This window comes from Coffea arabica, chromosome 3e (genome assembly GCF_036785885.1).
Source record: "Coffea arabica cultivar ET-39 chromosome 3e, Coffea Arabica ET-39 HiFi, whole genome shotgun sequence".
In the NCBI taxonomy this organism is placed as follows: domain Eukaryota; kingdom Viridiplantae; phylum Streptophyta; class Magnoliopsida; order Gentianales; family Rubiaceae; genus Coffea; species Coffea arabica.
This window is the reverse complement of record NC_092315.1, coordinates 15,928,751-16,041,987: the sequence shown is the minus strand read 5'-3', so window position 1 is coordinate 16,041,987 and position 113,237 is coordinate 15,928,751. Positions and strand designations below refer to the sequence as shown.

Sequence of the window (113,237 nt, the reverse complement as noted above, 5' to 3'; positions counted from 1 at the left end):
CATGAAGTCATCCGAATTACCATTGAAACCGGCCCATGGCTGCACTGTAGCAAATGGACGTTCCCCCTTTTATATATTTTAAATATTACACATATTACATATTGCATCCTAAATCTTGAATTCATTCCATTTGAGTCCAATCGTTAACATCGTGAGTAGAGGTGGCAATGGGGCGGGGGACACCTCCCCCAACCCTCGCCCCTTTGCATTTTAATTCCCCCCGCCTCCAGCTTCCCCCGCCCCGCCCCGCTTCTCCCGCGGGGGCACCCGTGGGGTTAAAAAATTTTATTATATAATTTTATTATAATTAAATTTGAGCAAATAATCAAGTACTAAAATATCAACATATCACTAAATTATTATTCATTGTAACTTCACAATTGAAACTCATAAAAATAATTAAACAAAAGTTATTTGAATACAATCTAATATGATAAAACAAATATAACTAAAATAATCAAGTTTTTACTTTTGATACAAATACAATCACTAAATTAATATTGTGTTTCTTTAGAAAAAAGTGTTATTGTATTAAGTGTAGTTAGGAATTTAACATAAATGTATTAATAAATTTAGTATAAATAATTGATAATTTTTATTAATAGACATGTGTAATTAGTAGTATAATTGATAATATCATTATATATATATATATAATTATGTACATATATATTTTTTTTCAAACGGGTGGCGGGTCGGGCGCCCGCCCCCGTTGCCATCCCTAATCGTGAGCTAAAGAGATTAAAGAGTGTGTACAAAATATGAGTATGGGCAACTGCGCGTGCTTAAAAGGACTAGTTCCACTTTGCATTCCTAACTTCAGTTTTGCAATCCTAACCTGTATTCATTCCTAACTTGTATTAGATTCTGAGTTTGCAATCCTAATTTGTATTCAATTTTTACTTTGGCATTCTAAACTTCAATTTTGAACTTATTACACTCTAAACTCTCATATTTGTCACATTGGAGTCTAATTTTTTTAACACTACGAAGCAACAGTAACAGAAGTAGAAATTGTGTATGGAACATGCAGAAAGAATAAAAAGCTAGAGAAGTAAACCTTCCCTCCTTTACCGATAACTTGGTCTCATATATTGGAGTCTTTGGGCCAAAAACAACTCAATTACCTGAAAAAGTATATGTAGCTGACAAAAACAATTAGTGCAAATTAGAGAACTTCAATCGGAATCTTTTTTCCAGCATTAAGGGTCTGAGGTTGCATACAAGCTCGGCAACAGCAATGATAACTGCAACGGCAGGTATTAGCCAATCTTGTTTTCCATATCAAATTGTATGATATGGCTCAAATAAACATCCATTTGCTGTCACTGCTTATTTTCATTTCGAAACTAAATATGTCAAACTGAAGGGGTAATAAATAATGCATTTTTCCGCATTCAACGTCCATTTGCTGTTGTTTTGGGTGACTCTTTCCTCTTTACTATTTAATTATCTTCAATTCTCAACGTTCATAGCCACTCAACGCATTCTGGCAAGTATGCGGTTTGTGGTATTTGGAGTCTACATAAAGTTTGTAATTACTGTAGCAGCCGAACTTCAAACTACTAGAGTTGGGGAATAGCAAAAGTCATAGGTGTTCTGCCCTATTATAGTTTTGGCAGACCCCTCTTCCCTTCGCAAAGAGTTTTTTTTTTTTCGTATTACTTGTGATTCGACAAATGCTTTCCACCGGATTGGTAACGAATTTACATAGCATTTTATTTTTACAAGTCATCCTGGGTACAATTAATAACCAATAGCAAGCACTTGGAGGTCTATGTCTGTGAAAAGTAAATGTCTCACTTCTTAGGGAAGTTTATTGCTGTACTACTTCTCATTAAGTTTTCTTTATAGTTTTGGCAAGACCTCACTTCTTCAGTGCATCCATGTAGCAGGTTTGCCACTTCGACCCCATGCAGTTGTGATTGGTAAATGAATTTGAAGGGCAACCATGCTTGATAATTTTGTCCATGTCTGGAGGAAAGTGCAAAATTGACTCCCTATGTATAATATCAAACCCTTTTCAATTGCTCTACAGTAGTGTTCAATTGTATTCATTTGTTTTTCAATGTTGCAGCTTCTCCTACTAGTTGCACTTCAGATTGCTCTACACACTCATCAAGCGACTCCAACGACTACCAACTTTGTGTTGAAAATTACCGCAAGCAAGTATGCTACCATTGCTATTTGCTAAGCTTTAAATTGGGTTGTTTGGAATTTTATTTGACAAAAGTCTCCCATTAATATGTCACCTTCACAGCAAGCTTTTCCTCTTTTACCTCAGCAAATGGCTGAGAAAATGAATTGGACTCCCACTATGGACTACAATTTCATCACGACCTATGTCGATTGGGTTACAACCAAAACATGGGATCCTCATAAGACCATGGACCAGAATTGGAATGTCCTAGCAGCCCATTTAAGAGAAAAATTTTGAAATGTCTGTCTCAGGTAAACAGTGCCAGACTCGGATGAACATATTCAAGAAGAAGTGATATTCATACTCATGCCTTTAAGGGTTGTCTTCTACACTAGAGACCAGACTTGGTTGGGATGAAGAAAATAATTGCTTTCACGGTCGGTGACAAGCACTGGCAGCAATTGGAAGCTATATGAACATGATAAATATCTTATCCTTTTGATTGGTCTTACAACATCATCATCTTTTGGCTTTTTTACTAGAGTTTTTACATAATCTGGACTGTTACATTTAGAATTTCTCAGCTACGCTCCACTTGTGGTGTTCTAGTCTGCTAACCATATGCATAATACAACACTTGAGATAATATGCTGTTGATACAATTTTAACCTTAGTCATCCCCTAACCCTCTCCTATTCTGTTATGAACAGGCAAATGGTAATTATAAGGACTTCAAATTACCAGGAAGTTGCTTCCTATACAACATTTACACCCCGATTACGTTGGAAAAAATGGAAACGGTTAACTATGTGTAGTTCGCTGGTGAATCAGTCCCTATGGAACCACCAAGCGCAATCAAGCCCCCACAAGTCAAAAGAGTAGCAAGGGAAAGTTTGTGGCTTCCTCTTTGATGGATTATCCATACAGCAACTGTGACGACCCCACTTTCCCCTAAGGCGAACCAGAGGGTTGACGGGCCGTCTGCCCAGCTCTCGCCAGAACTCACGCAAGCATTCTAACCCAAATCCTTTCGAAGAATAACCTAATCTATTACAAAACAATTCTCCCAAAGAAAGCCGTCACTACAACCACATTAACTTCAGAGATAGTAGTAATTTAACGTAGCCAATCGACGGCTTCTAAAAAAAATCTCACGCGTTACTAACTGCGCAATAGAATCGTACCGCCTGGCTAAGTAAAAATTCATACAACAAAATACAACAATCAAGCCAAGTATCCAAATTAAGATTTACACATTTTCCAGCTTCAAGTGACAATTCAACATAAAAAGTACATTATCCAAAATAACGCATTACAGCCCACAAATGTAGTCATAGTATTCAAGTACACCCCAAAAAGAGAAGCATGAGTAAGTTTCAAAGCTTTCAATTTCCAGAACCTGTAAGGAAAACAAATAAACGTGGGGTGAGCTAAAGCTCAGTGGTGCCCCAAAAACATGCAATCAATTAAAACAATTAACACGTATTGATTCGACTGAAGTAAACAAATAGGGAAGCGATAATACGCGAGTATACCTTAGACTGGTCGAGGGATTCACCCAACGACATTACGTCCAACACTTATAGACTGGTCGAGGGATTCACCCAACGACTTTACGTCCAGCACTTGATTGTTATAGACTGGTCGAGGGGTTCACCCAACGACTTTACGTCCAGCACTTGATTGTTATAGACTGGTCGAGGGGTTCACCCAACGACTTTACGTCCAGCACTTGATTACCAGGTCAGGATAAGAGGCCCTCCCACCCTTAAGGTGTGGTGCATTCCCCTGCCTAATAATTTTGCACTTAGCAAGCGCAAGCAAGATATTCACGAAAAACACTTCAAGCAAGTCACCACTCGAAAGGCTAGTGTGATAAAGTTCACACTGCTCACTCCGATGGATCAGCAATCATTTTTGACAATTACCACACAACGAGTCGATAAAGCACTTTAACCAAATAGTCATAAAACAGGCAGGGACACTCACCAAAAGTGAAGCTCAAAAGTCAAGCTGGGAATCGAAGTCCACGTCCTCGCTACACCCTAGGAATCCAAGTTTTAAAACTATAAGTTTTACTAAACAAACCCTTGTTTTATATCTAAAAGGTTATCTTGTATAAAACTAATTTAATTTCTCGAAACAAATCAATAGTTCCCTTAGAATTAAGGCTAGTAAAGAAATAAAATATTTCGTATGGTTTCTTTAAAGGTATTTCCCTTCTAGAGGGCAAACTAGAACCAAATTAATTCAAACAAGTTTTCTTGCCGAACAAGTTCCCTTTGTCTTTTATTCGAAATTATTCAAATCTAATGTTTTTAACAAATTTCCTTTAAAACAATTGGTCAAGGGTAATTTTTTGAAAAACTTAAAGTTTGGAAGTTAATGCAATTATTTATTAAAGGTGAAACACTAGTTTAAATAAAGAAAAGAATTAACTAATCGGCAAGGTTTTAAAAGTCCCGATATCTAGATTTTAATATTAACGTACTATACTCAATGTATATAACTTGATATTAAGGCAAAATATTCCCACAAAGCTTGATCAAAACTGCTCGAGTTCACAGGGTCGAAACGACTTTCACAATTTCGATCCCATTTCGAAATCCCATTATGGTTCAAATTTGCCAGCAAATCAAAATCACATTTTAATAGAAAATCCCTAGGACTTCGTCAATCATTAGCCCTGGGTTTTCAATAGATTCACTTCTGATCAAAATGGAATAAATGACCAAGGCTTCGTCAATCATTAGCTCTTGGTTTTGGCAAGTTCATATCACCTCACAGTTGAAGCAAAATAAATATAAAGGCTTCAAGTAATTCTAGCAATTAATTTCATCACACTTTAACACTTGTATAAAATCATTCAAATGGCCAAGGGCTTCATCAATCATTAGCCCTTAACATCCAACAATTAGTTCTTATAGCAATAAAGCTAACATTTCAAATGTTTGGAATTACTAACAGGTATATGAACCTAAGGCAAGAATGGTAACAATATTTTGTCCAAAATCTCAACAAAATCTCATTACACATAATCAAATGCAGATTAAACATTTCACCATAGTTATATTCCAAAATTATCCATTCCAATATCGATAACTTCATCACCGTATTACGGTCATAATAAAATCAAATTGTCACTCCGAAATGTACAAGTAAGACCCTTTCAAGTGGAATCAATGAACATAAGATATTTTACAGCTCAAAGCAGCATTTTTAGGACTAAAATTCGCCACAAGAAATCTGGAAAATTCCTTTACTACTTCTATCAATTTGGTTGGAAATTTTCCAGGTCTACACTTCCACATTCTTAGTTCAAACTTCCATCATATCGAATGATTCATAGTTAAACGACTTATGCAGCTTAAAACACATATTTCTGATGCATTTCAAAACCATGACACTCTAAGGGAAAATCCAGAAACAGATTAAAATTCCAAAAAGAGCAAACTGAAAATTTCTGCTCAAGCCTCTCGGCTATCCAGAATTTTTCCAGCACTTAGGTGTTTATAAATCCAACTTTTCCTCGGTTAAAACATGGTTCTAGGTTCTCAAATTTTCCATGCATCAACTTATCCAACCAATTAACATTTCCAGTTCAAAATCGAGTTCAAATGACAGTCATAAACTTCAAAATTTCCAGGTTCAAACCTTGCGGCAGTTCACAAAATTTTCCAGCAATAAGATGTTCTTAATCCAGCTTTTTCCTTGGCTAAAACAGAGTGTTAAGGGCTCAAATTCAACATGCCATCACTAAGCTAGTTAATTAGCATATCTAGCACAGAAATTAAGTTCGCTTAACGATAAAAGTCCTCCAAAATTTCCAGAAAATTCTGGCTAGTCTCGGTTGCAGCTGCATGAACACGAATTGCATTTTGTTTTTATTTTCTGTACTACTCAACTGATTAACTTCATGCAAAGCCCCATTATCTTGTTATTAACTAGTTAGTTATGGTTATAAGCTCAAAGCAACAAAATTAAACCAAATGGAGCTGCATAAATCAAGACAAGCTCTCGGCAGGAACAATTCATCAAAACAGAGTTTCTTTTTCTTCAAATCATCAAGTTTTCACTCGGCTAAAATGTTTTAGGTACTCGACTTCAACATGCAATTCACTTCACCACTTGGTTAACATTTCTAGCTCAAAATCGGATTCAGTTACCAACTGCAAACATCACTAAAATCCAGGAATTATATCAACTAGTCTCGGATGATCATGCATGAAACAATTTTCTGTTTTTAAACTAACCCATCAACTGCATGCAGGGCTTAGTTATCTTGTTAATGACTAGCTAATCACAGTTATAAGCTCAGATCATCCAGATTAAACCAAGTAAAGCTGCATTATTCCTAGTTAGTTCTCGGCAAAACAAAATCAGAAACTTTTCCAGCATTTGCTTAGTCACGATCCAATTTTTTTTTCTTCAGCTAAAACCTTGTATTCAAATCTCACATGCACAACTACTGCACTAATTAGCTATCAATTCCAGTCCAGAAATCAGTTCGACAACAACAAGTTTCATCCATAATTCCAGAAATTTATTCGGCTAGCCCCAGATGAGGTTGTATGCATCAGATTTCTGTTTCATTATCCATTTCCTTGCTTAACCGAGCCATTAAGTTGCATGCAAAGCTTAAACACTTAGTTTTTAGTTGGTTAATCACAAATACAAGCCCAGATCATCACATTGGAGCAAATTAAAAACTGCATTTCCTAATTAACTCACGGCAGTTTCCAGTTTCTTTCGAACCCAAATTCTGGTATCTTAATTTTCATCCAAACGTACAACTCTCACATGCATGCCTCTAAACAGCTTCATCTACCTATAAACAACTCATCTAAGTCCAGAAATTACCTCAGCTTGAAGCTTAATACACACGGCTAGTAGCTGCAACAATCCTCCACCTTCGGCTGTCCAGAATTGCAGACCGCTCTCTCTCTCCCTTGCTCTGGCTTGCGGCTGGATGAAGGAAATTTGGTCTCAAGCTCTTCACCAGCTCATGGATGGAAGGCAGAATGGATCGCAAGTCACTCTCTTCCCTCTCTAAGTTACGGACAAAAAGAAAAAAAAAAAAACAAGAAGCTCGGCTCCCTCTTGCTCACTCTCGTCGATGGAACCGAGGCTACAGCTCTCACTCCCTCTTGCTCTCGGTCCAAAGCAGAAACTGAAATGTGTAGTGGAGTTTGGGTGCTTAGTGGTTGATATGGTTGAGTGTGGTAGTGTAATGTATATAAGGTGAGGCTGTGAGTGGAGTTGGTCGGCAATATCAAATGGAAAGGGCTGGAATGAAACGTGAGAAATGGAACCGGCAGGAATTGGAATTGTTTAGAATGAAGATTGTTTAATGTTTCCGTGGCTGCATGGTAAGTCCAAGATAATGGAGGGCCAATTTGGTCTTTTCACTTTTCATCCGAATTCCACTTAAGCCCTCGATTCTAATCTAACTCCAAAAGTTTACCCCGAATGCAATTTGAATGCCTACTAGTATACTCGTCTCACAAAAATTAAGCTATCGATATTTTAACGTCCTAAGTATACTTGGTATACTTATATCGATTTTATCTAAAGTTTATCGATTGCATCTTAGTACTAAGGTTCCTATTAACCTTGAACATTATTAACGATTAAAGTTTAGCTAACAGAATTCGGAGAAATTAATTATTAAATAAACGAAATAATTTACCTTCGAAGTATTAATTTTAGCATAACAAAACTAAGAAATTGAATAGTTTAGCACATTTATTTTATTTTGCACACAAAATTTATTTCTACGCACTTATTTAAAAACAATTAGATTTAATGCTAAAATTTATTAAGGAATTACAAATGCAAAATGAAATATGCACTGATATTTATATATACATTTTCAGGGTTCTCACATCCTCCCCTCCTTAGAATAAATTTCGTCCTCAAAATTTACTTCTTCTTTTTTTTTCGACTAAATCAAATGACTCAATCATGTAGTTCGAAACGCGAGTATGAAGATATATTTTCTAAGGATTTCACTCACCAAATTGTCGTACTCAAATTGTCCAAAATGATTTACTAGAATTCGATTTTTTTTTTTTAAATTAACAATTTTAGAAATGATCCAGCTTCTTTTGTCCCAAAACGGCCAACCGAAAATCTTATTCGTTCGGGGAAAGATTTTTCACGTACCTTTCGTAACCAAACTAATAACAGGATATCAAATACACATTTGGAAAAATTGTGGTCTATATATATATATATATAAATGACTATTTGAATGGAATACAAGAAGAAAGGAAATTGGTTCTGGTCTTGATGGTCAAAATTTCTAAATGCATTCGACTTTTGGTAAGAGGTTTAACATTTGTTATTTGAACGTTTGATCAAGAAAAATCATTTAACCCCACAAATCATTTTTGAGAATAAAATGCTTTTAAGAAAATAAGCAGACATACAGGTTCGTATTTACTTAAACTTCGGTCCAACGCCTCTACTCTTCACACCTAATCTGAGAATTAGCTTTTATGCCACATAAAACTTAACTATTTACTCTCCAATTCACGACCAATATTCATTCTTATTTCTAAGAAAAGGTCCAAACCCAAACTCTGCCTGATTTTCAATTTTTATGTGAGTTCAAGGTGTATACATATATATAAATATTCTTTTTGTAAGTAAAATCAATATGAGAATTGAGAAAAAGGAGAGTTAATTAGTCATGTAACTTATTCAACTATATCATGTATTCAAATTGCTCAAATCACAATATTCCTATCTTATTTTTATTCGATTCACATATATATATATTGCACTATTCTAGGATATTTCTAAATCCTCAAGAATTTTTTTTTCCAACATTATAACAAAGTAGACGCGTAATCATCAAATTTCATACACACAATATGAGTCACATTGCACACCAATTTCATACAACTTCATACAATTTCACATAAGGGTGAATCCCTCGACCAGTCTATAAAAATCAAGTGCTGGACGTAAAGTCGTTGGGTGAACCCCTCGACCAGTCTATAAAAATCAAGTGCTGGACGTAAAGTCGTTGGGTGAACCCCTCGACCAGTCTATAACAATCAAGTGCTGGACGTAAAGTCGTTGGGTGAATCCCTCGACCAGTCTATAAGTGTTGGACGTAATGTCGTTGGGTGAATCCCTCGACCAGTCTAAGGTATACTCGCGTATTATCGCTTCCCTATTTGTTTACTTCAGTCGAATCAATGATTAGGTGTGAAGAGTAGAGGCGTTGGACCGAAGTTTAAGTAAATACGAACCTGCATGTCTGCTTATTTTCTTAAAAGCATTTTATTCTCAAAAATTATTTGTGGGGTTAAATGATTTTTCTTGATCAAACGTTCAAATAACAAATGTTAAACCTCTTACCAAAAGTCGAATGCATTTAGAAATTTTGACCATCAAGACCAGAACCAATTTCCTTTCTTCTTGTATTCCATTCAAATAGTCATTTATATATATATATAGACCACAATTTTTCCAAATGTGTATTTGATATCCTGTTATTAGTTTGGACAATTGGACAATTGGACTAGTAAATAATTTTGGACAATTGGAGTACGACAATTTGGTGAGTGAAGTCTTTTATAGAAAATATATCTTTGTACTCAAGTTTTGAACTACATAATTGAGTCATTTGGTTTAGTCAAAAAAAAAAAATTGTTAAAGTTGAGCCTATAATGATGTTATAATTGTTGCAAGGGCCAATGGTAGTCAGACTTTGACAAAGATGCTATCAACGGGAATTTAGAAGGAACCCACCCATGTAGCTACCCTATTGACCATATGACTGATATCTTAGAACGGTTGGTGGAATACCAAAGCTCTAGGCCAATCAACTAACCTAGGAACCAAAAGAGTTGCGAAAATAGAATGACTCTTGAAATTCGTCCATCTAGGTTTCATGGGAAATCTGACCTCAAAATAGTAAGATTGAAACGAAGGAATACAATAAGGCCCTAGTGAGAATAAGAATTATGACTGTTGTTTTAAACAACTTTGAAGGTAAGTATTGAACAGTGCACTAAGACATGAAATTTTTCTTTGGGAAAAGATTTCCTTATTCTGTCGTGATAGTGATTAACGATGGTAATCTCGGTGACATTTAAGAACTCGTTGGGTTAAGTAAAAAGTAGTTAAGGTTTATATTTTGGAGTAACCATTAGTAAAAGGATGAAAAAGTATTACGGCTCAAGCTTCCAGTATGAATAGTTGCTTATTTTGATCCTATGATTTGTCTGGCAGGCTAGCTATTTGATTTCATCCAACTAGTAAGATGACAACTTTGGAAGACATGCGTAAGGAAATGGACATCCTCCGAAACGAGGTAGAATTTCAAAGGAAATTGGCTAACTACTGGGAAGGACGATGGAAACAAGAATATGCAGAAAAAACTGAGCTGTTACGCCAAAATGTAGAACTGGAGAAGGAAAATAAAGAAAATCCTCGAAAGAGCCAGACCGCCACCTTTCATGGAAATTGTGGATATTGTGGTAAGGTTAACCACACTGAGGCCGAGTGTTGGTTAAAGCAAAGAAAGTGTCTGAGGTGCGGTAGTACCCAGCACAAGATTTCGAATTAGCCTAGAGCATTTAAAAAGAGAAAGAACTCAGCAGCTAACTAAGTCCGCTACGGAGCGACCAAGTGCCAACTGGAAGTAATTCGTGCTAATGGCCATGAACGGGGTCCTAGTAGTGAATGTTTCACAAATCAAGAGGGTTTGACTTCACTCGAGGAATAGAGGTTATAGTTACCCTAAACTAGAATAGCACTTTTGGAGGTTGTGATCTTTCGCTACGAATTATATGTACGCTACGAGTTGTATGTACGCTACGAATATCTTTTATTTTAATTGCTTTGCTATTAGAAGTATTATAACAAATAAATGGTTAAAATAAGTGCCTAATTGAATAAATATATATATATATATATACCCCGACCTATCTCTTGAGAAAGTAAGAATTTTGAGGACAAAATTCATTTTAAGGAGGGGAGGATGTGAGAACCCCAAAAAGATATATAAGCCTGTGCATATTTCATTTGCATTTCTTTTAATTCCTTAATAAATTTTAGCATTACTTTAACTTGTTTGCAGATAAGTACTTAAAAAACACTTTTCATGTGTGAACTAATATAATTTTTCTAAATTATGAAATTTCTTGGTTTTGCTTAATTATATTAATACATTTGGAATTAGAATAATTTTATCGCCTTAACATAAAACGTTAGAACACTTAGTCTCCATTACGCTAAATCAACGATACTTGAGCCGATTAATCTTACTACCTTAAAATAAATTATTTAAAGTCCAATAATTAATTCTAATCAGTGAATAACGTTAATACTACTAAAAATTTTCACGTTAAAAATATGAAGCCGACAAATTTTAGATAAGAATAATACAAGTATACTAAATACGCGTGGGACGTAAATATTTCGATAATTAAAATTTTGCATGACTAGTGTATAATTAGGCAATCAAATCACACTTGGGGATAATTTGTGGAATTAAGTTAGAACTAAGGTTTTGAGTGGAGATTAGGAAGAGACGTGAAAGGACTAAAATGCCCTCCATACAATCTCAAAATGACCATGCAATTTCAAAACCAAATTGTCGGACAACCTTATAATCCACCTCTCCATTCGGCCAATGAGAAAACTTCTCCACTTGCACACTCAACTCTCTCATCCGTAGCTCATTTCCATTTCCTCTCCACACCACCACACCTCAAGACCACAACAACATTATCCTCTGCCTTGTTATCATCGACGAGAGAGCTAGAGAGGGAGCTGCATCCGTGCGTCCGAAAGGAAAGAAAAGAAACCGCGAGCTGAACCTTCCTCTGTTCTGTCCGTAAGCTAAAGGGGAGAAAAGAGGGAGACTACGTGAGCTTCATCCCTGGTTGCAACCTCAATCAGCTACAAAACATCCTCACAACCCAACACCATCCCAGCAGCGACCTCTGCAACCAGGAACATCACGTTCAATCGCGTGTGAACCAAGAGGGGAGAAACTTCAGCTTTCTGCCGTGCGTATAATCTTCTTTGTGAGGTAATTACTGAGCTAGAATAAGTTGATTAGTGATAGATTGAACTATCTATGGACATGCATGTTGAGCTGTGCAGTCGGATGATGAATCAAAAGCATTAGAAAAATCTGTTTTGGGAAAAAAGGGTACTGCCGTGAGCTTGAGCTGGGATTTTGTAGCCTTAATTCGTTAATTGTGGGATGATCAAAGTTTGTATTTGTATTTAATCACCTGAAAACAAGATGATAAAGTCATGCATGAAATTAATTAGCCTGGATTACGCTAGAAAATAAAAATGAAACAGAATCCATCACATGCAAGCTCATCCGAGAGTAGTTGCACAAAATTCTGGAGCTATGAACGTATATTGCTGTTGCCGAACTGATTTCCGGTCTGGAAATGATAGCTAATTAACTCAGCAATTGTGCATGTAAGACTTAAGTGCAAAATACAAGGTTTTAGCTGAAGAAAAAAATTGGATGATGAACTAAGGAGCTTAGGAAAATTCTGTTTTGATGAAAAAATTTCTGCCGAGAGTTGTCTTGAATAATGTAGTTTCATGTGGTATAATTTTGCTGTTTTGAGCCTCTAACCATGACTAACTAGTAAATTACAAGATGATTAAGCTATGCATGTAGTTAATTAGTTAGTTTGAACCAGAAAAATAAAACCAAAATGTATCCTGCCGCATGCATGTTTATTCCGAGGCTAGCTGAAGATTCTTTCTTGGAAATTTGATGACTGGTGTGGTTAATCGAACTTAATTTTTGAGCTGGAAATGCTAACGGTCTAGCCACGTAATTGTATGATGAAGTTGAGAGTTTAATAGCATGTCTTAGCCAAGGAAATTTTGAATTTATAAACAACGAAGTGCTGGAAATTTTAATGACCGAAAGGTTGAACTGAATTTTTTTAACTGGTTCCTGGAATTTTTCCTTGGGGTATTATGAGCCCGAAATGCATGACAAAATGTACACGTTAAGCTGTGAAAGCTGTTTAGCAATGAAACATTTGATATCTCGAAAGATTTAACCAAAAATGTGGGTATACAAATGCTGGAAATTTTCCTTGTGGTTGCTAAAGTTTGAGTTAGAATTTCCAGCTTGATTGTGAAATTTTCTTTGAAAACATAATGGTTGAAAATGCCTGGAAAATGTGGTGTTAGAATTCTATAAGAGATGTATGGATGGTTTGAATAAAAGTCTTATGGTTTTAAAAGAGAAAAAGGAGCTTTTCACAAGTGAACAAGAGTTTCCAGATTTTCGGATTTCACTGACCAGTCTAGGCAAAATGCTTATATCTTGGTGTACGAAAATCCATTTAAGGCGCCGTCAGTGGCATTTGAAACTAGAATTATGGGCCTTTGTTCTGTAGAAATTTCATATTTTTCCTCCATGTGTACTGCTGTTCGTGACTCCTCAAAGTAGGTTGTCCTGCTGAAATATCCTGTCCTTCATGAAATTGAAATCTTGACTTGGATCAAACACTTAGCTCGTTTGTGAATTGAATTCCTGATTTAATTGTGGTTGGATGTGATTGAGGGTTGTCAAAGGCTAATGATTGATGAAGCCTTAGCCATTTGAATAATTTTATATAAGTGTTTAAGTGTGGTGAAATTGAACTGCTGGACTTGTTTGGAGCTAATATGTTTATTTCGATTAAATTAAGATGTGATATGAACTTGCCAAAAACCAAGTGCTAATGATTGACGAAGCCTTGGCCATTTATTTTATTCTCGATTTGAAATGAATCTATTGAAACCTAGGGCTAATGATTGATGAAGCCCTAGTGAGACTTCTATTTAAAATGTGAGTTTGCTATATTGACGAATCTAAAATATTGCGTGTGTGTGAATCGGAATCGTAAGAAATCCGTTTTGGTCTGGTGAACTTGAGAAAGTGTTAAGCAAGCTATTTAAATATATTTTCGCCCTAGTATGGTGCGATAAAACTTAGCACGGTATGTTAAAATTGAAAATTTCATGTAGGGATTTTCTAAACCTTGTCAACTCGATATTTCTTCCTTTAAGCTTAAACTAGCCTTATTATTTTTAGAAAATGATTTCACTAGTTTCAAAAACTCTAGGCTTTGTTTTACTTCCTTTCTTTTCCCTAGGAATTGTTTTTTGGCTAGTTGACTATAGGAAAAATTCAAAAGTACAAGTTTTAAACAACCTTAATTGAAAATAATTTCTCTAGCTTTTGAAAATCCTAAGTCTTATTTTAATCCCTTTTCTTTCTTAAAGATTTGCCCTAGGATAGTTGTCAGTAGGAAAAGTTCCAAAATAAGAGTTTTAATAACTTTAATTAAAAATGTAGGGACTTGCTCGGCAAGAAACTTTATTTTAGATAAAATAGTTTTTAGTGATAATTTTTGCAAGAACCGTAGCTTTAAAGAAATTTTCAAAGTATCCCTCTAGCTTTGATGTTAAGAGGTTCGTCGACTTATTTCTAGAGAATAATACTAGTTACCCTTCTATAAGGAAAAGTACCTCAAGAAAAACTATAAGAAACATTTCTTCTACTTTTGTCAAGTTTCAACCTAAATAGATTTTTGAATTTACTGTGGGAAAGTAAACTAGTAATATATTAGATAAACCTCGATGTGTATAAGCTTAAAAACTGAATAAAAACTCATAGTTTCAACATTTGATATTCTAGGATATTGCGAAGACGCGGAATTCGATTTCCAATTTGACATCTGAACTTCACTCTTGGTGAGTGTCCCTGCCTGTTCTATGCTTACTTGGTTAAAGTGCTTCCTTGACTCAATATGTGATAATTGGCAAAACTAGTTTTTGATCCATCGAAGTGAGCAATGCGTACTTTATCGCACTAGCCGTTCGAGTGGTGACTTGCGTGAATCATTTTCTCGTGAATCCATGAATCTAAATGTAGTTACGTCGTTGGGTGAATCCCTCGACGCGTGAATCTAACTACGATAACGTCGTTGGGTGAATCCCTCGACCAATTATCTACGGGTATACGCAAGTATACTGCGTCCAATTATCTACGGGTATATCTCGAGTATACTACGTCCTTAGTCGACGTTCGGGCCCGGGACAGGGGTATGAATGGTGACGGGTTAGGATTAAAATGAGTGGATCTACATGGACTATAAGTAGTGAGAGTTGATGGAGGGTCAACTACGCTGAATGGTGATCAAGCGAGGAAAATTGCTCCTGAGAGCCCCTGTATCCTACCTTGTGCTGTTATACGCTTTCCTAACTGTTCAATTTGTTTAAGTTATTTCTCGCTGTTTGATTTACGTGACTGCATGTTTTGGGGCACCACTGAGCTTTAGCTCACCCCACGTTTATTTGTTTTCCTTACAAGATGGGAAGTTTGAAAGCATTTGAGCAGCTTATATTTCCTATGAATGTACTTGAACAACTTGAATTTAAATTTCGGTTTGTAATGAATTCTACGTTAAGCACTGTACCTTTTATTTTTGGTTGCCACTTGAAGCTGGAAAAGTGTAATCCCTAATTCTAATATTTGGTATGTATGGTTGTATTGGTATAGTATGTCTTAACCCTTGCGAACAACGCGTGAAGTGTTTAAGAGCCGTTGATTGGCTAAGTTGTATGCTGTTATCTTTGAAGTTAATGTGGTGATAGAAATCGATTTATTTCGGAAGAATTATTTTGTAGTAGTTTAGGTTGATCTTTGGAGGATTTTGAGTTGGAATGCTTGCGTGAGTCCTGGCGAGAGCTGGGCAGACGGCCCGCCAACCTTTGGTTCGCCTTAGGGGAAAGTGGGGTCGCCACAGGCCCTTGGGAAGATGAGGACGTATACTACGTCCCTCCAATCCCAAGAGCAGTGACGGGAAAACGTCCAGGTTCTAGTTTTGAAACAGGGAACTCATCATGAAGGTTCCAAATGGACAAAATCAACCTGATTCTCGAGTGATAGGGAAAGTCTAGATGATGTGATAAGTAAGATCAGCCGCTTCACCACTCATTCCATGGACTATAAAAAAATTAGATATAACGAAAGTGCTAAATATGTTGTTCATGTAGTGCAAGATCTTGTGAAGGGTATGTAATTGACAAACTCTGTAAAGTTGAAAGCAATAATGTACTTTGCCAGAGAAAAAAAAAAGGGCAACGAATTGCATTTGTCCGGTTTGACGAATCTCAGAGATATAAGTACATTGGATTGATTATGGAAGAATTTGGACTTGCTGTGCCACCACTGTGACATACCTCTGTGATTGAACACAAGTTATCATTCCACTTCTACTGTGAGTGCATTGGAGTTGTCATTTAGGGACATCGCATTTGTTTCACGAACTTAATTAGGTCCTTTCGAGTTGTATAAGCTTGACCAACTTGTTTTATTTTTCCTTCATGCCGTTTGATATTGATGTCAGACATTTGCTGCTTTCGGGGGTTGATAAATTTTCATGTTTGTTGGAGTTTGAAACTCTTGTATTACTGCATGGTAATGGAGTAGACAGATTAACAGGAAGTGATGTATATGATATAGTTATGTGAACTGGGTTATGCTGCACATATTATGAATTAGTGGTCCTAATTCAAAGAAGATGAAATATGTTTTTGTACGTTTCATGTATTGATCGTGTAGTAGTAGTGGACCAAAAACAAATAGCCTAATTGTAACCATTCAATTGGTCATGAGATGAACCGATTGACAACACTTATGAAAGAGCCAATAGATGAAACATGGACTAGGCCATGAGTTGGACTTGTAGAGAAAATAAGAAAGACCTCAAAAAATAGAACAAGTTTATAGTGTTTAATCATTGAACATAATTAACAAAAGAGAATAGCACAAGCATACAAAATGGTGGTAGATCTTGAACTGTAAGTCTACGACATAGACCAAATCTAATTTGATGTCATGGTCCACTATTTTATTCATTTTTCTGACTTGATTGCTAACAAATTTCATATACAACAGAAAGGTTCTACCAATACAAGTCCGGCTAGTGTCCACAACATCCTAATATCCAATTTAAGACCTTGAAGATAGTGGTGGAACTGAAGACAAGCTATCACAGAGGCCACTCAACTACAGATTCGAATAGTTGTCTGAGTTTTTCGCAGCCTTGTTAAAGGCGAAGTGACTATCCATATCAACTCCAATTTCCCTGAGTTATTACAGCTTTATATGGGACCAACAACTCACATACCTAGAGTTTCACTTATTAACAACTTTGCCTCTCACAATGCACGTGAAAAAAATTGATTTGCTGCAATGCATCTATTGCTAATGGACTCGGTGACCATAGTTGTACTATTGATTTGCCAGTAAAAATCTACTCACGTTAGATTTTTTTTATATATGCTTAAAGTCAATTAATAGTTGTAAATAGTACATCACCTAGGTGTTATATATGTGGTTCCAATTCCACACGATTTTGTGACTCAATGAACTCATCACCCATTCTGCCTTTCACAAAATAATACTCCATTTTTCCCCGACACCCCTCAGGAAAGGGTTAAGTAAGGCCTACTAAAGTAAGGGAAACCAATGTAGGTGTGGTATCTAACACACCAATGGTCTAATCATTAGTAATAGTTTCGTTGTGTTGTGTAAGGGATATAAATTGGAGCAACTATAGTGCTAATAGAGGGAGCTTGTCTAGGACTTGGGAATCTGAAGATGATGAAGATGACTTGATCGTTGCACTGGAGTGGAGCTGATACTATGCCATCCAGATGTGGAAAGATATGGAGGTTTAAAACTAAAAATTTCTCATCATGATGGAGCATTAATAAGCCACCAATGGGTTGAGGAATTGATAAATGGTCACTAGCTATAAACGTATAATGGAGAATTGTTGCATTACCATTGATAATTTTCTCCTCCTATGTGACTTACTCAAGCAAAATAATTACGTACCACAGAACTATCAAAAGCATGTGGAAATTGAGGAGACCCTAACTATGACTCTGGTAATGGTTAGTTATAGTGCATGCCAGCGCAATTTAGTAGAGTGATTCAATAAATCAACTGAAACAATTAATCAAAATGTCAGAAAAGTTCTAAGAGGGCTATGTATGTTTGCATCAAGGATAATTCACTCATATGACTATGATCAAGTCCATCCATGCATTGGAAAGTCAACAAAATACTTTCCATGGTTCGAGGTAAGCCCAAAGCAATAGTATAAAATTTTTAAAAATTGTTCGACCAATTTAAGTCAACCATTGGCTTGTAGTCAAATTGTTTGCCTGCTTAAGTACCGCAAGATACTATAGACGCATTGGATGGCACCCATATCCCTGCATGTCCCCCACTAGGACAGCAAATAGCATACACCAATTGGCATGAAAATTAATTTCAAAATCTTTTGATTGTATGTGATTTCAACATGCGGTTCATATATACACACACACACACATATATATATATGTTGGTTGAGAGGGAAGTGCACATAATGCACAAATGTTAGAGGATACTCTATCGCACCCGCTAAATTTTTCAATGCCGCCCAAAGGTGAGAGAGTACCATATCATAGCTAATTTTAAGGACTTTTCTTAGTTGTTAGGGGGAATAAGTAGTACTAATTATGCCAAATAAAATATTTTTAGGCAAGTAATACATGGTTGATGCTGCATACAAGAATCTGATGGAGTTTTTACCTCCGTACAAGAATGTTGGCCTCGGGGGTCAAAGAAGAAACTATTTAATATGCACCAATCAGAACTTAGAAATGTCATTAAACGCACATTTAGAGTTTTAAAGAAGAGATTTGCATGCCCAATTTTTACATGAGTACTCAGGTAAGTGTTGTTATAACTTATTTTGCACTGCATAACTTTCTTAGGTTGAACCAACCGGGTGACTCACACTTTGAATTCTACGAGCAAAAATGCTTATTTTGAAAATGAAGAGAGAGGCGTGGCAATGGAAAATATTCAACCATTAAATGCTTCCTGAGCTGAGGTTGCGACATAGAAAACAAGACGAGATGCAATTGCCACTCAAATGTATGGATCACAACGTAGGAGAATGCGCTAACATACACCAGGGGAAATTATCGCAATTGCTTCACATTTGTTTGTAGTTTGCTCAGTTTCATAGCAATTCACAGTTTTTCAAAGGGGGGTAGCACATTCTATGAAGAACTTCTTCTAGAATATAGGAATATTAGTCAATCACAAAGTGTCGTGGAATGAAATTGCACCATGTTGAATTTCATTTGCCAGTAGCATATTGTTTTTCCTTAGCGACAAGTAATTTGTTTGCTCGTTTGAATGATTATGCATGGTATTTCGCTTGCCACATGCATGTACTGGATGAATGTACATGTGCAAGCTTAACTTAGTTGTCTTGTTAACTGGGTCCATTAGTCCACAAGTGCTTACATAAGCTATAAAGCTGGCCAAACAGTTATTTGAAATAAATATCTACTGACCAAACGTTTATTTGCTTTCTTGACCTTGCAATAAAGTGGACAAACAAATTATAGAGAAAAAGGAACAATCCAAACAAACTCTATGTCACCACCCATGAAAATTGGAACCGTAACATAAGCCTAATATTGCAAAGATAGCACCACTAACTAGTAAAGAAGATGGATGCACATTAGAAGCAAATAATATGATTGATAGCACTAGTACTATTATTTGTACTCGTAAATTTTGAGTTTCCTCCTCCCTTTCCCAAATTTTTCCTGTTAATTTGCCTTTTTGTTTGTTATTTTACAATTTTAGAATATTTCATGATATGTTTTATGTTCTTGGAATCTATTGGATAAAGGAAGGCGTTGATTCACTCTCCATATCGAGTAATGAAGAATTACTTGTAGTTTGGCCACTCCTCTCAAAGTTAAGTATAAAAAGTCATCCGACCAACCTTTTAACAAGATATTTTCTTTCCACATTAAGTTTCAAGAAATTAAGGTACCATTCAAATCTAACATGTTTAGTTTTCCTAAATAAGAAATTTTCTTTGTTTATGTAATTTTCTTTCTAAAGTAACCCAGGTTGAAATAAATTTCCCGCTTATTCTAGGCCTAGATATGTTTTCTATGCCCTCCAAGATGTTGTCTTTTCTGATTAGTTTTGGTTATCATTTTATTGTTGTTTTTTCACTGCTAATGTATATTTTTTGAGTTTTACTTTGACGGTTAATATGAATTTGATATTGCTTTCTTTCACTAATTAGGAAAGGAAATACCAAGCTTTCTTATTTACTTGTTTTTTTTTTATGTTTCATCTAGAGGGGTTAGTCTTCCAAGCTTTGCTGAATTTGGATCTCTCTCTCTCTCTTTAGGGTTTACTAATTATAGCTGAAGTTAGACTGGTTTGGTTTGATTATTTAGAAATGAAAATGGGATGAAAATAGAAATTCCCTCAACTTAAATAACTTAGGCCCCGTTTGGACTTGCGGTGCTTTTGGTAAAAGAAGTACTTTTAGGTGCTAAAAATACTTTTAAAGTGTTTGATAAATATCATCCCATAAAATTAGGAATAGAACTTTTGGTGTGAAAATCACTTTTAGCAAAAACTCAAATTTGGTGCTTTTAGAGTAGATTTTGTGATTTAAAAAATAAAACATCAAATTTTATTACCTTATCCTATATTATGAACCAAATAAAGAGATAAACACTTTAAAAATTTTTAAATTACACATTATTCAATGCATTAAGTATTTATTGAATTATATCTCCAAACAATATATTTACAAGCACTTAAACAGTTGATAAGTACTTTTATTAAAAACTCTACTAGAAAAGTATTTTTCAATAAACTACCGCAACCCCAAACGGGCCATTAGTCAAGTTCCCCTATTTGCTTGGCATAGGATAAGAGCTAGAATTCCTTTATTAAAGGGCATAACAAGAAATCAATATCATTATGCTTTGATAAATAACAAAACTAAATTTAATTTCACCCTTTTCTTGCTTTGATAAAAACTAAATTTAATTTCACCTTTTTCTCTCTATTTCTCATGAAAATCAGTTAGTAGGAATCCTATCAATTTTTCTCATACTTGATTTCAATTATGTGGTACCAATTCCATGTTAGCTAGACAATTTAGTGAGATCCCTTGTGCAAATATGTTACATGCTCATGCAAATCAAAAGAGAAACAAGGAAAAAGAATGCATATATCAATAGAAAGATAATTAGTTAGCAAATTTGGTTCAATATGGAGACATATTGTTTGATGAGATAATTAAGCATTCTTCAAGTATAGTATACGAATATATACATTCGTTCACACTCTATCCAAATAATAATCTTGATACAATATCCCTCACTCCTAATTCTTCAATGACTTTATGGTTGTGCAACTACTTTTTTGCTTCTCAGAATAGTGCACATCTTAAAAATGGAATTCTATTTTTCAATTATCTATCATTTGCTGCAATTGTAATGCAACCAATAGACATATAACCTGCAATTTAAAGGAAAATTGTGTAAGATTATCTCATTTAATAAAGTGGCATTTGTACTAATTCTGACTTCTATAATATCTACTTTATTATACCAAAAATCCCAAAATCGTTTACTTCTCATGAATTAGAACTCCCAACAGGCATATGTCAATAATTTTCCCAAATTTGAAAGAAATTGATAGAAAAAAAAGAAATATTAATAACAACAAATATAGCAGAAACACAAACCGCAGAAGAGTGGCTGGCAGCATTGAGCGTACAATCAATGAAAGAGTGGAGATGCACGGAAGCAAAGATATGCAAGATTTCACCAAGCATGATGGGAACATTAAGAGAACTATTATCATTTCCATAGTACCTTAACAAGCCATCCACATCAATAGTCCTATCCGAATGCGTCTACCTCTTCACTTGTGACTTCACAAAGCTACTCGTCTTTTGCTTCAACACCTTTGCCTTTTTAGCTTTTCGCTCTTTTCTTGTGCCTTTTGCAATACTACCATTACATTCATCTATAGAGAAGTTAGTGGTGGGGCCAACAGCTTTGGCAGCGGTGAAGCACAAAAGAGGGGGAATTTAGGTGGTGGTAGTTTACAGGAAGAAGTGAACGGAAGAAGATTTTTTAAAGCTAATTTAGCTGAAGCAATGGTGTAAACTGCCGTTTTTAGTGGTGATAAAGAGAGAAATCAAGTTGATAATCTGTGATAAAGGGAGAAATCAAGTTGACAATCTGCCTACCAATTGAATGGGTGCCATTTTTAAATACTAGTCCTTTGCCTCACACTGCATAAGGGATACACATTTGCGTGGAATTGACTGAAACAATAGTGAATTGCTATCTCTGAATTTGTTGCAACTTTTTAACTGTGATATAACAAGAAGCAGAAAGGTTAGTTGGAAAAAGATAGATAACTAATTTAACATGCAAAAAACTGTATGAAGGTGACGTAGCACAAAGACTTGGTAGGTACAACAGATTTGTATGAAGGGAGGAATCAAGTTGCCAATCTGCCTACCAATTGAATGGGTGCCATTTTTAAATACTAGTCCTTTACCTCACACTATATAAGGGATACACATTTGCGTGGAATTGACTGAAGCAATAGTGATTTGCTGTCTCTGGATTTGTTGCAACTTTTTAACTGTGATATAAAAAGAAGCAGAAAGATTAGTTGGAAAAAGATAGATAACTAATTTAACGAGCAAAAAACTGTATGAAGGTGACGTAGCACAAAGACTTGGTAAGTACAACAGCTTTGTATGAAGGGAGAAATCAAGTTGACAATCTGCCTACCAATTGAGCGGGTGCTATTTTTAAATACTAGTCTTTTGCCTCACATTACATAAGGGATACACAATTGCATGGAATTGACTGAAGCAATAGTGAATTGCTGTCTCTGGATTTGTTGCAACTTTTTAACTTGATATAAAAAGAAACAGAAAAGTTAGTTGGAAAAAGATAAATAACTAATTTAACAGGTAAAAAACTGTATGAAGGTGGCGCAACACAAAGACTTGGTAGGCACAACGGCTTTGTAGAAAAGTTTAGATATCGAATTTTACCCGAGTTTAAAATAGTAACTTGAAATAGGATGAAAAAACATGCTAACAAGATGAAAATCTGATTAGCAATTCTAAGAATCACTCCTAGGAAAACATCATACCTAAAGTTAGGATGTATCACACAATCCTAGAGCAAGACGTTGAATCCGCTAGAAAATTTTATTAATGATAAAATCTGACTTACCTTTGTAAAGAAGTTGTTATTTATAGATACTAGAACAAAACCAACTTCAATCCTAATTAGGACTCCTAACTAGAATAGAATTCTAGTAGAAAGTTAGAAATCTAAGTTTTCTTATATCCCATAACAACTAAAATACTAATTATAAAAAACAATTACTAAACAAAAAATTACCATAAACATAAAATTCCTGCAACTAACCAAATTACTAAATACCCTTGCTGATGAAAATAAAAAAAAATCTCAATAGGATTCAAACCAATTCCCAAGTTGGTTTCTTGTCATCAAAAGCATGCCAAATCAATGCTTAAATATTCGACACATCCTTCCCACGCCACCTATAAACCTTCGTGAAATTTTGTCACTTATCTCTATCAGAAGGAGAAGCATATAGTTGCTCAATTTAATTGGGTATGAGGTACACAAGAGTAACTAATGTGCTTTGTACTAGTTATATGGAGAAAAGGCCAACAATAAACCATAAGCCATACCTATAATATTCTAATTTTATTCCAAAACTTAATCAGCAATTATTATTTTCTCATGTGGACATTTGATAATTCAGTACACTAGATAGCAAAGCTGTGGCCTTTTAAGTGCTAGAGTAAGATACTGGTGAGCTTCTAAATTTGACATCCTAACCAATTTCTACATCTTGTTTTAACTGGATATCTCAAGAACTTTGCTTCTTCACCTTAAGCCTTTCAATTTAAGTTCTTGACTTGTCACGGTCCCTTAAAAATCCTCTATATGGCTAGTACATTTGTCCCATTGATTTTTCATATTTATGAGTCCTATTACAAAACTCAAAGGTTGGACCATTTATATAGTGGCTTCAGCAAGCTAGCAGTATGGAAGAGTATGCACCCAGATGCGCTTTTACCCAATATAATAGATTTTGGATTGCTGTAGTTCCTGCAATTAAGAATATTCTATTTTCTCATGTGCAAATTTTCCATCTTATCTAACTACTATATAAAAACCTAAGAATATCTTCACCAAGAAGTGCCATGTGGACAATTTATACTTACTTAGCATTCTTTGATTGATTTGTTGTTTTAACGCTACCTTCACCAACAATTGTCATCTGCAATTGATCGCTTGACATCTTTGACTGGTTTGTTGTTTTATGGTAGGACATGTGTCTTTGGTATGTATTTAACCATGGAAGGTTGTTTTAGTAATATGAGTGTTTGGTTGAAATTAGTGATGTATATGGTACAAATGCATACAACTTTCATTAATTTTCTATTGACACATTTAACTCTTACACTGATTTACCACTCAATTAAATCAGTTGAGTTTGTGGGTATTGAAATCAAGATTGAATTATGTTCTGATGCAATCTCACTCTTACAACATGAGTGGAAGCTTTAATTGTTTGCATTATTCTGTTTGGATCTTTTTTATTTCTTCGGTTTCATATTCTTTTGGTGTTCCTTAGTCTTTCATATGTATTAGAAGGCTATGTAAAGGATTCATTCCAACGTTCTTCTTGCAAGCATACTGTGTGGTTTCAATTTAGGTTGGTTCAATCTTTAATTTTGCTTTCAAAGATTACAAGGAAATTGGTGATTTTGATTAAATGTTTGCTATTAGAAATTCAGTAGTTTGTTGTATCTTGTTAATGCATTGTTAGTTTAATTGCTTATAGCCAGAATTTTAACTTTTTCTTTCATGGGATATTTGTAAAAATAGTTTTAGAGCTTCTTGGAGCAGAGATTCATCAGGAAATTTGCTGAGACAGGTATGTTCAACAGTTTTGCTTTTTAATTTTTCACTTTTTGTTTTTATATATGTTTAATTGTATTGGATTTTAGTTTTGACTATAATAATGTTGTTGATTATTATTTACTCTCTACAAGAGTTTTTTTCACCCTACCATGCTGTCTACTGTATCAGATTTTAGTTTTGCCACCAATATTATTGTTGTTCTTTATAGATTTGCTGTAAGAGTTTTTTCCTTCTGACATGTGCTTGTGGTTAAGTATAGTGCAGTAGTTAAGTGTATTTTATCCTTTGATTATCTATTTTTCTTGCTTGATGCGCTTTTACTAGAAGAGATGTTGCACCAGCCAACTGAATTTAGTGTATGTGATTATGCCCTATCTAGATTCGGTGTTTGTAAAATGGATTTGATTAGAGAGTTCCCACCCGCTCAATGTCTACTTAAGTAGTGGCAGGAGATCTGATGTTTTGATATATTAATCCACTTCTATGTTATTACATATAAACTTTGATAAATAGTTTATAGCATTTTCTTTATTAATTATCATCCTGTGATAATATATTGGTCAACCTAATGTGCCACGCCAATATACTATTACCTTAGATTTAATCAATTTTCTAATTTACAAATCTCAATGACATAAAAGAATATTTTCTAGCAGCAAAATTGAAATTTATAATTTATAATTAATAATTAATCTTCATAAATAATTGCTAATCAATTTATGCGCTTGTTACTTTGACCACATGCACTTGAAGGTAGGCAATTGTTCCCCCTCAAATAGTATGAAATTATAGAAAACACTTATTGTATAATTTTGTAGTGTTTTCCACTTTTACACTTTATTTGTCCCTTTTTAATTTCTTAAAAACACTTATCTACTCCCTTCATATAGATAATTTTGTAAAGTTCTGTTACATTAGACCCTTAGCATTTACAAAATTCATATATCTATATACACCTATTCGTTCAAATTTCTAAAATTCTATCATAATGTGAAATACTACATACTACAATTTATAAAATATAAAAAAATCAATCTTTATTAGTTTAAGCATAAGTATGATGTTAATTATGGCTTTAAAATGACCATTTATATATAAGGAATATGCAACGATCCATATTGAAAATTAAAGAAATATGCAATTGGTATATGTGTTTTTCCTTATTATTTGCAGGTTTGTTGTACCATTGTTTTCCTAAATTTGTCTTCATCAGAAAATTTATCTCTTGCCACCGATTTTGAAGATCAACAAATAGTAGCGCCTTCACAAAGACTTTGATTTGCAGATTTATCTTGAAGTACTATTCTTATTATTTACTACTTGTTAGATGAATTGTTTGAGAGACAGTTCCTATTTGATTTATAAAAAAAAGAATAAGCCACTAGTGTAGATTGTTTAGAATCTTTAAAATACTACTTTCATTGATAGGCTTAATTTGTGGTAGAGGAAAAAATATCAAATGTCATTATTATTTAGTTGATATTGCTTATTAAGTAGAATGAAGTAAGATGTCATGCTTCATTTTCCATCAGTAATACTTTAGCTTATATTTATTTCTCTGGTTCTAAATGATTAGATAGTAGCTATTCTAAAATGAAAAGTAAATGCAAATCACATGATGCGAATGTAAAAGATTCATCATCTGCTTATAATGGCAAACATTGCTAGAAAACATTGATTTCTCCATTAGTAAACGGCACTATGGAGAAGTTTTGCAATATCAATTAAAGTAGAATTAGCACTCTTCGTACTAATATCAACTAAGGTATTTTTTTTTTTTTGCACGTGAGAGTGCAACATATAGCTGTCCCTGTGAAAATACCAATTCCTTTAAGTAAATACCCACAAAGTCAAGTGTTTGTCCTTGAGCTTTGTTTATGGTCATTGCAAAACATAGGCGGATTGGAAATTGAGTTCATTTGAATGGAACTGGATGTTGCTCATTTGATGATGGCTGTAAATGAATTCTATGAATGAAAATTGGCTTTCCAGCGAAGTCACCAACAGAAATTATAGCATGAATTACATTTTTTGCGAAACTCTTACATATTAATCTTGTTCCATTACATAGCCCCTTAGTTGGATCAAGATTTCTAAGTAAAATTATAGGTGCATCAAATTTCAATAACAGCTTATACGGTGGAAGACCATTTGGTGTAAAAGTGTTCAAAAAATCTACATACTGACCTTGATCATTTGGATTGAAAGTTTCATCATAACTCAAATATTCTGTAACTTCTCCAAGAAATTTGATTATTAAAGCATCATTTATTTCATCAACAAAGTAATTTTTAGTTGTTAAAATTGCCTTGTTGTTTGAAGAAGCCAAATTGCCTGAGCCATCTTTAAACTCAGGGTTAATTCCACTTTGTCCCCCCAAATTTTGGACAATTATCCACTTCAGTCCCTAAACTTTAAAATGGGACACTTAAGTCGCTAAACTTATAAATACCTCCCAATTAAGAAAAATTGTTGACAGAATACTGAATGCTGTTGGTGGTCGAAGTGTCCCATTTTATAAGTTTAGAGATTTAAGTGTCCCATTTTATAAGTTTAGGGACTTAAGTGTCCCAATTTATAAGTTTTAGGGACTTAAGTGTCCTATTTTGAAGTTTAGATTCTGAAGTGGGTAATCGTCCAAAGTTTGGGGGAACAAAGTGGAATTAACCCTTAAACTTAGGATAAACAACTTCTATGAGTTGTTCAAGTAGATCAGATTTAGTCGTGTGCTTCACTAAAATTGAAGGTGGTAACTTTATAATATCATTTTGATCAGCCATTTCAGTACCATCTACTAAACGTAGAAGGAATTCAATAAAAAAAAAAAGATCAAATTTTGCTGGCATATTTTCTGTCAATTTTAATTTCTGTAGTTGTTGCCATATTGGTGAGTTTATGAGGCAAGCATTAATCGTTTCAGATTTTGTACCTTTACGAACTACAGGTAATGTCTGCCAAAAATACAATAACTTTTCTACCAAAAATTGCTTCTGTATTCATTAGATCTTTTAACAAATCATCTAAATGATTAGTTTTACTTCTTTAATTAAAAATTATTGTTTTACACATTGAAATTTCATCCCAAATGATTAGTTTTGCTTCTTTAATTAAAGTTGCTAAAGAACTCTGTTTCGTCACTCGACATGTTACTTTTTCCAGAATGTCTATTGGTATTTTAAATCTCAAGTGAGCAGTTCTACCACCCGGTAATATAGATGCTACTATTCTTGATGTTATTGTTGCAAGTACAATGTGCCCTTTTGATTTCACATTAGACAGTAGTGCTCTATATAAGAACGTTTTACCAGTGCCTCTAGGACCATCAATGAAAAAAGCACTGTTAGAATTTGAATATATCCTCTCTGTAATGATTTTAAATGCTTGCTTTTGTTTTTCATTAAATAAATGTATAGCATTTAAATCAGTTTTTGAAATGAATATATTTCTCTTAGTTGTTAACTCTCTTGTTTGGCTTTCTACATCTGTGTAAGATAGACCACGAGGTATCAAATTATGAAAATTTATAGTTTTTTTCATGGATTGTAGAAAGCCATCTATTTGTTGTAGTGCATTTTCCTTGATTTCTGCTCGTGTTAAAGTTTGACATCTGAAGAAATCTTCATACATTTCATTTTCAAACTTTTATCACAACTGCTTAGGATCATTTGGATAGGAATATACCAGTAGTGTAGCGAATAGCCTCCTTATTTCATAAGACATATGAAGCAAGGATGCCTCTTATAAATAAAGTTCTTGACTGTTGTCATTTTCCAAAAGGCCTCTTATTAAAGCTGCTTCACAAAAGGTACGTACTCGGACTTCATTATATATCCTAAGATCTTCGAATGAACTTGGACAGCGTACTTTAGATAATAAGCGTATCAAGTAATACATTTCTCCTTCACTTGGGTGAGCTGTCATTATTCTATCAACAGAATCGCCTCTTTCTCTGAATTTCAGAATTTTTGACCTGATTTCCAAACAAAATGGTCCGAAAATTTTGAATACATTTAAATGTAATTATTGTGCTCTCTTATCTGTTCTATTTGTGACAAAATTTTGTGAGCGTAGTTTTTCTCAAGTGTGAATTGCTCACAATATTTTGCAACTTGTCTTTTTTCTTAAAAGTCAGTGACAGGTGGTTCTCCAAATGGAGTTGCAAGTGAATAATAGGAGGTTTAATCTCACTCATTTGAAATCTATAAATTCTCCAGCATGCCTCTAGAGGAGATACCCATCGAGCAGAAACATACTGCTTGATCTCATCAATTTGTGGAGTTGAATTGTCTGCCACTACACAAAAGCTGGTTCTATCATGGCCTTTGCATATATATTTATAAACGTATTTAACTGCTTTAACTGTTGAGCAAATTTCAATATTAATATGGCAGTTAAATTTTGCCAGTAAGTAAGGATTGTAGGGGACTACGCATCTATTGTCTAGTATGACTGACCCTATGCTGACCTTGACACCATTATCCCGTCTGCGATAGACAGGATAAGCATCAACAGATTTTGTAGTTTCATCACAAAAGTTTTTAGGATAATTGCTCTTACATGTACCATTTTTTTCATGCAAGAACGTGTTGGATCAAGAGAGCCACAAGGACCATAAAGCATATGCTTAATAACCATGTTATAAAGATACGGATGAGTTGTTTTTATCTGAAATTTTAGCGCACACAATTTTATCATATTCTTCAGGGCTATACATTTTTGTACTTAGACTTCAAAATTAAAAGAAAGTGAGCATGTGGAAGTTCTCGTTTTTGATATTCTATTATGTAAATGTAGGCCGTGACCTCACCAAAAATATATTTTTTTAAGAGTTTATCTTTTAATTGCTCTAATTTGGCATAAAATACTCTTGCTAACAAATTTGGAATGCTTTGTGTTTCTTCTTCCTGAATTAAATGCTCTTTTATCTCTGGCCAGTTTGGATTGCATGTCATGGTAAAAAAAAAATCTGATTTTTCAAACTTTTGGATCAATGTCATTACATCCAAATATTTTCGTCTCATATTCCTTGGCCCTCCAATAAAAGAAAGTGGTAATATTATCAGCTGGCCTACATTAGATGCTTCAGTTTCACCTGCTGCAACGGCATCTACAACACCTCGAATAAATTCCTTTCGAATTTCTTCTTGTTGGGATCTAAAATAGTCAAATCTTTACATTTCAAACTTGACATACTGATCCACGATATATTGCTGTAATAATCTAACAAGGTGCAGCAAATAAGATTCATCATTATCTCTTATTTGTAACTTATATGCATAATACTCTCTGAGAGAAACAAAGTTTAGATCATCTTCAAGTTGGGCCATCACTGTAAAGTGAGAAGGTAATTTGAAAGCTAGTCAAACAACAATTTTTGGAATAAAATGAGTCAAAATAATGAACTTTTAACAGCATGCTGACCGGCTTCTTCACTCTGTAAAAGTTCATCAACATTTGCAGCATTTGTTGGAGAAATACATTCTGCTGCATTTCTTTTTCTTTTGCCTTTTTTGGTCTGAATCTTAATTTCTTTTTTAGGAATTCCTTAATGCCAACCAAGTTCACCATAGGGCAAGATTAAGGGATATAGAAGCGGATCATAACAGCCATAATAGTACTCAATGTTTCTTGAGTGACCACTATGGGTATGAACTTTTATATATCGATGACTTGTTTCTCCATTATCTTCGCTTTTGAACCATAATGCTGTATCTTGGGAAGTTGTTGGCTTATTATATACTCTCTGATCAAGATTGAGGAATGTTTTAGTACTATCTAATAATCTTTTAGATTAGGTACTTCTCTTAAACTCTTAAAAAATTTAGTATATGGATTTTGTTCAAGAATTGAAATGATTTTTCTTATTATGCTCTCTGATACTCCTGGACAGGCTGCTGCTAGGCGCTTAGAAACTTCATCTTCAGTATCATGGAAATATAATTGAAGATTGGGACCAGTTAAATCATTCAAAAAATGGTAAACTTGTCCTTGAACTCTAGAAGTATAAATACATTTATTTCTCCTAGATAAATTCGTATCACATTTGGTAGCAAAAGAAGTATAGCCAAAGTGATTATAAATGGTCGTGATAGTTGAACTCAAAAAAGAAAATTGAGATATCCGACATGAACTCTAGAAATTTGGACTCCTCTACCAAACTCTCTATCTTTTATCACCCGATCCCACAATTGAAGGATGAAGGGTAGTAGAATAAACCTTGGAAAGCATAGGGACATGCACATATGGTAGCAATTGCTATAGTTGAATGATGGTTCTCATAATTTGTCAATAATACACCTAACCCAAAACAAAAACCTAATAACAAAAGTACATGTCATCATGGAATATTGACCCACCACCATGGTGAAAAGCCTATCAAACACCCACGTAAATACTCCAAAGTTGAAGTCCATAAGACTAAACAGATGCAATGAGTTGGAAAAGGGTAAATCAGTAACTAAATTAATAAACCCCACTTTAGGGGTTGTACTCGAGATTCCATGAATGATTTACATGGCATGCCAAAGTACTTACTGAAAAGGCCCTTTAAGAGACGGACGAAAAACTTTTCAAAGTCGTTTTTATTATATATGTAGGATGAATGGCTAAGAAACGCACACACAGAAAGCACTTGAAGTTAGCAGCTATAGTTGTACGAAGAAATAAAAGGATAAAATTGACAAGAAAATTACAAATAAACCGAGATAAAATGGCACAATTGGAATAAGTTAGCAAAAGGAAAAAATGAGAAGAAAAGCAACAACAGTGAAAGGCATCTATCTATATAAGAGGCTCCATCTAATGTTGAAAAATAGAAAAGGATAAAATCAACTACAAAATCACATGGAAACTAGCACAATCAACTATAGCTCAGTCCACGCTTTATGCAGTTTAGATATCTTGAAAATTCTGATGAAGAGAAAATGACAAAGTTTGAAATTATAATAGGATGATACTACTTGCAACTACTACTATTAGATCAAAAATCCTAGGAGATTCAAAAATCAGCATCAAAATTCAGGAGAAGTCTTAAAGAGTTATAGATCTCTACGAATGACTCCTGCGAAATCTTGTAGATCATGATATTTGAAGAATTCATCCTGAACCGGCTCCTTGGCCGTGGGTCTCATTTTTGGGTTCACAATGACGCATCGCTTAACCATCCTCTCAAACCAAGTGGAAAGCACCGGATCATCATGTCAAGGTTCTAAAGTTTCTGAAGTTGCTAAAGATCCAGTTGGTATTTGTATTGCTCGTGGATTATCCTTCATGAAAATCTCGTGCAATAACTTTGGAAGGCCCTTTCCATTATTGCCTATTTCTGTTAAGAAATTACAAAAATTTGCCATATTATGCCTTTTTTTCCTCGATAGCTGCAGAATGGTCATAGAATCAATTCAAGGGTCGTGATTCCGACGTTGAATGCATCGGATACGCGCTGATAAGAGAAGTCATCCATGCTAGGTTCATAATACTAAGAACCCGTGGTCAGTCAAAAGTAATTTTTTGAAAAATGTGACGCATAGTAAAATGTGGGTGCCAAATGCAAGGCCCAATCTTTGTGCCAAACTAGTTTAAAATTCTAAAAATAACAAGATGCCGCATATCCCAATTTTATTGTGACAGGATCACCGCCCGACACAAAAATATTTTCAATATTGAAGCTTCCGTGGGCTTTCTTTTTGGGATGAAGGTAATAGAGAGAATTAAGAATTTGCCATAGTATGGCGGCCACAACCTCTCCGAGTGTCTTTTATTGGGGAATTTTTTGTGAGAATTGACGATTGAGCGTATGCTGCCATATTCACAGTGTTCAATCGGAATACAATATAGAGAGTCGCAGTAGCATGGCTCCCTAATTCCAACTAGAAGGCCGTACGTCACTAGATGTTCACAATATCTGCAGCTCTTGGCCACTTTAGTGTGCATCATTATAATGTTTGATTCTTCAATCTCATCAAGGTTGGCCAATTTGAGACTCAGAACTACAAGAGAATGATCATCCTGGTTGCCCCACTTGCTGTAGGTTGCTGCAAACACCTGATAAATCGGTGAGATGTCTCTGATACAGTCGCCAGTTTTGTATTCACCACTTTCTTCTGAATCTTTGATGGTTATTTCTAATTTTTAGTTCAACATTTCGCTCACAATCTTTGCTAGGAACATTGAAGCAGAGGGAATCTTAGAAAGTGATAATGTAGCAGCTTCAGAAATGTCTTTGCAGGCTACTGCTTCTTGATTCTTGTGCTTTCTTGAGTATGCCACCAATTTATGCTCTACTTTGCTCTTGTCCACGTTGTTCATTTCTTGAAATTAGGATAGAAAAATAGAGAAAATAAAGGAGCTTGAGGAAGAAAGCACGAGGAGAATTTAACATTCCTTTTGAATTTCTTCTTGTTGGGATCTAAAATAGTCAAGTCTTTATGTTTCAATCTTGACATATTGATCTACGACATATTATTATAATAATCTAATAAGGTGCAGCAAATAAGATTCATCATTATCTCTTATTTGTAACTTATATTCATAATACTCTCTGAGAGAAACCAAGTTTGGATCATCTTCAAGTTGGGCTATCACTGTAAAGTGATAAGGTAATTTGAAAGCTAGTCAGACAACAATTTTTAGAGTAAAATGAGTAAAAAAAAAATGAACTATTGATAGCATACTGACTAGCTTCTTCGTTTTGTAAAAGTTCATCAATATTTGCAGCATTTGTTGGAGAAATACATTCTGCTGCATTTCTTTTTCTTTTGCCTTTTTTGGTCTGAATCTTAATTCCTTTTTCAGGAATTCCTTAATGCCAACCAAGTTCACCATAGGGCAAGATAAAGGGATATAGAAGCAGATCATAGCAGCCATAATAGTACTCAATGTTTCTTGAGTGATCACTATAGGTATGAACTTTTATATCACGACGACTTGTTTTTCCATTATCTTCACCTTCGAACCATAATGTTGTAACTTGGGAAGTTGTTGGCTTATTATATACTCTCTGATCAAGACTGGGGAATGTTTTAAGCACTATCTGATAATCTTCTAAATTAGGCACTTCTCTTAAAGTCTTAAAAAATTTAGCATATGGATTTTGTTGAAGAACTGAAATGATTTTTCTTATTATACTCTCTGATAATCTTAGACAGGCTGCTAGGCGGTTAGAAACTTCATCTTCAGTAACATGGAAATATAATTGAAGATTGGAATGAGTTCAATAATTCAAAAAATGGTAAACTTGTGCTTAAACTCTAAAAATATAAATACTTTTATTTCTCCTAAATAAATTCGTATCACATTTGACACCAAAAGAAGTAAAGTCAAAGTGATTATTATAAGTTCTAATGTATGTTCTAAATGATCTTCTCTCCTCTGAAGATGATGTTAAAAGTTCTTTTAGAATTTTTGGATATTTATTGTGGGCTAATACTATATCTCCACCTAAACAACAAAAATTTGTTGTTTTTGAGTAGAATTTTCTAGCACCACAATGAGGACAATCATCTTACTTTGACAGAACATCAGGCGTTTTAGGAATTATATTCAATAATTCCCTTCCACTCGTTGGAGTTCTTCCTAGAATAGGAATAAAGATAATAAATTAGTGTTTTAATATCATTCTAATGGCATATGGAGTGAAACAATATGAATTTTAAATTTGTGTCATCAAGGTGTTGTAGTTATGTAGGTAAACCTGAGCATTTTCATCTAACTAATGGTTGGTGTTATCGAATAAGAGGCTATGAACGCCCACTTAATGCCACTGGCAACAAATATGTTGTAGTTAAACAACTATCTTACATGAAAAAAATGGTACATGTAAGAGCAATTATCCTAAAGAATTCTGTGACGAAACTACACAATCTGTTGATGCTTATCCTGTCTATCGTAGAAGGGATAATGGTGTCAAAATCAGCATAAGGTCAGTCATACTAGACAATAGATGGGTGGTCCCCTACAATCCTTACTTACTGGCAAAATTTAACTACCATATTAATGTTGAAATTTGCTCAATAGTTAAAGTAGTTAAATACATTTATAAATATCTATGCAAAGGCCATGATAGAACCAGCTTTTATATGGTGGTAGACAATTCAACTTCATAAGTTGATGAGATCAAGCAGTATGTCTCTGCTCGATGGGTATCTCCTCTATAGGCATGCTGAAGAATTTATAGTTTTCAAATGAGTCAGATTAAACCTACTGTTATTCACTTGCAACTCCATTTGGAGAACCACCAGCCACTGACTTTTAAGAAAAAAGACAAAAAGCAAAATATTGTGAGCAATTCACACTTGAGAAAAACTATGCTCACATAATTTTTTGTCACAAATAGAACAAATAAGAGAGCACAAGAATTAAATTTTGACGTATTCAAAATTTTCAAACCATTTTGTTTGAAAATTAGGTCAAAAATTCTGAAAATTCAGAGAAAGAAGCGATTCTGTTGATAGAATAATAACAGCTCACCCAAGTGAAGGAGAAAGGTATTATTTCATACTCTTATTATTTAAAATACGCTGTCCTAGTCCATTCGAAGATCTTAGGACATACAATGGAGTCTGAGTACATACCTTTCATGAAGCAGCTTTAATAAGAGGCCTTTTGGAAGATGACAACAGTCAAGAACTTTGTTTACAAGAGGCATCCTTGTTTCACATGCCTTATGAAATGAGGAAGCTATTCACTACACTGCTGGTATATTCCTATCCAAATTATCCGAAGCAGTTGTGGCAAAAGTTTGAAAATGAAATGTATGAAAATTTCTTCAGATATCAAACTCTAAAACAAGGAGAAATCAAGAAAAAAACACTACAACAAATAGATGGCTTTCTACAATCCATGGGAAAAACTATAAATTTTTATAATTTGATACCTCAGGGCCTATATTACGCAAATGTAGAAAGTCAAACAAGAGAGTTAACAGCTGACAGAAATATAGTCATTTCAGAAACTGATTTAAATGCTATACATTTATTGAATGAAAAACAAAAGCAAGCATTTAAAATCATTACAGAGAGGATATATTCAAATTCTAGCGGTGCTAGAGACACTGGTAAAACATTCTTATATAGAGCACTATTAGCTGTTGTGAGATCAAAAAGGCACATTGCACTTGCAACAGTAATATTAGGAATTGCAGCATCTATATTACCAGGTGATAGAACTGCTCACTTGAGATTTAAAATACCAATAGACATTCTGGAAGGAGCAATATGTCGAATGAGGAAACAGAGTTCTTTAGCAATTTTAATTAAAGAAGCAAAACTAATCATTTGGGATGAAACTCCAATGTTTAAAAGATCAGCAATTGAAGCTTTAGATGATTTGTTAAAAGATTTAATGAATACAAAAGCAATTTTTTGTGGAAAAGTTATTGTATTTGATGGAGATTTTAGGCAGACATTACCTGTAGTTCGTAAAAGTACAAAATCTGAAACGATTAATGCTTGCCTCATAAACTCACCAATATGGCAACAACTATAGAAATTAAAACTGAAAGAAAATATGCGAGCAAAATTTGATCTTTCTTTTATTGAATTCCTTCTGCGTGTAGGAGATGGTACTGAAAAGACTGATCAAATGATATTATAATGTTACCATCTTCAATTTTAGTGAAGCATAGACTAAATCTGATCCACTTGAACAACTCATAAAAGTTGTTTATCCTGAGTTTAAAGATGGCTTAGGCAATTTGGCTTCTTTAAATAACAAGGCAATTTTAACGACTAAAAATTACTTTGTTGATGAAATAAATGATGCTTTAATAATCAAATTTCTTGGAGAAGTTACAGCATATTTGAGTTATGATGAAACTTTCAATCCAAATGATCAAGGCCAGTATGTAGATTTTTTGAACACTCTTACACCAAATGGTCTTTCAACGTATAGGATGTTATTGAAACTTGATGCACCTATAATTTTGCTTAGAAATCTTGATCCAACTGAGGGCTATGTAATGGAACAAGATTAATATGCAAGATCTTTGCAAAAAATGTAATTCATGCTGTAATTTTTGTTGGTGACTTCGCTGGAAAGCCAACTTTCATTTATAGAATTCATTTACAGCCATCATCAGATGAGCAATATCTAGTTCCATTCAAACAAACTCAATTTCCAGTCCGCCTATGTTTTGCAATCACCATAAACAAAAACTCAAGGACAAACACTTAACCTTGTGGGTACTTACTTAAAGGAACCGGTATTTTCACACGGACAGCTACATGTTGCATTCTCACATGCAAAAACAACCTTGGTTGATATTAGTACTAAGAGTGCTAGTCCTACTTTGATTGGTATTGCAAAACTTCTCCATAGTGCCGTTTAGTAATGAAGAAATCAATGTTTTCTAGCAATGTTTGCCATTATAAGCAGATGATGAATCTTTTACATTCGCCATGTGATTTGCGTTTTCTTTTCATTTTAGAATAGCTACTATCTAACCATTTAGAACCAGAGAAATAAATATAAGCTAAAGTATCACTGATGGAAAACGAAGCATGACATCTTACTTCATTCTACTTAATAAGCTATATCAACTAAATAATAACGACATTTGATATTTTTTCCTCTACTACAAATTAAGCCTATCAATAAAAGTAGTATTTTAAAGATTCTAAACAATCTATACTATTGGCTTATACTTTTTTTATAAATCAAATAGGAACTGTCTCTCAGACAATTTATCTAACAAGTAATAAATAATAAGAAGAGTAGTTCAAGACAAACTTGCAAATCAAGGCCTTTGTGAAGGCGCTACTATTTGTTGATCTTCAAAATCTGTGGCAAGAGATAAATTTTCTGATGAAGACAAATTTAGGAAAACAATGGTACAACAAACCTGTAAATAATAAGGAAAAACACATATACCAATTGCATATCCCTTAAATTTTCAATGTGGATCGTTGCATATCCCTTATATATAAATTGTCATTTTAAAGCTATAATTAACATCATACTTATGTTTAAACTAATAAAAGTTGATTTTTTTATATTTTATAAATTGTAGTATGTAGTATTTCACATTAGGATAGAATTTTAGAAATTTGAACGAAGAGGTGTATATAGATATGTGAATTTTGTAAATGCTCAGGGTCTAATGTAATAGAACTTTACAAAATTATCTATATGAAGGGAGCAGATAAGTGTTTCTAAGAAATTGAAAAGGGACAAATAAAGTGTAAAAGTTGAAAACACTACAAAATTATACGATAAGTGTTTTCTATAATTTCATACTATTTGAGGGGAAACAATTGCCTACCCTCAAGTGCATGTGGTCAAAGTAACAAGTGCATAGATTGATTAGTAATTATTTATGAAGATTAATTAACTATAAATTATGAATTTCAGTTTTGCTGCTAGGAAATGTTCTTTTATGTCATCGAGATTTGTAAATTAGAAAATTGATTAAATTTAAGGCAACAGTATATTGGTGTGGCACATTAGGCGAATCAATATATTATCACATGAATGATAATTAATAAAGAAAATGTCATAAACTATTCATCAAAGTTTACGTGTAATAACATGGAAGTGGATTATTATATCAAAACATCAGATTTCCTACCACTAGTTAAGTAGATATTGAGCGGGTGAGAACTCTCTAATCAAAGCCATTTTACAAACACCGAATCTAGATAAGGCAAAATCACATACACTGAATTCAGTTGGCTGATCCAACATCTCTTATAGTAAAAGCGCATCAAGCAAGAAACAAGGATAATTAAAGGATAAAATATACTTAAGTAATGTACTATACTTAACCACAAGCACATGTCAGAATGGAAAAACTCTTACGGCAAATCCACAAAGAACAATAACAATATTGGTGGCAAAACTGAAATCTGATACAATAGACAGCATGGTATGGTGGGAAAAACTCTTGTAGAGAGTAAACAATAATCAACAACATTATTATAGTCAAAACTAAAATCCAATACAATTAAACATATACAAAAACAAAAAGTGAAAAATTAAAAGGCAAAGTTGTCGGACATACCTGTCTCATCAAATTTCCTGATGAATCACTACTCCAAGAAGTTCTAAAACTATTTTTACAAATATCCCATGAAAGAAAAAGTTAAAATTTTGGCTATAAGGAATTAAACTAACGATGCATTAACAAGATACAACAAACTACTGAATTTCTAATAGCAAACATTTAATCAAAATCACCAATTTCCTTGTAATCTTTGAAAGCAAAATTAAAGATGGAACCAACTTAAATTGAAACCACAAAGTATGCTTGCTAGAAGAACGTTGGAATGAATCCTTTACATAGCATTCTAATACATATGAAAGACTAAGGAACACCAAAAGAATATGAAACCGAAGAAATCAAAAAAACCCAAACAAAATAATGCAGACAATTAAAGCTTCCACTCATGTTGTAAGAGTGAGATAGCATCAGAGCATAATTTAATCTTGATTTCAATACCCACAAACTCAACTCATTTAATTGAGTGGTAAATTAATGTAAGGGTTAAAAATGTCAATAGAAAATTACTGAAAGTTGTATATATTTGTACCATATACATCACTAATTTCAACCAAATACTTATATTACTAAAACAACCTTCCATGGTTAAATACATACCAAAGACACATGTCCCACCATAAAACAACAAACCAATCAAAGATGTCAAGCGATCAATTGCAGATGACAATTGTTTGTGAAGGTAGTGTTAAAACAACAAATCAATCAAAGAATGCCAAATCAGTTTAAGTTGTCCACATGGCACTTCTTGGTGAAGTTATTCTTAGGTTTTTATATAGTGGTTAGATAACTAAAAGTTAAGAACATGACTCATTGCATAACCAATTCCAAAACTACAAATGCATCACCTTTGGTGGCCCACACACAGCCAGTCCATGCTAGTGTACTTATACATGGATACTAAAGCTAAACCAAAAATGTCACATAATGCATTTAGAAGACTAATATAGACTATATACAAATGCATTGAAGTTGTGCATTTTGTATGTATATAGGCGAACAGAATAGGATCTATTCATCACACATTGTACCCTAAAAATAATTTCCCATGAAATTCAATTCTTAACAGTACTCCAAATCAAAATCACAAGCGAAAACCATTATACAACCCAACTAAACTGAAATTGTGCGAGAAAAAGAGAAAAAAATCAACAGGGAATTTAAAATATAGAGAAAGGTTAAAAGAATGATAGCAAAAACTGCAGAACAAGAATATTCCATCGGTAAATGAGGTGAAAGAGTGAAGAAAGAAAAATAGAGAAACTGGTAGTGAAATATCTCTGAGGTCTTTTGGTTAAAGAAGCAAAAAATTAATGGAAATTCTAAGAAAGAGCGGCAAGAGATAAATATAAAACAATACGCCTCTGTAGTGTTGCACCACAGTCCACAGGAATAATGACGTAAGGACTAGCTGTTGTAAGACTAATATATCATTGTGGAATAGCAAAGAAAATCCTTTACCAAAAAACCTTAAAAAAGACAATAGTAAATTTATGAGTAAATCTTTTATATACTGTCAATGTATACGTAATTGCGGTTGGATTTACGACACGTGCAAAAATAAGATTTCAAATCCAAATTTTGTACAGTTGTCATTTATCTGAAACTAATCGTGTATACGCCGTTAATATATAGAAGATTATTAATTAAACTTATTGTTGAATAGTGAATTATTGATTAAACATGGTACTATTAAGAACTTTTTCTTAAAAGTTACACCATGTTATGTTTAATTGGTTTTTTAAAAGTGATGCCATGTCTATTATTGATTTTTTGGTTCTTAAAAATTTGACTAGTAATTCTACAATGTAATGAAAACACTAAACTTATTGAGAATTATTCTACATCTTTTTTTTAATGTAGTAAATCCATCAATTAGTTAAAAACACTGTTTGTAAGCTAATACAAAAACTACTTCAAGTTACTTTGTGCGTAATGACTTATGTTGACCTTGGAATGAGACAAGTTTTCTCGCCTTCTAAACTTTCATTGTGCAAAACAAAATAACAATTATATATACTAACTTTTACTTCTATAAGTCTGGAATATCTTGCATAATTTCATTGTACTTATCCGTATTTTTAAGCATTTTCTTACAAAATCTGTATCATTATTGTACTTTGATATTTTTAAAGAGGGAAAATCGTTTAAAACATCCCTCACATTTTACAAAATGACTTTTTGTGTCCCTCACTTTTAAAAGTATATTTTTACGTCCCTTACAAATTCACATTGGTTAAATTTGGTCCCTATCTAGGTTTCCGACTAGTTTTTGATCGGAATCCACCGTGTGCTTTGCTTGTAATCATTTTTGAAGGACAAAATTGTCAAATCAAAGTTTATATAATCTGATCCATAGTCCCACACATTTCACAAAATGAATTATTTCATCCCTCACATTTCACAAAATAATTTTTTTTTATTCCTCATATTTTACAAAATAATTTTTTTCATCCCTCATTGATCATGTGTACGAATAATTTTTTTAAAATTAATATATATCTATTTGATTTCACCTAAACAATATAAAAGCATGTAATATATCTCTATTTGATTTTACCTGAACGTACTGTTCAAGTGAAATTAAAATAGATATATATAGGGGTTTAAAAAAAATATTAGTTTTTTACTCATGTTCATTTCTTTTACTCAAAAAATTGAAAACAAAGAAGATATTTAATTCTAAACATTATCAATCATTTATATCGAATTAAATTTGGACAAAAAAAATAAACAAAGGAAAAGTATGACAAAATGAAGTAAGTGATTGACACTTTTAAATTTTAAGATAATCATAAGGTAAGAAATTCAACTGTTGGTCTTAAAGGTAGCAAGTAAAAATTTCAGATTTAAATTGCAATTTGTTAGCATGAGTATAAAATTTGAATTAACATTGATTAATTAGATGGTCTTATTATACAACTTAATAAATGAATTATTACCAAAATAGAAAAGGTTACAAATATTAAATAAATTTACATGGTGAAATTAAATATAAATATATATGAGTTTAAAACAAAATTATTAGATTTAAACCCATGTATATATCTATTGAATAGCATATGCACAACTACAATTAGTCTGTTTAAGTGAAATAAAATAAAGATATATTACATACTATTCATATTGTTCAAGTGAAATCAAATAGATATATATACATGAATTTTTTAAAAAAAAACTATTTGTATACATGGTCGATGAGAGATGAAATAATTCATTTTGTGAAATGTGAGGGATGAAAAAATTTATTTTGTGAATGTAAGGGGCGAAATAATTCATTTTGTGAAAGGTTAGGGATTATAGATGGATTATGTAAATTTTGATTTGACAATTTTACACCTAAAAAATAATTACATGCAAGGCTGAATTCTGACTAAAAATTTGTCGAAAACCTAGGTAGGGACCAAATTTGATCAATATGAATTTGTAAGTGACGTAAAATTATACTTTTAAAAGTGGAGGACGAAAAAAGTTATTTTATAAAATGTGAGAGACGTTTTGAATAATTTTCCCTTTTAAAGATTAAAAAATGAAAATTTTTTAAAGCACTCATAGGGCCCAATTAGAAACAAGCGAAGGACTAAAAATCTAAAAACAAGAAAATTGGGTCCTGAATCTGTTCCAGCCATAATTGAAGGCCCAATTGGCAATTCGCCATTTTCCTTTCTCTCCTATCTCCTCGCTAAACTCTTCTTTATGCAATGAAAATCTCTTAAAACGCACTTGCAAAAGCTGATTTTTTGTTTTTTGAGCGCAAAAGCTCTGATTTTTTTGTTTGTGGATTTTGCAGAAACCAATTCAGTTCTCTGTTGTAAGGGGAGATAATAGAAGAATGGCGGTGAGTTTTGCTATTGTTCTTGATCAAAGTTGATCTATAACTAACGCTGCTTTTTCTTTTTCTTTTTTTTTTCCCAATTTCATGTTTAGGAACTATTCTACTATTTGACTGTTTAAATTCTACGTGAGTTAAAGCTTGGATTTGGCCAATGTGATGTGAGTTAAATATTTTTTGGGAAGTTCGGGGCTCAGTAAATCAAATGGCTTTTGTATCTTCGAGTGTTGAGGATCAATACAAAGAGGAAAATCTATGAGGATTTTTTTCCATTTTCTCCTGGTTTTTTTGACATATTTCTTGTTATATTAATAAATGACAAGAGTGTTTGACTTTTCATGATTTAACATTTTATTTCTCGACTTATTTGAAGTAGATTACTTTTCACCTGGTTTAGTATGATGTTGTGATTTACATAAGCTAGTGCTGTTGAATATGATATTAATGTGAAACTCTAGGTTTCTTTTTGCATTTCCAGTGCTACAATCAAGCTCCGAAATTTATAGTGTAGATAGTGCTGATCAGTGATTAATTTTGTTTCTGTAGGTATTCAAAAATATATGTTTTTATGAGTCCTTTTGTTGGATGTTATTAAAGAAATGACGTTGGCAATGTGTCTAGAAATTGCTTCTGATAGACAAATATCTTTTATGGTTAAAGAAGATAATTAGGTTGTACTGTTTTTAATTTATCATTGCTAGTGCTGTTGAATATGATATTAATGTGAAACTCTAGGTTTCTTTTTGCATTTCCAGTGCTACAATCAAGCTCCGAAATGTTATTAAAGAAATGACGTTGGCAATGTGTCTAGAAATTAGGGGTGAGCAAATTCGGTTCTTACCGAATTCATAACCGATTTCAAATTCAATTCGGTAATTTGAAATCGGGTATTTGGTAATTTGGTACAAATTCGGTACGTACCAAATTCACCGAATTCTAATATGGTATGAAATAGGTAATGAGATTATGAATTAGGTAATAACCGATTTCACATTCAAATTCGGTAATTGAAATCGGGTACCGCATTACCGCATTTGAATTACCAAATTGGTATATAAAATTATATAATATATAGATAAATGCTATTTAGTATTAGTATATACTACTAATACTTTATTATATTATATAGGTAAATGCTATTAATAATAATTAGTATATGATATTATCATCATATCATGTATTTATAATAATAATAATATATAATAATGTACAATATATTTATATTATTTTAGTATTTGTTAATTGTTATATGACTACAATAATGCATAGTAATACATTACAATATAAGATAACTATAATACTTATTATTTTATACATGAGTAACATGACTAGAATTAGATAATAATTAATACATATATGTATAATACTAAATATTAAACAATAAACATAATTAGTAATTAGAATTTAGATATTGGTAATTTGATACATCATTCATGTTTGAATTATTGAATATTTGAATGCGTAATCTATAACTTGCAAGTATTAGTGTACTCTAAATTTATATTACATATTCACTAATCTTAAGGCTTTAAGTATAGATAAGACAACTAAGCAGTGTAAGTGAATGTATATGAATTGCAAATCAATGTATTAGTGTATTGACTTTCACAATAACATATGTAAATAAATAAGTTTAATTTTGATTTGAAATAAATTATAAGTTTGTAACTAACATAACTTATCACTAATCATTGTAATTTGTAAGTTTGTAACTAATATTACTTATTATTAATCATTGTAAATTATAAATTCATAAATTATTACTAACCATTGTACAGTCTAAGGTTTATTCTAGTTTAAATTAATCACTTTTTATGTGTTCCTTAAATCATAGACTAAGGATTGTAGGTATAAGTGATCAAATAAGTTAAAAGTTCATATTATCTATTTACTAATCTTAAGGCTTTAAGTATAGACAAAATAACTAACCAGTGTAAGTGAATACATGTGAGTTGCAAATCAAGTAAATAAGTTTTATTTTGATTTGAAATAAATTATAAGTTTGTAACTAATGTAACTTATCACTAATCATTGATTCATTGTAATTTGTAAGTTTATAACTAATATTACTTATTATTAATCATTGTAAATTATAAATTCATTGTAACTACTAACTAAATTAGTTTAAATTAATCACTTTTTATGTGTTTCTTAAATCATATACCAAGGATTTTAGGCATAAGTGATCAAATAAATGCCAATTAAACCACAAAATGATTTGAACATAAGTAATGTGTTCAATTATAAATAAATTTGGGGATCAATTTAGTAATAATTTTTAAATCATTGAGGAGCATAATGAATGTATTATAATTTAGGAGCCCCAATTTGTAAATTAAAAATTACAATATCACTTCATTTGGAAAAAGTCGGATTTCATTCTTCAGCTGATGAAAATTGAAATGAGAAAACAACCATTGCAAATTTGCAATATTGCATGGTGCCGTGACTGCCGTCACCTAGGGCTTTCACAGCACTAACACTCCCAAGTCCCAAGTCCCAATTCCCAAATCGAAGCTGCTCTCTGCCTCTCCGGCCTCTGCCAGTCCGCCGCGCTCTACGTCTCCTGTCGGCTGTGTCCTGCCGTGCTGGTTCATCGCTGCCGAGTGTCGAAGACGAAGCACCAAGATCTCACTAGTTCATCGTTGGTTCATCACTGCTTATCTCTGGCTCACTTAGGTAAGTGCTCCTCTGTTTTTGGCTCTGTGTCTCTGGCATTAAAATGGGCCAAGATCGACTAGGAAATTTGTTATCCTGAATTGATAAGGGGACGAAATCTGAGCTTCCAATTGCAAACTCTAACTGTTGTAGTAGTTTAGGTTAGGTGTTATATAACATAAGCTTTGTATTTTATATACAAGAAGCTCTCTCCAGTTGTGCAGCCTTTAAAAGTTAAGGCCTTGGGGAAAAATTCCACCTTTTACCCGTTAGAAAAATTAAAAAGGAAAAAACTTGCTAAAATGAAAATTTTACCTCCTTGTCCGTGGAGATTCTCAATCTCTGGTGCACATCTAGTGAAAGTACGGCTCCAGAAGTTGTACCTAGGATAATGGATATGAATTTTCTGCAATGTGTAAAAGAGAAACATCTAATGGCTTGCGGGGGTTGGTAGTTGCTGAACTATAAAGATTGGTTTATATATTCTCTTAATTTGCTTCAGGTTTTTTTTTAAATAATAGATGAATTCGGTTAGACCGAATTCATTACCGTTTTCGAATTTGAAATCGGGTACCGCATGAATTCGGTAATGCCCAATTCGTAATTGAAAACGGTTTAGATTTCTATAGGTGCAATAACCGAAAAACCGAATTCAGTGCACCGATTTACCGCATTTGCACCGAATGCTCACCCCTACTAGAAATTGCTTCTGATAGACAAATATCTTTTATGGTTAAAGAAGATAATTAGGTTGTACTTTCTTTAATTTATCATTGATTTTTACAAAAAAACTACTCCAGTTTTTGGTTATTTCATCTCATCATAATGTTTTGAGGCGAAATTGATTACATTTGTTTTTTCTGTACAGTAGAGGCCCTGAAATTGAAATTCTGAAACCACTGCTCTAAGAAAAAGAAAAATTAAAAAGAAAAAGAAGGAAGAGAAAATAATATATATATATATATATATTTTCCTTCATCCATGTAATTGTAAATCAAGGTAAAAAAAGAGTTGCTAATGTTGTGTGTCGAATGAAACTTTAAGGAAGAATCATCATTCTAAGGATATGGTTTTAGAATTTTTATCATAAACCTCAATATGGTACTTCTCAATTTTCTTCCCCTGTCACTATCTCTTGAAATAATAAGTGTGTTTGGAAGTTTCTCTGCAGTTATCTTATGCTACTTGGTTAAAGTCTAATCTGGACCTCACTTGTGTATGGCATGAACTGTGGTTTTTACATTTTTTTGGAAATCCTTCAGGCAAACATGTTAAGGTTGTATCTGACTTGCATAAGGAACACTCTTGAAGCTGCCATGTGTCTACAAGTACGTATCAAATGCTGCTTTCAAGGAAGTTCTATGCAGGACAAATCTCTGTCTCTCTAACGCCGTAATACACAGTACAGATTGTAGCAATGCATTGAACCAGCTAACATGATGTTAAATGTTGTGTCTTCTAACTTTTGTCAGATACAAGTTTGGCTGAACTTTTGCCTCTGAGTCTCTAACAATTCAAAAACAACTTCATATTTTTTATTTAATATACTTTTCTGATTGAAATCACAGAATATGATCGGAAACAGATAGAATCTGAATCTTGGCATTGTTACTTTACATAAAGATGATATCTTATCCACTATAATATTGCCATGTTTTCTTTGATGAGAAGTGGTGCCTTCTGATGATTTCCTTTGTCCTGGCAAAAACTGACTGCAGAACTTCCCTTGTCAAGAAGTTGAAAGACATAACAAACCTGAAGTTGAACTGAAGTATGTTGCTCTTCACTGTTGTCACATTAGTTAGTTTCAATCGCTATGCTTATTAAATTCTAAACTTTCAATTTTGTGATAATTGACAAATATAGCATGCGAGTTAGATTACAAAAAGGTTAAGTTCTTGCATGCTGGTCCGGTTTGTAGTGATCTTGTATGTTCTTCATAGTTAGGATTGGCAGCAGTCTCTTTTTTTCTAATCAAGTGCTATATTTCTGATAGAGTTGAAACTTATAAAATATCTGGGTTTGTATACTCTTGTAATTCCTAGAGTTGATATGACTTGAAAATTCTTGTGAATCTTTTGATGGTCTCAAGATGCTTCTGATATGCTTTTCTTTTATCTGAGTTTGAAAAAAAAAATGTGGCCCATATGACAAACAGTATGCACTTTGAGTAGGAGGTTAAGTCAACATGTTGATGCCATTCTTAGGTGCCAAGGATTGCAATTGCATCTTATAGAAATATTAACTATATTCTTTGGATTCTATTCTGACTCTGGCTGGAGCATGGGATGTAAAACATATAGTTTTGCTGGCTTGGTCCATTAGTGAAATTCTTAATTAGTAGTATAATCCTCACTTCAGGTCCTTCAGTAGTGAACAAGCGGGAAGATGTAAGAATCGTCTGATTGTGCCAGTTTTTTAGTGTTGTATCAACATCTATTTTAGAATTTTATGGTAGCTATTCCAAGTAGCATGCTGATCTTATTGATGCTTTGGCATGGGTGTGTCTGGTGACTGAAGGTGGTTAAGTCATTGGTCTCTTCTGCTATATTTTGCGCATGATTATCATGTAGGCTATTTTAGACCTTCTATGTGTCTTTTCTGTGATGACAATTTACTGTCTGGTACTTTTCTAGCATAAATGACTAATTACATTCATGAGATTTGTATAACTTTACATTTTTTAATTTATTTTCAGGACTAGCCCAGAACTTCTGCTTAATTCTGTAAGGACTGTTTCACTCACATCTTTCTTAATATTTTTTGTCTCCTTGTTAGTGGTTTTAGTGATTTTTGATGTCTAACGATGTCTAAAGTGCTGTGTGTGGACTCATGCTTTCCCCCTCCCCTTCCCTTTCAAAATGCTGAGTTGGAAATTTGTCCAAATGTAGCAGCATTTATTTTCATATGAGATCTGTTGCTGTGGTGCCTGTACATGTTGAGGCATCTGATGGAACTTTTTGGGTCACTTTCTAATGAAAGTAATGGGACAGCAACTACCTCAAGTAGTTTAATTGTCAAAAGTGACTAAACTTCAATATCAGAAATGTTCTTGTTATCCCTCCATGATAGAGTGGCTAAGGACCTATGGAGTCTGCAATTCCTTGTTCTCATGCTGCATTTTATTCCTGAATTGCCCTCTTGGATTGAAATATGGATGTGTACATTGGTGTTAATTTCTCTGAACATGAACAGCTCTCTTTCTTTGCTTCTTTCTTTCTTTTATTCATCAGTTTCATTGCGTAAAATATTGTTAGAACATGCCATATTCTATTTTAAAACCAAAAAACAAGATGTTGTCTATTTGTTGATGTCATGCTATATCCATATCTTATCTATGCTCTACATCTTAACATTCCATTATCATTGCCCCTTGTCTTGGGTGCTTCTAGGACAAAGTTGCTTAAGAAATTGGTAGGGTCTTTGTTTCCTGTGCTTTGTCGGAGTGGAATTCCATTGGCTACTGCATGTTCTGTTCTTATCTTGTTCCAAAACGTTAGAATGTAAAAACTTGGTTTGAAAGATGTCTAAAACACTTAAAAGGTCTTTTGTAACACTTAAAAGGTCTTTTGTTATTGTAACAAAGAGTGTTTTGTTATTTATTAATCTCCCTTCAAAATACCATAACTTTGGAGGCTTTGAACACTTTGATTTTCTTATCCACAGTCCTAATGCTGTCAGATTGTCATCTTTCAGGTTGTAATATGTAGAAATGAGGCTGAAAAGTGCTTGATAGAAACATCAATTAATTCTCTACGTATAAGCCTTAAGGTAAGTTCCTCACTTATTTATAAGCATGACATCACATTTGTTGTAATGCTGTTGTATAACACATTTGCACATACTGTCAGAAAATTTTGAAATGTTAGGAACATGAAGAACCACTGACCCTTGCAACAGCCTTCCTCTTTGTTGAACCACAGATAGCCTTCCTCTTTCTTTGTGCTTTTATCTAGTTCTGTAGGACTTTTTCTATTCTTTTCCTTCTTCTTGGTGATGGGTGAGGAATTGTAAACTGTCTTTTTCTGGGATTGGTAAAGTAACACATACAAGTACCCATTTCAAGCATCAAGATTTCAGTAAGGCTTAAGCTATCAAAATATTAGGAGCTAAGTACTTATATTACCAGTTTCTACATATAGTTATGCATGAGAATCATTTCAGCCGCAGAATATACTTTTAAAAGTGCATTTCAAATACCCAGTGAGTGGAAATGGCTTTGTTTAGGTGATCATCCGCGAAAATGAGCACATGTTAACTAAATACCTGTTTATGCTAAAACTCGATACTGTCTCTCTTTTATTGAATCTATAATGCTTTCTTTTGGATATGTTGGAAAATAGTTGCCACTTCGAAATATGGTAGAGAGTTTCACTTTCAATTTCCACTTCTACCCCCAATATATTTACACATTGAATTTTCTATTACAAAAAATGACGTTGATGCACCAACAGAGTGCATGAACCCAACTAATATGTGGGAATACATAGGAGAAAAACAGGCTACTTTGTCGGTTAACATCTTGACTGAACTAAGAGAGTACCATGGCCCCACCTTGTTTAGGTACAAGAAAACAATTCCCTCCGTGTGATTATTTGTGGCTATGTTACCCGGGTGCAAGTCCAAAATGCAGTAAAATTATGCAACTTCACAGTTTTAATAATAAAAAAAAATGCTCCCAAAATGCTAGGCTCAAACCTTGATGGAGGGAGTGAGAAAGGGATTTCTTTTCCTTTTCTTATTTTGTTCTTTTAAATTTTTGGGGCACAGGTGAAGCAAGCAGATGAACTTGAAAACATTTTGACAAAGAAATTCCTTAGATTTTTGTCAATGAGAGCAGAGGCATTTCAGGTACTAAGGAGGAAGCCTGTGCAGGTATGTATGGCAAAATATATGATCAGCTGATATTAATCTGGATTTTACCTATAAGTTCTATCTTTGGAGTTTGACTGATTCTCTGTGTTACCAAACTTGTTACAAGTCCATAGGTCATCAAAGGCATAAGGCCTATTAACTGCATACCTGTCCCAAAAGACTACCTGTTAAGTTCTGACTGGAAATTTGTGAAATGGATATCAACACAATGTTATAATGTAGTGTGAGTTGTGTAGTTCTAGAAATGATCCATCGTAATACCAAATTATGAGATTGTAAATGCGATTGCCCCTAGGAAAGTGGTATAATGTGAAAATTTTCTTATGGCAGTTTTGATAACTTGAAAGTTTTTGTCAAAAGTGAGACTTATTGGCCTTTAGCAAAATGTGATAGATATTAAGTGCATTAAGTGCTCATGTTACTTCAGAAGAGGACTTCTGTATTTTCTTTTGCTTCCTAATTGTTCTTGAGTTGGATTGAGCTCTAAAAGATAATTCATGTGCTTTCCAAACTCTAAAATCTAAATGCATATTAAATGTGGCTAGCCACAAAAGGAAGCTTCTATGATTTGGATTTGAATCTAAAAACTATTCTCATGCTTTTCGATCACGTTTGATGTTTGCCTTTCTTTCTGGAGCCTCCACTGAATGGGTTTAAGTCTCCTGATGCATGCTTTTATGCGTATTGTTTCCTGGTACTCCAGAACTGCCCTTCTTATTCCAAGAATCAATTTAAGGCGATTGTAAGTCTTTTTACATTTATTCTGAAAGTGTAAGAAGCTTTGAAACTAAATTTCATTGGCTTCAATTAAAGAAGATTTACTCCACAATCATCCATAAATTGATGTGAAATATATGTTTTTTTTTTCTTTAAATGCATTTAGGCAGTCAAACATGGAAACATCTTCCTCTAAAATAATTGCAATGCTGTATTTTCATTTGGAGCCTCATATTGTGGTACGACGATATAGTTGGACTTGTCAGTGTAGATCTTTGCTGATATGACATTTTCACCTAAATAGGAAGCATGAGCATCTTTATGGTCCCATGACATAAGATGCACATAATTAGGTATTAGAACCAGGTAAATTTGGCGACCACTTGGCAATATTGAGTTTGCCTCCGTGACATGGAAACATCTATTAACTTTTCTGCCAAGGATGGCCATAGTGCAAAAGTGCTTGAATGGAAAATTTTCATCACATTGAAATACATTTGTGTTTTTCTGGTAAATAAAACTGGGGCAATATCTTTTAATCATGCTGTTACTTGACCTTGTAAAATAGAGGATTGCAGTGACAGATAAAGCCATTATCTACTTTCTTTCTCAAAATTTCAAACATCTTAATTCAACTTCGTCAAATCATATTTTTCATCCGCAATTGTTCTCTGGTCAAATTTTATTTGTTTCCATTTCCTCTTTAGTAAGTATTGAGAGATGTAATCAAGAATTAGAAAAATGTTTTACAATGATAAGCACATTTAGTAGAAAATTTTGTACAATGATGATACATTTAGTAGGTCAATCTATGGCCTTGTATGTGTTCATTCTGTTTCATTTTCCGTAATATGGTGATCTAAGATACTATGCTGAGTAGTTTAATGTAGAGGTGGACATTCTTTGCCATCCTAACAATTTTCATCTCTATTATTTGAGTCAATATGGTGATGTGAGATTTTAGTTCATATTCCTAGTTCTTTTTCAATTTTGGCACAATCAATAGTAAAAAAGATTGGTGTTTCCTTTTACAAATGAGCCGGCTTTACTGCTGTAAAGTTGCATATTGTTTCTACCTAATTTGCTTCTAACAATATATACATGGCAATATCTTTTGATTCAGAGGCTTTAAGCTTTCAAATGGCTCATTTCAGGGCTACGACATAAGTTTCCTCATCACAAATTATCACTGTGAGGAGATGCAAAAACAGAGACTCATAGATTTTATTGTTCAGTTCATGGAGGTAAGATTTTACTGAGTTTAGATGTTGATAATCTGCCTGTAGTTTTACAAAAGTTAAAATAGATAGAAAACTTGTAGCTGTTCATTGGCAACCAAGGAATTAAATATATCAATCAGAATTTCAATTTCAAGTTGATAATATCTTCCTCTTTACTGGAGAAGGAATTTCTGCTACACATCAAAAGTGCTCAGAAATATGTCAGATTAGGCTATTGGTGAATACCATTTGTATTCAAGTTAAATTAACATTCTTGATATATCATTTATGAGGGGAATGTGGTTTCTTAGAACACTTGCTTCTGGTGCTTAATAAATTCTAGGGGTTAGAGACTACACACGAGGTTCGAACACTTTTGCTTCTTTAAATCTTGTTCCAATTGATGTCACTGGCTAGATCAGTAACATGAAAAGTAGTGTAGTTAGGTATTATTTTGTTATGCTACCTTGACCTCACGGTTTCAACTTGGGAACAAAGACATTCATTATGTGTTGATCCTTCACTTATGGATCTTCAAAAATAATCAATTATCTGCATCTTTAGCACACCATTTTTTTTTTTTTTTGGGGGTTTAATCAAGCCACTATTTGTTCACTCTTTTACATACCCTTTCAAGTTCATCCATAGATGGTTCCATATGAACTTTCTTTTTGGGTTTGTTTCACTTAGTTCCTTCAATTTCAGAATCTAGCGCACTTGGCCGCTCATTTTGTTTCTTTGCAGCTGCTGAGAATAATAAACGGGCTAAGCATGCTAAAGTTTGTCATTGGTTCTTAGGTACTTGGCACCAATTAGAAAGAAAGTGTGCTGATTGTGTAAAGAACCAGATATTATTAATACTGGGATTATTTCTGAGTTGTAGAGTACTATGAAACAAGTGATCATTTCGTAACAAAATTCGGAAAAGGAGATGCTGTTCCTGTGCAGATTTTATTAATGACTAATGATTATCTTAGCAATGTGGATCTCATTTTTATTAGTTTTTGCTTGTGCTTGAAGTTCTTTCAACCTATGTCCAGTTCAACAAAAACCATGCAGTTGCTAGTTAGAAAGTCTTGTCTAAACTTTTTACTTTCCTTGAACTGCAGGATATTGATAAAGAGATAAGTGAACTGAAATTGTCTGTGAACACACGAGGAAGGCTTGTGGCTACAGAATTTCTGAAGCAATTTATCTGAAGTTTTCAATATATATATTATTTTGTTGTGGTGTAGTAGAGACTGCTACAATTCTAAATGTAGATATGGCAAAATGACATGCAAGTCATTGGGATGGACAGGGATTTGTCAATTGCACTTTGTGAACATAGTCAAGAGATTTGCTAAGTTAGATTCATCATAGATACAGTATACTTATAAGCTCAAGTTTGTAGACTTTTGTTTTACTACTCCCCAATTCTATGGACAATTATACAAGATTAATATTGGTAAAGTGAATCTGATATACTTGGGTTAAATTTGTAAACTCTATTGGCTAGAGTGACAAATTCTTCATTTCTTATGTACCAAATTCATTTCTCATTTCTTATCACTTTCATGTCCAAATCCAAATAAGTATAATTATAATAGCATCACAATGTGATTCTGAAAAAAAAATCATATAACTCTAGTCCATGAGATCTTAAAACACGGGTAATGGGTGAGATTGTGTTTAAGGATACAGATGTGAATAACGTTCAGTTGGGAGATTAATAAGATAGTTTAGGTACAACATAATAGTTAGATGACAGACACATATACTTCTGTAACTTTGAAAGTTTACCCACATATATAAAACTCCTTCCAACATTATAGGCCTTGTTTGGCAAGCAAGGCTTTGGCCAAATTTGTCTGTTACAAGTTTTTTAACAACTTTAACTACAATAATCTCAAAAAACTTCTCAAAGTTTTTAAACTATGGGCCTGTTTGGAACCTGAGTTTTTTGGGAGTTTGTCTAAAACTTTACTGTAGTGCACTGTAGAAGTTTTTGAAAAAATTTTGTAAAAGTTTTTTATAAGGTGAAAAACTTTTTTGTAGGAGTTTTTTTTAAGGCGAAAAACTTTTTTTCCTTTTCTTTTTTTTTTCTCTTTCTCTTTTTTTTTCTTTTTTTTTCTTTCCTTTTTCTTTTCTTTCTTCTTCTTCCCCGTTACCTCTGCCTCCCAGCAGCAACGCAGCCTGCTCCACCCCCTACTCCGCCACCGGCCCCACCTCTAGCACCTCCGGCCACGATGTTCTTGATTTCGCACCCCAACAGCTGCTGCTCCACCGTGTGCCTCTCCACACTGTCCGTCCCCATTCCGTCCTCCAGCACATCGAACAGCGCCGAGTAGTAATGCAGCGCCTCCACGAACCGCCGCAAGAAGCTTCCCCCGTGGCTCAGGTCCTGCTGGTTGCTGGCGCGTCGAGACAGTTCATGGCCACGCACTCGGCGCATTGCAGGAGGAGGCCCAGGAGACAGAGGCCGGAGGACTTGGTGTCGCCAGCTGCTGCTCCACCCAAGGAGGCGGTTGCGGCGGCGGCTTCGAGCTCAGCAACGTCGTCGTCCTCGTTGTCTAAGTCGATGGTTCTGTCAGCGGAGGTGGAAGGGTTGTCGGGGCCAAGGGAGGAGTGGCGGCGTTTGAGGAGGAGAGGTCTTCGTGGTGGGCAGAGGAGGAGCGCTTGGACTGCATAGAGGAGGAGGAGTTGGAGGAGGGACGAGCGTTTCTGCTGGGGGGAAGGAGAATGGGAATGGGAACGGAATTAATGGGGTTGGAAGCAGAAGTAGCAGTGGAATTGGAGTGGAGCAAACTCTGGAGCATGATAGATGGATAGATTGAATTGGAAGCGGTAATTGAACAGGAGTCTAGCCCGGAGAGGTGGTGGTGGGTTGGGATGGGAGAGGAAGAAGAAAAAAAAGGGAAGGAAATTTTTTTTTTTTTTGTGTGTTTTGTATATTTTGAAGTGGGTAGGTAAAAAACTTAGAGAAGTTTTTTGGGGTTCCTGTAGCAAAAGTTGTTAAAAAACTAGTAGGTAAAAAACTTGCTTAAAAACCTGACTTCCAAACAGGCCCTATACTTCAAAATATCCAAAAATTTACACACTTCAAAATTTTTTCTACAACTTCTACAGAAAGTTATAATAAAGTTTTAGACAAACATTTAAAAAACTCACTTGCCAAACGGGACCATTACGTGTATGGTCTGGGATTTTAAATAATGGGGAAAGTATCTACAAATTAGTGATGGAAATTTCTCAAAAATAGGGATAAAGAGATCAAAAAATAATTTGTCATCTTCATATTTTCCTTAGTCCTATTAGAGTACAATCACTGTTTGATAGTCGTTTCTAACAAAAAATTCACAAGTCTAATGCCCTTATTTGTTGTTACATAAAAACAACTATCCAATTATACCCACGCCTTTTGTCTATATAAAGAAACACCAAATAGACTTATTTCATCACATACACAAAAAAAGAAGGAATGGAGACAACATCCATGTCCAAAGAACAAGAAGTTGTGCTCAGTTCTCCAAGGATTGTGATGTTTCCATTGATATCCTCCGGGTCACACATCTAGGGTTGCAAACGAGCCGAGCCGAGTCGAGCTTTGAGCTAATTGAGCCGAACCTCGACTAAATTTTACCAAGCTCGAGCTCGAGCTCGAGCTCGACGAGCCGGCAATTTTCGAGCTCGAGCTCGACTCGAATCAAGTCGAGCCGAGCTCGAATCAAGTCGAGCCGAGCTCGAGTCGAGCTCGAACTCGAGCTCGAGCTCGAAAAAAATAAAAAATAATTATTTTATTTTTAAAAAAATAAATAAAATAATATTTTTTTTAATAAATAATAAAATATTAAGAATATATACGTAATTTTACAATGAAAATAAAAAATAAAAAATATATATATATATAATATACGTAATTTTATTATTAAATAAAAATAAAAATAAAAAATATATATATATACTCAAGCTCGCGAGCCGGCTCGCGAGCTAACGAGCTTAATATTCTGAGCTCGATATTAATCGAGCTCGACTCGAGCTTGAATCGAGCCGCTCGCGAGCGGCTCGATTCGTTTGCAGCCCTACACACATCTCCATTCCTAGAGCTAGCTAATTAAGAATCGAGCCGCTCGCGAGCGGCTCGATTTGTTTGCAGCCCTACACACATCTCCATTCCTAGAGCTAGCTAATTAAGAAACTTACAGAAAGAGGATTCTACATTTACTTTTATTGTACAACTTTCACTTTGAGTTAGTTCCATATCCAAGCAAATCATGCCCAAGTACTCTCATTGTGTTGAGTTGAACCTGCGCTACTTGATCAGCTAGACTTGCCTGCAGATTTTCGTTTTACCAATAATTCTGAGTTGCCACTAGATCTCATTTTCACTACTTTAAAGGCTGTTGTCATTATAAAATTTCCAGTACACAAAATGGTAAAGACTCTCAAGCCTAATTTGGCGATCTATGATGTTCTTCTACCTAACTGTCTGCCTGCTACCACAAATCGACAATATATCTAATCTTTTTAGCACTAATAGTGCTTAATTATTATATATAATCTATTGACTCGTAAGATCCCTAATATCACTAATCTAACCAATACTCAATACCAACCCAATTAATATTTCGTAGTTAGAATTAGATTTTTAAGATATTTGAAGTAAGCCTTAGGACAACTAATTCTACGTCAACTATGCATTAACTATTGTTGACTAGATAGTATTGTACGTCTTTGTCAAAGAAAAATGTTATTTTTATACCAGATGCTAATATGATAATTAACTAATTCAATAACTTACTTAGCAACAGGCATAATTAGATAGTATGGGAAGTGGTTGAATTTAAAAAGGATTTACAATAGGCACAAATCCGATTATGGGATCAGGTAATATTAGTGTTCAGTTAATGTGAAATTCATGATCACTGGATAATAACCTAAAAATTCATTCTCCATAAATTTACAAAATAAAAAGCAAAACCTACACTCAAAAGAAAAACAAAAACGGTTTGTTGAATGTATATAAAATAAAAAATAAAAAATGCATGAACATGAATTTATCAATATTAAAAAACTAAAAGGTTTCAAACCTTGCATATACCTCGCATTTGACAAATGCGAGGTAAGATGACTGCGCATTCAACAAATGCGAGGTCCGAAGCAAATTTTTTTTTTTTTTTTTTTTTGTGTTTTTGCAAGTTAGAAATTCAATGATAAATCGTATCTACGAAATGCGAACTCAATGAGCTCGCATTTGCATCACTTGATGGAATGCTACACTCAAAACACCCCATTTATAGAAAAATTTGAAATTTCATCATAAAATTAGGAATTTCTCCAATGTTCTGGTAGTATTATTCAGCATTCGTATGTCATGCATGCATGAAGTTAGATGCAGAATATCCTTTTTCTGCCATCCAACTAACTCAAGTTCGCCAGGCTAAACATCAGGGGCATATTGAAATGGTAAATGGATTAAAAATACGATAAATGACAATATGATTTCAGACCTGTTGCTATCCCTGATTATTGCCCTGTGCCGTCCAAAACTTCAAAAGAAATCAAGGAAAAGTACATGGATTACGTTTGTCAACGATATATTGTGAACGATCTCAATTGGAAGTTCTTCCCCGTCAGTCCACTCATTAGAGATCCTGGTACAGAAGGCAAGGATACTGATGTTGGGGTCATGAAATGGCTTGGGGCACAAGCAGAGCCCTCAACAGTGTTTCTTGCATTTGGAAGCCAATATTCTTCAACAATGGAAGAGATGAAAGAGATTGCTTTTGGGTTAGAGCTGAGCCATGTCAACTTCATATGGATTCTGAGGTTTCCACATTGAGAGGCAAACACCATAGTGGTTGAAGAGGCATTTCTTGACAGGGTGAAAGATAGATAGACAATTATTCAAGCATTTGTGGATTCATAAACCAATGCTGCTCTTTGATTTTTAATGTCAAAGAGGAGAAAAAAACACACATAATACTTGAATGAACAACGATCAATGGCGGAGTTAGGATCCTATAGTGAGAGGGTGGAATAGTCAATTTCAACGTAAATCATGCTCTTAGATTTATATAAAAAATATATTATGTATTTTGATTTAAAAAGCTAAATTGTTTTCTATCGTTAGAGTGTTGTTAACGTTTAATTTGGAATATGTCCAAAATTTTTGTTAGAAATAAGCAATAAAAATATCCTTTTTTAGGGGATAAATGTAGATTAAGGGGAGAATATATTCAAACAACTTCAAAGGGTAATCTATATAAAGCAAGAAATTTTCTTAAATTTAGGGGATCAATACAACTAAAAGAGATAATTTTGTAAAATTCAAGGGGTGCAAATTTGGTGTAAACTTAAAAATCTTGAAAAATTTTAAAGCCATTATATAAAGGCTTCGAAACCAAACAATTTTAAGCAGACAGAAATCAGAACTAAATAAAAGGCTCCGATTCTGATTCCATCTTTGGAGACCAAAAGCGAAATGGTCAATTCCGATTCCAGTTCAAACCGTTATTAAATAAAATAGAAAGTATCATTAATAATTTAAATGATCCATAACTACCATTTTAGCATCTATGCTATATATAAAACCAGAGGAAGGAATTTGCGATTAACATTGAATTAACATTTATCGTCATTTCATGAATTTTCTTTTTTACCCTTATAAAAACTACTTTTACTTTACTTTAACTGCCTATAACTATCCGTGACTATTTTTACTTTTAACTATTTTCAAGTATGTGTTTTCAACATACCTACTCCTAAACATTATAACTGCCAATATAAAATTATTTTATAAAAAATATTTAGAAGATCTAATAAGTTTGCTTCAGTAATAAAAATTTTATTTAAAATATATAATCATAAATATTATGTATTTTTTATTGTACACACATTGGGTGTGCATTGATCACTAGTAATAATAATAAAAGGATAGATGATAGCATAACTTTAGCTATCATTCTATCACTAACACTAAATTGAAAGTCTTATTTTTCTTCTATAATCAATATTTTCTTTTGTCACTCTTTACTTTAAATTCATTATCACACACTAATTTAACATTTAAAGTTAAAACCATAACTTTAATAAGGATCCAAAACTAAAATTCCTAGGTTTCATAATCGTCGCTAAATCCGTCGCCAACTCTCACTAGGGTCAGAATTAGCGGCTTCCAAACATGTAACGGCCAACAGGTGATTCGGAACCGTGGTCCGAGGCCGTGCCAACCAAGAGAAGACAGAACCGGGTTTTTATTTTCATATTCCCTTTATTATTATTTTTAAAAAAAAAAAACAAATTTTGGAATCCTTCACAGTTTGACTTGCTAATTTCTCTTTGACTTCCACAAACCTAAATCCCTCCATATTTCTTTCGTTCACCTTTTCCTTCCTCACCGCACTCTCTTCCTCCACGCCGACGATAGTGGCGACTCACACCTTGAGACACTCTTTGCAGCAGGGCAAGCTTTCAACAAGATACAATCTTTCCGGATTAAGTTTCAAGAAACTAAGGTACCATTCAAATCTCGCTTGCTTTAAATAGTTTTCCCGAATAAGAAATTTTCTGTAACTGAAGCTGTACTTGTAAATAACTGATAAATTTCTTGCTTAGTCTAGGTCTAGACGTGTTATCTATGCTCTCGAAGATGTTGTCTTTTCTTATTAGTTTTGGTTATCTTTGTATTGTTATTTTTTAACCGCTGATGCATATACTTTTTGGGCTTTCTTTTGATGGTTAATATGGATTTGATATTGCTTTCATTAATTAATTGTGAAAGGAAATATCAAGCCCTCTCATTTACTTGTTTTTTTTTTATGTTTTATCTAGAGGAGCTAGGCTTCCAAGTTTTGCTGAATTTGGGTCCTTTTTTTTTTGAGGATTTACAATTTTGTGAAGTAATTCCAGATGAAGTATGTACCTTTGCAGATGTGGGAATTTTTTTTTAATGTGTCCTATTTGTTATGTGCAGTTTCTGTAGCGTTGCTAGTAATATAATGGCTGAGGAAAGTGGGAAAAGCTTTGCTCGCCGAGACAAGCTCTTGGGGATTGAATCTGAGGTCCAGAAGTGGTGGGCTGAAGGTGATGTGTTCAGGGCTGATCCCAAAGAATCTGTGCCGAAACCTGGGGAAAAGTTTTTCGGGAACTTTCCTTTCCCATACATGAATGGATATTTGCACCTTGGTCATGCTTTTTCCCTCTCGAAGCTTGAATTTGCTGCTGCTTATCATAGGTTGAGGGGTGCAAATGTCTTGTTGCCATTTGCTTTTCATTGTACTGGCATGCCCATCAAGGCATCAGCAGATAAACTTTTAAGGGAAATTGATGGGTTTGGGAACCCACCAATATTTCCTGTTGTAAAAGAGGAGACTGCTGAGCCAGAAGTGAAACCTGAAGCTGAAAATGAAGGGAATCAGACTGCACCTGGTGGTAAATTTAAGGGGAAGAAGTCAAAGGCTGTTGCTAAATCTGGTGGGGCCAAGTTTCAGTGGGAGATAATGCAGAGCTATGGTCTGACTGATGAAGAAATCGCAAAGTTCACGAACCCTTATCACTGGTTGACATTTTTCCCACCCCTTGCTGTTGAGGATTTGAAGTCATTCGGCTTGGGATGCGATTGGAGGAGAACATTTATAACTACTGATATGAATCCATATTTTGATTCGTTTGTGCGCTGGCAGTTTAGGAAATTAAAAGCAATGGAGAAAATTGTAAAAGATTTAAGATATACCATTTACTCTCCCCTAGATGGTCAGCCATGTGCCGATCATGATCGTGCATCAGGTGAAGGTGTTCTTCCACAGGAGTACACCCTGATCAAGATGGAGGTTGTCCCACCTTTTCCTGCAAAGATGAGTGTCTTGGAAGGTAAGAAAGTTTACCTTGCTGCTGCTACTTTGAGGCCAGAAACCATGTATGGACAAACAAATGCCTGGGTTCTGCCAGAGGGGAAATATGGTGCATTTGAAATAAGTGACACTGAGGTTTTCATCTTAACCAGGAGGGCAGCACTTAATTTGGCATATCAGAGATTGTCACGTATCGCAGAGCAGCCAACCTGTTTAGTTGAATTGACGGGACAAGATATCATTGGGCTACCACTGAGGTCTCCATTGGCTTTCAATGACATGATATACGCTTTGCCAATGCTCTCAGTTCTCACTGAAAAAGGTACTGGGATTGTTACCAGCGTGCCTAGTGATTCACCCGATGATTACATGGCACTCCAGGACTTGAAGTCAAAGCCAGCTTTTAGAGCTAAGTTTGGGGTAAAGGACGAGTGGGTTTTACCTTTTGAGATAATACCTATAATCAACCATCCAGACTTTGGAGATAAATCTGCTGAGAGAATTTGTATAGAGAAAAAAATAAAAAGTCAGAATGAGAGAGAAAAGCTTGATGAGGCCAAGAAAATAATCTACAAGGGTGGTTTCTATGAGGGTACTATGATTGTCGGCAATTATGCAGGAATGAAGGTCCAAGAAGCAAAGAGTTTGATCAGGAGCAAGCTTCTTGAGAGTAATGAAGCAGTGAGCTACAGCGAGCCGGAAAAGAAGGTCATGTCAAGGTCAGGGGATGAGTGTGTTGTTGCTTTGACTGATCAGTGGTACATCATTTATGGAGAACAAGAATGGAAGAAATTAGCAGAGGAGTGCTTGGCGAACATGAATCTTTACTCGGATGAGACACGGCATGGTTTTGAGCATACTTTGAGCTGGCTGAATCAGTGGGCTTGTTCACGTAATTTTGGACTTGGGACTCGTATTCCTTGGGATGAGGACTTTCTCGTGGAGTCTTTGTCAGATTCCACTATATATATGGCATACTATACTGTATGTCATCTGTTTCAGAAAGGGGATATGTATGGTAATGATACTTCCTCATTAAAGCCAGAGCAGCTGACTGATGAGGTGTGGGATTTCGTATTTTGTGGTGGTCCGTATCCTAAGTCTTCAGATATATCTTCTTCTCTTCTTAATCAGATGAAGCAAGAGTTTGAGTATTGGTATCCATTTGATCTAAGGGTTTCTGGAAAGGATCTCATTCAGAATCATCTTACTTTTTGCATCTATAATCATACTGCAATCTTTCCCACAAATCTTTGGCCTCGTGGTTTTAGATGCAATGGACACATAATGCTGAATTCTGAAAAGATGTCCAAGTCCACTGGAAACTTTAGGACACTCCGCCAAGCTATTGAAGAGTTTTCAGCTGATGCTACAAGATTTTCACTTGCTGATGCTGGTGATGGCATGGATGACGCCAACTTTGTCTTTGACACAGCTAATGCTGCAATCTTACGTCTCACAAAGGAGTTATCATGGATGCAAGAGGTTCTTGCTGCAGAAGATTCTTTGAGAAGCGGTCCACCTTCTACATACGCAGATAAAGTATTTGATAATGAAATAAATATTGCTGTGAAGATGACAGAGAAGAATTATGGTGATTACATGTTCCGCGAAGCTTTAAAAACAGGCTTCTATGATCTTCAGGCTGCCAGAGATGAATACCGGCTCTCCTGTGGTGTTGAAGGTATGAACCGCAGTCTATTATGGCGCTTTATGGATGTTCAAACTCGGCTTATTGCTCCGATCTGCCCACACTATTCTGAACATGTTTGGAGGGAAATTCTGAAGAAGGAAGGGTTTGTAATAAAAGCTGGATTGCCTGAAGCTGATTTTCCAGATCTTGTCCTCAAAAAGGCAAATAAGTATTTGCAAGACTCAATAGTCTCAATGAGGAAGCTGTTGCAGAAGCAGGTTTCTGGTTCAAAGAAAGGCAATGCAAACATATTAAACAGTCAGAATAAGCCAAACACTGGCCTGATATTTGTGAATGAGCAGTATGATGGATGGAAGAAGGAATGTTTAATCATACTCCAGAGAAATTATGATAGTGTTACCTGCAAATTTGCTCCTGATCAGGAGGTAATATCTGAATTGCAGAGAAGTGCTATTGGGCAGGAAGGTAACTTTAAACAAATACAGAAGCTTTGCATGCCCTTTCTGAGGTTCAAGAAGGATGAGGTTATGGCAGTCGGCATTCAAGCATTGGACCTGAAGCTGCCTTTTGGTGAGATTGAGGTCCTCAGGACAAATTCAGACCTGATTAGGCGGCAGTTAGGTCTTGATAATGTGCAGATTTTGTCTGCAGAGGACCCTGGTGTCATTCAAAGGGCTGGCCCTCATGCCTCACTTCTGAGGCAGAATCCACCCTCCCCTGGAAATCCCACTGCAATCTTTTTGAATGAGTGATTAGTTTTTAACATGCCTAAAAGGTTCAGATCTTTCCTCTCAATTTCTTTTTCTGAGGTTGCTTATAAAAATATTGATGGCTGGTTCTTAGATTCACTCAATGCTTGTTGATTCACAGGTAGGCGAGATTGAGGTTAAAGATAGCAAATTGTTGATGTTGGCTTGTACGATGTCTGAGTAGATGAATATTTCGTGCTCTCTTTGTTTCCCGGTTCTGTTTCTTTTTGGTTTATAACTGTAATACTTTTATTGTTGTTCGGTCACATCAAAATTTTTGTTATGTTGGCGAATATGGATATTGAGATTCCATCTTTGTGGTCTTAGACGTGTTGTACTGGATGAATTCTCTGTCTCTCTCTCTGATGGCTGAATACCTAAATCAACCTTTTTCTGGCTTAACATTGAAAAAGCATGAGCTGAGCTGGTGTTGGAGATGGCTTGAGGGCTCAATCTTTGTTGAAGCCCAAATGCCGTAGAAGAGGGATTAAAAGCTTCAATCCCAATCTTTGTTGATTTAGAGGTCTTGTTAAGAGCTGGATTGGATGTTACATTTTGTTGCACCTTTGCTGGTAATCTGTTGAGGCTGGCCTTACCAGACGCTGTATGCTTTATCTGGTCTTATTACCAGACTAGATATGTAGTTAATTTTTGGAGAGGCATTCAAAAGTACAGGATAAACTGGGAGCTAGTCATGAAGTCTTTTGAGTTAGCTTGGGCTAGTGTATGGTGCTTGTAAATTGTAATAAAAGGTTGTGGGCAGTATGTGGGGCATAAAATGTATCAGTGAGTGATAATTCTCTACAAGTATTCAACCTCAGCTATTTTTTACTAAAAAAAAGGGGAAAAATTCTGTGTTTGCTTATCTTAATATGCAATACTATTTTTGACTAAAAAAAAGCTTTCAAGAAAAAAAATTTTTTAAAAAAAAGCTCTCTGTCCAAACGTATACTAGTTCTTGTAAATTACATAACTGCACCTAGCCAAGTCCAGACTCCAAAGTTTAAAATGAACAATGGAACATGAACCAGTGAAACAACATGCATGCATCCTATATATATGTACACATCTGACTGCTATGACTGGCTTTTTCCACGCATGACGATCTTGGTAAAGGCTGTTGTCAACAAATAACATTTTTCTCGTACCAGACGTTCCATTCTATTACCCCTTTTCCTCCTTTTTCTCGTACAAGTGAATATCAACTTCCAGACTGAAACAATCATTGAGTGATGTACATTTCATGCCAATATACAAGTAATTAATACGCTGGGCTAACAGGCAAAAGCACGTTAAGTCGGAGGAAGAAATTACTAAAATCCTACCAAATACACCATGATCTTGAGCAGAAAACACAGTGCATTAAAATGAATTGGGATGAATGTGAATTTTATTGTTCGCGAGTTTACAAACTCAATCGGAAAGTCACAAAATTATATCAAAATGAGATGTTCTTAACAACCTGAGAAGGTTGTCCTCGGTATACATATCACAACATCTACACGACCGTTGGACCTAAGCAACTCCATTGTAATCCAAAAAATAGTATCAGAGCTGAGAAACAATCTACTGATACTGTTGAGAATGAATAAACATATATGTTACACTGCACTATCCAGAAAAATTACAAAGTAAATGCCAACAATATAGCTTTGAACTTCAAATGCAGTTCCAGAATCAATAGTTGTACCGTGGCTGAACTTCTGATCTTATACAAAACATGCTCTTTTACTATATACCCTATATCTCATTGGCGGTACATGAAAATTTACCGGTAGCCACCACCATACGGTTGTTGACCATAATTACCCATTCCCATCATGGGATTATAGCCCCCAGGGACATTAGATCCAGGAGCAAATCCCATTGGCCGTTGCATCTGGCCACCTTGCCCCATACCCATGTTCATTCCCATGGGCATATTCATTCCCATACCACCTCCCATTGGTTGGTTGACTGATCCATAACCTCCCATGCCAATACCAGGGCCTAGCCCACCACCCATACCCATTCCCATACCTGAACCCATCATTGTGTTTGGTGGGGCCCTGAGTGCACCTGCACCAGCACGTCCAATACCAGAACCCGAACCCATTGCTTTGCCCATTGTAATATTTGATACCGCAGGAGCAGTTGTAGGTTTTTCCATCCTCTTTTCCTTGCGATTTATGGCCTCAAAATCAACTCCAATATCAGCTAAAGGATTTGTCTTAGCTGCAAACCAACCAAAAACATGTAGTTAAAAAATCAAGTTCAAACAAGTTTTAATCCATGTCACATGCAAAAATACCAGGAGACATTATGAGAACTTACGTCCAGAAATATTCAAATTGACCAGCCCACGGCTAAGGGTATCAGCCCAAACGGTAGATTTCGTCTCAAACTTATCTTTTGCTGGTTGAGGAGCCGCAGCAGCAGACCCTGTTGACACTGAAAGCACAGGTTGCGAGACCAGAGAGGTAGTTGATTGAAATTGCAGAGATTGAGATGATGCTTGTGAGGACACGGGGGCAGCAGAACCCAATTGTGAAGGGAAGTTCATAGAATTCTGCTGTGTAGACATCTGCATGGCAACTGGAATGGCAGATCCCAGTTGTGGATTATAATTCCCGTAGGAATTAGGATTTTGCTGTGGAGAAGCACCCATCTGAGGTTGAAAACCAGCAACGGGTGCAGGTTGACCAGATTGAGGCGTCTGAGCAAGAAAATTTGACTGTGGAACGAGTTGACCAGACTGAACGGGAAAACCTGATTGCATTGAAGGTTGGCCAGGTAGAGTAGGATAACTTGTCAGTGATGCCACCTGCCCCGGTTGAACTTGGAGATTTGTTTGTGGCACACCTGGACCAGTTTGAGGTGGGAAACCAGCTTGTGATGCAGTTTGGCTGATTTGAGGAGGAAAACCTGCCGTGAAAGAAGGTTGTCCAGTTGGAGTTGTATACGCTGTCTCTGGGTTTGCAACAGGTTGAGGACCAGTTGGAGGGAGGATATCTGCTAATATGTCAATGTCCTGATTAGAAGTGGACAACTCCTGGGGAGAATATTGCATGTTGGAACCAAAAGGAAATGAGCCTCCAAAGTTATTAATAGGCTGTGTCTTCTCCGGAATAAGCTGAGGTTGTTCTGTACTTTGGTTTGCAGTAGTAGCAAAAGTCGGAGCAACATTTTGGGGCTGAGCAGGTAAATCATCACTGGAAGCCATAGCCTTAAATGGGCCATCACCAAAAGGATCATCAAATGCCTGCAAAGAAGGCACCTTTTTAGATTAAAGACTTGTGGATGATACTGACAAATAATGCTAGACCTCATTTTGACAAATTTTAGAAAGTGACTAAAATGTTCTTCAAGCCCACATTTTGGTTAAACCAAATCCACAAAAATTCAAGGTCTGATGAGGCCTAACTGGAAACAAGCTTAGTCGCTAAAGATGCCAAATATCAGTTTTTGTGCCCCTCAAAAAATTCATAAACTAGGCCAACAGTTTGACTAATTGGCTCTATTATTGACCAACTGGACATAGTATGACCCGGTAAAGTCTCAAAGAGGGTACAGCAGTTCTAACTAATACAACTACCTGATTAGAGACTGATGATGATGATGTAGGTGCCACAAAAGTGGGCCCAGATCCAGGGTTTACATGCATATCTTCAGTAGTTGCAGCAAAAGCAGTAGTTGGCACAAGAGCCAATGAGTTGGCAGAAAATGAATCAGACAAGGAGCCAAGCAAGTCCAGTTCTGCACCACCACCACCAGTTGGAACAGTGACATTTGATGTAGTTGGAGCAGCTGCTACAGAAAATAAACAAATAACCCAAAAGAAGAGTTAAATCCTTCTCTTATATAAAAGACAAATAGTCAAATACTCCAATTTACAAGCAAAAATAAAATTGTTATAAGAACAGACTGGGTTTGGGAAACACTTCTGCAGATTACATTTTGAATTTCACTTTTCCTTCTTTTCCCATCCATGCAAGGATTTAGTAGTAGAGTGCAATTCTGGAAGACTACTTAAAAGTACAAATTTTCCTTAAACAATTCATTCCAGCTAAACAATCACTATGCGCAAGCATTTAGACAAAAAGATGAAGGAAAAATGCACCAGACCAGAATGCATAGTAATATATGATGTCAATTTCTATTAAAAAAAATCACAGTACACAAGCATTTAGACAAAAAGAAGAAGGAAAAAATGCACTGGGCCAGAATGCATAGTAATGTACAACAACAATTTCTAATAATTTGAATTTATTGCCTTAGAGCAAGACCCGATAATGTGCAATCTAAGAACATAAGAACTGTCCGGAAATACATTGTCATAGCCTAATCAATGAAGGAAATTGTCAGGTACATGAAAATGTATTTTAATAAGTGCATCTCTTATTGCTCATTATTAAAGGCATACTTGACAAGGAAGATCTAACAGTCACCCAAATAGTGAAATGCCTAAATGCAGAAAAAACTACCTTCGGATAGTTTTAATCTAAAGAAATATATGTATCCTAAGAAATCAGTACTCCTTAACTCCTTGATCAGCCACAATAGCACAATCCTAAGAGAAATCAAACTAAATAAGATTAATCCGATTCTTTTTACATAGAGATTCTTTGCAAGCAAATAAATTAACAAACAATTCATGAAAACTAGAGAAGTTTAGATAAAGTAACTGCCATCGACTTAAAGACATGGATGCTGCAATTGCATCCTATCTGAACAGTTTACCTGAAAATGAGCCACGAGGATCAAACTCATCAAAACCATCATCTTGCTTCTGATCAGTAACTGAAGGTGGTGGCGGAGGTGAAGCAGGGGCAGGCTGTGGAGGAAGATTATTGGCTGGTTGATTCGGCATCACACTTGCAGGCGGAGAAGATGATTTAGGTGCAGCTGCCGAAGGAATTTCTCCATCCCTTTGGGCAATTAAGACATTAGGACCATAACAGTTATCCAATTCGAATTAAATCAAGGATTAAGAAAGCATGGACTCACCGGTCACTATGGGTAGGGCTGCGCCCAACACTGACAGCCTCCTCATAACTAGGAGGAGCGCTAAGGTTTTGCTCAGAATATTTCCTCTCGAGATGCCTTCCACCATAACTGAATTTAAAACATAATCAAAGAGAGAAGAATGAACTCGGACTTCATGAAAACAACTAGATTCTCACACATTTTTGCTGGTTAGTACCATTACCTTCCATCCTGAGACTGATCATCTGGCCTGGCACCATTTCCTCTGCTATCAGAGAAGTTGACTTTTAGTTATATCTTATGGACCACCAATAAAAGGAACAAAAGGGCGAGGAGAAGAAAAGAAAAACAAGAGACTAAGCAATGAAGGAAAGCAGCTAAATGCATCCAGGGGTGCAAAGATTCATGCATTAATAATGCAAGTTACACATATGCTAGTCAAGTAATTGTAATAATCTCATTCAAAAGGCCCCTTAAATTTAATTCAGAAGAACTTAGTTTTGGCATAAATATGAATAAAGAAAAGACTGTCAACAAACATGCACCGTTTGAGAAATTCAAAGTGAGACAAATGCCAGAGTGGAGAGAAGGTAGTAAGTTTCATCTAGCAAAGACTTTTAACATACAAGCAAGGGACCATTTTTCCTTCACAAACTTCCATTTTAGATAAACAAATCCATTATGCGCAAACATGGATTTTATATTAATTAGTTCTGCTCCCTAGGGGAAATACTAAACCAAGAAATACATAATGATAAGGGTAATTAAAAAAATAAATCACTTGTTATGTTAGCATAACTAACGAAACCAAGAGTAGACAAACCTGGAAGAATATTGACCATCTTCTTCATAAGCGCGGTCACGATCTCTGTCAGAGCTTCTGCTCCTGGAGCCATATTGATAATCATCAACACTTCGACTTCTTCCACGATAATCATCATCCCTGTAGCCATCTCGGCTAGAGCGGTCATCATCTCTGCTGTACCTGTCCCCATCACGGCCATATGGGTCCCCATACCTACCATATCGGTCATCATCTCTAGAACCCCATTCTCTCTCTCTCCCGTATCCATTCCGCTCTTCATCTCTGTTTCCATATCGGCCATCATACCGATCATCATCATACCTTTCACCATATCCTCCTGCACTTGAATATGAACCAGGCCGATACATACCTCCTGCTGACGTGTTACGGTACCTAATAAAATACCACTACTTAGGCCAGGAACTTAAAAACCGATTCACAAGCTATACTTTGAGCAAAAAGTTTCTGTTTTCAGAAAGTTTCAGGAGGCATCCACCAATCTTAGCATGTACAATAAATTCAGTTAACAGAAATTTGAAAACTACAACCAAGGCTAGCACAGAAATAACAAGCAAGGATAAACAATTTTGGATTAAACAAGAATAAAGTCTGTCACATCTTATTCTTCTCTCCAGATCTCGCTTATTCGAATATTATCTGCTCTCCTTGACAAGCAAACTGCTACCTCATTACGAGATAAAAAAAGGTAAGACTTTCTCCCCGTAAAACCAAAAGGAATATTAGATAATAAGAGTCTAGATCAGAAGAACTCATAAAAAACTATCAGTATTCCTGTATAAGGAATTGGTGGTGGGAAAACTAAATTAAATTTAAGGCAAGAAAGACTAACATTTCTATTTTTGTTTAAGTTACCAGAAATATGCAACTAATACTTACTTCTCCCTGTTTGCAGCAGCTTTCTGTCGAGCTTCTTGTATTCTATCCTTATCATTTACCAGAACTACAAGACTCTGAGATTTCTTTCTGACATTGCTGCCTTGATCCTTCCCGCTAGAATCGATATATTGAAAATCGGATAGTGTCTAGTACAAGAGAAAATGAGGAATAACATCATGTAATAGAGGTCAAAAAACTCTCACCACAATGATCTGGATAACATATTACAGCTGCAGTCTCTGGACCAAAATGACAAGAAATTCACCTGTATTTGATAGGCATGTTCTCTGATCTCATCTATCACACGCTCTGACCCATGGGCGACCAAGTACTCCAAAACTGTCAAAGCCTGAACATAAAATTAGATTCTTGAGTTCCAAATCCAGAGAATAAAAAAAGCATTGAGAATTGATCTGACTCCACAGAATCAATAGGAACTTAATGCAGCAACATCCCTTAGGGAGTGGAGGTCGAACCCACAGTAGACTAAAGACAAACTCAAGCTATGCTATCCAGATGCATTTGGCATCCGCAAGACATGAACCTTCCAAAGACATTGAACTGCAAAAACACATCCCGACTAATAGGTACCTTGTAGACATGCCGCCAGTTTTTACCAGTATCATTGATACGCTTCCAGATAACGGACATAATCATTTGGTACTCATGACTGTCGAAAAGGAAATGCAAATTAGAATGGTAACTGTTGACTGAATATCATCCAATGAAAAAGGATGATAATCTAATCTTACTAATTTCTGGAAGCCTGAGCAATATCAGCAAGAAGTGTTCCATGAGGACCCCATGGCTCATTGCTGGTAGCATCAAGCACCTGAAAGATACAAGAACCAAAGAAAATTTCTTGGTTACAAGTTCATAAGTGATAAAGTTTTTTCTTTTTCCTATTGGATCTAGTCTTTCAGAACTACAGCACTCATAAACCAGCAGACCAGCATGGACACAGCTGGTGATAAACAATTTACTTTGACTGAGTTGCATATGGTTGTACAAATGGCAGTTATGAAAAATTAAAAGGTTATTTTCCAGATTCACAAACTTCAATGAAAAAAGAATAAAAATTAACAGTTACAACTATCAATTTTACAGCTTAAACAAAAGAGAAACATATACAGGAAGAAAGCAGAGAGTCCATGTATTCCATGACTACAATCATGAAAAAGAAAACTCCCATAAACTTAAGTAGCAATTTCTATAACCAATCACAAGGTTATCAAACCAATAGTCTTCATTTAAGTAATGAGTATGCAATACACAAATCAAGATGCACAGAAAACTTCTCAGCTTGCCACGTAGCTCAAAAGATAGTCAAGTTACCTTTTGTTCTATTGAAGGGACCTTAAGAACTTTCTTATTCACCTCCCTCTTACTGCAACACATAGAAATCACACAGATCAATCAGCATGCTCAATATCATAGTGGAAGAGAAATCTCAAACCAACAGATCAATCTTACATCTAAACAGCATTATACAACACCTAAAACAAATAGTGATGAACACAAATAAAGATAGTCTGTTCAAAATAAAGCTCACATGTCCCGGACAGTTTGATCAAAGGCCTTCTTCATTTCAACTTCAGCTTTGGTGGCAAATCCCTTTCTGAAGAAAAGTTTGGATCTTTCTCACTTTTTCCTGAAAGAAATGAAAGTTGTTCACTTGTAACCATGCGAATATACTTCTCCATCAAAGCAATATACAAAATCAAATAGAATCATAAACAAAGCAAATTACAATGAACCAAACTAACAATGTATCCATAGTTAAATACACATTTCAAACTGGAAACAATAATCCAAAACCCAATTTCTTTCACCAGAAAGAAGAGGAAGATATTCAATAATCAAAACAATTTTATATTGCTCCAATTGCACTAATATTCACTCAGTAAGCAAACGTCGATCACATTTATCAAACTCTTACTTCCAATTTCTTCTACTATCCAAAGATTCTTCCAAGATTATTAGTATTAAACTGAATTTTCAAGAATCAATATCATCACTTCTAAAATTAAACAAGAAAAGACAACGGATCAAAAACTTAAAGAAAATAAATAAACGCATGATCTAGGGACAAAAAAAAAAGCAAACAAAACCCTAATATTTCGAAAAAAAAATGAAGCTACTTGCAATATCGATCAACAAAAATCAATACCGTAGCTACTTGCAATATATATGCCCAAACCAAATGGATCTCGCGGAGAACTATGACAATGGGATCCAATGAAAAAAAAAAGGGGGTGGAAGAAATCAGCGATCTAAATAGCTAACAAATTAAATATAATTGATCGAATTGCAACAACAAATAGAGAAAATCACCTTAGGATCGGGAGCTTGGGGGCCTCCAAACGACGTCGGACAAGGAATATACGTCAGATCTAGAGAGAGAGGAGGCGGAAGGGAAGAGACGCGAGCTCCTTCTGGGAAGGAAAGGAGAAGAAAAAGGAGCTGACAATGAAGAAATTGGTTTGAAATGGGAATTCAGGAATAATTGATAGAGAGGAAAAATGAAAAATAAAGAGAGAAGGGGAGCTGTTGGAGGGTGAAGAGGGAGACAGCGCACCGTTTACGCAGGAACTTTTTTTAATTATTCATTTGGGACTCTTATTTTGACCTTTTTGTTCATGTACACTACTACTGTTACAGCAGTACTTCTAGACTTCTAGTTATGCTTACTGCGTCCATCGTCCGTACAACTGCCTCAGACGTCACCAGAGACCACCGATACATTAAGGCTCGGTGAGATAAAAAATCTTATTTCCCGTCAATTTGTTATAATTAAATGTGCTCTTACTTAAAAAATTCAGACAAGTGTGTAATGCATCGTCTGATCCGGTGGTGGTTCAGTCCTCCGATTTATCATAGGACTTCTTCAGACCCTCTCCCTCCCCATAATATAGGAAGCTATCGTATCGACAAAAAAAAAATTACAATGACTTTAAATAGTTTAGAATACAATAATGTGTTCAATGGAGTATAAATTGTATGTTTATAGTTGCAAACTATTTTGTATTTAAATGTTAATTTACAATATTAGATATAGGATTTATACATACATATCGCATGAAAAGAATATAGTTCATGGTATCATGCTCGTACATTTTCTTAGACTTTAAATTTTTAATTAAGTTTGCTGCTGATAATTTGGAAGGACTATACTAATAATCGTTCTTGGCCCTTCTTCCATGATTATTGATAAAGGCAAATTACATTCCCCATCTTTAAAGTGTATAGCTAACCATTTAAATAAAATTCTCTTTTCATCTTTCAAATTTGTTGAACTCGTTAGGTATTTTAAAGCATCTAGGATAGGGGTTCTTGGGAACGTTTAGAATCTAAATATCATTTTTTATTGTCATAGCATAAAGATTTGCGCAATTTGGATGTCCCAAGTCTTCTCTAAACTGCTAGTGTGATTTTTAACTTTTTTGCAACAACATTCATCTTCAAAGCCTGATTTATTTATTTTTTTTACTAAACAAATTTGGCTTATAGTAATCCAACAAACTTTGAGATTGACCTTTTGCATAATTTACCTAACATATTTTTGCATAGTTCATGATGCAAATATTAAATTTAATCATATCATTGTAGCTAAGAAATGGCGGTAAAATTACATGTTTACAGTAAAAATGCTTATTAATGCCTTGTGGAGAGAGATGGTTTGATTTTTTTACCAAGTTTAGAGCATGCCCCAATAATTATTTCAAGAAAAATTCTTAAGTGCCAAATCAGAATAATAGTGAATATTATCAATCTTTAAAAGATCTGAGCCAAAAATTGGACGGGTACTATAAATATAAAGAAGGAAAATGGGTACTAATTGTCACTTCAAGTGGATTCTTGTTTAAAAGTTTAGGGGGGCTTTAATGTAATTATAAGTTTGATTTCCCGCTTTATATGATGGGATTTTGTTAAACATCTTTTAGGATTCTTTCTTTTCTTTAATGAAATGCTGAATAGCTCACAGCTGTAAGCCAGTTAAACTTTTGGAATAATTTCAGAAACCTCCTCGGAAATTTCTAATAATTTCAGTTACCTCCATTAAGATTTGAAAATTTGTGAAAACCTCCCCTAAAACGTATATCTTGTGATAATTGGTGATATACGCAAAAAAATCTAATGAATATCCAATATTACCCATCTCTGATATATAAAACAAATTAAATGCTGAAATATTAATTATCACCATTATTCATTAGGTGAAAATTTCAAGTTATTCTTTTATTGGAAAATTTAAACCATATTTTGAAAGCATTCTTTTTGGTACTTTGGAAATATTTTTTGATTAAGTAATTTTTTAATAAACTTATTTTAACAAAACAAATGTCTCCTAATTAGTTGGTTGACTTTTTGTATATTGATTTATAATTCTAGTCAAAAAAGTTAGAAATGCAGTATAACTACTAGATTAGATAACGTTAGAGTTTTACGATAAAGAATTATTACCAAAAAAGAATTTCTATTTTTCTCTTTTAAACTTATTTTCACTTAAAATTTATAAATTTTGTGAAGGTTAACATAGTCTTTTCATAGCATTAAGGGGGTAAGTGTAATTTTTAAAATTTTAAGGGTGATGGCTGTAATTATCAAAAATTTCAGGAGAGGTTTCTAAAATTGTCCCTAAACTCTATGCTGATTGGGAGAATATGTCAGCCACCATGTAAGAACTTGGACTGGTAAACTTTGTGGAGCTATAAATTTGAATTGTCAACATACATACAAATATACGTACGCGGTTGTGCGAACGTTCCTTTTTCTGGTATTTTTGGTTAGACTAACCATTCATAGAATGGAACTTAGACTAGAGATCACCGGCTGCTTTAGTAGCTTAAACCTTATTAATATAAGTCTGATAAGTTGAAAGGAGCTTAATTCAAACCTTTAGATACTCTTAACATTTACACATTTTATAAGTTGTAACGCTAACGGGTACATAATTAATGCACCATAGCATATTATATTGGATAATAACAGATCCCTTGAGATTTCTCCTAATGGTGGAGTTAAATCAGCACTCCTAATATTAAGATGACAATAAAATCCATAGAAGTTTGACAAAAAAAACATTTTTCAATACAAAAACTCATCTTTCATACAACAAGAGAGGTTTAAAAATTAATTATAAATTTTAGTTTATTGAAATTGTTTAATATCATCATTCTAATTATTTGATTTGCTAGTGTTTTCTAAAATTGTGTGCGTGTCTGTATAATATTTAGTTATGATTTTGATAGGTTGTTAAGTTGGTTAGTCTAACCTTCGGTCAAGTGAACTATCTATCTTTTTGTTAAGTGGATGTCTTTAATGTTTGTGTTCTTTAACTTTTTTATTCTTTTTCTATTTTTTGGTAATTATTAATTCCCTTCCTTTTTTACTTCCTTATTGGGAAGGATCTATAATTGCAAACTATGTTTGTTTTCTCATAGTAGCTTTAGTTGTAAGCCTTGTGACAGGATGATAGTTGTATGTTTGTACTACAATAATAACTTTTTAACTAACAAAAGGTGACAAGAAGAATGTAGATTAGGCTTTGATGATTTAGGGGTTTGGCTTTTTTCTTTTTTCTTTTTTTTAAAAAAAAACCTTGGCCTAGGCGGGGAGAGAGAGAGAGATGAGAGGAAGAAAATGAGAAATTTGAAAATATTTGGATATTTAGGAAATATATAGAAGGATTTAAAAAGTCAATGTTACTACATTTCTCCTATCCCCCTCCAAAAAATTTTTTTTGACATACATATGGCATTTTAGCAATTTAGAATTTGCTTCTGTCAGTTTTCAAAAAAGAAGAAAATGAATTCACTTCTTTCAATTTTCTCTCTTCCAATCTTCCATTTGGGCTGAGTTTTTTTTTTTCATTGTAGCTGTCACTTTCATTCTCTAAATCTATTCTTTTCTCTACTTTCTTCTCCAAAAATTCTCCCAAACCAAAGAAAACCAAGTTCTCTACTTTCCTTTCCTTTACCTCTCCAATTCCCTTGCTAAGTTTGAAATTATTTTCACTATATAATAATTTTGAACTTTTTTGTATATTTAAAATAGAGTGTTCTACGTATTTTATCACTATGACCGGTGATATGAAACTTAATTTCAATTTAAATGTACACATGAAGGTACTTGTTTGAAGCACTTTTAGATTCCTAAAGTTATCTAATAAACTATAAAATTGAAAGTGTAATGACCTTTATAAGGATATATTGGAAACTAATTCCATACCCATCTATGTCAGTATGATAGGGAATTAGGGATAATATCAGAAAATTTCGCTGAGATTTCTCTTAATACCACTTAGCACTTTTAATTTTTTTTTTTTTTAAATATCACTTACTTCTCTTACTTTTGTTATTTGTGTAACAAAATTTTTAAAAATCCTCAACTACTCTTTTTGCTCATTTTGCTAAATAAAATACTCCTAAACTACTTTGTTAATGTTAAGAAAAACCACCACCTAAAAATAATGTCTAGTAGTATCATTATATCACAAAGCTATAGTCCATAATAGTAGAAATAAAAAATAAAAAAGATATTTGTAAAGTGATACACTAGCACTAATTCAACTCTATACACTCAAAACCGATTTCTTATGAAACTAATATTTTTTTCAACCTTTTCTCAACTCATGGCCCAAGCTTTTTGAAGTTGTACTAAATCATAATAAAAACCAACTCAAAATAAACAAAAAAAAAAAAATCATACCCCACTTTATCACAAGCACAAAAAGAAAAAATAAACAAAATTGAATTTACCAAAATTTACAAATGAAAATAGCATAATCATCCAAAAAATAAGTGAGAGATAATGTTAGAGAAAGGGGAAAGAGAACTAAGTGACTTTTATTTCTCTCTCTTTACTTTTTTGAGCTCCATTTAATTTTCAAAATGTTAGGGGTGTTAAAATATATTAGGAGAAGGGTGGAGCTAAATCCACAACTATTAATCTAAATCCATACCCTTACAACCAAGTTGACCAAAAACCCCCTAACATTTATGGGGCTTGGTAGGGGTGGCAATTCGGGTCCAAATCAGGTTGGCGGGTCGGGTTCGGGTCAACCCGTCAGAAAATCTGTTGACCCGAACCCGACCCGCCAACCCGTGACGGGTCAGGTATGCTGACCCGAACCCGAAAATTTCAGGTTGGCGGGTCGACTCGAAATGACCCGAAACTTAATTTTAATTTATTAATTTATCACTGTAATTTCTAATAAAATCAATTTCTCACAAAACTAATTACATAATCAAGTAATAAAAATTTAAATAAATAATTCCAAACCAAATCTAAAATAAATTAAACACCGTAAAAGTGTTTTATCCCAAACAAAATATAAAATAAATTAAAACAGTATAAAAGTAAAAAATAATATAATATATTATTTGTCCAAATATAATAATTTCAACTTCACACAAATTAAATAAATTCATTTAGGATTAAGTAATTAATGCCTTTGAAAAAAAGAATAACTTAGTTTAGTTAGATAAAATTATTTTTATGTTTATTAAATTATTTTTAATTCGTAAACGGGTCATATCAGGTCACCACGGGTTGACCCGAAAATCGACCTGTTTTCTTTTCGGGTTCATCGGGTCCAACCCGATTCTGACCCGAATTCCCGAAATCTCAACCCAAACCCATTAATTTCGTGTTAGGTTCGTGTCGTGTTTTCAAGTCGTGTCGAAAATTGCCACCCCTAGGGCTTGGTAGAAACTTTTTCAGCAAAAAATTAGTCTTTTTTTTTGTGAAAATAGATGGTGCCAGTTTGAATTTAAACTTTTACATCAGTATGAATAATTTTAAAATTTTTGAAATTTTTAATTCACTTTGATGGCATTAATTCTTTCATCTTATTTGGGTGTGGAGAATGTTTTTAACTCTTTTTATCATATAAGAAAAGATGAAAGATTTTTTTAATTGTGTTAATAAAATATTTTTACCTTTTTGGGATGTTGCACTTCAAAATTAATTTAAGTATAACTAGTTTCTTTTCCATTTACACAAGCACTTTTTTATGTTCTATGATTTTTATTTTTTTTGAACAAAAACTATTCTAAAAGAACTTAAAATGCTATTTTATTAAATTTAATATAGTAATTGTAAGACAAACAATAAAATTAAACATATTAAAAATAGTTAATTTATAACAATTTAGTTTCAATCAAATCTTATCCCGTAATTCAATTATGTTTACTCTAATTAATAGTGGCAAGTCAACATATGAGTGAAGGAGATATATTAGGAAATATGTGCAATTAAAAATTTGATTATTTCAAGACTAAAAAGAATTTTAAAAGCAAACTAATAGACTATAAATTTATTATTTGATCAAATTATTAAAAACCAAGAAAAGTAATTTGAAAGAACTTTTACAACACCATGTAAAAGAACGTGATTGAAAAATGTCAACCAATATTAGAAATAAAGAATGTGATTGAAGATGATTAGAAAAGGAAAGATATGAATTGATTAACTAAAAAATAAAGAAGATACAATTAATATGACTTTATATAAGGTAGGTCATTAATAGATTTTTATTACTTGATTATGTAATTAGTTTTGTGAGAAATTGATTTTATTAGAAATTACAGTGATAAATTAATAAATTAAAATTAAGTTTCGGGTCATTTCGAGTCGACCCGCCAACCTGAAATTTTCGGGTTCGGGTCAGCATACCTGACCCGTCACGGGTTGGCGGGTCGGGTTCGGGTCAACAGATTTTCTGACGGGTTGACCCGAACCCGACCCGCCAACCTGATTTGGACCCGAATTGCCACCCCTACCAAGCCCCATAAATGTTAGGGGGTTTTTGGTCAACTTGGTTGTAAGGGTATGGATTTAGATTAATAGTTGTGGATTTAGCTCCACCCTTCTCCTAATATATTTTAACACCCCTAACATTTTGAAAATTAAATGGAGCTCAAAAAAGTAAAGAGAGAGAAATAAAAGTCACTTAGTTCTCTTTCCCCTTTCTCTAACATTATCTCTCACTTATTTTTTGGATGATTATGCTATTTTCACTTGTAAATTTTGGTAAATTCAATTTTGTTTATTTTTTCTTTTTGTGCTTGTGATAAAGTGGGGTATGATTTTTTTTTTTTTGTTTATTTTGAGTTGGTTTTTATTATGATTTAGTACAACTTCAAAAAGCTTGGGCCATGAGTTGAGAAAAGGTTGAAAAAAATATTAGTTTCATAAGAAATCGGTTTTGAGTGTATAGAGTTGAATTAGTGCTAGTGTATCACTTTACAAATATCTTTTTTATTTTTTATTTCTACTATTATGGACTATAGCTTTGTGATATAATGATACTACTAGACATTATTTTTAGGTGGTGGTTTTTCTTAACATTAACAAAGTAGTTTAGGAGTATTTTATTTAGCAAAATGAGCAAAAAGAGTAGTTGAGGATTTTTAAAAATTTTGTTACACAAATAACAAAAGTAAGAGAAGTAAGTGATATTTAAAAAAAAAAAAAATTAAAAGTGCTAAGTGGTATTAAGAGAAATCTCAGCGAAATTTTCTGATATTATCCCTAATTCCCTATCATACTGACATAGATGGGTATGGAATTAGTTTCCAATATATCCTTATAAAGGTCATTACACTTTCAATTTTATAGTTTATTAGATAACTTTAGGAATCTAAAAGTGCTTCAAACAAGTACCTTCATGTGTACATTTAAATTGAAATTAAGTTTCATATCACCGGTCATAGTGATAAAATACGTAGAACACTCTATTTTAAATATACAAAAAAGTTCAAAATTATTATATAGTGAAAATAATTTCAAACTTAGCAAGGGAATTGGAGAGGTAAAGGAAAGGAAAGTAGAGAACTTGGTTTTCTTTGGTTTGGGAGAATTTTTGGAGAAGAAAGTAGAGAAAAGAATAGATTTAGAGAATGAAAGTGACAGCTACAATGAAAAAAAAAAAACTCAGCCCAAATGGAAGTTTGGAAGAGAGAAAATTGAAAGAAGTGAATTCATTTTCTTCTTTTTTGAAAACTGACAGAAGCAAATTCTAAATTGCTAAAATGCCATATCTATGTCAAAAAATTTTTTTTGGAGGGGGATCGGAGAAATGTAGTAACATAGACTCTTTAAATCCTTCCATATATTTCCTAAATATCCAAATATTTTCAAATTTCTCATTTTCTTCCTCTCATCTCTCTCTCTCTTCCCCTCTCCCTCTCTCAGCCTAGGCCAAGGTTTTTTTTTTAAAAAGAAAAAAAGAAAAAAGCCAAACCCCTAAATCATCAAAGCCTAATCTACATTCTTCTTGTCACCTTTTGTTAGTTAAAAAGTTATTGTAGTACAAACATACAACTATCATCCTGTCACAAGGCTTACAACTAAAGCTACTATGAGAAAACAAACATAGTTTGCAATTATAGATCCTTCCCACTAATTTGGAACCGATTCCTTTGTGATAATTTTTCAGAATGATGACTACTTTTCATAATTGGTTATGCGAACAATTACCTGTTAAATGACTATTTTTTAACAAACACTAGTTGAGGAGTCTTATCATACTGACCGTGCAATTTGACATATAAAGGATGGAATTTCTTGGATTCTTATTCCAGGAAGTCTTGTCGGTTGTACTTCTCATCATGCAACGCTGTAAATCAATCAATTGTATTTGTTAGTGCGGATGGAATGACGGCTATGGACTTGCAGTAAAATTGTTCTACAGGGTATAATTTACAAAAATTAATAACTAAATAAAGGATTATTAATCTGTACTTTCTTCTGTGGTATCATGATTGGAATATGACAAATTTGCAGCAATGAAAAAGCAAGTTTTGCCGAACAATATAATGGAACGTAAGTCAAGCATAAATATCACCCTTGTTGTACTTGCGACCTTTATTCTCCATAGCAGCCCAAAAAAACAAAAAATTCTTACCTTTCTTGTCATTGAACCTTGTCTCACAACTTTTTTTTTTTTTTTTAACCACCATAGGATATGATGCGTTGAGCAATTTTTTAGTGGCCCTAATTTTGTACTTAATTTAATGGTTCAAATTTTAGTATATTCAGACGTATTTGATAATAAAAAATAGAGCATCTTAATTATTTAAGTAGCTCTAAATTGCTCAAGCAAAACTTACTCCAACAAAAAAAGTTATTCACTTATTACTTAATACAAAATATATTTAAATGTTAGGGTTTCAATACTAACAATTCAATAACTTAATAAATTTAGAATTTAGATTTCAGATTTATATTTATTCATTTTAAATTTAGCTGTTTACTCTCAGCTATTTACTTATTCATTTAGCAATGCAAAAAAACCGATTTGATGTGAAGAAATATCCACAAGGGCTAAACCGATATTCCTTAATCCTAATTGTTTATGCGGCAGTTTCAATTTAGTTTCCCACAGTGCAGAATTCGACATTCTAATAATACCCTTCTAAAGTGTTTCCATGTCTAGTTTTTCCCAAGTTTGTGTTGTAGGCCATTTCATGCTACAAAACGTTGAAAATAGGATTAAACTTGAGAGTCATTTCTCCCATAGTTATTAACATTTCTTTTAGTAAGTGTACGTTCATCCTCTATAGAAATGATTAAAAAGCAAAAGAGTCTACCATATTAACATCCAGCTACTCCTAAAATAGTTGATCACCAAGAGAGTTTTAAAACTCTACTTGAGTGTAGGTTCAAGAATCAAATCCTCTGTCTACATTCTAAAATTCATTTTTTTCTTGAAAATGTCATCAGCGGATGCATAGGCACCTGTCTAGATCGATGGTGGTTCAATCCCCTTCGAGTTCTTCTTAGACCTCTTCAGGTCCCCCTCCCCCTAATATAGAGAAACTGCAGGTCTATCGTGTCCGGAAAAAAAAAGTCAACATATTTGGCTGGGTCAACATATTTCATTGCAGTCAAATTTTGGACCATTTAACAAACTTGATGCTGGCGCAGAGAGTACCATACAAAGAAGGATTTTGTCATAGAGAGTGTGCCAAAAGGAGATAAAATAGTAATCGCAATGTTCTGTATAGATGTAAATGATTCATGCAGACCATTCTGCACTTGCCATACATTTTACTGCTTATCCCTTGTATGGTTATGGTACAGATTATCATGCACATCTATATCCCCTGTCCTTTTTACCAAGCCTAAATCTTCTTGTCCTTACAGATGGATCATATATGAAATCTGCATGCACACAAAGTTCAGCAAATCTGTCAGGCATGCAAGTTCAGACATTCACATCAAACGCCATAGAAGTTCAACTTTCCTGAAAGTTAAGCAAAAGATGTAAATACTAGATATGGAAAAAATGGAAAGCATAACCATACCACGTCATGTTAAAATTGGCTTGAATCTGGTGAATCATAACCACTTGTTCACTAAAACTAAAAGAAACAAGTATTTCAAGCAGTTAAATGGCCCAGTTTGGTCCTTTCTGAAGAAACACAAATGGTAACCATCAAACAATCAAAAGAAATTATCAAACAAGATGCTTTCTTATGCTGGAATCTTCAAAATCTCAGCCTGAAAATCTACAGGAATTCAGCAGTGGAAGATTTGCATTCCGGAGACCTTTTTGTTTATTATCTTTCTTTTTTCTCATGTTAAAGCCTCTCCTTTAACACTAATTTACTACCAAGACACTAATAAGGAAAGATACTTAAATGTTCTCACGGATTTTGTTCATTAATGACATGAGCCATCAAGTTTACAAATTTGTGGTGCAACTTAAGTATTGTTAGATAAAAAGAATCTTCAATATTTAAAAAATTAATACCACGATATAACAGCCAAAGCTCATTTTGCCATATAAAGTTTTTTCTGTCCTCAATTTACCATCTAAACTCCAGATTTTGTAAATTAGCCTCTAAAGTATAAAAGTCTAATTTAGTTTACCATCTCCATTTATATTTCGGTAGTAATTACCTGAAGATTTTGATTGTAACTAATTTTAGATGACTTGTGCCATTAAAGGTTAATACTAGTATATGAGTTTTTGCTAAATCATTTATCAAAAAAAAAAAAGAAAGAGTTTGTGCTAAATTTACAATTACACATAAGGTACAGCTATCCAATAGATTTATTATTTCACATTATTATTCAAATTTAGCAGACAATCTAAATATAGAAGAAAAATACAGTCCTCCCAAGCTATTCACAGTCATCTATCAATCAAGTTAATATCGGATAATAGCTTCAAAGGAGATGACGGAATATTGAACAAAAATTTTGCACTTAAAATGCTGATTTGAACAATAGAAAAGTTTATATGGCAGATTGAGAATCAAAATACTGGTTTTTCACTCATATTAGTTCCTTAGACTACATGTATAACTTCATCCTTCAAGTTTTCTCATCATTTTGATAAACAAAAATCCATTCTTTGTCATTCTTGCGTAACACACAGAATTAGCAATCAACTGCATCATTGCCTGTCTTTCTAAAATGCATATCTAATTTACACTTCCTCTTAAAAACATGGAAGCCATGCTATAATCTGTAGAACAATAAGAAGAGGAAAATCAGAAACAGTACGTGAAGGTCCTATTACATAATCATGCCCCACAAGGGCCTGCACAAGTTTGTAGTCCCACAGCAAATAGGACATATAAAGCTACAATAAATACTTTCCCTTATTATCTCTAATCATATAGGTTTCTTTGTTAGATCATATTCTAACAAAAACTAGAGCAGAAAATAGTTATACAATTGCAAGCCATAGCAAAATGGCAATGAAACAAGAAAAAATGAGTAAAGTGAAAGGGGAAATGAGAATGTTAAGGTGAGAGCTGTCTATACTCGAAGTTAGCCATGAGCCTAGGATTTAGTTCTTGATCCTCGATGGTTGCATCTCAAAGGACCATCAGATTATTTTGTGTGCAAAGAATTTGAAACTACTGCTCTAGTCAAAGTTTTGTCAACATTGATGCATATATCAGATATTTCACTCAACAACAATAATAAGCTAGTGATTGGGAGAAAGAATACCGTTGTTGGCTGATGAGTTTGTGTCCAACTAAAGAAGATCAATGCTTAAATATCTGTTGTTAAAAAAAAAAAAAAACAGTGTTAGTCAGTATTTCATATAAGCAGAATGACATTATAATTTCCAAACTAGAAATCCAGTACCAAACATAGTAAATCACCACATACTTGGCAAAAGAACTCCCCGCTAAAGAAGTACAACTACCACCTATATCTATGGATATATATGTATTACCCAAAAAAATGTATATCTGTTGATACCAGTCACCACATGGAAAAAGAACTCCCCGCTAAAGAATTACAACTACCACCTATATATATGAATATCTATGTATTACCCACAAAAATGTATATCTGTTGATACCAGTTCATTTGCAAGTAAACTATGGCTATATCTTAACTGTGTATCTTCTTACTTATCAACCTAATAATAACAACTAAGAAGGAGACTTCCTAATGACAAACTGCCACATCATGAGAAAATCATACAGCAACCATGCATTTCTTCAAAAGTGAACAAATTATTGCAAGCTGCATATTAATAAATTGGACAATGTTATTCATGAAATTTTTGCTTCAGTAAAGGGCACTCACCAAGAAGATATTCAAAGGTTGTGATCAAGAATACAATGCTTGCTTCTCGATGATTGTTTGAAGTCACAGAAAAAAAACACAAGTTTCAGAAAGCATTCCCCAAATATGTTAATGAATCCGATAGAATACATAACACCATAATTGCTACCATTCAGTGATCTATGATCAGCAAATTCCAAATGTCACTGCTCTGCCATTTGTCGTCAAATAACAGGGGGAATGGGGGATGCATGGCACTGGTTTTGAAACGGCATATACCACATATCAAGACATGGAAATTGTTGCCAACCTACAGTTGCTTGTAATTTAGAAATTCCCATAGTTGAATGTGTCTCCGATCTTCAATTCAGTGCTTCAACAGGAAAGCTTTCCACAAATGATGGGCATTTCTCTACCAAATTATATCCAAAGAATAAAAAAATTTTACTTTCACAAATACATTTTAATCCTCTCCTCGCAAGGCACATTTTGTATCAGGCACATAACCAAATGCCTTGATCATCTTCCTTAATTCTGCCAACTTCAGATATATGTCATCTTTTTGTGGGTGCTCCTGATCTCTAGCATAAAACCTGTGGACTCTACCTTTCAATGATATGCAACTATATCCTGGCTCCTTTGCAATACCTTGCTGTTTCATCATCTTCCTCAATTGAAGTCCATATCTGAAGCTCCCTTTTTCTGTATACATGTTGGACAAAAGAACATAGGGAGCTGAATAATTTGGCTGCATTAAAAGAATATTCTTTGCTGCTATTTCTCCCAAATCAATATTCCCATGGATCCTGGATGCTGCTAACAATGTCTGCCAGACCATTTCATCTGGTTTTATTGGCATTGCTTTTATAAATTCAAATGCTTCATTAAGACGGCCCACACGACCAAGTAAGTCAACAATACAAGCATAGTGTTCCATCTCAGGCTCCAAACCATATTTATCCTCCATCGACCAAAAATAGTCAAGACCTTCTTCCACCATTCCAGCATGACTGCAAGCAAATAAAACACACAACAAAGTTACAGCAGTGGCTTTAACATTCAACTTTTCCATCTTCCTGAACAGTTGAAGTGCATCTGCTGCAGATCCATGTTGGGCATAACCTGATATGATAGCAGTCCATGAAACAACATCAGGGCTTGAGATGCAATCAAAAACCTTCCTTGCCACCGTTATGCTGCCACACTTAGCATACATGTCAACTAGAGCACTATTTATGCAGTTATCAGTATCCAATCTAAGTTTATAAACAAGGCCATGGAGCTGCTCACCAAGTTCAAGGGAACAAATGCCAACACATGCATCGAGTATAGTAGAAAAAGTGATATGATTAGGTAAAAAACCTTCTTCCCTCATTTGAGAAAAAATTACTAGTGCTTCCTCCCAATCAGAACATCTAGAATAAGCACCCACTAATGTGGTCCAAGAAACAAGATCTCTATCTTTCATTGTGTCAAAGACCTTCCTTACATCTCCAAGAGATGTGCATTTGGAATATGCATCTGCTATAGCATTTTCAACACTTAGGTCCATCAAATCATACCGAGACTTAAAAACTTTTCCATGAACCTGCTTCAAAAAATGGGAACACTTCAAACTGGCAATAGCATCAAGCACACTACAATAAGTGTAGACATCTGACTTTATGTTGTTCCAACACATTTCAGAATAAAGTTGCACAGCTTCTTGGCTGTAATTACACAGTGAATAGGCCCCAATCATAGCATTCCACGGCATATTTAGTCCACAATTAGAAAAGTTACTATAAAAAACAGATTGTGCATCACTTAAAGCACCACACTTCGCATACATATCAATTAATGCAGTGCCCACACGAACATTAGAGTCCAAAGCCAAATTAGACGCATAATTGTGGACTTGCTTGCCCTTGCCAGCATCACCCAACATTCCAACTGCCTTTAAGACACTGATAATACTATACATGTCCGGAGCATATCTATGCTCCATCATCATAAGAAAATGGTTAAAAGCTTCCAAGTAAAGCCCATTTGCTGTGAAACCCGATATCATTGCATTCCAAGAGACTTCATTATGCTCATTCATGCTATCAAATACCTTTAGTGATTCCTCAACATCTCCTAACTTGGCGTACATGTTAAGCAGTGAAGTGCTCACAAAAACATGTGATGCAAAACCTGTTATGAGAATCCGGGCATGCACCATTTCACCTAAATCAAGACAATTCAACCCTACACATAACTGTAGTATTACCGAATATGTGAACGCATCCAACTGTATTCCACATTTCTGCATCTCAGAGAAATACTTCAAACCATCAAGCAGAAAACCGTTGTTTGTGGACCCCTCTATCATTATAGTCCAAGAAAAAACATTTCTCTGTGTCATATTGTTGAACAGTAACCTAGCTAATCCAAAATTCGAGCATTTTGAATACACATGCATTACATGATTGAGTAGAACCATCAAATTATCACCGGTAAAATGACACCTCAATATATGTCCATGTATAGATTTTGCTTCTTTAAGTAACCCATTGGCTGCACATTCATGAAGACCATCGATCAGCTCTTGAGCTTGAGTCTTCTCATAACCTTCGTAACTAACACTAGACTTCAAGAGTGTGTTTCCCAAATATAAACTCCCTTTTTGGGTGGTTGGAAATGATATATTGGTTACTAATTTTCTACCCTGCAAGAAATTGTCTTTATGATTACTAAGTTGGTTGTTTGAGTTAAACAACAATAAAGAGACTTGCACAGCATTGTAAACTGAAAAATCATTACCAGATAATCTGTCACCACCACCTAGTAGCTCCCCATTTGTGCGTGTGTGTTTGTGAGATTGAGTGGGAAATAGAGAAAGACTCACTTTGTTAGCTGACACCTTGGGATGATGTCGAGGTTCTAAAGATTTGAACTCAAGAAGAGAGCGTGCTACCATGGCTAGCAATGAAAACACATCTACCATTACACGATTCACTTAGCCATTGTGTCAAATAGCTTGCCTGTGTAATAAACAACGCAGAAAACGGATACTAATTCAACCAAAAATATCCCAAATGAGAAACCCTTTACTATTCATCTTCTTAAATTTAAGGGTCATTTCCTTGAGGCGTACTTCAGCTAGAATCAGGTGGTATTAGTAACTTAAAACAATCCATCTTGAACTGTTCAATAGCTGGTGTATCTCCAAGACTGATCTCAAAATAAAATTTCTGGGCTTAATTTTCGAAAAAACTCAGTGCATGAAATAAAGAACGAATTGACAATCTTTCAATGTTGAATAGCAGTGTTAAGAAATTGCTGAAATTCTTAAATTCTGAAATTGCTGAGTCAGTACAAGTTAATAAATTGCTGAAATTCTGCTGAATTTGAATAAATAACAGATACAAGTGGCTGTTGCAGGTGTTAACTAAACGAGTGGATACAACTGAAATGGATATACCTTTACTATGCTACTATTTCAGAATTGCGGTAGCTGGACCATGGGGATAATGGCATCCTGAAATTCTTAAGCCTATGAGAGGGATGCAGGGTGGTGAGTGAGTTGGGGGTAGGAGAACAAAGGGATGCTCGATAAATACTAACAGAGATAGAGAAAGGAAGAGACCGGGGGATTACAAGCACAGGAGAAGAAAGCCGATTGCGGAGATAAAGAAAAGTGCTAAGCAAGGCCAAATGATTTGTCCATTTTCTGCTTTGGAAAATGGTTAAATTACGGTCCCGTAGCTTCCTCTGAGTTATGGACAGTTTTTGACCGTTGGTTGCATTTAATTGGATTGAGGCATAAAGGGCTACCGGCTCGTCCCGTTAAAATGTGGAACGAATAGTTTTACATATGTACCCCTCATCAACTTCTAAATTTTCAACATCCTTTTTTCCAAACCTCTCAATTAGCCACGTGAGTTTGTTTGGATAGGAGTTTATTTGGATGATTTATTTAAGATAATTAGCGTAGTACTTTTTGTGATATGATGTATGTGAAATAAAAAGGTGATTGGAAAAATAAGAAAGTGATTAGAATTTGTGAAGCAAATTATTTTATTTCAAATCATTTCAATCCAAACACACTTACTGTCTCTGCCACTTCTATACCGGTTTAGTGGATAGTCGGCCAAATTTCATGAACTTTTTTTTCCTTTTACGATACAAATTTCATGACTTTATGGACAGTTTAGAAATCAAGTTTTAACAATTCTCATGATTTAAGAGAACTCCTCAATTGATCAAATGTTTCTATCTCAAAATCACTTTTTTTTTTCCTGAAAGCACAAATACACAATAATACCATTTATCACACCCTGCATATGAAACCAATAAAGACAGAGATTTGACATGAAAGACATTGTTAACATCAAGTTTAAAATGAGAAGAAGAAAATAGAGACAACTATTTTGGCGTTTTCTTTTTGGGAAGAGGGGAGGGAAAGGAGGTTGTAGAGTGATAGCAGAACATGGAGAATCTAAACTTGGAGAAGAATAGGAAAATATTGGGATGAGAAAACTGAAAAGTGGTAGATGCAAGAAGAATGGGGATGAGGGTATCATTTATGGTTGCAGAAAGGAAAGAACTTGGAGATTGGAGGGCGAGAGAGGGATGGGGTGGGATTGATCTACTTTTTGATTGGTATAACTATTGGATCCTACTCAAAATATAAAAATCGATAAAATAACCATCCGTAAGTGTGAAGTCACAGACGTCTGCAACATTAGAATAGTCCTTTCTGTATTATTCGTCCTAATAATAGCTGTCACAACAACAATTTGTTTACTTGTTTAAGCTCTTTTGAGTAAATTCCGAGATCCCTCTTAGATTAGATATTCTGCTCTCTATTTTTAGACTCTATTTTATAAGATTGTAGTCACCTTACGGATGTTGAACAAATTACTTGGGGAGCTACTAAAATTTTGAATAGTCAACTTTTGGCCACTTAACAATTAGTAGTATGTTTGTATTATTAAACTATCAAAAGTATAAATTTTGGATCATTCTGTTTAATTTTATCATTAATTCTATCATATCTATTTAGTAATAATGTCTCGTGAATTGTGCAAATCCTTATATCTGACAGAATTAACGATGGAATTAGATGGAATGGCCCAAAGTTTATACTTTGTGATTGTTTAGTGAATAAAAATATACTATTAATAGTTGAATGACCAAATTTTAACTATTCAAAAAATTCAGTGGCTACCGAGATAATTTGCTCTGCAGATATTTTGTTGTGTTGACCTTGTATGTGTGCATATTGGATATCATGGGATTTGGGATTGGGTTAGATGATACAGCAAATTTACATCTAAAGTTTACCACATCTAAAGAAGTCTAGATGGTTTACCACATCGTGTACTAAAGTTTTGTCAACAAGCTCTTTGGACCATTCATAGAGATTCCATTGACTCTAGAGGCAAATCTTCTGCTCCTTTCATCCCATTATTAGTGGCAAAACAAAGTTGAGAAAATGGAGGTTCAAGTAAAAAAATCTGAAGAAGAAGCTAGGAAAAAAGAATAGGAAAAAAATGCTCACTGTGCCTTTTGTTTTTGTTGCAACCTGAACTATTCTGAGTGTATCAATGCGGAATTAGGGATCGAGAAAGGGAATAAGTTTGGAAAACTGCAAATTGATGGCTACTAGTATATCTGTATATCCTAAATTCAAAACCAATGCTGCCAAATGATTTAGTAGAAAGTTCGTTTTGTTGAGGTGGTGCCATTATTGTTTACACTTCATTTTGGTTGGTGTTGTTTACACCTTAGATGTAATATATAAGATAGTAGTTTATAGACCAAAAAGTGAAGTATTAGTTAAGTGACTAACAACCATGTGTGTTTGAGGATTATCAAATTACATATGTTCAAAAAAATATATTATTAGCTCACAAATGCATCTACATAAATGTCAAATAAAACAAAAGATAACTTGCATTAGCAAAATGAGATTGAACATGCACAATGTCGCGCCCCACTTTTTGAATGATGTGTGTGAATGTGTGATGTGTGGTGTGTAATGTGTGAACGTGTGTAAAATGAAAAGTAAAAGGCCATGGGACTTAGAATGCGACGATTTGGCCAAGTGAAGTTCAAAAGGGTTTTTTGTATAAAAAATGGAGTCGCCACTTGGTATAGAGTTAGGGCGTACCAAGTCACCCAAAAATGATTTTTTGTTTTTGAATAAAAAAGTAAATAAACCATTTTTGAGAACTTTTGGGTCTACGTAACCAAAAGAGGGATCGGGGGTCACATTTGACGAAGGGGAAGGCAAGGATAAAAATCCAAGGCACCCCTTCGACCTAACCAAGGCTAGTTGCGTGACTTGAACCAATTTTTCCTAATTTTTCTACCCAAGGTATGTATCGCGTATTGGATATGTCTATATGAATGCAAAAACCTAGACCTAGGGGGATTGGGGGAAATTTCTCTTCAAAGGTTGAGTGGTGCCAATCACATTAATTGTGAAGCCCAATAATGATCCTTTTGGAGAGGTCACACCTAAACCTAAATGACGTGAAAAATGAGTGGAATGCATGCCATGTGAAAGTGTGAGTTTGTGTGAAGTGAGAAAAATGATAAAAGTAATAAGATAAGAGTGAAGGTGTGCAAATGTAGATGAAAGTACTCGTGTGCGAGTGAAGATAAAAATGTTCGTGTGCAAGTGAAGATAAACGGGTTCGTGTGCAAGTGGAGATAAAAAAGTGTTCGTGTGCAAGTGAAGGTGATAAAAAGGTGCATGTGTGTAAATGAGACAAAAGTGAAAGTGTAATGATAGAGTGGATTGAGAATGCATGAGCCTAGGGAATTCATGCATATTGGGTACGGGGAGACCTAAATCGTGACTTGATTTTCCCTTTGATTAGAAGGCGAAACTAGCGTGCTAAGGCTATCGAGTAGCCACACTCGCTCGTTTCCCTTATCGGAAGGGGACACTCAAGCAAAATGAACCCTATAGCTAGTATGGGATGCAAAACCTAAAATGAGGGAAAAAGGGGGGTCGAGGATCATGCCAAATGATAAAACTGAGGAAAATGCGTGATATGTAGTGAACAGGCAAATAATGCATTAATGAAGAAAACAAAGGAAAAATCCTATTGGGTCTAGCGTTGGACTAGCCCTTTCTATGAATTCCTAATGAAATAATGAGCCACAGCTAGCGTTAGGCTAGTGTGGTGACGTACATTCATCCATTCCATTCATTCATGGTTATGAAAGCAAGTAGACATGCCAAAACGCTCGTAAACACGTAGCACGTAGCACTTAGCATGCTCGACTAGATGCAAGAGCCTACTAAAGCAATTTAACATGTAACAACAAAAGCAAGCAACCAAGGGGAAGGGGAAATGGACCAGATGCTCTCCGAGCCCTATCTATTACAAGCCAAGAGGTGTACACATACCCCATAAAACATAAAGGGGAAGGGTGAATGGACCAGATGCTCTCCGAGCCCTATCTATTACAAGCCAAGAGGTGTACACATACCCCATGAAAGCATAAAGGGGAAGGGGAAATGGACCAGATGCTCTCCGAGCCCTATCTATTACAAGCCAAGAGGTGTACACATACCCCATAAAACATAAAGGGGAAGGGTGAATGGACCAGATGCTCTCCGAGCCCTATCTATTACAAGCCAAGAGGTGTACACATACCCCATGAAAGCATAAAGGGGAAGGGGAAATGGACCAGATGCTCTCCGAGCCCTATCTATTACAAGCCAAGAGGTGTACACATACCCCATAAAACTTAAATAAAAGTAAAAACAAGCAAATGCAGGCAAGGAGGTAAGGAAAGCGGAGTAGGCATGCATATTCACATAACACGTAGGAGCACGTAAGGCTAAATGTAGTGCAAATGAGGGATAGAGTGTACCTCCCTTGAATTGACGCCCCAATGAAGTGGAATTATTCAATTACCCTCCAAAATAATAAAAAGGTCAAGGCACCACTTTATTTAAGAAAAATTAAAAGAAATGGGCAAAACAAGGCTCACCTAGTCATAAGGTCCCTAAAGTCATAACTTAAGTGCAATTTAAACTAGGCATGGTAATTAATTAAAACAAACAAACAATGAAGTGGCACAATTTAAAATTAACAAGGACCAAAATGATGAAATTCTCTAATTGATTGGGTCATAGTGAAATAAGGAGAGACTTGGGGGGTTAAAGTCCAATTTTAGAATTTATTTCATGCATGCATACGTAAAGAACTTAAAATTCTGCAACTAAAAGGAATGAATTCTGCTGACTTTTTGTCCCAAGCTTGCGGCAATGTCCAGATGCAATTCTATCCGTTTACCATGGAAACAAAATTATCAACTAAACCCACAACTTCATGGTGGGATTGAAACAAACAAAATTGGAGCTGACCAGCAAAAGAAAAACTAACAGCAAAAGAAAGAAAAAGAAAAAATGCAGCAAAACCTTCGACAATCAAGAACAGGCGCACACTACTGCCTTTTCCTTTCAAGTAAAGATTCCAGATTTAATCCAGAACTATTCATCTAGACTTCAACTTAAATTGAGCAACGAAACTACATGATGATCACAATCGAATGGCCAGAAATTTGGAAAGATCTTATGCAAAAATACTGGAAAAATATGCAAAAATCTGAAGAACAAAACTGCTGCAACTTTCTTTGTTCATTCAAGACAAATTTCATGCAAACAGGTTCACTGAATACCAGGATTTTAACTCTCAGCTATCAACTAAAACAATAGCTAGACTTTGTTGCAGGTCCAAAGCAAAGAATCTAAGCAAACCGTCAGGGATTAAAAGGAACTAATCAACAAAAGAATGGAAAAAGTGCAGCAGAAATTTTTCTTTGCAACTTGCTGTGCTTCATTACCGAAACATTACCAGCCAAACCTCAACTTTTGAATCAAATGATCATAAGACATTCCCCAAATCATCAACCAAGCCAAATAAGACACTCATTGCAAGATCAAATAAGAAAATTCAGGTTGATGACTGCTAAACACAAAGGGGCGGCAGAAAATTTATAACAGCCCAAACAAAAATGCAGCAAAACTCTTCTCCATTCTCTGTGATCTTACAACTTCATTAGCCATTCAGTGAGCTTACATTAGATTCCAGAATCATCATAAAACGTTAGCTTAGACATGCAAACCAAGAACTCTAACATCCAGATTACATCAATAAGGACCAAAGATATAGCATTTCCAACAAGATTATCAAGCATCTGCTTGGCTCTTCAACTCACGGACAAGATGGGCAAGCCTTTTGAACCGAATAAATGAGAGGAGGGAATGGGAAACAAAAAGGGACCGGTCATGAACAATTAAGTGACGTTCATTTCTAGCTAAAATGCAAATTTTTAGATGTCTTAAAAGAACACAAACAGCATGCGATTGATGCAAGACCCATAACAGAGCAAGAACTCAGATTTCATATGAAATGACAATAGACAAACAAAAGGGTGAAGGTTACCTATTCACTGCCGTTGGAGTTGAAGCTTCATCCTGGGTTCGACGACAATAGGGAAACAGCTTCTGATGAGGAAATCTACTGGGGATGTTCAGCCTTCTCCTTGTTTTCTTTTGAATCGAACAGTTCCTCCTTTTCTCCCGTCCTTGCTTGATTTTCTTCAGCCTTCAATGCTTTCGTAAGCCACAAAGTCTAACCAGCCGCCCCTTCGTCATTTGATTTCTTCCTTTGTTTCCCTCCTGTCACTCCACTCTCGGACTTCCCTCTGTTTTCCTTTCTTTTCTGGTTCCTCTCCGTCAGAACCCCCTCTTGCCCGAAGCCTTTCTCTGTTTTTTGTTGTCACCCTCTCAATCTTTCTCTCCTCCTCCCTTGCGGCTGTTACCCTCTTTTCCCTTTATACCTGGACTTTCCAACCCTAAAACAACTCAGCATATTTCCATATTTGTAGCCAAAGGAGCCGTCTCAACCTTTTTTTGCAAGCTGCAACAAAACGCAGCTTCATGCCGCGTTTCTGTGTTTTTTTTTTTTTTTTTTAAAACTATTAATACAAAAATTAATAAAATATAAATAATAATAATAACAAAATAACAGAATTGAACACAATTTAAAATAAATAAAAAAGTGGCCATTTTCAATTTTTCACATTTTTCTTTTCCATTGTTTTTTCTTTTCTTTTCCCTAAATAAACCAAACAAAAATAAAAGATAAATTAAGTAGAAATGACTAAAATAGATAAACAAAAACAAAATTGCTATTTTTCCCTTTTCCTTTTTTTCCTTTTTCATTCATTTTTCCTTTTTCTTTTTTTCCCTTTTTTTTCTTTTCAAGAAATTCTATGCTAAAAACTTAAAAATAAAAATAAAACTATAAACTAAAAACTAAAAATCGAATAAAACTAACACGACAAATAAAAAAACTAAAAATAAACAGTAAATGAAATTACACCAAAAATTTGGTGTCTACAGTTTGCCCCTCTTTGTCTGAGTTTTGAAAAAACTTGAGACAAAGAAGTAGACACCAAATACTTACCTGCATTATTCGGCTGCAAAATGATTCCAACGAACAAGAATTCTAAAAACGGGACTGACCCGAACATGAATGTAAAAATGGGATAGACCCGAACAGAAATTTAAATTTGGGATAGACCCACGGGATAGACCCGGACAGAAATGTAAAATTAGATGAATTGAAGTGAGATGGAGTGTTGGTGGGATGAAAACACGCACATTAGTGAGATAGGCTCGATGCTAACAGCGGTAGGATGAAAACGCGCACGTTAGTGAGATAGACTCGATGCTAACGGCGGTAGAATGAAAACGCACACGTTAGTGAGATAGACTCGATGCTAACGGTGGCAGAATAAAAACACACACGTTAGTGAGATAGACTTGATGCTAACGGTGGTGGAATGAAACGCACACGCTAGTGAGATAGACTCGATGCTAACGGTGGTTGGATGAAAACGCACACGTTAGTGAGATAGACTCGATGCTAACGGTGGTTGGATGGAAGCGCACACGTTAGTGAGATAGACTCGATGCTAACGGTGGTGAAAGAAACGCACGCGTTAGTGAGATAGACTCGATGCTAACGGTGGAATAGAAACGCACACGTTAGTGAGATAGACTCGATGCTAACGGTGGTGAAAGAAACGCACGCGTTAGTGAGATAGACTCGATGCTAACGGTGGTAGGGTGAAAGCGCACACGTTAGTGAGATAGACTCGATGCTAACGGTGGAATAGAAACGCACACGTTAGTGAGATAGACTCGATGCTAACGGTGGTAGGGAAAAAACGCACACGTTAGTGAGATAGACTCGATGCTAACGGTGGTGAAATAGAAACGCACACGTTAGTGAGATAGACTCGATGCTAACGGTGGTGAAAGAAACGCACGCGTTAGTGAGATAGACTCGATGCTAACGGTGGTTGAATGAAAACCAATCCCAACATGACTTTTGTGAAGTTGGCGGCACAAAATCCAGGCCCAACGTGATCTTGTGATAGTTGGCGGCACAAAATCCAGGCCCAACGTGATCTTTGATAGTTGGCGGCACGAAGTCCAGGCCCAACGTGATATTGTGAATGGTCAGTGGGATAAGACCCAATCCTGCCATCCAATTGGTCAAGAAATTGAATTTGATTTGTCAAAATACAAGAAATTAAATTTGACTTTCCAAGAGACAAGAATTTGAACTTGATTTTTGATTTTTGATTTTTGAATTTTTCTGATTTTTCGAGAGAATCTTTTGCCGCAGTGTAGGGCCCTTTTCCCTTCTTTCTTCTCTTTCTTCGGCATCGGCCTTCCACATCACCGGATGCTCCTTCGTCAATTTCAACTATGAATACCTGCACAGGGGCTTACATGCATTCGAATTTTCATGAAAAGGACAACATGATTGATTTGAAAGTCTTGCTTGAGTCTTTGACGAAATCCTCAAATGGACTATAAAAATTTGCCCCAGTGTGGGCTTATTTTGTGAAATCTTGGAAATAAAAATTTTGCCCCAGTATGAGCCCATTTGATTGCAAACAATTGGTTTGGATGCCTCTCCATTTATTTGAACAAAGAGAAATCGCACTTTTCCAAAATTTAGAAAGTAATCAGATATACGACGTGAAGAAATTTGAATGTTGAGTTCATGCAGAAATTTCATGATGAATTCCTCAAAATAATGCCAAATTACAAGATATTTCTTCCTTACCTTAGCATCGAAGCTTTGGGTAATGGGCGTTATTTCTGATTTGGAAATGGGAGGTCAAGATTGGTCTTATTCTTTGTGCCCAAATGGTGTGTAATCCCTTCAATACCATATCTTAGTGAAAGCAAAGAGTTTGTCACCCTTATTTCTTAAGAAAACCTAGTCAACGTATAAGCTTCATGGGCTTGCAAAATTTTGGGTAGAAATGATAGCTAAACATGTGAAATCTGGTTATACCCTTATGATCATGAGTGATCGATGGATTTTTATGAGCATAATCCTCACTTTGGATTGTCATGAAGGAATAAGTCAACGATGGACTTTATTAGCTTGTAATTTGGCTTGAAAACGACAGCTAAAGAAATAATTTCCAAAGGATATTGCACCGAAGATCGCATTTTTCAACACTGCCCTCATCTGGACTCCAGATTCTTGGACTTTGTTTAACTTTTTATCATCACCCAACAGGGTCTTTCAACATCAAATCTTTTTGCATCTTTCTTTTGCATTCATTTCGCTCGCTTTTCTTTCCTTTTTCCCTCTTTTCCAAAAAGACCCTCGCGGGATTTCACATGAAGAGCAGCGTCAACCTCACACCCAATCAATTCAGAAATACAGCTAAAACTTCCGGCATCAGAAATTTGCTTGACAGGGCCATTGCAAAGAACAGAAGTCAGGACTTTCGGCTTTGTAATGGGGTCAGGTGGGGTGCTTAGAAAAGTTAAGGCTTGAAAACGGATTTCAAAACTGGTTTGAAGAATCTGAGATCGCATTGTTGCGCCAACCCTATTTTAGGGTAAAATCAGAATTTGCCTCAGTTTTTGCTCAATTGAGGCTTTTTCTCTTTCATTTTCTTTCTTTTTTGATTTTTCGGCCTTCGGCCATTTTTGAACTTTCACAAAATTTGCCCCAGTTTAATTTTGAACTGAGGTTCTCTTTTCTCTTTTGTCTTTTTTTACTTCTTGAAATTTTCTTTTCCAACTCAAACTTGCCCCTAGTGTGGGGTTTGCGATTCTCAGGGGTTACCAAATGAAGTATTTTATTCTGAAGGCTCAAAAGGGATAACTAGGGATAGAATGTTTGATTGAAAAAGAAGATGGCCTGACTTGTATTCCGTTCCTTACAATAACTCTGAAAGGAAACTTTCATTAATAGGAAATTTCTGGCATGTATCTGAATTAACTGCTTGAGGAAGACCCTTGTTCATCCATGCTTGTGAAACATAGGCGATCCACGCGGACAAAACTCTTTTTTTCCTTCAAAATTGGAACCCAAGTGGAATCAAATTTCCCCAATTTGCGGTTCCCTTCCTATTTTAGCATTTTTGCTTTTCCCCTTTTCTTTTCCCTTTTTCAAAATTCCTCAATCTCCTTCCCCAATGTGGGGTGCGATCATATGTGCACTCGAAAAGAACCATCAATTTTTAGCTCAAATGAGGATGCAAGGGATGATCAGTGTTTAGGTTATAGAAATGATGGCCAAAGTATCATTCTTACGCTTCATGACAATCAAAGTAATGCAATGCTCATTGAGAACCCATTCCCTTTTGAAAGTTTTCCAATGTAGGGTAGAGATCATTAAGGCCTTTATTTGAAACGAAATTATCCTTCCAAAGGCTCAAATGGGAGAGCAAATGATAAAATCTGTATAGGTAGAGAAAAGAATGCTCGAAGTGTCATTCCAAATTTTCAAAACAAACAAGAATAATGCACATTTTTGCTTTCACTTAGATGTGAATTGAATCTGGTTAAACCAATGGGCATTTTCAAGCAAAGAAGGCCCCGATTTATCAATCAATGTGACAGATTTTATTCTGGGATTAAGTGAAGGAGAAAAGGTATCTCATCGGGCTTTTGGAGTGGCCATTCATTATTTTTGAGCACTTTTATTGTACAGCTCGGATCACCAACCTGGTATGCATGAAGATTTTAGAGAGTATACACTTGTGAATCCTCAGACTGAGGTTGGAAAAAATCTCAATTTGGTTTTATTTCTCAAAATTCATCATGAACTCTCCAATGAGTAAGAATAAAGAATGAAATGTACATGAATATAAAAAACAATAATTGTCCAAAAATTTTTGTTGCTGAAAAAATTTGAAACAAAATTTCTCGTTCAATTATGATACAAATGAGAAGAAAAAACTTCTAAAGAGCCCCACATATATACTCTTTTTGTCTCCCTTCCTTTTAGAGCAAAAATGTATTAACACATCAAATAAACAGAATTTTCCTTTGAAAAACAATTATAAAGCCTCTCAGAGATTTTGGCCTAGAGCCTTCAGATGGATCTTTCATGTCCCCGTGGCAAGATCTACCCAAGAATCAAATAATACTTGTAACCTTCAAACTTTATTGGACCAAAATTATCATCAGATATAGAAGAATATTTCCGTCTTATTGAAATATTTTTATGAATGCAGGGGAGGGGAAAACAAAAGAAAATACCCCGAGTTAGTAGGCAAAACTGCAAAATCGGTATGCATGTCCTATGGGGGAACCCTTTTCATGCCAAGGGTAGGCCTAGAATGAGAATGCAATCCTCCAGAGCAGGCACTATACAATACCTGATGAATCCGATCACTTGATTGAGTGAAAAATGATTTGAAAAATTTGGCCCATTGGAATGAGAAGAGACGTTTGTCAAAATGAGATTGACCACTTTTGATCGATACAAGAACTAGCAAAAACGCACGGGTTTGACCTTGACGAGCTTCCTATCGAAGGAATTCGTTTTGACAACTTTTCTCAGTGAAGCACGGGCAAAACTCCAACTGATCAAATGGCTGGATGCAATGGATGCTTTTCTCAAAATCGACTAGGTTTTCCATTTTGAAATTTGACATTGAAACCCTAATTGGTCAAATGAAATTGACAATTTATGAAAAATCGACCGGATTACCCTAAAAAGGGAAACAGGTCAAATGAATTGAATGAAATTTAATTTTTCCAAAATTAATCAGATCACCCTAAAAAGGGTAAATTGATCAAATAAATTGCACGAAACTTGATTTATTCAAAATCGGCTCGGTTGCCCTAAAAATGGGTAAATTAGCCAAATGAATGATTTATTCAAAAATCGGCCGAATGACCCTAAAAAGGGTAAATCGGCCAAATGAATGATTTATTCAAAAATCGGCCGACTGACCCTAAAAAGGGTAAATCGGCCAAATGAATGATTTATTCAAAATCGACCAGGTGACCCTAAAAAGGGTAAATTGGTCAAATGAATTGACGATTTATTCAAAATCGACCAGGTGACCCTAAAAAGGGTAAATTGGTCAAATGAATTGACGATTTATTCAAAATCGACCAGGTGACCCTAAAAAGGGTAAATTGGTCAAATGAATTGACGATTTATTCAAAATTGACCAGATGACCCTAAAAAGGGTAAATTAGTCAAATGAATGAAATCGGTGATCTTATTCAAAAATCGACTAGATTGCCCTAAAATGGATAAACTAGTCAAATGAATTCAAAATCGACTAGGTTGCCTTAAAAATGAACAAATTGATAAAATGGACTGGATGAAATTGAGGAATCAAATGATCCAATGGACTGAATGGCTTGATGCATTAGTCAATGAGCCTTCTAAAATCAAATTTTGGCCTCAGTTTATTTATCGTCTCAATAGGAAAAATCATTTGTGAATTTCTTCAAATTAATGTCCTTTTACGCAAGGGATTTTTACCAACTTGACAAAATGGCCAAAAAGTGATTATTAGACGCTCATATTCTAAAGATCACTCTATGAAAATGATCGGATCCTACCTTACCTTGTGCACTACCCCTTTGGATGGTACAAAAATGTAAACGTGCAAGTCTCACTGGATTAAGTATCCGAGACACAAGGTGGCTTATTCCTAACACGGGATTCCCTATGTGGCATTCCCTTTCTATGGTTTATGCATGATGCCAGTTATTAAAGCGAGGTAAATATGTGACAAATATGGCCTAAGGGACATAAATAATGCATCGGGGAGAAAAGGTCTAAAATGAAATGTATTTATTGAAAATTAAGTGTATTGACTGAAATTTAAACATGCGAGTTATCTAGTAGGTAAGTCGCTAAAAGAGTGCCAAAGGGGCCTCTTATTGCTAAGGCACATGAATGCAGACCAAGAAAACAATGAAATGGTTAGTGCAATTGATAGTACACATAACACATTGGGAGCAATTAAGAAAAGAAATATAATAAAGCAAGTAAAAGGGGTGGAACCCCTTCCCTCGTGCCTAATTGTGCTTAACAAGGGTGAGGCTGACTCTACCCTAGGAAAATTCTATAATGGATGCATGAGGGTGGGGCTCACTAATGCAACTAGACTCGATAAGTCTCGGCTCCCAAGCCTTCAGACCTAAAGGCGAAGGGTCATCACTCCCAGGGCCTTTGATCGGTGGCTCGAGTGATCCCTTAGGTAGCGCTATGGGCGCAGAGCACACCAGCCGCCTACCCAAGGCAATCGATCCTAATCCTACAAGGCGGTGTGGGAAACGCCCACGAAAAATAAAATAAAATGGGATAAAAGCAAGTAAACGTGCACGTATGAAGTGTTCCCCTATTTTGAGGGAAGGGGTGAGAACCACGCGAGGCTCTAAAGGTGACACCCATCCCCCCCAAATGCTGAATGCAATGCAAGCGCGAGATAAACAAGTAAAACATACATCCAAACAATCAATCATACATACGTGAGTGAGGGAAAGTTTGATACGCGCGCGAGGCAAAAAAATCCTAAAAATGGAAAATGCAACCCTAATATCCAAATGCTATGCATAAAAAGGGTAGAAAAAGGAAAAAGAATGGCCAAATCAAATGCTTGGACCCACTTAGGAAGTCCCCAGTGGAGTCGCCAACTGTCGCGCCCCACTTTTTGAATGAGAATGTGAATGTGTGATGTGTGGTGTGTAATGTGTGAACGTGTGTAAAATGAAAAGTAAAAGGCCATGGGACTTAGAATGCGACGATTTGGCCAAGTGAAGTTCAAAAGGGTTTTTTGTATAAAAAATGGAGTCGCCACTTGGTATAGAGTTAGGGCGTACCAAGTCACCCAAAAATGATTTTTTGTTTTTGAATAAAAAAGTAAATAAACCCTTTTTGAGAACTTTTGGGTCTACGTAACCAAAAGAGGGATCGGGGGTCACATTTGACGAAGGGGAAGGCAAGGATAAAAATCCAAGGCACCCCTTCGACCTAGCCAAGGCTAGTTGCGTGACTTGAACCAATTTTTCCTAATTTTTCTACCCAAGGTATGTATCGCGTATTGGATATGTCTATATGAATGCAAAAACCTAGACCTAGGGGGATTGGGGGAAATTTCTCTTCAAAGGTTGAGTGGTGCCAATCACATTAATTGTGAAGCCCAATAATGATTCTTTTGGAGAGGTCACACCTAAACCTAAATGACGTGAAAAATGAGTGGAATGCATGCCATGTGAAAGTGTGAGTTTGTGTGAAGTGAGAAAAATGATAAAAGTAATAAGATAAGAGTGAAGGTGTGCAAATGTAGATGAAAGTACTCGTGTGCGAGTGAAGATAAAAATGTTCGTGTGCAAGTGAAGATAAACGGGTTCGTGTGCAAGTGGAGATAAAAAAGTGTTCGTGTGCAAGTGAAGGTGATAAAAAGGTGCATGTGTGTAAATGAGACAAAAGTGAAAGTGTAATGATAGAGTGGATTGAGAATGCATGAGCCTAGGGAATTCATGCATATTGGGTACGGGGAGACCTAAATCGTGACTTGATTTTCCCTTTGATTAGAAGGCGAAACTAGCGTGCTAAGGCTATCGAGTAGCCACACTCGCTCGTTTCCCTTATCGGAAGGGGACACTCAAGCAAAATGAACCCTATAGCTAGTATGGGATGCAAAACCTAAAATGAGGGAAAAAGGGGGGTCGAGGATCATGCCAAATGATAAAACTGAGGAAAATGCGTGATATGTAGTGAACAGGCAAATAATGCATTAATGAAGAAAACAAAGGAAAAATCCTATTGGGTCTAGCGTTGGACTAGCCCTTTCTATGAATTCCTAATGAAATAATAAGCCACAGCTAGCGTTAGGCTAGTGTGGTGACGTACATTCATCCATTCCATTCATTCATGGTTATGAAAGCAAGTAGACATGCCAAAACGCTCGTAAACACGTAGCACGTAGCACTTAGCATGCTCGACTAGATGCAAGAGCCTACTAAAGCAATTTAACATGTAACAACAAAAGCAAGCAACCAAGGGGAAGGGGAAATGGACCAGATGCTCTCCGAGCCCTATCTATTACAAGCCAAGAGGTGTACACATACCCCATAAAACATAAAGGGGAAGGGTGAATGGACCAGATGCTCTCCGAGCCCTATCTGTTACAAGCCAAGAGGTGTACACATACCCCATGAAAGCATAAAGGGGAAGGGGAAATGGACCAGATGCTCTCCGAGCCCTATCTATTACAAGCCAAGAGGTGTACACATACCCCATGAAAGCATAAAGGGGAAGGGGAAATGGACCAGATGCTCTCCGAGCCCTATCTATTACAAGCCAAGAGGTGTACACATACCCCATAAAACTTAAATAAAAGTAAAAACAAGCAAATGCAGGCAAGGAGGTAAGGAAAGCGGAGTAGGCATGCATATTCACATAACACGTAGGAGCACGTAAGGCTAAATGTAGTGCAAATGAGGGATAGAGTGTACCTCCCTTGAATTGACGCCCCAATGAAGTGGAATTATTCAATTACCCTCCAAAATAATAAAAAGGTCAAGGCACCACTTTATTTAAGAAAAATTAAAAGAAATGGGCAAAACAAGGCTCACCTAGTCATAAGGTCCCTAAAGTCATAACTTAAGTGCAATTTAAACTAGGCATGGTAATTAATTAAAACAAACAAACAATGAAGTGGCACAATTTAAAATTAACAAGGACCAAAATGATGAAATTCTCTAATTGATTGGGTCATAGTGAAATAAGGAGAGACTTGGGGGGTTAAAGTCCAATTTTAGAATTTATTTCATGCATGCATACGTAAAGAACTTAAAATTCTGCAACTAAAAGGAATGAATTCTGCTGACTTTTTGTCCCAAGCTTGCGGCAATGTCCAGATGCAATTCTATCCGTTTACCATGGAAACAAAATTATCAACTAAACCCACAACTTCATGGTGGGATTGAAACAAACAAAATTGGAGCTGACCAGCAAAAGAAAAACTAACAGCAAAAGAAAGAAAAAGAAAAAATGCAGCAAAACCTTCGACAATCAAGAACAGGCGCACACTACTGCCTTTTCCTTTCAAGTAAAGATTCCAGATTTAATCCAGAACTATTCATCTAGACTTCAACTTAAATTGAGCAACAAAACTACATGATGATCACAATCGAATGGCCAGAAATTTGGAAAGATCTTATGCAAAAATACTGGAAAAATATGCAAAAATCTGAAGAACAAAACTGCTGCAACTTTCTTTGTTCATTCAAGACAAATTTCATGCAAACAGGTTCACTGAATACCAGGATTTTAACTCTCAGCTATCAACTAAAACAATAGCTAGACTTTGTTGCAGGTCCAAAGCAAAGAATCTAAGCAAACCGTCAGGGATTAAAAGGAACTAATCAACAAAAGAATGGAAAAAGTGCAGCAGAAATTTTTCTTTGCAACTTGCTGTGCTTCATTACCGAAACATTACCAGCCAAACCTCAACTTTTGAATCAAATGATCATAAGACATTCCCCAAATCATCAACCAAGCCAAATAAGACACTCATTGCAAGATCAAATAAGAAAATTCAGGTTGATGACTGCTAAACACAAAGGGGCGGCAGAAAATTTATAACAGCCCAAACAAAAATGCAGCAAAACTCTTCTCCATTCTCTGTGATCTTACAACTTCATTAGCCATTCAGTGAGCTTACATTAGATTCCAGAATCATCATAAAACGTTAGCTTAGACATGCAAACCAAGAACTCTAACATCCAGATTACATCAATAAGGACCAAAGATATAGCATTTCCAACAAGATTATCAAGCATCTGCTTGGCTCTTCAACTCACGGACAAGATGGGCAAGCCTTTTGAACCGAATAAATGAGAGGAGGGAATGGGAAACAAAAAGGGACCGGTCATGAACAATTAAGTGACGTTCATTTCTAGCTAAAATGCAAATTTTTAGATGTCTTAAAAGAACACAAACAGCATGCGATTGATGCAAGACCCATAACAGAGCAAGAACTCAGATTTCATATGAAATGACAATAGACAAACAAAAGGGTGAAGGTTACCTATTCACTGCCGTTGGAGTTGAAGCTTCATCCTGGGTTCGACGACAATAGGGAAACAGCTTCTGATGAGGAAATCTACTGGGGATGTTCAGCCTTCTCCTTGTTTTCTTTTGAATCGAACAGTTCCTCCTTTTCTCCCGTCCTTGCTTGATTTTCTTCAGCCTTCAATGCTTTCGTAAGCCACAAAGTCTAACCAGCCGCCCCTTCGTCATTTGATTTCTTCCTTTGTTTCCCTCCTGTCACTCCACTCTCGGACTTCCCTCTGTTTTCCTTTCTTTTCTGGTTCCTCTCCGTCAGAACCCCCTCTTGCCCGAAGCCTTTCTCTGTTTTTTGTTGTCACCCTCTCAATCTTTCTCTCCTCCTCCCTTGCGGCTGTTACCCTCTTTTCCCTTTATACCTGGACTTTCCAACCCTAAAACAACTCAGCATATTTCCATATTTGCAGCCAAAGGAGCCGTCTCAACCTTTTTTTGCAAGCTGCAACAAAACGCAGCTTCATGCCGCGTTTCTGTGTTTTTTTTTTTTTTTTAAAACTATTAATACAAAAATTAATAAAATATAAATAATAATAATAACAAAATAACAGAATTGAACACAATTTAAAATAAATAAAAAAGTGGCCATTTTCAATTTTTCACATTTTTCTTTTCCATTGTTTTTTCTTTTCTTTTCCCTAAATAAACCAAACAAAAATAAAAGATAAATTAAGTAGAAATGACTAAAATAGATAAACAAAAACAAAATTGCTATTTTTCCCTTTTCCTTTTTTTCCTTTTTCATTCATTTTTCCTTTTTCTTTTTTTCCCTTTTTTTTCTTTTCAAGAAATTCTATGCTAAAAACTTAAAAATAAAAATAAAACTATAAACTAAAAACTAAAAATCGAATAAAACTAACACGACAAATAAAAAAACTAAAAATAAACAGTAAATGAAATTACACCAAAAATTTGGTGTCTACACACAATTCCAAACAAAAGAGTACAACTTTCACGAAATTGTCACAGTCACTAGCATGAATATCCTAATCAAAACCCCCAATAAAGTTGTACTTCTTTTACATATCAGCTCTGTTTGGATTCAGACTTTTTTGAAAAATAATTTTTTCATCTATAATGCTTCAGTAATACACAAACAAAAACAACTCCAAAAACACCATACCCATACAATATATCAAAAAAAACTCTAAATATACAAAAAAATATACAACTACCCATCACTCTCCACCACCACGGCCACCACCTTACCGCCACTACCCTCACACCTACGACTCTCTCTCCTCTCTCTATCCGCCCATCTTTCCTCCCTCTCTCTCCTTCTCCTTCCTCCTTTCTTCTTTCCTTTTCCCAGCCCCCCAATTTTCTTTCCCTCGACTGACCGCAACCTTCCTAGTCACAATCAAATCTGATCGCGATCAGAAGCCGCGACCAAGACGGTCGTGGTTGTGGCTAAAGTCGCAGCCACCACCCACGAGGGGGGAGAGGGGTTTGGGATTGGGGGGAAGGAGGGAAGGGAGGAGAAGGAAGAAGGGAGAGGAAATAGAGGGGAGGAGGAGGAGGGGGAGGAAATAGAAGGGAGGAGGAAAACGGAAGGGATAGTGGTGGGTTATGTAAAATTAAAAAAAAAATATCCCAAAAAAATTGTAAATTATAAAAATACTCAAAAAAATATTTTAAAAATACCTCTAAAAACAATCCAAAAAACATCTACAGTAAAAGTTTTTCATATACACAGTTACAGTAAAATTTTTTAAAAACACCTCCAAAAACAACTAATTCAAACAGGGCCATCAATACTCAAGAATTATTCCAGCCATAGAATACATCTAAACAAAAGACAACCAAAGTACTACCAACAAAATAAAATTCAAAGCCAATCATATATTCATAAGTTCTTTAATCTGATTTTTCATCATTGTTGTTCCTTGATATTCTAACCCATCTATCAATCTTGAAAGGAGATTCTTTATCCAAGTACTCATAGTTGGTGTTGATTCTTATTTTGTTTATATCAAATAGTTTTCTCTTTGAATAGAGAGACTATTTGTGGGACACTGCAGTTGATTTGTCAGCATCATTACTAGGCCTAACTCTCCTCACTTGTACACATCATCTAATTGTTACATTAACTATTTACTATAGTAAAACTAAAGACAAACTTAAAATAAATTGAACACCTACTGGTGTTCTAGTCTTCCTAATCTTCTGTTTTTTCTTAGTGTTGATAGCATCAACATTATGAGTTGGTTTTTTCTAGAAATCCGATGGTCTCGCAGTATGTGCATTAATTTTAGCTCCATTTTGCTGAGAATTGGTACCCTTTACATGTGTGTAATGGTCTTCATGAACTTCCTGATGAGCATGAGGTTGAGTTGGTGATGAACTTGATATATTTTTGCTATCTTTAGTAGACTTTCTAGCACGTTTAGGAGCTGAAGCAGGTTGATTGCAATTTTCACCTCTATTTTCTAGTACACTTTTGCAGGTAGTAGCATTGTGACTTACCTAGCCATATTTTTTACGGTGCATGATCACATGCTTTTTTAATTTTTGCACATTATTCCTTCCAACAAGCACACCACTTCCATTTTCAAAACTATCTTTCCTTCTTGATTTTTTTGGCCTACCACGTTAAACACATGCAAATGGAGAATCCAATATGGAACTATCACATTACGGCTATAGAAACTTGCTACGAATTGGATATAGAATATTTTTATATATTTGAAATAATAGATCTCTACTATAAGACTGATCTACGTAGTTATTCGAGTCCCTACCAATTTTGAGGATGGTAGAACTTGCATGGCAGTAGGGAAGCCCACTAATTTGCCACAATCCACTTGTACATGTTCTGTCTCCTAAGTATACAACAAATTATTCCTCTTGGATCCCCTAACTTGATATCCCCTTTACCATTTGATATTGATTTCCATTTTCTAGAAAGCTTTTCTCTTTGTTCAATCAAAGTCTTTATTGCTGGTCCCATAGGACCACTACATTTTGTCATCGATTCAACCCTAATTTCTATTTTCTCTTTATGAACTATCTAATCCACTCAACCGTCCCAATGACAAGCAATTCTCTAATATTTAATATATGGGAGTTAAATATCTCAAATAAATTATTGACTAGCATGTCAGACTTCACATAAAATGAAAAAAAAACTTTACACTAGTAATGAGGTGTGCAAGTTTTTTGACCCATGCATTAGCTTGCTAGTCATATTCTCTCAACTCTTCCAATGTTACCTCATTGCACCCCACGATTGTTGCTGATGCAATGCTCCAAAATCTCTCTTTATGTACTTCACTAAGGTGCTTTTTTTTAAAGTTTTGTAAATGTGTTGCACACAATATCTGTGCTCAAATTCTGGCAATAGGTTAAGTAATGCATTGTCAAGACTTTACGAGTATTGTTAAATATTAGTCACCTAGAAAAATATGACTGAAACATACATACAATAGTAGCAAAGTACAACAATGCCAACCTTCTGTTGTTCTGAAATGAAACTGTATTCACTACTTCTATAAGGTAGTTTTAGATCATCAATCAATAAAGTAAAAAACTAATGTCATTGCTCTCGAGCCTTCTTTTCAACTATTACCCAACCATTATCCGGATCTACACCAATAGCATTCAACAGCTGACCAAGATATGGCCTCTTAGTGTGATAGCCATCTAGAGTAATAAGTGGCCTACATCCCTCTATAAATTCTCTTTTTAATGGTTCCAAACAATAATAGTATCTCATAAACTTGGGGTTACTTTGGGAATCAGGTTGTGAAAAATATTTAATGTCTATGTTAGTGTTGGGTATATTTTTCTATGTTTACAGACTCGAATCGGGAGTCAACTCGGCCGAATTTAGGGGTCAGGGATCAATGGGTTCGACCGGAATCGATAGGAGGTCGAACCGGATGACATCATAAATCGTCATATATATATATATATATATCTTTATTTCCCTACAAATCAAATTTACAAAATATAAATATAGAATCGAATCATCCAAATTTATATCCAATTCACCAAACAATTCACTAAATTCATCCAAACTCACAAAATTTACAAAATAGAAATCCCATACATGTTTAATCCTTGACAAATAGCAATCCAAATAAGACAACAAGTTCATGTTCAATTTTTGATAAATATCAATTCAAACAAAGCAACATGTTTAATTTTTAAAGTAAAGAATTATCTAAGCCATTCTTCATCTTCATCTTCATCATACTTATTTCCAATTTCATAACTTTCCAAGTCGATATCATCAAGATCATCCTCATCATCAAGTTGCACAATATTTGTGTCTTTCTTACCTACAAATCATTTAAATACTCATAAATAAAAATATTCAAAAATAGACAAGAACTAAAAAGAAACTTAGATAAAGTTAGCAAATATAATCTTACGTGATTGAGAGAGTCCATTTTCACCAGTTTTGAGAAATTCTTCTTCAATCATTTCTTTTAACTCATCATAATCAAACTCTCCTTCTTGTTCCTCATCAACTATCCAAAATTCAACTTTATCAATAGATTCATAATCCACCGGATCATAAGATTTATTTTTTAATGAAAGCTTACAATGAAAAAAAGATGAAAAATTAGAAGTAAGAAATTTTTAAAAATTAATAAATTTACAAAAGAAAATAAGCATGTGTAATGGTAATTTCATACATATTCTTCAAACATAAATTATAATGAATGTTAACAAGATCATTCAACCTTTGATGCTCAAGTCTATTCCTTTTTTTGATATGGATGTGTTCAAATACACTTCAATCAATTGCGTTCACATCCCGAGGAAGAAGAAGTTTGACTCAAGAGTTTAATTGCCAACTTCTATAAATGTGGAGCATTAATACCAAATAATCTCCACCACTCATCTATATTAGTAAAACACAATTAGTACTCTTTTTTTTAAAAAAAACAACAAAGTAATTTTTATCAATTAATGTAATAAATGTGAAATTAAAAGTAGGCACACTTGGATGGGCAGTCTTGTAAGTATTTTGGGCAAATTGAAATCCTAAACTTTGATTCTTTGACCTATACATTGATATTTCATCCATCATGTATTGAAGTCCATCCATTTTCAACTTTTGCATGACTTCTAAAACACTTTTCATAATTTCAGGCATATAACAAGGATTGTCCCTATCATATTGGAAGGTCGGATTCAACCAAAAAGGAGCTGCATGAAGATTTTTTTTCAACATATTATCCCATCTCCTATCTATTATATCAATGTATGGGTCATAGAACTTTTTTTTTGTTCTTGAACAACTCTTTAATGCCATTAACAACTCTCCACATGCTTTCATATACATAATCCAATAAAGGTTTTTCATCAGAATCACAAATACGCAACAAGCGCATAATTGGACCCATAATTCTCACAATAATCAAACAATTATTTCAAAACTTGCCATCAAGAACAATTTATTTGATTTCTTTACCTATTTCATTTTTTAGCTCTCTCTTGTATACAAAAGAAGTCACTAATGTGAGAACCCAAAATTCTCTTTTACTGGTCTATCTATTTATTTATTCATTTGTTCCAATTAAATTATTTCATTCATTTTAATTGCATATGCATTGTACATTGTCTCATTTTAGTTCACCTTCCTTATTGACCGAAAAATGCAAGAGAAATTTCAGCTTTTCAAGGCCACTAGTTGGCCGAATATCGAGGCTAAAAATTTCAGTTTTTAAGCCATTATTTTGGTTGAAAATGATAGCTAAAATTTTAGGTTTTAAAGCCTCTTGTTGGCCGAGACTTTGAGGACAAAATTTCAGGTTTTAGAGATTCATTTTAACTCCAACCATAAACTAAAATTTCTGGTTTTAAAAGCCCCAATTTAGCTCCAACTTGGAGCTCAAAAATTCTGATTTTGAGGCCATACTCATGGCCGAAAGTTGAGCAAAAAATTTTAGTTTTTGGAGCCTCTTCTTGAGCTAAAATCTTGCTAAAACGATGGCCTTAGATGCACCTTCATCGGAAGCAATTAAGCTGGCTTTAAACAAAAGGAAAAGAGAAAGGTTTCACAAGTAGGTTTGCTGGAATTTTCGTATTTCAGGTTTCAAAAACCAGCTTTTGAAACACTATTGTATCTTGGTGTAGAAAAATCCAAATTGAATTCCGTTTATTGCGTTTGAAACTAGACTTGAAGTTCTTTCAGTGGTATAAATTTCAGGGGCTAGTTCGATTCTTATGAATTTTGATAAATTTTCAAAATTCACTGAAATTCAAAACTGTTTTGCCCTATTTTTATTGAAGTAGCAATTTGGAACTAAAATTTGACTGGTTTCTGATTTGAATCTGGTAGAAGTGTCTTCTAGAGAGTTTTAGTTCATTGAATTTATTTTGCAATGGTACAAGATTTACGATTTTTCAACTTATGAAACTCAAGTTATGATTTTTTAAAGAACATTACAAAAACTGAAATTCTCCTTATAAAGTGACAAAAGCTCAAAAGTGGCTTGGAAACATTTTCTGAGTTTCAAACCTAACCTTTTTGATTATTTGCACCCCATTTCATATTTGAAAAATGGATTTCGCTGAGCACTTGAGATTTCTCTTAACTTGGATCGGAAAACTTGATTGTTTGGAAGTTGGCCAAGCTTCAAACGAAACTAGTTGGTTTCCTTTGGTTCTGAAATAAGATTTTTCACTTCCTAGTCTTATGCCATCAGTTTCCGTGAAAATAAACCATAAATTGAGCGTTTTAGTTAGAGTAATTCTTGAGCAATTTTACTAATTTCATATTTGAAACTTAGAGCTTTTAGCTCCAATATTTACTATGAAATAAGTGACGCTTTTGATGGATTTTGATTTCGTAAGTTTAGAAAACTTAAACGCTCACTTATATTTTAAAACTTGGGCATAGGATTAAAACTTTTAAGATATGAAAATATTTTTTTCTTTCTCGATTTTCGTGCCAAAAATTAAGCGTTATACTTCTCTTTTGAAATCAAAAGTCCTTACTACTACTTGACTCGAAAATGAAACTTTTGAGTCCTTTTTGAATATTATTTCAGTGATTAATTGAGAAAATTTCTCTTTTAATTTGACTTGAGTTTGAGGCTCTTGAGTATGGGTAGTAAGGGGATGTTTTTTTTAGCTTTGGTCAAATATCTAAGTAATCGTGATAGTGCATGTTTCAAGTGATCACGTGGACACCGAGAAGTTCGTTTGACCTTTTACTTTTACTCTCGCTTTGCTCTTGACTTTGGTGAGTGTCAAGTGCATGTTTCATGTTGCTTTGAGTGAAATGATACTTGTATAAGTGTTATGTGATTCTTGTGACTTGTAAACTTGCCGAAACGAGGGTGTGCTTTATCGCTCTCGTCCTCTCCTTCTCGAATCCTCGCTAGTTGTTATATGAATTTGTGTGACTTGCACTTGTACTCGAATATACTTTTAACTCAGGAGCACTGAACGGTGGCATGTACCATACCCTATTCGGGTGAGAGGTACCTCTCATCCCAACTCAGTGCTATGATCGATTCTAAATCGATTGAAGCGTTGTTTCATGGACCAATTATACTTGTAGGGACGCCCCAACCCATTGGCTAATCTCGTAACTCGAGTTGGCAAGGGTTTGGTCGAGAAACTTGGTAAATCATGAAAAATTTTATAACTTGATCTTTTGAGATCTTACTTGGCATACTCGAATAGTATTCCCACCTCGTGCTTGTTTGGCTCCGGATCCGAGAGGGCGATATGGTGAATGGAGCAAGTAAGTGAAACTCTACGGACATGTTGCTACTTGAGTTGACGGAGGGTCAACCAAAGATGGCTTGAACCGGCCGTGACGTGGGAATAACTCTTGAGAGTTCCTGTATCCTTTCTACTGTGTTTTACTTCTTACTTGCTCACTTATATGAAATTCAAGTTAAGTCGCTTTTGAATATGCTATTTGATTTGGTTCGTGCTACTTGCTTGCTTGCTTGATTTTCTTGATCTCACTAAGCGTTGGCTCACCCTAAGTTGTTATTCCTTAACAAGTTTTGGAAGTGGAAGTTGGGAAACTCTAGACTAGCGATTTTTTTATTAAAGTTAGTAAATCTTTTGTATGATA

General features: G+C 34.8%; 4 protein-coding genes across 15 annotated transcripts; 2 read left to right on the top strand and 2 right to left on the bottom strand.

Moving 5' to 3' along the window:
- Positions 1-14,836: 14,836 nt before the first annotated feature.
- On the top strand, positions 14,837-53,771 carry LOC113734766 (actin-related protein 2/3 complex subunit 4). 3 transcript variants are annotated; one of them, XM_072044731.1, is made up of 9 exons: positions 14,837-14,887; positions 42,808-42,855; positions 46,770-46,835; positions 47,226-47,278; positions 48,206-48,233; positions 49,204-49,278; positions 50,278-50,382; positions 52,254-52,343; positions 53,429-53,771. In XM_072044731.1, the coding sequence occupies exons 2-9, from the start codon at positions 42,850-42,852 to the stop codon at positions 53,516-53,518; spliced, it is 513 nt and encodes a 170-aa protein (XP_071900832.1). In that variant the 5' UTR covers positions 14,837-14,887; positions 42,808-42,849; the 3' UTR covers positions 53,519-53,771. The 3 variants fall into 3 exon arrangements, with proteins under 3 accessions (XP_071900832.1, XP_071900831.1, XP_027117234.1); XM_072044730.1 differs by lacking the exon at positions 14,837-14,887 and having other exon boundaries at positions 42,803-42,855; XM_027261433.2 differs by lacking the exons at positions 14,837-14,887; positions 42,808-42,855 and adding an exon at positions 45,262-45,528.
- A 5,910-nt stretch (positions 53,772-59,681) lies between these two features.
- Positions 59,682-63,879, top strand: LOC113734765 (leucine--tRNA ligase, cytoplasmic). The gene is made up of 3 exons (XM_027261431.2): positions 59,682-59,815; positions 60,274-63,579; positions 63,675-63,879. The coding sequence occupies exon 2, from the start codon at positions 60,299-60,301 to the stop codon at positions 63,554-63,556; it is 3,258 nt and encodes a 1,085-aa protein (XP_027117232.1). The 5' UTR covers positions 59,682-59,815; positions 60,274-60,298; the 3' UTR covers positions 63,557-63,579; positions 63,675-63,879.
- Positions 63,880-64,925: 1,046 nt separating this feature from the next.
- LOC113734763 (clathrin interactor EPSIN 2) lies at positions 64,926-72,726 on the bottom strand. 5 transcript variants are annotated; one of them, XM_027261427.2, is made up of 14 exons: positions 72,555-72,726; positions 71,773-71,871; positions 71,556-71,607; positions 70,973-71,052; positions 70,812-70,890; positions 70,486-70,569; positions 70,221-70,366; positions 69,342-69,716; positions 68,742-68,783; positions 68,540-68,647; positions 68,273-68,460; positions 67,128-67,342; positions 65,867-66,794; positions 64,926-65,767 (listed from the first exon to the last, which is right to left on the bottom strand). In XM_027261427.2, exons 2-14 carry the CDS (start codon positions 71,805-71,807, stop codon positions 65,322-65,324), a joined length of 2,778 nt encoding a protein of 925 aa, XP_027117228.2. In that variant the 5' UTR covers positions 71,808-71,871; positions 72,555-72,726; the 3' UTR covers positions 64,926-65,321. The 5 variants fall into 5 exon arrangements, with proteins under 5 accessions (XP_027117228.2, XP_027117224.2, XP_027117226.2 ...); XM_027261423.2 differs by having other exon boundaries at positions 65,063-65,767; positions 67,125-67,342; positions 68,742-68,786; XM_027261425.2 differs by having other exon boundaries at positions 65,063-65,767; positions 68,742-68,786.
- A 9,432-nt stretch (positions 72,727-82,158) lies between these two features.
- LOC140004017 (pentatricopeptide repeat-containing protein At2g27610-like) lies at positions 82,159-88,492 on the bottom strand. Of its 6 annotated transcripts, XM_072044727.1 has the most exons (5): positions 88,210-88,492; positions 87,634-87,769; positions 84,786-87,453; positions 84,195-84,247; positions 82,159-82,391 (listed from the first exon to the last, which is right to left on the bottom strand). In XM_072044727.1, exons 2-3 carry the CDS (start codon positions 87,730-87,732, stop codon positions 85,228-85,230), a joined length of 2,325 nt encoding a protein of 774 aa, XP_071900828.1. In that variant the 5' UTR covers positions 87,733-87,769; positions 88,210-88,492; the 3' UTR covers positions 82,159-82,391; positions 84,195-84,247; positions 84,786-85,227. The 6 variants fall into 6 exon arrangements, with proteins under 6 accessions (XP_071900828.1, XP_071900827.1, XP_071900825.1 ...); XM_072044726.1 differs by having other exon boundaries at positions 82,159-82,473; positions 84,786-87,769; XM_072044724.1 differs by having other exon boundaries at positions 84,786-87,769.
- Between the last annotated feature and the right edge of the window lie 24,745 nt (positions 88,493-113,237).

Bases quoted from the DNA above. Each gene is read 5' to 3' on its own strand.
- LOC113734766 (XM_072044731.1), top strand. The intron at 46,836-47,225 runs GTACGTATCAAA...AACTGACTGCAG, and splicing joins AAGCTGCCATGTGTCTACAA to AACTTCCCTTGTCAAGAAGT. The intron at 48,234-49,203 runs GTAAGGACTGTT...GTCATCTTTCAG, and splicing joins CAGAACTTCTGCTTAATTCT to GTTGTAATATGTAGAAATGA.
- LOC113734765 (XM_027261431.2), top strand. From the start codon at position 60,299: ATGGCTGAGGAAAGTGGGAAAAGCTTTGCTCGCCGAGACAAGCTCTTG.
- LOC113734763 (XM_027261423.2), bottom strand. From the start codon at position 71,807: ATGAAGAAGGCCTTTGATCAAACTGTCCGGGACAT. The intron at 69,717-70,220 runs GTAAGTATTAGT...GTATTTTATTAG, and splicing joins GCTGCTGCAAACAGGGAGAA to GTACCGTAACACGTCAGCAG. The intron at 67,343-68,272 runs GTAAACTGTTCA...TATTTTCTGTAG, and splicing joins TCCTCGTGGCTCATTTTCAG to CAGCTGCTCCAACTACATCA.
- LOC140004017 (XM_072044725.1), bottom strand. From the start codon at position 87,732: ATGGTAGATGTGTTTTCATTGCTAGCCATGGTAGCACGCTCTCTTCTT.